Raw genomic sequence first — 144,179 nt, forward strand, 5'->3', positions numbered from 1 at the left:
CACCCTACATAGTTATTACAATGTTATTGACTATATTCCTTACCCTGTTCTTCATGTCCCTGGAACTATTTTGTGACCACCAGTTTGTAGTTATTAACCTCTTCACCTTTTTTTTTTTACCCGGGCCCCTAACCTCTCTTCCTCTGGGCTACCATTAATCTGATCTGTGTGTTTCTATGTTGTTTGTTTATTTTGCTTTTTAGATTCCACATACAAGTGAAGTCACTTATCTTTCTCTAACTTATTTCACATAGCAATATACCCTCCACATCCATCCATGCTGTTGCAAATGGCAAGATTTCATTCTTTTTTTATGTCAAGTAATATTTCATTGTATATAGGTGCCATGGGTTTCTTTTTATCCACTTGTTTATTGAAGCAACCACACTTACGTTGCTTCAGTATTTTGGATGGTGTAAATCATGCTGCAATGAATATAAAGGTGCATATATTATTTTGAATTACCATTTTTGGTTTCTTCTGATATAGTCACATTTGTTTATTTATTTCTTTTATTTTCCTTGACTGAAGTGATATATCAGAAAAAATATTGCCTAGAGAAATATCTGAGATTTTTACTGCCTATATTTTCTTCTAGAGTTTTATGGTTGTCTTACATTTAAATCTTTAATCAATTTTTAGTTTATTTTTGTATGTGATATAAGAAGGTGGTCTATTTTCATTTTTTTTACATGTATCTATCCAGTTTTCCCAATACCATTTATTGAATAGATTGTCTTTATCTAGTGTATGTTCTTGCTTCTTTTGTCATATATTAATCGATCATATAGACATAGCTTTATTTCTGGATTCTATGTTCTGTTCCATTGATCTATGTGTTCCTTTTTATACCAGTACCACGCTGTTTTGATTACTATGGCCTTGTACTATAGTTTGATATCAGGGCAGTGTGGTATCTCCAACTTTATTTTTTTTTCTCAAGATTGCTGTAGCAACAGGATCTTTTGTGGTTTCATATAAATTTTTGAATTATTTGTTCTAATTCAGTGAAAAATTATGTTTTGAAGTGTTTTGATAGTAATTGCATTGAATCTATTGATTGGTTTATATAGTATGGACATTTTAATTATGTTAATTCTTTCTATCCATGAACATGGAATATGCTTCAATTTATTCGTATTTTCTTCACTTCTTCAGTGTTTTATAATTTTCCAGGTAAAGGTCTTTTTTTTTTTTTTTTGGTTAATTCCTTGCTTTTTTNTTTTTTTTGGTTACTTCCTTGCTTTTTTATTTTTTCTTTTTTAATGTAATTGTAAATGTGATTGTTTTCCTACATTTCCTTTCTGGTAGTTAATTAGTGGCGTATAAAGATGCAACCACTTTCTTAATATTTATTTTATATTCTGCTACTTTACTGAATTTATTTATTAGTTCTAGTCATATTTTTGAGTAATATTTAGGGTTCTCTATATACAGTATTGTGTCATCTGCAAATGACAGTTTACCTCCTTCCTTTCCAATTTAGATGTGTTTTATTTCTTCTTGTCTAATTGTTGTGGCTAGAACTTCCAGTACTACTTTGAATAAGAGTGCTGGACATGGACATCCCTGTCTTGTTCCTGATTTTAAGGGAAACACTTTAATTATTCCCCGTTGAATACGATGTTAGCCATGGGTTTGTCATATATGGCTTTTCTGTGTTGAGATATGTTCTCCTATACCCACTTTGCTGAGTGTTTTTATCATAAATGGGGGCTGTATTTTATGAAATGCTTTTCCTGCATTTATTGATATGGTCATATGATTTTTATCCTTTATTTTGTTTATATGGTATATCACATTAATTGATTTCTCGATATTGACCAACCCATGCATCCTAGAAATAAATTTTACTTGATCATGGTGATTTTTTTAATGTCTTGGTAGATTAGGTTTTCTAATATTTTACTGAGTATTTTTGCCTTTATGCTTATCAGGGATATTGGTCTATAATTTTCTTTCTTTGTAATGCCTTTACATGGCCATATCTGATTTTCAAATTAGGATAATGCTGGCCTTATAAAATGAGCTTTGGAGTCTTTCCACCTCTTAAATTTTTTGAAATAGTTTGAGAAGTGTAGGTATTAGTTCTTCTTTGAATATTTGGTAAAAATTCACCTGAAAGCCATCGGTCCATGACTTCTGTTTGTTGTGAGTTTTTTTATTACTACCTCAAGTTTGTTGGTTGTAAACACTCTATTCAGTTCTGATTCTTCCTGATTCAGTTTTGGAAGGTTTTACATTTCTAGGAATTCATTTTTTCCAGATTGTATAATTTGTTGCATATAGTTATTTGTAATATTTTCTTATAATCCTTTGTATTTCTGTACTGTCAGTTGTTACTTCTCTTTCAATTCTGATTATTTATTTGTATCCTCCCTTTTTATTGATGAGTCTGGATAAATGTTTATCAACCTCCTTTATCTTTTCAGAGAAACAGCTCTTGATTTTATTGATCTTTTGGATTGTTTTTTAGACTCAATTTTGTTTATTTTTACTCTAATCTTTATTATTTCCTTTCTTCTAATAACTTTGGGCTTTGTTTGTTATTCATTTTTAGGTTTCTTTAGGTTTAAGGCAAGATTGTTTGTTTGAAATTTTTCTTGTTTCTAAAGGTTGGCCTACATTCCTATGAACGTCCCTCTCAGGACTGCTTTCCAAGTGTGCCACATATTTTGGTTTGTTGTGTATTCATTTTCATTTAGATATCAAGAATCTTCCAACTTTGGTCCATGACTAGGAGTTTTTACATTATTCTTCTCTTTGTAGATCACTTACAATACAAAACCATGTAGAACAGTGGCCCTGGACCTTTTGGGCATCAGGGACCAGTTTTGTGGAAGATGGTGGGGTTGGGGGACAGGAGGAGGAGCCCAGGTGAGCTTCACTCACTGCCAGATTCCTAATAGGCTGTGGACCAGTGCCAGTCAATGGCCCAGGTGTTGGAGAATCCTCGTTGGGGAGTGCCTTTTGTTCTTATCTGTACATATCTCCTCTGTGTGTAGACACTTTATAAATTTTGTTTGTGGCTATTTGGAGTCTGTTTTATAGTGGTTTGTTTTTTTTTAGAAATAACAGTCAAACACTTCGATGTGATGCCAAGTCTTGCTTATGCAGGAGGCCTGTCAATTAGCAGTAGCATGTTGTTAACAATGGATCCACCTCAATTGCCCTACCTGCACTGCAGTGATGGGTTGTTCCTGACAGAGCACTACCCCAGGACAACCAGAATAATCCAGTCTATCATATAGATGTTTGACCTACAGGACAGCAGACTCCGGGATAGTTGGTAACATCTGTTTTTTTGTAAAGTCCTCTCCTCCCATTCCATTGTCTACATTTCATAAATCCACATTTAGAACACACTTTGGAATTTGAGAGGCCCAATGGAAGTGTGGGAGATGATGGACTTTAGGGTCCAGTCCCCCACCCCCACCCCACTATAGATGGAGGAGAGGAATGCCGATACTGTTGAACTTAGCAGTTTGCTCCCAAGAAATAGTGATTCATTTATAAAACTGTGATTTCTCCTGCAGAAAAAAAAAAACCCACAACTAAACTCAACTGCTATTTTTAGAGACTTTTTTTTTTCCCAAATGAAAGGGCTCTGAAAGTAAACCTACCCAGCCAGGAAGACTATCCTTGAGCTTTCCAAATCTATCCACTAAAGTAGGAATTTGAAAGCCCTACCACAAATTGCTTTTCACTTCAACCAGGATGCTTATTATGATCCCCTGGCTCCACTCTGCTCTCCTATTACTTACACATGAATTTAGTTACCCTGTATTTTAATTACATGTGTAGAACAAGTTTTATGTTCTCTTCTCTGAGTACTCATAAACTTCACAGAGATCACCAAAAACCATATTGTTCTTAAAATAGTCTTTGTCTCCTTTCCTTGCAGTGATACCAAATGACACTCTGTTGACCCAACCTTGGCTTGTATAAGTGCATTAGCATCCTGGCAGGCATGGTCTTCCAGACTGCAGTGTAGTCTGAGTTAAGCTTATACCTGGTTGTGGAACTCAATGCCTAACACACACCATCAGAGACATGTGATCAGCAACAGGCCCAGGCTGAACTTCAGTGGAATCCTTTGAACCCACAGGTTATCAGTGTTTGAGTCAGAAACCTGGGCATGGGGGTGGTGTTTATTTTGCCTGTTAGCTATGATGAGAAAAACACAAGGATTTCACATGCTTACATCCCACAGATATCTTATTCCCTCTGTTCTATGCCATCATTTTGTAGTTTGAAATTTATAAGACGTGCCCTTTGTAGTTATGTGAGAATTGTGATTTTGGCTGACTTGAAAGTCCATTCACAATATTAAACATTGCAGAGCATTTCACGATGATAAGCTGGGTAAGAGAACACTATGTTTTACAACGAGGTTGTACTGTTGCAATTACCCTTTCCCCCCTTTTTGCTCAAGCTTATTTGACTGTGATGGGAAGCAATATAATAAAAGTATAAATCAGTCTCTGGTCCATAAATAACTGCTTAAGTCTTCCTCCTGCTTTTCCAAAAATACACTAGAAGAGTATCATCCCTCCAAGAGATTGTTGATAAGTCAGACATCAACGATAATGCTTCAGGTGACATGGCCATCAAGTACAAGTCCTGAATGTTTTCTTTCCTGACATTTCACTAATTGTAACAGAATTCATAAACAGAATGTTTTAAAAATATTATCAAGAACAGACTAGCTCAAAAGGCTATTTTAATAAAGGGGTAATATTGCATTCCTGTATTATTTTAGAAAGCAAGCATTATTGACCCATCTGAGTGTCATTGGTGGGTAAGGGGCTGGGTTCTGGAGTCCAGGGTTTAAAGTATTTTCTTAATTTACTGTCAACCTCTGGCGTGTAAACATAATGATGTATGTCTCAGACAACCCAGGAGTCATAATGAAATAATTTTAAACCCGCAGTGAATCTTGGAATTTATCCTCATGACACTATGCAATTGGACAGAAAGAGATGAATCCAAAGGGTTCCTTTTGCATTGGCTTTCCTAAGGCCAGATCACCAGCAAGCCTGGTCTGCAGCTTCCTTCCTCTCCTTCACCCCCAAAGCCATGACTTTGACAGCTTGTTTGGTGTTTATGTATGTGTTTGTGACTATTTCCAAAATCCTGGGTCTGCAATGGTAATTCTTACTGCTTTGGGAACAGGAATTCAGAATGAAAACAGATGTTTTAAAATTCATGGGTTTGACAATAATTTTTCTCTAGAATAACTATAAAGTCCATAGCTCAATGTCAGAGAAGCCCATAGCAGTGGTTCTGATGGAAAACACTTGGGTATTTCTCTTCTGGTGTATCATGGCAGCAGAACTGTTGATGATACCCTAAGATGAGTTGAGTTATGGCCCTTAGTTAAGTAAATGGTTACCTAGTTTTCTTTTCCCCTGAGATTTGCTGAAAGGTCTCAGTTAAATGAGCATGAAGGTTTCCAGGTATGTATGTGAGGTATGTGGAGATTGCCCACTGTTCGGGGAGGTGCAGACTGGAGACAATATGCGCAGTGCCCTTGGCTGGAAATTGGGCCAGGGCCTTTTCCTTTTGTGGTTGCTTGGTTTTCTAATTTTGGTTTCTAATTGTACCAGGCAAATTACCACAAGACCACAGCTGGAAGGTGGCATTTGGACAAAAAAAGGTAAGTCTGTTGTAATCTCTCCTTCCTGTTAGATTAAACACTACGTTACATATTCACCATAGATTCTGAACTTGTAAAAGAGCTTGTATGTCATGTATTTTATTTCTCCTGCTTCCCCTCCATAGTACTCATCCACCAAAACACCCAAATTTGTGGAGGAGGAAGATATTCAAAGAATCAAAATTATCTGCTCAAATTAAAAAAGTCATTTTTGCTTTTAATTAAAAAATTTTTAAAAAAGGTTAAGCTAGAAAGTACAGTTCATGCAATTTCTCAATTTCATGCATTGGTTTTCTCACATGCAGTTAGAACCTAGAACATCTTTGGGGGCTCTTCTAGCAGTAAGTTACTGTGTTTTTTTAGGTTGGGGCCTAAGAAAACCAAATGAAATTTGGGAAGAGGAGGAAAAAAATGCAAGCAAGAGGGATAACTGTATTGAAGTAAGACATTTTAGTGGAGGAAAAGGAAGAGAGACCTGAAAATAAAGCCCTGAATTGAGCCTTTAAGAAAGAAAAGAAATTCAGGAGAAGTAGGTTTGGCTGTTTACCCTAGCAAATCTTGGGGGAAGTTATCAAGATATTTAAGAAAAGAACTGCGTACCTAGAATGGGGGGTATGTGAGGGGACTAAAAGGTAATGTAAAAAAATAACTTTTTGTTAAAAATATAAAACTGAATTATAAACTTCACTGATGGAGACTAAGAAAATATTTTTTAGATCCTAAGTTGATATGTAGATAGAACATTGCTAGGGTGAAATTGTATTTTGTTCAATTCCTTCTCAGGATTTCTATTTAAAAATGCTGAAAGTGCAAGATTGAAGTATGGCCTAATTCAGATGTAATGGGTGAACAGAAGGGTATTTTTTGGGGGTTATCATTTGAATAATTATGAAATGTTTGATACTGGAGAATAAATTACAAAGTTGTTTATAAAACTTATCAAAAGAGTTGTGTATGCATTATTTTTTTTTATCCTGGCCAGCCCAAGGCCAGGGTACATTAGAAAATAGATGCCTCACATCCCTCCTCTCCCCAGTCTAGTCATGCTTAGTTGATTCTGTGTACACAACGGAACCAGTGAAGTCAGAGAATAAAGTAAAACAAGGAGGGATATCATTAACACAATGACTAATAGGAAGCTCCAAACCCTCTAGTTAAATTGTGATGAAATCCAAATATATGGCTGTCTTTACTTATGAGACAGATTTTCCTAAATTAATTTATCATTCCATTCCCCCACTCTTTGACTGTCTGACCTAATATTTTAATATAAGCGTGGATTGGGAGGTCTTGCATAACATTGATAACCTCAGTCCGTGCACATCTCATCTTGATAGTTTTGTGTGAATGAAGAGATTGGTCCTCTATCATCTGTAGTCTCTATACTCCAAGCTTTCCTTATGTTAATTTCTTTATTGTTCACAATAATTTGTTACGTAAGTATTCTTTTCAATTTGTTGAAGAAACTGAGGCTCAGAGAGTTAATGTAACTCGTTCAAGGTTACTTAGTCACTAGGGTTTGACTTCAAACATGCATGACTTTATAATATTTAGACTTTTCAAGTCACTCATTGAAGCCCAGGAAATTTAGCAAAAACTGTGAATCTGTTATCAACCATTTTCAAGGTGTTGAAGACATTTCCAAGCAAAACATGAACTTATCTCTGAACCCACTTTTTAGGAAGCTGTTCATAGTTGGGCACTCAAGAAACATTTTTCTTCTACTAAAATTATTTCTTCAGAGGCCTCATGTCAAGAAAACCATATAAATGAATATGACCTTATTCTGCTAGACTAGTCCTCTGGAAATTTTTGAATCCATCAGTTGTTACATATGTAGCTGTAAAATGTTTAGAAGAACAAACAAAGGGCATAACGGTTATTATCTTAACCTTTGGTAATAATCAGCAACATCACAACACAACCTCTGCAAACTATAGTTGGTATAATTAAAGGTAGAGTTTTCCACCTTTGTGTGTATTCTTTTTGTTTTAAGTTAGGAACAAGGCATTAAAAGTACAATGCCTGTAAATTGTATTTAACTGCTGAGGTTTTGTACCCAAAAGCTGACAAGGAGGGGTCTGAGAAAATAATAGATTGAGAGGTGCTGAAATGTGAGTTATCTTCAAAGGCATTCTGTTGTATGTTAGCAGGCTGTGCATTTGCTGCGATAGCTCCTCCAGTTGCCGATAAATGCAGGAAAGAGGAAGAAACATACGTACTTTCTGTCTGGCTTCACAGCCTGACTTAGGACCATAGCTGGAATTCTCCCAGCCAACTCCCTCATTTGAGAGATAATGCTTGGAGAGGGAAAGCCACTTTCCCAAAGCAATACAGTCAGTCAACGGAAGAGCTGAGACTAGAAGCCAGAACTAATGGAGGCTCCTCTCAGTGTTCACTTGGATTAGGGCGGTGGTGGGGTTCCAAGGTTGGGAAAGCTTGGAGAAGGAATGTGAATAGCCTGTGATTTGAGGGCCAATGTGAAACAGATGCAACTTAACTAACAAGTCTATAACAAGTTTCAATGTCGCTAAATTAGAGGGGGCTAAATCATTAACCTTGCAAATAGAAATCTATAAGCATTGACTAAACTTGACCTTAAGCCAATCATGTCTTTCCATTTGCCAGCGTCCCAAGAACACAACTGCATATGTATGCACACATGCATACGAAGCGTCACTTCAGACTTCTCTCTGTGAAACACACTGCAGGAAGTGTTGATGGTTTACTCATAAACTGTACATTTTTAAAGTAAAAAATAATTTGGTGTAATTGCTCATTTTGCAGAAAAATAATCTTAAATGATGCATAAATAAGAGGGTTTTCCCTACAAATTAAGACAGTCTACAGGTTAATTGTCTCCCGTAGCTTGGAAATAAACTCTCTATTTACTCAGAAGACAGTGTGGAAGACATTAGTACTGCTTCTGGTGCTCCCATTACTTCTTCCCCTTTCCTGGGTCTATTTGAGGATTGCCTCTCTACTCTCTGAAGTTAGCCTTGGCCATCATAAGACTCATCTTGGACAATGAAGTGAAAGATGAAATGGTGTCACTTCTGGGCTGCTTAAGAGCCAGTATGTGAGTGAGTTTCTATGCTTCCCCCTCCATGATGCATGGACCAAAGGCTACCTCATTAGCCCAGAACCCATTGAATTGACATGACATAGAGCAGAGTGTCAGTCAACCTGGAAGAGACATAGAGTGTGAGGGAGAAATAATGCTTTGTGGTTTTAAACCACGCAAGTTTGGGGATGGCTTGTTACTGTAGCACAATGTAAGCAATCCTGACTAGTGGTGCATTGTTGACAGGCTCATACCGTTCCATAAGATGACATGTTTTTAGTAAATGTCTAATGACTAATGGAAGTTTCTACATATCCGCTGAAAAATTGGAGAGGTCAAGAGTTGGTTCTCTCCCTGTCCCCAAGAAAAATTACATAATCAGAATATCGTCTTCCATTTGGATGGTGCTTTAATTTTTTTTTTTTTTGGTTTCTGTTTTTTTCCCCCGCTTTTTTTATTTAATTATTTTTCAAGTACAGTTTTCTGTCTATTACTCCCATCCCATCCCACCCCCCATCCTCCCCCCTCCCTCCCATTTCCACCCTTCTCAGTTGTTGTCCATGTATCCTTTATATAGGTTCCTCTAAATCCCTCCCTTATTTCCCCTAAAATTCCGTCCCCTCTCCCCTCTGGTCACTGTCAGCCTGTTCTCTATTTCAGTCTCTTTGGTTATATTTTGCTTGCTTGTTTGTTTTGTTGTTTAGCTTCCTGTTAGAGGTGAGATCATATGGTATTTGTCCTTCAACACCTGGCTTATTTCACTCAGCATAATGCTTTCCAGTTCCATCCATGTTGTTGCAAAAGGTAGGAGCTCCTTCTTTCTTTCTGCAGCATAAAATTCCATTGTGTATATGTACCATAGTTTTTTGATCCATTCATTTACTGACGGGCACCTAGGTTGCTTCCAACTCTTGGCTATTGTAAATTGTGCTGCTATGAACATTGGGGTGCATAGGTTCTTTGGGATTGGTGTTTTAGGGTTCTTAGGATACAATCCCAGCAGTGGAATTGCTGGGTCAAAAGGCAAGTCCAATTTTAGTTTTCTGAGAAAATTCCATACTGTTTTCCATAATGGTTGTACCAGTCTGCAATCCCACCAACAGTGGACCAGAGTCCCCTTTTCCCCACACCCTCTCCAACATTTGTTGTTTATTGCTTTGTTTATGATAGCCATTCTCACCGGTGTAAAGTGGTATCTCATTGTAGTTTTAATTTGCATCTCTCTGATAGCTAGTGATATTGAGCATCTTTTCATGTGTCTCTGGATCCTCTGTATGTCCTCCTTGCAGAAGTGTCTGTTCAAGTCCTTTCCCCATTTTTTAATTGGGTTAGTTGTCTTCTTAGAGTGAAGTCGTGTGAGTTCTTTGTATATTTTGGAGATTAAACCTTTGTCTGAGGTATCATTGGCAAATATGTTTTCCCATACAGTTGGTTGTCTTTTTATTTTAATGCTGTTTTCTTTAGCTGCGCAGAAGCTTTTTATTTTGATGAGATCCCATTTGTTTATTCTTTCCTTTATAGTCCTTGCTCTAGGGGACATATCAGTAAAAATGTTGCTGCGTGAAATATCTGAGATTTTCCTGCCAATGTTCTCCTCTAGGACTTTAATGGTGTCATGGCTTATATTTAAGTCTTTTATCCACCTTGAATTTATTTTGGTGTATGATGTAAGTTGGTGCTCGAGTTTCATTTTTTTGCATGTAGCTGTCCAGTTCTCCCAACACCATTTGTTGAAGAGGCTATCTTTACCCCATTTTATGATACTGCCCCCTTTGTCGAATATTAATTGACTGTAGAGATTTGGGTTTATTTCTGGGCTCTCTATTCTGTTCCATTGGTCTATGTGCCTGTTTTTATGCCAGTACCAGGCTGTTTTGATTACAGTGGCCTTGTAATACAGTTTGATATCAGGTATTGTGATCCCTCCTACTTTGTTCTTCTTTCTTAACATTGCAGCTGCTATTCGGGGTCTTTTATGGTTCCAGATAAATTTTTGAAGTGTTTGTTCTATGTCTGTGAAATATGCCATTGGTACTTTAATAGGTATTGCATTGAATCTGTAAATTGCTTTGGGTAGTATGGACATTTTGATGATGTTAATTCTTCCAATCCATGAACACGGTATACGTCTCCATTTGTTTGTGTCTTCCTTGATTTCTGTCTTCAGTGTTGTGTAATTTTCTGCATACAGGTCTTTAACCTCCTTGGTTAGATTTATTCCCAGATATTTTATTTTTCTTTTTGCTATATCGAATGGGATTTTTTTCTTGATTTCTGCTTCTGCTGATTCATTGTTAGTATACAGAAATGCCTTTGATTTCTGGATATTGACTTTGTATCCCGCTGTTTTGCCAAATTCATTTATTAGTTCCAGCAGTTTTTTGGTAGAGTCTATAGGATTTTCCATGTACACTATCATGTCATCTGCAAACAGTGACAGTTTTGTTTCCTCCTTTCCGATTTGGATGCCTTTTATTTCCTTTTCTTGTCTGATTGCTGTGGCTAGAACTTCCAATACTATATTAAATAGAAGTGGTGAAAGTGGACAACCTTGTCTTGTTCCTGATCTTAGTGGAAAAGCTTTCAGTTTTTGCCCATTCAGTATGATGTTGGCTGTAGGTCTTTCATATATGGCCTTTATTATATTGAGGAATGCTCCCTCTATTCCCACTTTGCTGAGTACCTTTATCATAAATGGGTGTTGTACCTTATCAAAAGCTTTTTCCGCGTCTATTGATATGACCATGTGGTTTTTGTCCTTGCTTTTGTTTATGTGGTGTATTACATTTACTGATTTGCGGATATTGAACCATCCTTGCATCCCTGGGATGAATCCCACTTGGTCATGGTGTATGATCTTTTTGATGTATTGTTGGATGCGATTTGCCAATATTTTGTTGAGGATTTTAGCATCTATGTTCATCAGTGATATTGGCCTGTAATTTTCTTTCTTTGTTGTGTCTCTCTCTGGTTTTGGAATTAGGATAATGCTCGCTTCATAAAAAGAGTTTGGGAGTTTCCCATCATTTTGGATTTTTTGGAATAGTCTGTGAAGAATAGGGGTTAGCTCTTCCTTAAACGCTTTGTAGAATTCTCCTGTGAAACCATCTGGTCCGGGGCTTTTGTGTGATGGGAGTTTTTTGATTACTGCTTCAATTTCATTTGCTGTTATTGGTCTGTTCAGGCTTTCTACTTCTTCTTCATTGAGTTTTGGAAGATTATATTTTTCTAGAAATTTGTCCATTTCACCTAGGTTTTCAAATTTCTTGGCATACAGTTCTTCATAGTAATTCCTTACAATCCCTTCTATTTCTGTGGTATCAGTTGTAATCTCTCCTCTTTCATTTCTGATTGTGTTTATTTGTGTCCTCTCTCTTCTTTTCTTAATGAGCCTACTTAAAGGCTTGTCTATTTTGTTTATCTTTTCAAAAAACCAACTCTTGGATTCATTGATCCTTATAATTGTGCTTTTGGTCTCTATGTCATTTAATTCTGCTCTGATCTTGGTTATTTCCTTCCTTGTACTTGCTCTGGGCTGTCTTTGTTGTTGTTCTTCGAGTTCTTGCAGGCGTCGGGTTAGGTTGTTTGTTTGAAATGTTTCTATTTTCTTTAGGTAAGCCTGTATTGCTATGAACTTCCCTCTCAGGACTGCCTTGGCCGTGTCCCATAAGTTTTGGGTTGTTGTGAGTTCATTTTCATTTGTTTCCAGAAACTTTTTGATTTCTTCCCTAATTTCAATCTTGACCCATTCGTTGTTTAATAGCATACCATTCAGTCTCCATGATTTTGGGTGTTTTGGGTTTTTTCCTTTGGGGTTGGTTTCTAATTTCAGTCCCTTGTGGTCAGAGAAAATGCTTGGTATGATTTCAATTTTCTTGAATTTGTTGAGGCTCATTTTGTGTCCTATCATGTGGTCTATCTTTGAAAATGTTCCATGTGCATTTGAAAAGAATGTGTATTTAGCTTCTTTGGGATGAAGCGCTCTATATATATCAGTCAAGTCCATTTCTTCTAGAGTGTCGTTTAATGCTGCTATATCTTTGTTGATATTTTGTTTGGAAGATCTGTCCATTTTTGACAGTGGGGTGTTAAAATCCCCTACTATAATTGTGTTGCTGTCAATATCTTTCTTGAAGTCTTCTAGGATTTTTCTTATATATTTGGGTGCTCCTATGTTGGGTGCATATATATTTATGATGTTAATGTCTTCGTGCTGGATTCTTCCCTTGAGCAATATGAAGTGACCTTCTGGGTCTCTCTTTATGGCCCTTTTTTTGAAGTCTATTTTGTCTGATATTAGAATTGCTACCCCGGCTTTTTTTTCTTGTCCATTTGCTTGGAAAATTTGTTTCCAGCCTTTCACTTTTAGTCTGTGATGGTCTTTTGTCCTGAGGTGGGTCTCCTGTAGGCAGCATATGTGTGGGTCATGCTTTCTTATCCATTCAGCTATTCTATGTCTTTTGATTGGAGCATTTAATCCATTTACATTCAAGGTTATTATTGATAGGGACTTATTCATTGCCATTTTTGTACCACAGTTCCTCTCTGTCTCTCTCTTTTCCTTCCTTTCCTTAAAGCAGCCCTTTTAGTATTTCTTGTAGAGCTGGTTTGGTGGAGGCATATTCTTTTAGACTTCTTTTGTCTTGGAAGCTCTTTATTTGGCCTTCTATCTTGATTGAGAGCCTTGCTGGGTAAAGTAGCCTTGGTTGTAGGCCTCTGGTTCTCATTACTTGAAATATTTCTTGCCATTCTCTTCTTGCTTGGAGTGTTTCCATTGAGAAGTCAGTAGCTAACCTTATTGGGGCTCCCTTGTATGTTACTTCCTTTTTCTCCCTTGCTGCCTTTAGGATTCTCTCTTTGTCTTGAAATTTTGCCATTTTAATGATGATGTGTCTTGAAGTGGGCCTCTTTGGGTTCCTCTTGAATGGGACTCTCTGTGATTCCTGGATTCGTGTAACTTTTTCTCTCATCAAATTAGGAAAATTTTCCATCATTACTCTTTCAAATAGGTTTTCTATCCCTTGTTCTTCTTCTTCTCCTTCTGGTATTCCTATTATTCGGATATTATTACGTTTCATATTATCTTGCATTTCTCTTAGTCCATCTTCATTCTTTTTGAGCCTCTTTTCCCTTTCTTGCTCTTTCTGGGAGATTCTTTCTACTGTGTCCTCCAACTCACTGATCCGATCTTCTGCCTCATCGATCCTGCTTTTCATTCCTTCTACTGTGTTCTTCAGTTCCGAAATTGTATTCTTCATTTCCTCTTGTCCTTTGGTGATAGTTTCTATTTCCTTTTTCATGTTGATATAGTTTGCGGAGAGCTCATGGTAGCTCCCCTCTAGTTTCTGGTAGCTCATTGTGAGCTCTTTGAATTTCCTGATAACTAGTGCTTTGAATTCAATATCTGATAGCTGACTTGCCTCTCTTTCATCTAACATTATTTCTGAGACTTCCACCTTTTCTTTCATTTGGGCATTGTTTCTTTGTCTTCCCATTGCTTATGAGACTCTTCTTGTTAGCTTCAGCTTCTTAAATTGATCTGTTCTGACTCCCTAGGTTTATGGTGTGAACTTCTGTGGTAGAATTCCTGTGAAATTCAGTGGTACAGTCTCCTGCAGGTATCTTGATGTTCTCTGCTTCCACCTACTCCTTTCTTTGTGTGTGTGTGATCAGCTGGAGGGGGAGGCAAAATGGTTTATGACAGCAGGAGAGTACTTTATGATATTTACAGTCACAGCTGGCAGAGAAGAGATAGAAGATCTTTAGGCTCTATATAGTGTTAACTGTAATCTTCAACCCAATTTGCCACCTCTAGGAAAGGATAGACCAAAGATAAGCCTCTTGTTGGGGAGGGAAGGCTTGTGAGTTGTATCTAGAAAGCAGTGAGGTTGCGGGTGGTCAGATTTTGAGGTAAGGTGAGAGTAAAGAATAGTAAATAGACGTAGCGTGTGAGCAAGTAGAGTTAATCACTACAGTAATAGAATTCAGGAACCTGTAAAGTGGGCTAAGACTGGAGAGATGTGTTGTGAAGTATTTACAGTGCTATAGAAAGCAACAAACAAACAAACAAACACACAAAAAAAGGGCAAGAGAAGTGAGGAAAAAGCAATAAGTTTGGGGTGAAATGAAGAGGGACTAAAACAGGAAAAAAGAAAGGAGAGGAACAGAGTACTGAAAGATACAGCAACAATAAAATTAAAAAATATATACGATTACTGAAAAAAGTTTAAAAATAAAAGTAAAAAACAAAAACAAAAAAACAAAAAAAACCCAACAACAAAAACTCCTTCCTTGTTGGTTTCAAACTGTCCAATCCGGTTTTTCTGGTTTCGGTGGGACCCCTCTGTGGACTGGGTTGTAGGCCCAGGCGCACACCCGCCCACCAGCCAGGCTACCAGACTGGGGTGCAGGCGCCCGCCCACCTGACAGGCTGCCTTGGTCCCACGGGATCTGGTACTGTCCTGTGGCTGGGTGAGAAGCAAGTCAAGCTGCCTTCACAGAACACCTCAGTCCACTTTCCAGTAAAAACTTCTCCAGAAAGCGTGCCTCTCAGCCCAGCCCAATCCCCAACCTGACTGGTTAGGACAATGCTCCTCTCAAATTTCCTGGGCTGGCAGGCTGGTGGGCTGGCGACCACAGAGATCGCAACTGAACACGGCCCCCTGTCCTTGCCACCCTCCCTGCACACCTAGGCAGACAGGTCTCTGCCACCCAGCCCCTCCTAGATGGTGAGGGAGGGAGCCAGCTCTTCCAGGGACCCCGCAGCCGGCCCAATCCTCCACTGGGTGCTGGGCTCCCTATGAGTCCTCCGTGGCACTGGCCACAGACGGAAGCCTCTACACCCCTAACACAGCGGCAGCGGCGGCTCTGAGGCGTTTTGGGCTGGCCCAGGGCAGCCGGTCCTGCCACTGCCGCTTTTGTCTTTACTCACAGTTGCTGGGCTCCCGCTGAGTCCTCTGTGGCAGACGCCCCGACGCTGGCCGTAGACAGAAGCCTCTGGGCCCTGGAAGCTGCGGCAGCAGCAGCTCCGAGGTCTTTACGCGCCGGCCAATGGCTGCTGGTCCCGCTGCTGCTGCTTTTGACTTTACTCTGGGGTGCCTGGCTCCCGAGGGCAGCCGGCCCTGCCGCTGCCGCTTTTGTCTTTACTCACAGGTGCTGGGGTCCCGATGAGTCCTCTGTGTCAGACGCCCCTGTCGCTGGGTGCAGGGGGAAGCCTCTGGGCCCCGACTGCTGCAGCAGCCCTGGCTCCAAGGTCTTTATGCGCTGGCCAGTGGCTGCCGTCCTGCTGCCGCCGCCACCGCTGTCGCTGCCCTTGACTTTTCTCAGGGTTGCTGGGCTCCCGATGAGTTCTCCGTGGCAGACGCCCTTGTCGCTGGGCACAGACGGAAGGAAGCCTCTGGGCTCCAACCGCTGCGGCAGCTGCGGCTCCGGCTCCGAGGTCTTTACGCGCCGGCTAATGGCTGCCGCCGGTCTGGCTGCCTCCGTCCTTACTCGCATCCCTGAGACCCCAACGACCTCCAGGGGTCTGGTTCGTCACTATCTCTGGTCTCTTATTTTCATAAATGCTGGGGAATTGTTGGTTGGGGAATTGATTGCGCTGTTCTTCTGTAAATCTGCCAGGATTTTCCCCCAAGTGTAGGAGAACTGCAGTCGCTCTGTCCTACTCCGCCGCCATTTTTCCCAAAAACTGGATGGTGCTTTAATTTTTAAAGCCCTTTCTCAGAAATAACTCTTTGTCCTATACCTGTGAGATAGATAGGTTGGGTGATATGCCATTTTGCCCCTGAGATGACTAAACTCAGATTTAGAGGATATTAGTGGCACACTTATGACTGGGAAGGTGCAAGAGATCTATATTCCATTCACTAGAATATTCTGCCTCTGTTCTTCAAATAGGCTGAGACAGCTTTTCAGTTAATTATTTTGTGGAGAAGAATTCTGGGGTGTGGAGGTTTGGGGGAAGTATCCAAAAGCAAATATACTGTACCTAGGGGGAGGTGACTGAATTTTATATAACCCCGTCTGCCCAGTGCTCACTCTAGTGGTTAGTATATGGCAGGACACAATAATTATTGCTGTGGTTGCCCTTTTAAACAGGATATGGCAGCCATATCCCTTCCCTTCTCATTCCCCCAGTATTTCCTCTCCCTCCACCTAACTTTTACCCCAAATCAAATATGCATGAAATTCCTCGTACAGTGAACAGAGACTGCTATCCCACAACTAAAACAAATGCCTCTATGCTATTATCTGAATGTTTGTGTCCCATGCCTAACTCACAGATTGAAAACTTAATGCCTATTGTAATGGGAGGTCAGGCTTTTCCAGAGGAGATTGATAAATGAGGTTAATTCCTTTAGAAGGATGCCCAAGAGAGCTGCCCATACCTTCTGCCCTGTGTGGACACAATGAGAAGTCTGCAAACCCAAGAAAGTCCTCACTCAAACATGCTAGCACCCTGATCTTAGACTTTTAGTTTCTAGAACCATGAGAAATAAATCTCTGTTGTTTATAAGCTTCCTAGTCTGTAGTATTTGGTATAGTGGCTGAGACAGATTAAGACACCCTGATTAACATTAACATCTAAAGTTCATGTTACTGAGTAAATGACAGCAATGATAGGCCATCCTCAAGACGGCCCCCCCATTGTTCCTGCCTTTTGATATTTATGGCCTGGTGTAATCCCCTCTCTTTGAATGTGAGGTGGATTTGTTGACTTGATTCTAATACATAAATGTAGCAGACATAGTGGACTGTCATTGTAAAGAATAGTTATCCAACAACTGTGCTTCTGTTTTAGGCAGTCTCTGGTGCTCTCCTCATGGACCGCCAACAGCTATGTCACGAGGACACTTAGGGAGCCTATGGAGAGGTCCATATAGCAAGAAACTGAGGCCTGGCAAAGCCAGGTGAGTGAGGTTGGGAGTGGCCTCTTTAGATTCAGTTGAAGCCAACATGACCATGGCTTTTGCAACAGCTAGATTGCAACCTCCTGAGGGATGCTGAGCCAGGCACTCAGCTGTTCTGCCCAGATTCTTGACCCAGTAACTGGGTCAAGATTCATTTCACAGTAACTGTGATACTCTACGTGCACATTTGGGGGTAATTTGTTATGCAGCAATTGATAACCATTATAAAATCAAAACCTGTTTTGAGGACAGGTTTTAATGCCCATTGACCTCAGTCAGGGCAGGGCAAGCTCCAGAAGGAAGTTGCCTATAAAAAGAGAGAAGTGTTCACAGGAAAATGTTAGCCTATATCTACTTTTTTCAAAATAATATTTCATTGATTATGCTATTACAGTGATTCTAATTTATCCCTTTTGCCCACCTCCACCCAGTACTCCCCAACCCCCCCACCATTGTTCATGTCCATGGGTAGTACACATAAGTTCTTTGGCTACTCCATTTCCTATATTGTACTTTACAACCCCATGGCTATTCTGTACCTACCTATTTGTACTTCTTAATGCTCTCTTCACCCATTCCTCCATACTCCACTACTATCTGGCTACCATCAAAACGCTCTCTTTATCCATGGTTCTGTCTCTGTTCTTCTTGTTTGCTTAGTTGGTTTTTTAAACTCAGTTGTTGATAGATTTGTATTTTTGCCATTTTATTGTTCATAGTTTTGATTTTCTTCTTTTTCTTAAATAAGTCCCTTTAACATTTCTTATAACAGGGGCTTGGTGATGATGAACTGTTTTAGTTTACTCTTGTCTGGGAAGCTCTTTATCTGCCCTTTGATTCTAAACGATAGCTTTGCTGAGTAGAGCAGTCTTGGATGTAGGTCCCTGTTTTTCATGACTGAATATTTCTTGCCAACCCTTTCTAACCTGCAAAGTTTCTTTTGGGAAATTAGCTAACAGTCTTATGGGAGCTCCTTTATAAGTAACTAACTTCTTTTCTCTTGCTGATTTTAAGATTCTGTATCTGTAACCTTTAGCATTTTAGTTATGATGTGTCTTGGAATGGGCCTCTTTGCATTCATCATAATTGGGATTCTGCACTTTCTGGACTTGCTTGTCTATTTCTTTCACTAAAGTAGGAAAGATTCCTTTTGTTATTTTTTCAAACACACTTTCAATTTCTTGCTTTTTCTCTTCCTTTCTGGCACCCCTATGATGAGAATGTTGGACCTCTTGAAGTTGTCCCGGAGACTGCTTATACTATCCCCATTTTGGGGGGGGGGAGGGTTCTTTCTCCTTTCTGTTGTTCTGATTGGTGTTTTTCTGCTTCCTTATGTTCCATATCACTGATTTGATTCTCAGCTTCCTCCACCATGCTGTTGTTTCCTTGTAAATTGTTCTTTATTTCAATTAGTGTGTCCTTTGTGTCTGACTGGATCTTTTTTATGCTGTTGAGGTCCCACTAAGTTCCTTGAGTGAGCATCCTTATCAACACTGTTTTGAACTCTGCATCTAATAGATTGCTTATCTTCATTTTGTTTAGCCCTTTTTCTGGAGTTTTTATCTGTTCTTTCATGTGGGCCAAGTGTTTTTGTCTCCACATTTTGGCAGCCTCCCTGTGTTTATTGCTATGTATTAAGGAGAGCTGCTTTGACTCTGTGTTTTGGTAGTGTGACCTAATGTAGTAGGTTTACTGTAGGGTCCAGTGGTACAGCCTCCCCTCTCATCCAAGCTGGCTACTTCAAGTGCACCATTTGTGTGGGTTGAGTATACCCTCCTCTTATAGTTGAGCCTTGGTTGCTGTTGGCAGATCAATAGAAGGGATTTATCCAGGCCAGCCAGCTGCAAGGATTGTCCATGACTACTGACCCCAACCTCCGTGGAAGATCAGCTATGCTGGGGCAGGGTGGTGGTGCTCTGATGTGATATGTAGCTGTCCAGGTGGCCCTAGGTTTTCCCAAATGGTATAGGTCAAGGTCAGCCCCCACCTGTGTATAGTCCAGGGCCACCCTCCATAAGCTATACAGTGATCTGAGATATCTGCTACCTGTGCTTGATTTAAAGATTCCCAGGTAAAGCCAAGCTGTGAATCTAGGCTGGCTGCTGCTAGTGTGTAACCTGGGGCTCAATGAGGCAGGCTGTTTCTTGTTCAATAGGATTTAGGAAGTTGTGAAGCAGGAGCCAAGGCCAGCCATTCATATGGAAAAGTGTTTTGGGTGGGCCAGTAAGTTGGGTGGGGTGGATCTCTGGGGATCTCCAAGACAAGGTCAAACAGTGTTAACCAGGTTGATGGAGTCTCAGATATGGCACCGGCTTGCTGGCTTTGTGAGGGACTGGTTTAGAAAGGGGACAATGGCCACTGCTCACCTTGATGCCAGACAGTTCAGTTTCTCCCTGTATACCACTGGTGCCTATTAAGCTGCTACCCTGGTGCTGGAGCTCAGAGGGAGTGAGTCTCAGCAGGCAAGTCTGTGTGTGGGTTCTTTAAGAGAAATGGTTTGAGGCTCCAGAAGTTTTTTCCACTGACTCTATCCCTGCTGGTTTTACAGCCAGGATTTTTCAGGACTTATTATCCTCCTGGCACGAGAACCCTGGGCTGGGGGGCCTGGTGTGGGTCTGGAACTCCTCCCTTCCAGATATCCCTCCCAAGTTTTTATCCACGACACCTTGGTGACAGACAAGCCCATTCAGCCACTGTGCCCCTCCTAACAGTCTAAATGGAAGTGGTTTCTTTAATTGCATAGCTGTCAGACTTCCATTCAACTCAATTTCTGGTGGTTCTGAGTGATGGTTGTTCTATATTTTAGTTGTAGTTTTGATGTGGTTGAGTAAAGAGGTGAGCCATGTCTGCCTACACTGCCATCTTGACCAGAAGTCAGCCTATATCTCACTTCCATTAAACATATTTCATCCTAATTTTTCAGGTTATACAAATATAAAAGTTAATTTGAATGTACAGATGTGAGAGCTGCACGAGTTCTTGCGCTTTGCAAAAGAGAAAACCGAGACCTAGAGAGGATGTCTTAATGTGTTCCATGTCACCAAATACCCAGTTACAAACTAGACTGAATCCCAGGCTTGTCAGCATATCATCCAGCACTCTTTCCGCTGTGCCATGCTGCTTCTCTCTTCAAAGGTAAGGAACGAAAGGAAACAAGTCTAGGATTAGCCATTGCAATTCCATAAAGTATTCTTAAAAGGTGACAATGTTTCTCGTTTAAAAAATATCCTCACTGACTTTTAAACACCTGGAGAGTATTATGCTAAGTGAAATAAGTCAGTCAGACAAACAGAAGTACCACATGATTTCACTTATATGTGGAATCTAATGAACAAAATAAAGTAACACACAAAATAGAAACAGACTCATAGATACAGACAGCAGGCAAGAGAATAGACTGATAGCTGTCAGAGGGGAGAGGGTGTTGAGGGGCTGGGTGAAAAAGGTTAAGGGATTAGACGAAGGGGGAAAAACCCCATAGACACAGATGACAGTATGGTGATTACCAGAAGGAAAGGGGGTGAGGCCAAGTAGAAGAGGGTAAAGTGGGGCACTAAATGGTAATGGAAGGAGCCTTGACTTGGGGTGGTGAACACAACATACAATATACAGATGATGTGTTATAGAATTGTAAACCTAAAACCTAGATAATTTTATTAACTAATGTCACCCCAATAAATGCAATAAAAATTTGTACAAAATTGGTAGTTACAAAGTGGTCAGAGGGATGTGAAATACAGCATATGAAAAAACAGTCAGTAATATTATAGTACTATTTATGGTGCCAGGTGGGTACTGGAGGTATTGGGGTATCACTTTGTAAAGTATGTGTTGTCTGATTACTATGCTACACACCTGAAACTAATGCAAAATAATATTGAATGCAAGCTGTAATGGAAAAATAAAATTTTAAGTGTACAGAGTTTTTAAAAAAGGCTTTTTGAACTGTTTGTATAGAGTACATTCATTCATTTAACAACTTTTTTTTCAGCACCTAGTAGGTGCTAGGCCCTGTGCTAGGTACGGTGCTGGGTATAATGATGAGTGTTTTGTTGGAGATGATGAAGAAAGCAACACATGAATATTGTCTCTTTTATCAGTGATACTTTTTTCTGTCATCCTCGATAAGTACATTAGTTCCCATAGACATAAATCAATTTAAAGTTCAATTATATAATCTCAATACTGATCCAAAGGTTTTAATGCTCCTGGAAAGAGCTGATTGCAGTTCCAGACTCAGTGTGCATGAAGGAGGCTTTTGAAAGTGTTTCCTACAAGGCAGTATCCGAGGAATGTCGAGGTGCTCCTCCTCCTGGAAGTGGGGGGATGTGTTGGGCTTCTGAGCTCCACTTGATTGAGTATAAATGGTCCCCTCACGTAACTGCTATAACTTCACTTGCATTATTAGGCACCAACTAAATTCTTAAGAATAAGGAAAGTGAGACATTCTGTGATACATTTTGTGAGTCACAATGTTCTCGAAATGAAACAGCACACATTTCTGGAGTCCAAAATTCTGAAAACAGTGTTGGTTTGATGCTCTTTAGTTAAGTGACATAGAACAACACAGTTAATGTTGAATCTCCTGTTATTTATGTGCAGAATAATGAGGATAATAATTATATCACTTGCCTTTGGGAAGTACTTTGTAAGCTAATAAACAATCTTCAGAGTTCCAGCCAAGATGGAGGCACAGGTAGAAACAGCTTTGCTTCCCTGCACAACCAAAAGGAGGATAACAACCAATCTAAAGTCAATAAACAATGAAAAACACCAGAATACCAAACTGCATGGAACTTCAACAATCATGGAATTAAGAAAAAATCAACCAGAATAACCAGACCAGTAAAGTGGACCACATTGGCCGACTCAGAAAAACCTCGAGAGGTGGCTGAGGGGTGGGACTGACTGCTGAGCTTGGCAGAGCTGCGTGGGAGGGAGGGGCTGACTTAAGGGGAAACTGAGACTCAGAGCTGACTGTGGGCTAAGGTTGGGGTTGCTGCTGTGAGAGATACTTCCAGTCTGACACTAGAGTCTGTTGGAACGTGCTCTAGAGACCAGCAGTCAAGCTGCATTGTTCCCTTTCTGCCCGCCCCCCCACAGGCAGTGCAGCAAGGAGGGTAGCCCTACCAGAGTGAATACCTAAGACCCCATCCCCTTACAACTTATCATCTGCACCAAGACAAAGAAATATGGCCCAAATGAAAGAACACAGCAAAACCTTAGAACTAAGCAATGAGGAGATTCCCAACCTATCTGATGGAGAATTTAAAGCCCTGGTAATCAAAATGCTCACAGAACTGATTGAGCTTGGTTGAAAAATGAAAGAACAAATGAAAGATATCCCAAATGAAATAAAGCAAGATATTCAGGGAACCAACAGTGACAAGAAGAAAACCAGGATTTAAAGCAATGATTTAGAACAAAAGGAAGAATTAAACATCCAACTGTACCAGAATAAAGAAATAAGAATCCAAAAAAATTGAAGAAAGGCTGAGGATTCTCTGAGACAACCTGAAACATTGCAATATTACAATTATAAGGGTTCCAGAAGGACAAGAATAAGAGCAAGATATTGAAAACTTATTTGAACAACAATGAAGGAAAACTTTCCCAATCTGTCAAAGGAAATAGACTTCCGGAAGTCCAGGAAGCCCAGAGAGTCCCAAAGAAGTTGGACCCGAAGAGAAACACACCAAGGTACATCGTCATTAAGTTACCCAAGATTAAAGACAAAGAGAAAATCCTAAAAGCAGCAAGAGGTAAAGAGACAGTTACCTATGAAGGAGTTCCCATAAGGCTATCAGGTGATTTCTCAAAAGAAACATTACAGGCAAGAAGAAGCTGGAAAGAAGTATTTGAAGTCATGAAAGGCAAGGATCTACATCCAAGATTACTCTATCCAGCAATGCTTTCATTTAGAATGGAAGGGCAGATAAAGTGCTTCTCAGATAAGGTCAAGTTAAAGGAGTTCAACATCACCAAGCCCTTACTATATGAAACATTAAAGGGACTTAAGTAAAAAGAAGAAGATAAAAAATATGAACAATACAATGATGAGAAACTCACAACTATTAACAAGCGAACCTAAAAGAAAAGAAAAACAGTGAAAACAAAAAGCAAGCAAACAACCAGAACAGGAACAAAATCAGAGAAATGGACATCACACAGAAGGAGTTCAATGAGGAGGGGGAAGTGAGAAATAGGGGGGAAAAGGTACAGGGAAGAAGAAGTAAAATTAGTGGGCATGAAATAGATGGAGAAAGATAAATAATAGTATAGGAAAAAGAGGACTCAAAGAACTTACATGTACAACACATGGACATGAACTAAGGGGAGGGAATGCTAGAGGGTTGTGGGGGGTAGGGTCGATGGGGGATAAAGGGGAAAAATTGGGAAAACTCTAATAGTATAATCAATAAAAATATTTAAAAAATCTTCAACACTTCTCTTATTTTCTGATTATAAAGTCCTTGAAAGCAAACAAGAGATGGTAGTCCATTTTTAAATCTTTTGTAGACTGTACTGTGCCTAATATTTAGTAGGTACCAATTATTTGTTGAAAAGCTACCATTTAATAGGGATAATCTGACTACCTACCATGTGCCTGACAATGTCCTAAATGCTTTGCTTCTATTGACTTTAGATTCTTCACAGTGACTCTGTAAGTAATAACAGCATCGTCCTACTCTACAAGTGAGGAAACTGAGGCACAGAGCAATTGAATAATTTTCACTGTCTCATGGTGAGTGGCAGAGCTGGAGTTTAAATGCACACAGACTGGCTAACTGCCAAGATTTACTGCCTCTCTTTAAGAACAGGGCATTGAATTGCCGTTTCTCATTGGAAGAAATACAGGAAGAAAGAAAAGAATTAGTTCCCTTATGTCAAATTAATGGGTACTTCTTTTAAATAAGTTTTTATCCAACATCCAGCCCCCTAAAATCCAAAGCAACTCACCTAGAAAAATCCTCGAATCATGTTAATCCAGGGAAAATCATATTGAATCCTCTTCAGTTCAGTCTTCTTTCCAGTTGGATGAAGCCTTGACAATGGACCACTTAGGGTGCTGAGATGAAGCTGGGGGCTTTTCATCCGGGAGAATATCTGAAAGTCAAGAAGAAGCAGGCTGTGCATTGTTAGCTGTGCTTGAAAATTACTTATGCAAACCAACGGGTCTTGATGGAATCTTGAACTGTGGCCTGCTTATTTTCTGTCACAGTGAGCATGTAATGGCAGTAAATGAATAAATTAATGGACTAGAAAGACCTACAAACTAGACAAATGGCAGGGCATTTCTAAATGAATCCAAAAGAGTAGGAAAAGGGAGGTAAAGGAGAAACTAGGAAATGGCCAGTGCTCAGTATCAAATACACTCTACTGGGGAATGTCCAAAAGATGCCCAAGGGAATACAAGAGAAGAGTTCAAAGTCATTTACGTGCCATTCATTCATAAAATCACAAGACAGTAGATTTTTCCTCATCTCCACATTGTTCTTTGGTTGCATGTTATATCTTTGCTCGTTTGTATGACCTTGTTTTCCCTTGATATGCTCAGATCGATTCTATTTTGAATATTGCCTGTGCTTGGGATTTTGTTAGAAGAAGTAAGCATGTATCAATTTCCTATTCCTTGAACCCCATAGAACTCATCCTTTCCATTCCTGAGCCAAAATCATTTTCATGAGTTTCTTTTCTGGGTTGAGGGCAAGGGTGTGAGCACTGAGGAGGAATAGTGTACATAGACACGCAACTTTTTCCTCCTTCCATTCCAGAGTCTACACATACATTCATGAGTTCAAAGGTCTCAGACCATGTAGAAACACAGAATGGATGTGCAATGGCAAGGTTTGGGCACTTCACATACCTAGTTTCACAGTAGCTCAGCATGTGTGTCAGTAGAAAGGGAATCGATACTTATTGTGCTAGGGCCCGTGGTAGGTACTTTTAAACACATTGTCTCATCCCCCAAAGAACTCTGGGATGTTATACTGGGAAAACAGAAGAGAGGAAAGCTGAAGACTGGCCTTTGTTGAACAGAACACAACTAGTCCTTGTTGTCAAGCATCTTTCTAAATGCTTTTATGTAGTTTTACACCTCTCTGAGGCGTTTATATGATTTTAATTTTACAGCGAGAAGCAGAGAAGGCCAGATTTTGTACCCCATTGCTGGCTTGCGCACTTCTTCTGTGTATTTTGCAGGTTTATTTCAATTTTATTTTTTGACGAATTAATGCTGTTTATTTCTCATTAAATGATGTCCTTATATTTATCAGTATACATTTTTTATAATTCATTTGCTGGTCTATTCAGCCGATAAGTGTTTTTGTGCTTTGCTGTGTATTTGAAACCAATTTACTGAAGTCTCAACTTTGTATAAACCTAAAATTGATTTATTTTTGTCCAAATTCTCCAACAGAGTTGTGTTGAAAATCTCCTTTCCCCATGGGTGGCATCTCTCATAATGCCGTCTTGGATAGATCCTAACAATTTTAGCCACTTTTGTCATTAGAGAAATCTTATTCCAACAATTGCAGCTCAGCTCAGTTTGCTTATAAACTTCAATCTCAAATTTGCTTTGAAGCTCTTCCCTTTTCTTCTTCCAGGATAAGTAAAGCCTATTTGTAGTCAAGTGGATGTCATTGCAGTGATAATGATAGGACATGAAGGGAGATCAGAGTTGCTCTTTTTATACCTCCCCCTACCACTACCACCACTCACAAGGTGATTGTACATCTCAATTTCCCAGGGATAGTTCCAGTTTCTATCCATTGTTCTCGTGTAGTTATTAGTAACAATTCCTTTCACTCTCAAATTTGTCCTGGCTTATCTAAAAAATATAAAATCACTCTAATACCCCTCTTCTCTCTTTCCCATTTGTTGTCAGAGTAGAGGTGAGGAAGGAGGAGGCAGACATCTCCTTGGTGATGCTGGTTAATCATGGTTCCCATTGATGGTGTCCTTGTGTTGCAGATATCCAAATGTTCCTGCTCTCGGCGGTTGAGTATGTAACTCCCCAGAGGACCCTATGGAAACTTCCCACTCCATGGTTTCCTCACTGGGGAGCTCTGAGTCCAGCTTATCCTTCTCCACACCATATCAGCTTTTGCCCCCTGGAATGAGTTACAAAAGAGCTGCCTGCAAGGGGTTCCTCCCCAAGCAGGAAAAAAAAAAGCACAGTAGGACCCTTTGCAATGAATAAGGGAGGAATGATGCTGATGCTGTATTCTCATGGAAGTCCAGCTCCGTTTATCTTCAGGCTTTCATAGGAACTGGAGTGGAAGGAGAGAGAGGTAGTTGTCCAGAGGTCTCACTCTTCTCTGGTGCTTTCCAGTAAGTCCTATGGAAGTGGCTGGCCCATAATAATTCCTTGAAACTGGAATATGGGCAATTATACTATCAGGTCATTAGAGTGGGCTTTGGCTGAAATGCCAAGGTGACAGATAATGGTCTACTTGATATCATGTTCCATAACAAACAGCAGCTTGTACACATATAGCAGTATCAGCATATTGTCACAGTGAAGATCAATAGGAACATGGGATTTCAAGATGGCTGCAGAGTAGATAGAAGCTACACTCACCTGCTTCTGGAGCCAAACTGGGTTTACAGTTATATTATAGAACAATCAACCTGAATAATTAACTGAAGGCTAGCTGAACTGAAATATTATAACCAAGTACTTACAGAACGAGCCACATGAAGACTGATAAGAAGGGCAGAGACACAGAAACAGCTGGCCCCTGCACCCATGTACAGTATCTGAGAAGATGGAGGGACATGTAGGCTATAAAACTCCCTCCCTGCAGGAGCTTGAGGCCACAACCCCACCCAGGGATTCCCAACCTAGAACAACAGATAAGGGAAGAGGAGCCCACATAACCCATATGTTGGTGAAAATCAGTAGGGACTCAGTCCACCTGGGAGAGAAGGGAGTCTGCTAGAGACCCATCTCGCCAGAGTTGAACACTCCTATTATTACAGCACCAGCCTGGAGAGTGCATTGTTTGGTCCTCCTACTACCAGTGACACCATTTTGTCATGCTCAGGTTCTGCAGAGAGGTCTGCTGGTGCCACCCAGCTGGGACCTTGGAGGCATTCTTTTTTTGGAGAAGCTTTTGGTGGAGATGCAGAGAGTGATTAAACTGTGTAGCTTTTGGAAAGGGGATCATTTTTCCCTACCTCAAGTACTTATCCTGCATTCTCTCCCCATCCGTTGAATAGCTTGGCCTGCCCTTCCACACGCTGTGGCCCTGACCTGCTGAGTTCAGTTCTGCAGGGGTATCAGAGTGCCACGTAGAGCTGGGACTTTTGGAGCATGTGCTCCAGGGAGGTTTTTGTCCAAGAATCAGACAGGCAGGTAATGAGTTCTGTGGCTGCATTGTGGGGAGTACAGGGTGTGTGTGTGTGGGGGGGATCACTCCTATCTCTTCTGCAAGCTCAGCCTGTGCTGTTCTCCCAATGGGATGCTTATTTGACCTAGCTTTCCGGTAGCCAGGTACCCCTGTCTTACTGAGCTCAGTCCCACAGGGCAATCTGAGAGCCTATCAGAGATGGAAACTTTAGAACACATCTCCCTTGAAGGCTCTTGCCCAGGGAGGGGAAGAAGTACCTATATCCCTCTTACAAACTTGCTAGCACCAACTCCATGGGTGACTGTCTGGGTCTTCCCTCTCAAGTCCCAATGGCCCTGTCCTACTAAGCTCACCTCCATGGGGGTAAGGAAGTGCTGCGTGGAGCTGGAACATTTGGAGCATGTCTCCCTCTAGGGCTTTTGTCTGGGACCAGAATGAAGTAATTGACCCACTCCTGTAGACTTGGCTGTTACTACCCACAATGGGAGACACTTTTGATCTGTCTTTCCAAGTCTTGCTGGTTCCACCCTGCTGATCTTGCCTCTTGTAGAGGCAATGGCTGGCTGTGCCCTACCTGAACCTGGGGTGTTCTTCTGCTTGGGAAATTGGAGATTGGCAGAGATGGAATGATATGGCTTTGGAGTAGGGTCCACTTTCCCCTCATTGAGAGCCTGACTATGTAGACCCTAACTGGGGGATTCACTAGCCCTGTCCTATCAACCCCATTCATCCCAGCCTACAGAGCTTGCAACAGCAGAAGGGTCTGTGGGTCATAGCCAGCCTGAGCCCACTCTGCACTCCTTTTTCAGAAGGCTCTGCAGGAAGACCAGGCAATCTTTGGTGGAGGCGGAGTATCTGACAGGTGGAGTTAACCTCAGGGAGATTCAGACCTTTGCTATATCTTCTCCTCGCTCTAAACTGGAGGAAACCAACCCTTGTACACAGATTATCCCTTCCCATGCACAGCCAGGCCCAGTAGACTCAGCCACAACAGTGAATAGTATGGTAGCTCCAGGCAGGTAGCCCAAGGCTGGTTACATACAATGTCTGAAATTAACCTGTACCTGAACTTCACCCAAGTGGACCCAGAACCCACATAACTAGTGGTGGGCTTCAGACCACATTAGAGTTCAACTCAACTAGCCTCATAAGCAGCACATCAAAAGGGGGGTTCCAGCAGGCACCAGACTCTGCTGGAAACAACTCTACCTCAGGGGGGCAGCCCCTGCACAATGACACATACACAGTGACTGAGGTTTATCTTTATAGTCAGCCAGCTTAAAAGGTCAGCTCAAACCACGAAAGGTCCAAGAGCATTTAAGGCTTGACTACAACAGGAGGGTGCACATAACCTGCATGAAACATTCCTGATCACTGAGCTCAGGTCATCTGGAAGATTGTGCCATTGAGCCCAATAAAACACCTATATCATAAAGTTATTATAATAAGTTTGGGAGTCACTGTAGATCTACCAAATATACAAAGACAAATGAGGAGACAAAGAAATATACCTCAAATGAAAGAACAAGAGATATGCCAAGAAAAAGAAATAAAATGAAAGCAACCAAGATACCAGATACAGAGTTTGAAACAGTGGTTATAAGGTTGCTCAAAGACCTTAGAGGAAGAATGGATGATCTCAGTGAGAACTTAGATAAAAGAGACATTAAGCATTAGAAAGTACATAGGAACCGTAAAAAAAGAATCAATAATAAATGAATTCTACAGTGTCTGAAATGAAAAAGGAACTAACAGCAGTTTAGATGAAGCAGAGACTGAATCAGTGATTTAGAAGACAAGATAGCAGTAAGCACCCAAGCAGAGCATCAAAAAGAAAAGAGAATTTAAAAAATGATGGGAGTATAAGGAATCTCTGGGACTACATCAATTGTAACAATATCCAGATCATAGGGGTACCAGAAGAAGAAGAGAGTGAGCAAGGGATCAAAAATCTGTTTGAAAAAAATAATGACTGAAAAGTTCCCTAACCTGGTGAAGGAAACAGTCACATAAGTTTAGAAAGTAGAGAGTCCCCATCAAGATGAACCCCAAATGGCCCACACAAACACACATCATAATTAAAATGCCAAATGTTAAAGACAAAGAAAGAATCTTAGAAGCAGCAAGAGAAAAGCAATTAGTTGCCTATAAAGGAACTTCCATAAGGTTGTTAGCTGATTTCTCAACAGAAATACTTCAGGCCTGAAGGGATTGACATGAAATATTCAAAGTGATAAAAAGCAAGGACCTACAACCAAGATAACTCTATTCAGCAAAGCAATCATTTAAAATTGAAGGTGAAATAAAGAGCTTCCCAGAAACAAAACAAAACAAAACAAAGCAAAACAAAGCACCTAAAGGAGTTTGTTACCACTGAACCAGTGTTGCAAGAAATGTTAAAGGGTCTGCTTTAAGAAGTAGAAGAAAAAATATATATATAGAGAGAGGAACATAGGTATAAAGAATAAAATGGCAATAACTCCTAGCAATACTAATCTTAAGTGTCAATGGATTAAATTCTCCAATCAAAAGACATAGAGTAGCTGAGTGGATAAGAAAATATGACCCATATATATGCTGTTGTTAAGAGATTCACCTCAGAACAAGAGCTACACACAGATTGAAAGTGAAGGGACAGAAAAAATATTCCATGTAAATGGAAACAAAGAAACAAATAAAAAAAACTGGTGTAGGAATACTTATATCAGACAAAATATACTTCAAAACAAAGGCCATAACAAGAGACAAAGGTTGCTACGTAATACTAACAGTATTGATCCAACAAGAGGATATAACCCTTGTGAACACATATTCACTCAACACAGGAGCACCTAAATATATAAAGAAAATCTTGATGGACATTAAGGGAGAGATTGACAGTGATACAACCATAGTAGGGGATTTTAACAGCCCGCTGGCATTGGTAGATAGACATCCTGACAAAAAATCAACTAGGAAACAGTCCTTAAATGACACACTGGGTCACATGAATTTAATTGATATTCACAGAATATTTTATTCCAAAGCAGCAGAATATACACTCTTCTCAAGTGCATATGGAACATTCTTGAAGATAGACCATATGTTAGAATACAATATAAGTCCTCTTAAATTTAAGAAGATTGATATCATATCAAGCATCTTCTCTGACTAAAACTAGAAATCCAATACAATAAAAAATTGAAAACATTCAAACATATGAAGGCTAAATAACATGTTAATGAACAATGAATGGGTTAACAATGAGATGAAAAAAATCTAAAGTCACCTGGAGACAAATAAAAATGAGCACAAAACAAAAAAAATTGGGACACAGCAGAAGTAGTCCTGAGAGGGAAGTTCATGGTATTACAGGCTTACCTCAAGAAGCAAGAAAAATCTCAAGTACACAATCTATACTTAAAAGAACTAGGAAAAGAACTACAAACAAAGCACAGATAAGTAGAAGGAAGGGAATAATAGAAATTAAAGAAATAAATGATATAGAGATAAAAAAGCAAATGATCAATGAAACCAAGAACTAGTTTTTTAAAAAGATAAAAAGATTGAAAAACTTTTAACCAGACTCATCAAGAAAGAAGAGAAGGACCCAAATAAATAAAATCAGAACTGAAACAGGAGAAGTAGCAACTGACAGCACAGAAATACAAAGGATTGTAAGAAAATACTACGAACAAAGCTATATGCCAACAAATCGGACAACCTGGGTGAAATGGATAAATTCCTAGAAACATACAGTCTTCCAGGAAGACTTAGAAAATCAGGAAGTAATCTTCTGAATCAGGAAGAATTAGAAAATTTAAGTAGACCATTTACAACTAATAAATTTGAACCAGTAATCAAAAAACTCCCAGCAAACAAATATTCAGGCCCAGATGACTTTATATGGCCCAGATGGCTTTATAGGGGAAATTTACAAAACAGTCAAAGAATTCCCTGGCTGGTGTAGCTCAGTGGATTGAGCACAGGCCTGCGAACCAGAGGATCGTGATTCGATTCCCAGTCAGGGCACATGCCTGGGTTGCAGGACAGTTCCCAGCAGGGGATGCACGAGAGGCAACCATTCATTGACATTTCTCTCCCTCTCTTCTTCTCTTCCCCTCTAGAGATAAATAAATAAAATCTTAAAATATAAATAAATAAATAAATAAATAAAACAAAAACAGTCAAAGAATTGACACCTATCCTTCTCAAATTATTCCAAAAAATTCAAGAGGAGGGAAGCCTTCCAAGCTCATTTTATGAAGTCAGCATTATTCTAATTCTGAAACCAGATGATACTACAAGAAAAAATTATAGCCCTATAACTGGAATAAACACAGATGCTAAAATCCTCAACAAAATATCAGCAAATCAAATTTAGCAATACATTCAAAAGATTCTACACCATAATCAATTGAGATTTATTCTGGGGATGCAAGGTTGGTACAATGTTTGCAAATCAATAAATGTGACACTTTACATAAACAAAATAAAGCATAAAAAGTCACATAATCATATTAACAGATGCAGAAAAAGCATGTGATAGAATGCAGAACCAATTTAAAAAAATAACTCTCAGCAAAGTGGGAATAGAGGAATCATACATCCACATAATAAAAGCCATATATTATAAACCAACAGCCAATATCATGTTAAGTGGGCAAACAGGGATGCGCACTTTCACCACTCTTATTCAACACAGTACTGGAAGTTTTAGCCACATCAATCCGACAAGAAAATACAGGCATCTAAATTAGAAAGGAGGAAGTAGAACTGTCATTATTCGCAATTGACATGATATTGTATACGGAAAACCCTAAAGACTCCACCTAAAAACTACTAGATCTAGTAAGCAGATTCAATGAAGTAGCAGGATAGAACATTAATATCTAGAAATCTGTGGCATTTTTATACACCAATAATGAGCAATCAGAAAGAAATTAAGAAAACAATCCCATTTACTATTGTAACAACAGAAAAAAAGGTACCTAGAAATAAATTTAATGAACGTGGTAAAAGACCTGTACTCAGAAATTTACAAGATACTGAAGAAAGAATCTGAGGGAGATACAAATAAGTGGAAGCATATACTATGTTCGTGCACAGGAAAAATCAACATATTTAAAATGTATATACTACCCAAAGGAATCTACAGATTCAAAGCCAATTCTTATTACCAATGACCTATCTAGAACAAATATTTCAAAAATTTTTAATAAAATCACAAAAGACCTCAAATAGCCTTTTAAAAAAAAGAACAAAAAGTTGGAGGTATCACACTATCTGATATGAAACTATACTACAAGACCATAGTAATCAAAACAGCATAGTATTGACACAGAACAGGCATATAGATCAATGGAACAGAAGAGAGAGCACAGATATAAACCCATGCCTTTATGGTCAATTAATATTTGACATAGGAAGCAAGAATATACAATGGAGTAAAGAGAGTCTCTTTAACAAATGGTGTTTGGAAAATTGGACTGATACATACAGAAAAAAATATGAAACTAGACCACTAACTTATACCATACAAAAGATTAAACTCAAAATGGATTAAAGACTTAAATGTAAGAAATACTAGAAGAAAACATAGGCAGTAAAATTTCAGACATTTCTCATAGCAATATTTTTGCTGATTATCTCCTTGGGCAAGGGATACAAAGAAAAAAATGGTCAATGGGACTATATCAAATCAAAAGTTTTGCACAGCAAAAGAAACCATCAACAAAATGAAAAGGGTACCCACTGAATGGAAAAATGTATTTGTCATGATACATCTGATAAGGGAAAATTTCTAGAATATATAATGAACACATGCAACTTATCACCAAGAAGTCAAACAGCCTAATTAAAAAATGGGCAAAGGACCTGAATAGACAATTCTCCAAAGAGGACATACAGATGGCCAATAAACATATGAAAAGATGCTCAATAGCACAAATCATCAGGGAGATACCAGTTAAAATCCAATTAAAATGAGATATCAACTCATACCTATCAGAATGGCTATCATCAATAAATTAACAAATAGCAAGTGCTGGTGAGGATGTGGAGAGAGGGGAACCCCTGTGCACTGTTGGTGGGAATGGTGCAGCTGCTATGGAAATCAGTACAGAGATTTCTCAAGAATTTCAAAGTAGAGCTGCCCTTTGCCCAGTGATCCCACTTCTACAAATACATCCTAAGAATCCCAAAACACCAATTCGAAAAAATGTGTGCACCCCTAAGTTCATTATAGCACTAGCTATATTAGTTAAGATCTGGAAACAGCGCAAGTGGCCATTAGTACATGAGTGGATCAAAACACCATGGTACATTTACACAATGGAATACTACACGGTCATAAAAAAAGAAGGAAATCTTACCTTTTGTGACAGCATGTATAGACCTGGAGATTATTATGCTAAGTAAAGTAAGTCAGTCAGAGAAAGACAAAATCATATGATCTCACTTATATGTAGAATCTAATGAACAAAATGTATTGACGAAGAGAACAGAAACAGAGGCATGTTTAAATGGAACAGAAGGCTCTCGGAGGGGAAAGGGTTGGGGGCTAGATGAAAGAAGGTGAAGGGATTAAGCAAATATATATATTTGTCTATGGTTGACTATATCTATATCTATATGTATCACAAAGACACAGACAACAGTGTGGCAATAGCCAGCGGGAAGGGGGGTGGGGAGAGGTAGAGGTGGGCAGATGATGTTTTATTGAGATGTATGCTTGAAACCTGTATGGTTTTCCGAATCATTGCCATCCCAATACATTCAATTTAAAAAACAAGATGAAAAGGAACTAGTGTTCTTCAGGTTTAATGTTTGACTCACCTTAAATTTTGTTTTTCTCCATTTAATGATTTGAGACACAATTAGAAATAAGTAAGCTCTTTCCTTTTTCACTATCTTGTCAAAAAAAAAAAAACCCACACACATTCTGTTCTTGGCCAGCCATGTTAACTGATCAACAATATTTCTCAAGAAAATAGGGAACAGATAGGAAATTTAAGAACTTTTTATTTTAAAATACCATCAGTTAACAAGGCCAGCTTTCTTTTTCCTACAATTTCTCTAAAACTGGATTAAAAATTCCTCAGAGGTCTGGAGCCACTTCTTATCTGTCTGTGCATTTCTGGTCAATGCCTGACACCTTAGAGTTGTTCAAAAATAATCTTTTCCTCGGTTACATCTCTTTTTGCACTGTTCACAGTGCCTAGCACAATGTTGTGTATATAAATGCTGAACAGTTTTATTATTGTTGAAATACTGTATAGTCCCTTTGCCTCATTTTTCAGGTTGCTTAAAGAAAGAAAGGGTTCATTTAGAGAATGCGCCATTTAGTTTGAACCACATTTCTCAAAACTTTGCTTTCTTTGCACGAATGCCAGAACATTATCATGGGAAGAGTCCTGAACAGGGCTCAGAAAATGATCTTCACACCTCAGTCCCTTTTAAAGACCCCTTGGATGCCAGTGTTTCTGCCTAGGCAGCCATCGGAACATTTATTTTTATTAACTTTTCTGCGCATGCTCTTTTCTTTGTTTAGCGGGCTTCTCCAGCCCCCCTCCCTGGCTCCCTCCCCTCAGCCCTGCAGCACTCCCAGGTGGGGTTCTGCCTGGTCAGGAGTCAGGCTCAGGGCTTCGGCTCAACTCATAAATGTGGAAATAACAAAATGTGTTCCCTGAAGCTTTGCAGCATTGTCAGGAAATGGGCTGCTCGCATGCTGCACTTCCACGGATCTGGAAATTCTGCCGAGCTTGGGTTGACTCCAGAAGAAAAGTTTAAAAGTGTTCAGGGAAGAGAGGAATTAAAGCGGGCCATTAGCTGGAGACACCAGCGCTCCTGCTGAGTCTGTGTCTTGGCCGGCTCCTTGGCAGGGAGCAGTGCTGGAGCGGGTGTTGTGTACTGTGGCGGCAAAGTTTGCTTTTCTAAGGATCGGGGCTTTGCAGAAACTTTCCTTCCCACATTTTTCATATCTCAGAAATCTGCGTGGCATCCTTGGGAAGGAGTGGGGGTAGTAATTGTTTCCGGCTGGAAGAAAACAAGAGGCAGAGGTCTAGACTCAGAACTCCTCAAGGGTGATTATTGTATCTTTAACCATCTTGGCACCCACCCTGGCCTAGGCCCTCAATAAATATTGGGCAGAATAAGGGAACGGGTAAAAGTTGTTTCTCTAATGATTGAAGTCTCCAAGGCAGGACCCTGAGCTCATCCTGAGATCTCACTGGGTACTCAGAGCTATGCAAAGGATCACAGGGAACAAGAATAATGGAACTCTGCACCAGTTTTCTTTGGTTGTGTTGCTGACACAACACTTTCCTCATTATTCTATATACAGAAAGAAATATGCTGGTATTTGCCAAGTTCTAAATTGAGTTTTCAGGCCATACAATGGATCTATTGTATTAAGGAGGTAGAGTTTGGGTTGGAGGAACCTAAAGTTTAGTTGTTTTCCTTCTTTGTGGTGTTTTCTCTGTGCTCTCGGGCCATCAGAGCAGTGAGATTCAGAATCCAGGGCAGTGGTCAGGGGACCTGGTGGTCTCTAGTCCTTGCCCTAATTTAGGACATAAAATTATAAGATGAAAAGGAGTTATAGCTTCTCAGGAACCTCTCCAGTTGACTAGACAGGAATTTGATCACCAGTCAAGTAAAAAGAGAAGCGACTAGGGCATTGGGCTTATTTTAAATGTATTTCATTATTTTTTCCCTTATTGCAATTTGGGGAAGACTTGGGGGTATTCTTTTCCCACAGACCCAAGAGGCTTCCCCGGTGAGAGTCTTTTGACATACAGTGCTTGAGTTCAAATCCTGCCACTCACATGTAGGTTACCTCCGGTGAGTTACTTGACCTCTCTCTGAGTTCCAGCTTCCTCAAATGGAAAGTAGGGATGGTGATAGTGCTTAAATCATAGGTATGTTGTGAGGCTGTAAAGCTCTGAAAATAGTGCTTACATGCTAAGATTGTTGTCATTTTGCTTAATCCCCACCAATCAGATAATTTGGGGCCAGATAACACAGGGGCCAAAATATATCTTTTTCAAAATGGATAGAGTCCTGTCTGGAGGCTGAAGAACGAATGAGTTGAACTCTCAAGGTTTTCTAACAAATAATGAGCTCCTGTGAAATTTCTGGCGTTAATCTTTGCTACCTCCACAATTAGTTATTGAACCATTCTTGGTTCTAATCCCCCAGAGTCTTTTTAGAGCACAGTGTGCTAGTTCTTCATATGAATTTTAGAAGAATTTGAGTATGTTGGTCAATGCTTTTGAAACCTTCAAATGGAAGGCTCAGAATGTCTTTTAGGATGTACCTTTATGTACTTCTTCTGTTTTGAGCACCAGTTTGAAATTGAAGCTGAGGTTTAACTATAAAATCAGTGAATGGTTAGGAGTCTTCTGAGTAAATTCTTGCAATGTAAGTCCTTCGTCACTTGTCTCTATTGAAGGAAAAAAAGGTTGGGGGAGCTGGCTTAGATCACCTTCACAAAGCTATTTGCCATGAACACTGCTGTCCCAAAGCACAACAGGAAACTGAAAACCTAGCAGGTTGGAGAAACACAGTAGCCAGCTCAACAAAGGGTGTCAGGAGAAGATAGGGAGAGAATGAGAAAGGCACCAAATTACCCCCACAGTACTGAACATAGCTCTCTATACAGAAAACTTTTTGTAAAATCATGCCTAGAAATGTCTAGAACTCTCTAGGAGGAAGTCCATGTACATGCATACATGCCCACACGTTCACATGTATGTGCATACATGCACATGCACATCTGACACTAGAGTCGCAGATGACCTAACTCAACACTAACCTTGGCGTAGTGACAAAAGTAATATTTTTACCAGGACGAACTGTTGAACAATTTCTCCAATGTATCAGCCATGTTTTAGCTTTAGACATGCAGGTTTTCCTTCTTTTTAACAATTTTTGGGTTTGCTCTAGGAAAGAATATTATCATTTCTGAATGCCAGCATTATTCATGTTCTCATAACAGCAATCAAGTACCATCTATATCACGGAACTATATTTAGTAAAATAGGTGGACCTACATTTTATGAGTTCCACTGAATCACCAGAACTGGAAAATCACAAAATTACTTATAGAAATAGAAATAGAAAACAATGGTGAAGTCAGTATATTGCTTTGGACAGGTAATAATTTATTCTGACAAATCTATACTTTACTGAATATAATAACTAATCTTTTACTCTTACTTTATTAGAATTCCACTTGAAGCCCTGTAAATAATTTTGTATCTGCCCATAGAATTCAGCAAATAATGAATAATGATGACTTTTGGGGGCCTGTTATGCCAGGCATTATACTCAGTGGTTTAACTACAGTATTAAAACAGTAGCTCTCAAATGGGTGACCTAAAAGCATGAGCATCCCCGGGGAACTTTTAAGGAACTGAAATTCTCAGGTCTCATTCCAGATCCTAAATCAGAAACTCTGTGGACAGGATCTAGTAGTCTTAATCTGTATTTTAGTAAACCCTCCAGGTGAGTTTGACACATGCCAACATCTGAGAACTAGTGAGTGAGTTACAGTAACCAACTGCTGTGCAGTGTAAGTAACTACTCTATCCACTGGGTGGGTAAGGTCAGTTTGCTGTAACAGAGAGTTTAACAAGCTAGATCTTGCTAAAACTGATAAAGAAGGATTGTCACACCCATTTTGAAGCTGAAAATATTAAGACTTGAAGAGGTTAAATTTGCACAGTTGGGATTCCATTCCCAGCCAATGTGTCTTCAAAGCTTATGTTTTCTTTTTTCCACCAACCTACGGGAGGAATCGCTGCAGCCCTTCACTGCGGACACATTTATTTTAAACTGGCTTTCAAAGAGTTTAGATCTGAAGGTAATCGAGATCAAGAACTAAATCCACTATTTGATTTCAATCCAGATAATATTTTTCTGTCATTAATTTGCCTTAGGAACACAGCAAATGACTCAGAATATTATTTTTCTCATTCGAAACAGGATAATAATGGTGCATTTCATTGTATGTCTGGTGAAAACCAAAGAGATGGTTTCCAAGGGACTTGGAACACTTCAAATAGTACTAGGGTATTTAGTTGTACTTTACTAAACACACAACAACCTGAGAAGTTCTATGAAAATAAAATTTCCTTGATGCATACTTTGAATATAGCAGAGAAATCTCAGTATAAAATATTACAACCCCTTATTTGGAGTACAGATAACATTATTGTGACGCAAACCATATCCCCTACTACAGTATGTTTGCCAAGGAGCAATAGAAGTCTCTGGAAATCATGTATTACAAAACAATTGCTGTGGGGAAAGGTGGGATTGGGGGTTGTACATTTCATAGGCACAATAACAAAGTTATTATTGTTAGTTTTGGTCTAGGAATATCAATAGCAATGGTGTTTTATTACTGTAACTGTATAGCTGTAACACCTTAGCATTACTGAGTTTATACAACATTTGATTACACTGAGTTTTCATTAAAAAACAACAGCCTTCATTTTCCAACATAATCAGCACTATTAATAATACAGACTTCCTCTCATATGGGATGGGTCAGAAGTAGATTTACAAATGGAAAATTGTTATTTAGTTATTCAAATGGGAAAAATACAATAATTAATAGGTAATAGTGTAAGAATAAATTCTGTGTTAGCTCTAAACCTACTTTTGCCTTGCCCTGTGTATTTTATGTCACTTAAAAAAATCCTCACTCGAGTGTATGTTTATTGATTTTAGAGAGAGGAAGGGGGAGAAAGAGAGGGAGAGGAACATCAATCAGTTGCCTTCTGCCTGTACCCTGACCAGGGACCGAACCTGCAGCCTAGATATGTGCCTTGAGTGGGGATCAAACCCACCACCTTTTGGTGTATGGGACGATGCTCCAACCAGCTGAGCCACCCAGCCAGGGCACAGTTTTTTTCTTTTCTTTCTTTCTTTTTTTTTTCATCTTTTGTTACACACAAAAAGCACAAAGTTCTTCAAACAGAATGCTAAGATACATGCGCGATATTTTCCCTACCCTAATTTTAGTTCCCAAAAGAAAGTAATTTCAGACAATTTTGTTACCTTCTTAAACATTTGGATGAAAATCAATTAGGTAGATGAAAACTCATATTTCCTGAGATAAATTTATAAACATATTTATGGTTAGAATCTGTGTTGTTAAAATGCCACACACTTGTGTTTTAAGGCTTATCATGATACATAAAGATGGCTTTTGGCATTTTTAGAAGTATAGAAAGTGAAAATGTGAATTTAGATTTCCTGAAGTTCTCTGATCCATCGAAACAGCTTAGCTTTGAGCAATTTCAAAGAGAAGCTGCTTTCAGAAGGAGCAGAGGAGGGGGGCGTTGGAGGCAGGAGCCGCACACCCAAATGCCTACCAAGGCTAGGAAGACGATGTGTGACATGGCCTAGGCGAAGGGTGGTGGAGGGCAGTGGGCACTGCAGGAGAGCCAAGAGAACTTACCCCAGGAACAAGGGGACTCGAACCTTACCCCAGTTGATTGTTGTCATGCGGGCATGCCAGACGAACATTGCCAGATATTTACTTTTTCAAGAGGAGCTAGAAATATGAATTCCTATTTAAAATCTCTCAGTTTTCAAATGTTCATTCAAAAGTTGTTATGACAATGTGGTTTCTACCACACAAACCAAACAAAGTTCATCTGTGGGCTGGGTTTGAAGCATGGACTGCCATTTGTACTTGAGAAATAGAGGTGATGTGTGTGTGTGTTTGTGTAGGTAAGGTGGGGTAGTCATGGTGATGAGGTTATATTTATTGCATCGATCCAATGTGTGTGCAAAGCTTCAGGTAACTGGAAGCACATTTAACGTGGTCTTGAGTGCCACCATTATTTTAGGAAGAATGAGCATATCTAAGTTCCAACTCAACTCTCATGCTGTATTCTCATGGAGTCATGAAAGAGGTGAATTAGGCCATTCTTCATTATTTTGGCTAATTAGGGTCATTTCTGTTGCCAGCACATAACCACAAATGTATCCCTCAAGCTTAACTGAAGTTTAATATATTTAAATTGGTTTCAAGTCGTGTTGGTAACATGAGGAGCTGTAGGTGCAACCACAGCTGTATTTATAATTGAATTGTCCAGTAGACATCCTTGGGGCATGACTTCACCGTAAGAAGTGAGCGTAGGGACAAAGTTCCCTTTTAATTTTCCCTCTGCTGGGGAAACCTACATAATTCAGTCGTGGCAGTGTTGTGCTCTTTGTGGTTGGTGCGGTTCCTTTTGCTCATAAAAATAAAAACCATCTCACATCCTCTCTCCTCGATTGTCTCGTAAATGTAAATCAAAGAGGGGAAAAAGCTATAAAACAAACACAAATACCCACTAGATAGGCTAAGAATAATGGACTGGGATTATTTCTTAACATACTTAAGTACAGTGCTTTGCATAACAGATATACCTCTCTTTAGCCAGTAGATGGATTCCTAAAAGTTACTGGTAAATCAATTTTGCAAAACAAAATCATATTTTAAATGCATTAGATGAGTATGCTATTTAAAGGAAAGCTAATGTGAATCTTTTTGGAAAGCTAAAATATTCTTTTTTAGAAAATGAAATCTCAATTCGAATATATCTTTGGTCCAAGTTCATGGAGCTATTGGGTAAATTTGGTTCAACTGTGGTCCTGATCTTGTTTACTTCTCTATCATGTTATACCTCCAGACCTCCACAATCTTCACAGGTAATGTGTTTGAAGTGTTGCTTTTAGATTCAACATAGATTTGCATACCCACAAAGACTTGAATCAAATCTAGAAATGCATAAAATCTTTGCAAATCAAATAAATTTACAGGCAGAGGAGAGGCTATACCCAAGGCAAGGTTCTTGGAGTGACACAGATAGTGCAAGGTTCCAGGTTAAAAGTAGGATTTGTGGTACCTTGAGTTAATAAGATGGTCTTTAGTTCCTGTTTCACGCTATGTTGAAATTCATGGTTAGATTAAGAGATCATACTTATTGATATATCTGGGCTCCTGCTCCCTCACATGTTATTTTAATTCTGTTCCCTAATAAAGAGATATGAAACTCAACTCATTGTGTGATTTTGATAAAAATTCATATGCCCAACAAAGCATACAGAGATGCAGAAGATAGGAGGGTGGGATGTGGACAAAGGAGTGTTTGCATTGTAGTCAATAGAACTTTAAATTGAGCATTAGTTCTCACCATGTTTAGAATGACCTACCAGGTCCACCACCAGAGTCTTCAGTGCTCTGTGAAGTCTTTATTCCTCTTAGCAGCAGTTTTCATTCTTTCCTCTGCCTGCTTCTTCTCTTTATCCTCTCTTCAAAAACAAACAAACAAGCAAACAAACAAACAGAAACCCTGTTCACACAGAGGAATTAAGGACTCTCTTTGGCTGCCTTAACACCTGCCACTCCTCAGATCTCACCCCCTGACCCAAGCAGTTTAACAAAGTAATTTTTGTAATAAAGAAAATTTCCTCTTTGGAAACATTCAAATAATAAAACTCTCACCTCCATGTCCAAAGAAGCAGCAGTATCCCCTCTCAAATTAACCTAAATTGATTGGATTAGGCCTTAGAAATTGTTGTTAAATGAGAGGGAGAATCTCCCAGAACATAGCACAGGAAGCATGATTGGCGCCCCCCAGGACTGGAGTGAGAAGTGAAATGCAGTCAGGACCCAGGCAGCTGTCCTCTGGTCTTTTCTTGCTCTCCTCAAGGTCACTTACCTCTTGCGTCACGTTCTCTATTCTCTACTTGCACTCCCTCATTTCTTCAGCAGACAGATGATTTTTGCATCTTTATTCCCATGGCTGTCCCATAGCCCACGTTCACATAAGCCAGTTCCAGACACTATCTCTGGTGAGATTAGGGGATAAACTTGCCGTTGGCTGGGGGTGGTGGGGTGAGCAGTGGGAGTATGACAGAGAGAGATGGAGTGGGGGTTCTCATAGGAAAACAAAGGCTGATATGAGCTTACCTCTGAGGATGGAGAAGGGACAATTTTTTTTTAGGTAAGAGGGCAAGACAGGTTTATCCTCAAAATAGGAGTCTAGTGAAGATCAAAATCCCAAATAATGACAATGTATTTGGGCTGCAGATATGAATAAAGCATGATATTGCTTCAAGGTATGCGGTAAAGTCTAGAGCATGAATGCATGATAGAGGCTCCAGAGAATGAAAGGTTAGATGGAAGAAAAATAACCTTGACTCCTAGGCCATACAAAGGTGAAGAGTCATAAAAGAAAACAAATAGAAAATAAGCCCAGAAAGCAATATGCTTTAGGGCAAAAAGGAATTGGGATGCAAACATGAATTAATTAAATTTTAACTGTGAGAAACTGCAGGTATAACTTCTCCACGTACCAAAGACCTAGGAGATTACAGTGAAAAAGAAACAGGGTCAGAAGCCTGGAAACTCATGGGGGAAGAGCTGGGTGGAGGCAGAGAAAGCACCAAGATGATCTCTAGCTCTTTTCTCTCATCTCTGTGTATAGCTGGAAGAGGACATAAGCATTAGTTGGGGATAGAGAAACATTTTTGATAGTATCTAACAATTTAGCAAAATAGACAGAAGTTGTGTATATTTTATCTCTTTAAAATAAGAGAGATTGTTCTTTTTCTGGGTAAATGGTGCCAGAAGAGGCTAAGACTGCTTCATGAACTCTTTCTTACACAGGCTCCATCCCTCCACTCACTGTCCGTTAGTTGGTGTAAAATCCCTCTTTTCATAATTAGAGTCACACATCTTGAACCTCAGATTTTGGAGACAGAAATTCACAGATGTCTCCTGGCACACTCCTTTTATTAAATATATTTTTAGTAATATTTAAATTTTCTTAACAAAGCGCTTAAATTTTTACAGCCAGTAGACTGGGGAACACTAAGAAAATAATGCAGTGCTCATTTTGCTCCACCAGGGTTTCCGCCTGGCCTATTTGAGCTTGAGTGTTCTCTGGGCTCAGATCACATGAAGACATTATCATCACCTTATTGTTCAAAGCACCTGGCCATAGAACCCAGCGTGTGAACAATTGCTGAATGACAAATGCCCTAAATGCCGGCCTGCCTTGCCTAATTATACAGCTGTCGTGGTGCACGGGCAATTTTTCTTTCCAAGTCTCCTCCCCTCTGCCCAGCTTCAAACCACATAGTAAAGAGAAGAATCCACAGAGCTCTGCATTAGGGCTTTTAGAGCAACCACAATGCAATCAAAGTATCAGGCTGCAGGAGTAGCAGAAACCATTCCTAGAGTGTGGTTGACCCATATGTTGCACTTGGGCTGTCTGTCATATGGTCAGACGCGGGTGTTGCTCACTGGGGCCGCAGGCTCCTTTGCTTGCTTGTTCTGATGTCTCAGTTCCTAACTTTCTCTTTAAATGGGCAGGAGGGAGATTGTGAATCTGTAAAGTCGGAGCAGCAGCAGTGGTGTTCACCTCTATTGTTCAAATTCAAGCCCCGAGCTCTCTGAGGTGCTATTGGGTTTGCTGAAAAAGTAGATACTGTGAGAAGAGTATAAGCAAGTATAAATCAAGGGAAAGAGACTATTTAGGAATTAGTTTAACCTACATCGTGAAACTTTACCATTTGCTCTCTTTGGGAACCATTGTAAACATCTTAGGCTAAGGGCATAATTGTAATAAGAAAAATTCCTAATATTGTGTGCAGTATTAAAAGGTCCCTGCAAATCATTTATGCTTTGAGGTTAAAGTTTATCAGAAGCTAGGGACTCTGGCCAAAACTGACCAAAAGTTAGCACACAGATTTTACATTTCCTGTACTTTCTCCATTTCCACTGACCTATGTAATATATTGGTTCGTGGCTGGCTGTTGGCACTCAGTGATATGGTGGTAGATGATAAGACTAATTCATATTTGCCTCCTGACACTGGTTTTAAAGTACTCCACAGATGACCCAGTGTGATAGCATAAGGCATGTATTCTATATTTTTATATTTTGTTATTATCCATTACTATATTCTGCATACAATAGAAACTTCATGAATACTTGATAACTAGGGCATGGCAACATATTTGATTAAAGTCATGATATCAATAGACATTATATATAATGCAAATTATTTATGAATTACATACAATATTTATACATAAAATATATACATATACATGATTTCCATTTAGTGAAGTATTTATTTAATATAAATTTATTAAGCTTCTACTTGTGCCAGGATTTTTGCTCAGGCCTGGGAAGTATTAAGTTATAAGATATTATTTCAGTATTGAGAATTAGAATTGATAGAAATTGTGTAATATACTAATTTAAATATATATTGACCATATTAGGGGAGAGCTTATTCAGATATTAACACTCATTTAATGTTTACCATTTTGTTTTGACATGAGTGTACCCATCAATTATGGAAAAGCACTGAGAATGGATGATTAATTTTCTTGTGGCAATATTTTCTATCCTTTTTCTTTTCTGCTTCTCTTTATCATGGTGTTATTCCATGCTTTAATCTCATGAGAGATCAAAGACTGTAAATCTGAGAGGATCACATACATTTTTTTCTTTGCTTTTTAAAAAAGTTTTTTATAGACTACATTTAACTTCCTTAAAACTACTATTTCTCATTTCATCTCCAAGAAATTTTGATGATTCCAGTGTTCTTAGCATCCCTGGTAACTCAGTGAAGCCATATGGCTAAACTCAGGCCAATAACATGTAATCAAAATTGGGTGCTAAAGAACATCCTTTAAAGGGAATATTCACACATTGCTTGTTCCTTGCTCCTTCCCCCATTCTCCGGCCTGGAACACAGATTTGATGTGTGGAGTCTTGGCAGCCATTTTTGATTATGAGTACAAGTACAGCTTTCTAGGAATAGGAGAATAATGAGATGAAAGGAGCCAACATTTCAACTTGGGGTGCCTACCTCCTGACTTTTTCCTGTGAAGAAAGAATAAACTTTTATCTTGTTTAACTAGCCTTGTTTTGGGTTTTCTTAACTGAACACTGATAGATCCTTAGCATCTCCTGATTTTTGCTGACGTTAAAATTTAGATAACTTTCTGTGAGAAAGATCTAGAAAATTTAAAAATTCATGAAAAGCATGTTCTTCAGCCCTGAGAAATGGGATATAGAGCTATTCAAATGCCAAAATCTTTACTGATTTCGATGGGTGCCAAAACAAAGGATCCCTACAACCTCCCATCCAAGGTGGAATACCATCTGCAAGGGAGTTTTGTGACTTTGAGAGAAGGAAGAGGAAGAAATCTGGGACCTTATGGACAACTGTAGAGCTTGGAGTGGCCGGGCTGGAGACAGAGAAGGGTGTAGAATGATGGAGAAAGCAGCATTTGAAGTCCTTTTTCCATTAACTGTCAGCACAATTGAGGTGAGAGTTTTGGGTGGCTGGATGAACTGAGCAGAAGCACTGGTGACAGGCATTCTGGAAAAATCATTTCCTGAGGCTGAAATGATCTTAATTGATGCAGCAGGAAGCTGGATGGGGAAATCTGACCTGCATATTCATGGATGTGGGCAGTTATATCAAAATGCCAGCTCCTACAATGACTAGTAGTTACAGAGGACCAGCTCCCTTAGGGGTACGTTTCTTCCCCTGATGTGCTGGGGAGTTAGCTGTAAGTGGGGCCCGGGAATGTCAGGGCACCGGAAGCAGGGGCCTGACGAAGACCGCAGAGGCGCTCTTCTCGGAGGAGGATCGGAGACCTGGATCGTTCCTGACCCTGGCAGGAAGCTGCCCCACAGCTGGTCTAACCTTGAGGCAGCAGCTTTGCTAGGTCTGGAGAAGAAATCCTTTGGGTTGAACCATCCTACCCCTGCCCCCCCAGTATTTCCAAATCTAATATCTGTTTCTATGTTTTTCAAGCTCATTACCTGGAAATCTCAAAGGTATCCTTTAACTTAAAGCCAAGCAAAATCTCTCACCGTGTTTCTGAAGGAAATACTAGTCCTTAACAGACTTTTTACTGTTTCATGGTGAGAAACTAGGGAAAAGAAGGATCCTATAATTCTGAAGCATAAAGAAACGAACACATAGCTAAATAATCTAAAGAAAGAACGCATTCCAAGGGTATTCCTTTCAGCTTTTCTGGATTTTAAATGTACATCTTTACCAAAGTAATACATTTTGTAGTCAGTTATATTTCAAAAGTCGGCTGAGAGACTAACTGTGCCAGGACCTTTCCCTCATCGCCCAGGTTCATTCTTCTAAGGCAATCACTTACAACTGAGTAGCTACCCCCAAATATCGCACATGCTGCTGTTGGTTTTTTAGGTCTTGGTATTATTTATTTTCTGTTAGAGAAAACAGGTTCTTTCTCCCACATCACTCCTTAAAACTGTATCAACACATTGTTAACCAGTATTCACATTATTATGATTATGTAAATAACGTTCCCACTTGAGCCACTTCTGTGCCGTTTCCTCTCTTACACAACTTTTTGCTTTGGCTGGAGTTAATAATCGCCTCCTTTCTATTTGCTTGGTTTCTGGGTATCTATAAACGCTTTACTGCTAAAGTCTCCAGTTTAAAACTAAATCTCCTTAGTACGGTCAAAAGGCTTTGGCATGTAGCTCCTGGGCACTTCAGTCTCTTGACCCCATCCAGGCCTCCGGCACGTTGCCATCCTGAAATCACCCTTTACCATTTTTCTAGACTTCCCTTAGTCTTTCTCTATTTGGGGCCTCCAGTTGTCTAATTTCCATGTTTTTCTTCTTCATTGTTTACTTCTTTGTTTTGATGGAGCATCCACAAGTTTAAAAAAGGAGCATTAAAGGAATGTTTTTTGAGAATTTGCCTTACAATGTGGCTGGAGTGAGCATTGAAGTCCTTTATTTCCTGACTTGGAAATAAATTGCCAACAGAATTTGGAAGACATTGGCCCTTTATCATTTAGCTTCCTATGTTGTTAATTAAGTCAATGTGATTCTCATTCTCCATCTTCCTCAGGTGTCCTGTTATTTTTCTTTGGGGACCTTGGGGCTCTTCTCTTTATCCACAGTATTCTGAAGTTTCACAATGATATTCCTTGTACTTGGAATATTTATTATGTCGGGCACTCGGAGCTTTGTAAGCTGGAAACCCATTTTCTTTAGATATGACAAATTTTATTGTATTATTTCTTTGATAATTTCTTGTTTTTCAGTGTTTTAAAGTTTTCTTTCTTCTGTAATTTCCATTACTTGATGTTGGATCTCTGGGACCACTTCTCTGATTTTAATAATTTTTTCCCTCTGATTTCCATCTGTTCTCATTTGTTTATTTTACTTTCTGGAGATTTCCTCATTTGCCTTTCCTTTTTAATATAACACTTTAAAAATTGTTCTCTGGAAGTTTCTTTTAAAAGTACTCACCTGTTGTTATTTCACAATGCAAACCCTTCTTGATTTACTCGGAGACAATGAACACTTGGAGCAGTTTTTTTCTGCTTATTGCTTGCCTTTTTTTCCTCCAAGTACATTGTATTTGTTTATTTTGCCTTGTCCCCCTGTTAGAGACTTTCCTCAAGTGTGTGGTGAACATGGGCCCTATGTCTGTATTTAAAATGAAGAGGGCAATTACTATGCACAGGCGGAGAGCCTGTCGACTGCTGGCTCTGACTGCCATTATCGGAAGGTCGTTTGGGGGAACCACTTCTAAATAGAAAGTCTCTCATCTCTCACCTAGGTATTGGGAACGTCACAACTCAATATGTATTGTTTGCTTAGATCCCCATTCCCATTTTAAGAAGGATGCCTCACCTTCACCCACAGTTATGCCTGAGGACTTTAACTCTGGATTCACACTGATTTTGTCCCTCCAGAGAGAGAATCTCTCCTGAGAGGGGCCTCTAGGGCAGGGTAAGTTTCTTCGCTAAACAAGTAGAGTGTCAGAAGAAATTCTTACCAAAGAATTCCAAACATTTCTTCTGTTTTGAACCTTATATTTCAATGCTGTTTTTAGAAGTACCTGGAATAATCAGTTTGTGATACTTTCCAGGGTTGTATGTGGTACGAATAATTTTGCTGGTTCATTTTGTTTTTTTTCCATTAGTATTAGGTTTCAGCTTTTTGACTACGCACACATATATATACATAACCAGGATCATACTATTTATACAGAAAAGCATATTTAAAAAAACACTGAAGGACAAGATAAGATGCATTCAGGGTGGTATGGCCATAGTCAGAGAAAGACAAATACCATATGATTTCACTCATATGTGGAATCTAATGAACAAATGGAACTAACACGTGAAACAGAGACAGACTCATAGATAGAGAGCAGGAGGACAGCTAACAGGGGTGGGTCAGGGGTGGGTCAGGGGCGGAGGGACTGAGCAAAGAGGAAAAAGGACTCATGGACGCGGACAACAGTGTGGTGATTGGAGGGATGAAATGGATATAAGGGGACTAAAGGGCAATGGAAAAATACAATAAAAAAGGAAAAATATTGAAGGAAACATATTTTCTAAACTATTTAGTGGTCTTGAAAACATTAGAAAAACATAGGTTACATTAAATAAAGCCTGTAAGATGAGATGATAATACAATAAACAGATTTGAAACTGGCACTGGTTTGAGAGGCAAGCAGAGATTTAAAATGAGTTATGAGAAAAAGAGAATTATTTTAAAGTAACCATTTAAGAAGAGGGTTTAAAAATGCAACAGGAATTGAAATGACACCATAGTAAATAAAATCAAGAGTATAGAATATATACTTGATAAAAATCTCCCAGGATGCAGACATAGCTGACAAAAAAAAAAAAAAAGGACAAGCAAGGAGGAGGTGGAGGACGTGTTGCTAAAGGCCCGCCTTGGAGCGTGAGTGTCACCCAAAGGGATGCCAGACTCAGTGGAAGAAATGCAATCTTTTTTTTAATTTTGATCATTTCAATAGTTTATTTATTTATTTTAATTTAATTATTGTTCAAGTACAGTTTTCTGTCTTTTACTCCCATCCCATCCCAGCCCACTCCCTCATTGCTCCCCACCTCCCTCCCATTTCCACCCCTGTTAGTTTTTGTCCATGTGTCCTTTATACTTGTTCCTGTGAATCCTTCCCTTTTTCCCCTGAAATTCCCTCCCCTCTCCCCTCTGGTCCCTGTCTGACTGTTCTGTATTTCAGTGTCTTTGGTTATATTTTGCTTGCTTGTTTGTTTTCTTGTTTAGGTTCCTGTTAAAGGTGAGATCATATGGTATTTGTCTTCCACAGCCTGGCTTATTTCACTCAGCATAATGCTTTCCAGTTCCATCCACGATGTTGCAAAGAGTAGGAGCTCCTTCTTTCTTTCTGCTGCAAAGAATTCCATTGTGTAAATGTACCATAGTTTTTTATCCATTCATTTACTGATAGGCATCTAGGTTGCTTCCAACACTTGGCTATTGTAAATTGTGCTGCTATGGACATTGAGGTGCATAGGTTCTTTTGGATTGGTGTTTCAGAGTTCTTAGGATATACTCCTAGCAGTGGAATTGCTGGGTCAAAAGGCAGATCCATTTTTAGTTTTCTTAGAAAATTCACTGAAAAGCACTTGCTCAGCTAGTGAGTAAAGTGCTGGCTTTATAATCTGGATGAACTCAATAGATCTTAGAAAATATCAATGAAAATAACTCGACAAATAGATGTATTCTGATGAATGTCAAACTTCAAGAGGAAAAAATATCTGGCCTGCTTCGAGGCAGAAAAGACTGATCATCTACAAAAGAAAAAAAAAAAACAATAGACATCTAGTATGAGATTTTCCCTTTGCAATAAGAAATACCAGAAGAAAAAAAGAGAAAAGAAGCAAACATCAGAAGACTATGAAGTGTTTATTCCTAAGACTTTTAAATAGAAAAAAAAATATTGTAACTAAAAATTTCCATACTATAGCTAGGTTTCAGTCACATACGAAAGTAACAAAATACTTTATTGAATGTACAAGAACTCATGAAGCAAACATTATATGCTTTTAAAAATACACACAGTTTCCTTACAATTACAGGATGAATACACACACACACAGAGTCAAGAACAGGAAACTAATGAAGTGTAGAAAGATGAGAGGTACTATCATAAACATGTTAATGTTAATATGTTAAGTTAAGGAAACTAAAATGTTCATAATTCTAAAAATAGGTATGTTTTAAAATAAGAATGATTATTTGAAAGAAAGAAACTAGGCCTTACATCCTGGACTGTGTCACAAAAACTGGTAAAAAGTCAAAGTTGTCATTTTCTCACTTAAGAAATCTTTCTATCTAAAGTTCATAATTAAAGAAAAATAAATTTTTACACATAGTTGAAAAATATAACAAAAAGCGGGAGGTTAAGTTTTAATAAATAACTAGAGAGGAGAGAGGAAAAATATAACATGAATAAAATATATAGAAAGTATCAAGAAAGGACTGTAAAAACAGAAATCATCAAAGTGACAGAAGATTAAGCTACAGGGATACCTGTCCTTTAATGGAAAATCATGTTTTTTCTCTACACAGCACAAATTCTGGGTTATCAAATTCTAGTCTTTCACTTTCTTTAATTTATTCTATAACTATAAATTGTAGGTAACTGATAGCAAGGCAAATTAATTCTTGCCTATAAACTTGCAAATTCTGTACTGACCTTGTCAGTTGAACTATCTCCATAGTCCCCTCTAAAAAACTTTGCCTTTGTATGCACATTCATCTCAATATTCCTGGTCTATAAATATGTCAGTTCTTCAGATTCTCTTTGAATATCTCTCTGATTCCCTCATCAGTTTAATAATATCTTTACTATGTGTTCATGTCTATGTATAAAGATAATAGTTGAGGTTTTTTGGAAATTTTTCTTTTAGCAACACTGATCAGTTCTGATCAGTATTAATGGGTTAAATCCTGAGCAGGAGGAAACAAAACTATCAGAGAGAATTAAAGCAGCATAATAGTTTTTGTTGTATTAAAGAAACTCAGGTAAAAAAAGTAAAGGTTTAGGCAACGATATTTTAGGCAAGTTCTGACACATAAAAACACAATTAGCAATATTAATATGTGACTGAGTACTCAGGGTATGTGTCAAGTAATAATAAATAGGACAAAGAAAGTCACTATATTTGAAATTTCAATTTAGAATATATTTATAATAGGTTCTAAATATATCATTGAAACAGAAGATGCAGAAATTGTCTGAAAAGAAGGAGAAATGGTTAGATCTATTAGAAGTAAGAGTTGCTATTAGGCCTCTCCTCTCTACTTGACACATGGAGTAGGCAAAATGAACAAATATAAATAAGTGAAAGTTCAAGAAATATAATTGACAATATTAATTTCTTGGTCATATATTGAACTTTGCATTCTATAAGTTCATAGATGATATATGCGTGTAGGTTTCCCTCCTTCAGAGTAAGTTTGCAGTGTCAGAATGTTTGTTGTGGCCAGAAGAATAGATCTTTAGTTTCATTCAAAACAAAGAATAACATGCTCAACAGACATTCTTATCACATCCTTAAATCTTACTATGTCATTGACTTATATCTTTAACTCACTCAGCTTGATTCCCTTCGAAGCCTGCCTAAATGATTGGTAGATTGATAAATAAATCCAAGAGGTGTTACTTTAACAAAAGTTGAAAAAGAAAATAGACAGTCCCCTAGAAAACCTAGTAAAAGTAAAACAAAATAAAATGACCACGCATACATTTATTTTTGTTTAATTAAAAATAAAGAAAAATGATGTGTACAATCATTTATGTTACATTACAGCACAGATTAAAAGTTATAAAATTGAAATAATCTAAAATGCAAACCAGCCTATGTATTATATTATATTTTATCTTGAATTAGTCAGTTTCTTTTCTGCCATTAAGAAAAACACTGCAAAGAAATACTTTTTAACATGGACGATGTTCATGGAATGTTAATGGAAAAGGATGACTGCAGAGAAAATGTAGTATAATTTCATATTTGTGAGAAATGTAAATAGATGTCTAAAATGTTTGAAAAATACATATCACAGTATTATAAATCACTTTTTTCTGAGAGTAGAGATTAAAAAATTTTTTATGCTCAGCTATATGTTTAACTTTAGACTATAAAGACATGTGATTAAAAAGGTCAAAGTTTTGATACCTATATTAGGAAGGCCCTCTGTCTTCTCCGTGTTCCATTCTTCTTTCTCTAGATGTTTGCCCAGGTAACTGATGATTGAGTAAGTGGCCATCAGGGGTATCCCTGGGTAGACAACAGCTGATCAGGCCAGAGGTATACAGCTCGTTAAGTCCTCTCTCCTGGGAATTTCAAATTGGGATTTAGAATCACTAGTCACTTAACTGTGAGAGCAATTTGTAGGTACAAAATAGACAGGGGAAGGTTAAGAATAGTATAGGAAATGGAGAAGCCAAACAACTTGTATGTATGACCCATGGACATGAACTAAGGTGGGGGGATGCTGGAGGGAAAGGGGATACAGAGTAGAGGGGGGGATAAAGAGGAGAAAAAAAGGGACAACTGTAACTAACAGCATAACCAATAAAATATACTTGGAAAAAAATAATCATACAAGCAGACAAATTGGGGAGCTTGTGGCTGTCATATGAGGATAGCCACTCAGATAAGAAATCATTTGCCTTGGTCAAGCAGGAGAGTTGTTTTGCAGAAAATAATCAACAACAACAAGAATGTATACCATTTATTGTGTGCTCATTATGTGATAGGCCTTCTTCTGAGCACTCTATATGAATGAACTCACTCATTGGCACATCAAACCTTTAAGATGGATACTAGCTATTTTTCCACTTTCCCTCACATATGTGAAGAAAGCAAGGGAAAGAGGTGAGATGAATTGAAGAATAGTGCAGAGGACAGAGAGATGAATAACCACGTCATCTCAGAGAGACAGAGAAAAGGACAGTGGCTTCTTTGGGCCTCAGGGCTTTGAAGGTCCTAGCTCTAATTCCCTGTGGGACGCAGCTGTGTTTCCTGCCATCTGTTTCCAAGAGATTACTCTGACTTCTGAAACTCCTTGCCCTTCACAAGCTTGAGCAGACACCAATTCCTTGCTGTCTACCAACCCATGTCAAAGAGTGCTGTCAGTGACTGCATATACAATGTCCTCGATACTTTTAAAATTTTCTCATGTTATCTTGGAACCCAGTCCCACGGAGAGGATACAATATTGCTGGAATTTACCACATACAACTTCATGTAATAAGTGGCATCTGTCCTCCCAAATCGCAGGTAATTTTGGAGAGTATTAAATATATGACCTTTACAAGGGTGCTCATTGAAAAACAGTCCTTGAGCATTTAAGGAAATCTCTGATACTCTTCCTCTTTCACATAAAATGCATATTTATTTATTTATTTATTTATTATGTCTTATTTGATGATAGTTTGCATTCCATGTTATTTTGTATTAGTTTCAGGTGTACAGCATGGTGGTTAGACAATCCTATACTTCATAAAGTAGTCTTGTCAATATTATAAATACATAGTTATTGCAATATTCCCTATGCTGTACTTTATATCCTTGGGACTATTTTGTGACTAACCAATTTGTACTTCTAAACACCCTCAATGTTTTCACCAAGCCCCTCATATCTCTTCCCTTGTAGCAACCATCGGTCAGATCTCTGTATCCGTGAGTCTGTTTCTTTTTGTTTGTTCATTTATTTTGCTCTTTAGATTTCACAAACATATGAAAGCATATGGTATTTGTCTTTTGTGTCTGACATTGCATTTAGCATAATGTCCTTCAGGTCCACCCATGCTGTCACAAATGGTAATATTTGATTCTTTTTTATGGTTGAGTAATATTCCATTGCATATATGTACCACAGATTTTTTATCCATTGAAGGGCACTTGTGCTGTTTACATATCCTGGTGATTGTAAATAATGCTGCAGTTGGCATAGAGCTCCATAGAGCCTTTCAAATTAGTGTTTTGGGTTTCTACAAAATGCATATTTATGTAAATATTTGTAAACAATTTTAGGTAGAGTTCACATATGTTCATGTGCCTACCAACTTCTTGGTTAGAGGCTACTGTGTATAAAAATAATTGCATTTTCTTAGTTTATATGTTGCTAGAGTTTTTAGTTAACATTGTCTGACCAGAGTGTTGAATGTTTAATGTACCCACCTCCTAGACGAGCTGTCAGTCTCTGGATGCAAGACAATTAGAGGGGAATGAATAGAGCGACCCTGGGAACAGAACACAGAGACAGGGGCCTCAGACGTGACTGTTAGTGTGTGTGTTGGAGATACTTTTGTAGGCTGTGAGAACCGGATAAACAACTTCTCTCTCCGATCCAATACCTGAACTCTTTCATTCCTAGGTTTGAGGATATACTGCCTTGTGAAATTTTTTTCTCTTGAAAGATTTTTCTTCTGGAGCTAATTTGTGTGTTTTCGAATGGTAAAATAATTGGAAGATTATTGACAATTATTGAAAAGCTATAATGATTTGTGTTGGCCTATAGGATACGTTTCCTCCTTGCTTCAGAATAGCGATGGGTGTATAACTGATAGATGAGTATTTTTATCTGAAGGACTCAAGGAAAATTCAGTGGCCAAATATCCCGAAGAAAAAAAGCAGCATTCAGTTAATCATCTGGATGTTGTGTCTACATGAGGGAAAATCTGTGGTGTTTCCAAATATTTGAAAAAAATATTTGGGAACTTCCAGATGTTTAGCCTTCTGCAGCTCAAACATCCAGATGTTGGGCCGAGTTTCCCGCATCCAATTGGACGTTTCAGCATCACGTAGGCCCAACCACAGTTATAGCAATTCCAAATTGTTAACTACTGTCTCAGAATACTAGTTGAGGGAAAAACATGGCACACCAAAGTGTGAAAGTTATAGATGATCATCAACATTAAGAACTGGGGGAGAGAAGAAGGAGGGGATTACATCACTGACCAATCAGGTTGAGTCGTTACTAATGTAAGTTGTCAGCAGTAATGTTCTCTTGCAGAAGGTTGATAATTAGGATTAATAAACATAAGCTGGTGGTCCTTGCTTATTTTAAGGAAGCCAGTAGCACTTGCCGTGTTTACAAAACTTGAAAGATGTGGAAAGGGACATCTTCTGCTTTGAAATGAGTCAAAAATTCTAAACTCCATGGAAAGAGGTTAGGAGAGTTCATTTGCCTCCTCTTATTTTATTGGGCTCATCTAATGTGACCCTGAAGCGTCTCTGATTACAATGTTTTTAAACTTGTGGGAATCAGTCTAATAAAAATATTGTAAAAGAGTACAGCTCATCCCACAGCTGTGGGCCGGCTGTGTAGATTAGCATGGTGCAGGAGTGAGGGTCAGCCTCCAAAACGCAGATTCCATTTTCGACATGGCAGTAACAAGAACTTGAATGGGGGCGTTAAATAAGAAGACAATGTTTTGATTCTGATTAGGATTCTAAAATCTGATTTTTAGCCAACTTGTTGTTGGCGAAGTACAGCAGTGCCATAAATAAAATAGCTGCAGATGGATCTGGATATCTGTTATGAACAACCATCAAGAAAATGTTTTTATTTGAATTAATTGATAGTGAACAAAAGTAGTATTCAGCCAAAGTCGTTTTTCTGGTCCTGTTGTAATTATTTTTTTAACCAGTTCACCACTGCATTCCAGGGGAGTGTCGAGACCTCCTACAGAGGTGCCTGGTACAAAGTCTGCGCCCGATCTGTGTTTGGCTTTGCACACCATGCCTGAAATTGTTCAAGAAATTAATCTCTTTTTCACTTGCAGCAGTGCAGCTTATTGGAAAGCAACCTAGATTTGCTCTGGGTTTCTTTTTAAAGTTAACAATCTTCAGAGAACCTGGGGTTGGACTGAAGTCAGAAATAATATGGGCTGTCATTGTTTGTAGGATGGGAACAACTATTTCAAAGCCAAAGCTGACTTTCCAAGGAATTTATCCAGAGAACGGTAGAATGGGAAGTAGATCTTAAAATCTAAAGAAGCGTTTTGTATTTTTAATTGCTTTATGAAGAATTAAACCCTGGCTTCATGTGAGAAAGCATCTCAAAAACTCTTCACACTAGAGGCAAAGTTACCCAAGTGTGACTCAATTAAAAGATACACACACAGAGACACACTTATACATGCATATGAATACCAGTGATAACACTTAGCATTATTTGGTTTTGATAGAAACAAAACATTTGTTCTAAAAATGGTTTCATGGGAATGGAGGAAAGAATACATTGATAATTACACCACTGCACAACTTGTATGGAGCCCAGGGAGGAGCTGGCCACAATTTCTTCCTCTGGCGATAGTGCCTTTACATGGGTACTGGAACAAATTTCCTCCAGTAGTATGCTGAGAGGTGTTTCGGAAGAACTGGAAATGATCAGGTCCACTAGAAACCGTGGACATCATTGGGGATGTGTAGTAGAGTGCTGAAGAGCCAACTGGAGACAGTGGCATGGGTGAGAATCAGAGGTCTCTGTCTTCTTGGCTGACTCACCTCATGCAAGACACATAATCTATCTATGCCTTGATTTCCTCATCCACAAAATGGAGATGGTACCAGTAGTCCCAATGCCTAGGTATGTAGCCAGCATTAAATAAACAAACTTACGTAAAGCTCTTAGATGAATGCTGCCTGTGTGAGTAACCTTTGAAGTCAAAGGGCATGAACCAAAGAGCCCTGAATCCAAAGGTGTGTATGTGAAGATCTAAGATGGGAACGGGAACCAAAGCCATGCCGCAAGTTCCTGTGATCAGAAATAAAATGAGACATGTTTTTGCCACTTCATGACATTGTAAGAGATTGGGCAGCAACAAGATGTACATGTGTCTGCCGAAAATGTGGTGGGGAGGTAGGGGGTTGGGCGAAGGAGATCAATCTCACAGCTTTCAATTAGGACCCTGTGGGCGGGGAAGCAGGCTGGAGTTTGCGGGGAAGGGACTGACTGATATTATTATTATTTTTTGATGCAGCATTCCAGAAAACATAATCAATGGCACCCATCCAGTTCCCATTTAGTAACCAAAGAACTAGCTGCAGCTGTTTTTTATGCCTGGTGGTGCCAGTTTGATAGTGTATAATCATATTTGCATAAAGATAAAAAGGAAGGTGTTATAGAACACAGTTAAGCCTATGGTTTCACCATGAATTAAAGGTAATTTCAGACTAATTAGGCATAATTTGTTAAGGAATTCTTCCCCGCAATGATGACTCTGATTTTGTAATTACAGGACAATGCTTACTGTGGCTTTCAAGGCTGGAGAAAGCACACCCGAGGGGGTCATGTCCCACACTAGGCAGTTCTAATGGTGCCACAAAAGACAGGTGTTTTGTCAGATTTCAGCCACACACTTTCACACCTGCAACGCATTAACTACAGCAGCAATGTTAATGAAGACCAGGTGCCTGTTCTCCCACTTAAATGAGGAACTGGCATGAGGTTCGCCGTTTGCTACCTGACGTCTTCCTCAGTGTCTCTGAACGACGGCGTTCTGAATGACAGGGAAGCTGTGTCGGGTGAGTAGGCTTCAGCGTGGCTTCGCCTGGGTCCTTTTGAGTGGGAGAATGGAGGGACCGAAACACAGACCTTTGCATTGGGGCAGTTACAGCTCTACCCACCCCCTGAACTCAGACCTCACCCTGAAACAGTGGGGAAGGGCCTCCTGGCACAGAGCAACCCCAGGCTTTCTGTGTTGCCACTCCCTTTGTGCAGAGTTCGTTTCCCAGAGTCCTGAAAAGAGCGGAGCTGCACAGTCCACCAAACGGATTTCTGGAAAGTGCTGTGTTATCAGCCGGTACCAGGGGAAGTTTGATTGTAGCTACTTGAGTCTTTTCAGACTTGAAGTTTTGCCATTTTATCCGGAAATGAGTAATGGAGGCCTTGAGCAAGCTTTTTCATTTTAATAAAACACAAGGTTTTCATTGTGTGGTTCTACATTGTCGTAATGGTCTGTATTATGAAATACAAAATCTTTCCCTCCCTCCCTCCCTTAAAAAAGAAAAATCACCTCAGCAGTGGAGTTTTTCCCTTCTTTTCCCTTTGTCTTTGTTTTGCTACTCTGAGCTGCAGTTGCCTTCATCCTGCAATTTCCAGCAGTTAGGTGAAAAGCTAATATTGTCACAAAAAAGAGAGAAAGAAAACAAAAAGAAACAAAAGAAAAAAAAACACACAGAGAATTGAAAGTAGGGAAGAGAATGGGCAGGTCTTGGTTCTCAGCAGCGGGAGCGTGATTATCGGACGCATTACAGCGACTTCTGGCACAGGAGAGCCCCTAACAGAACAGTTAGCCTCTTTGCCCTGGGAGATGGAAGGACGGACCAACATCAAAATGTCTGACACTGTAGTCAAACTCCCAGCCCTCATTAAATTAGAAAAGAACAAAATCACGGACTTTTAAGCAGCAGATGTGAATCTTGGAGTGGGAAGAACCTCTGGAGTCCAGAGTTCTTTACCTCTTGCATCCCTCTAGTGAAGGCATTGGCCCCTCAACACGATCTTCAGAAACTGATTGTTGAAGTGACCTGCTGGTAGGACAGGCCCAAGTCATGCATTTCATGTGCTTTTGCTGTGTCTTTCAATGTGCATTCATAGTGAGCCCAAGGGAGTTTTTTAAAAGACACCCCAGAGGCCCAAGATGAGGACCCTGGCTTTCCTTCTCACATTCCCCTACCTACAATGAAAGCAATTTTATTTTTCATTTAACTTATATTTAAGTTTTAGCTTTTAGAGTAATTTTAGGTTCACATCAAAATAAGGGGTGGGTAGAGATTTTCTCTACCCTCGGTCCCCATACATGGCTAGACTTCCCCATTATTGACATCCCCCACCAGAGTGGGGCATTTGTTACAACTGATGAACCTACACTGACACTTCATTATCACCCAAAGTGTCCATGGTTTACATTATGGCTCACTCTTGGTGTTGTGCATTCTATAGGTTTGGGCAAATATATAATGACATGTATCCACAATGATAGTATCATGCAGAATAGTTCCTGTCCTAAAAATGTTCTGTGTTCTGCCTGTCCATCCACCCACCCCCAACCCCTGGAAAACACTGACTTTTTTATTATCTCCATAGTTTGGCTTTTTCAAGAATGTTATACAGTGTGAAACAGAGTGCGTAGTCTTTTTAGTTTGATTTCTTTCGCTTATCGTGAATTTAAAGTTTCTCATGTCTTTCCATGAGTTGATAGCTCATTTCTTTTTAGCACTGAGTATGCCACAGTTTATCCACTCACCTACTGAAAGACATCTTTGTTGCTTTCACGTTTTGGCAATTATGAGTAAAGCTGCTATAAACATCCATGTGCAGGTTTTTGTTTGGACATAAGTTTTCAACTCCTTTGAGTAAATACCAAGGAGAACAATTGCTGGATCGTATGGTAAGAGTATGCTTAGTTTTGTAAGAAATTTCCAGGCTGTCTTCCAAAGTTTTTTTTCTTACTCTTTTTCTCCTTTTCTTTGTTTCGCCACTTTTAGCTCCAGTTGCCTGCTCCCTGAAATTTCTAGAAGTTACATAAAAAGTTAGTATCATGTATTAAAAACTAAAAAATGCCTTACATTCAAGATACAGAGAACAAATTGGTGGTTCTCAGAGGTAGGGGTGTGTGTGTATGGGGGGGGTGGGAATGGAAAAAGGTGTTTTAAAAAAAGTGGCTACACCATGTCCCATTTCACCAGCAGTGAGAGTTCCTGTCATTTCATATCCTCACCATCTGGTGTTGTCAGCATATTCCGTTTTCTTGTCTTATTGCACTAGTTAGGCTTTACAGTACAATATTTAGAAGGAGTGGTAGTGGAAGACATCCTTACCTTGCTGTTTTCAATTTAAATTATTGATTTGATACTTATCAGAGATTCAATATGAAGAATAGTTGTAGCTGTCAAAGAATTATTTGAAAAACCTATCCTAAGGCAGAAAACCCTGGGGCTTCTACTGAGTAGTCAACTATTTGAGCAAATTCAAATACTTCTTGTGGGAAGTGTTGGCGGGGTGTGCAGATTTAAAGGCCACCTCTCTGCGAAGGCGCTGAGGCCTGCTCATAGAGCAAGAAATGAAGTACTTGATTTCAAATTAATTGCTTCCCAATCTTATTGAAAGTCCAGTTGAGACAAATGATGTTTAGTTGCCCCAGGCCTTGATACTCAACGTGCGGTCTATGGACCAGTAGCAGTGACATGATTTGGGAGCTTGTTAGAAATGCAAAATCTCAGGCCCCACTCATACTTCCTGAAATACAATTGCATCTTTAACAAATTCATCTGTGGTTGAGCCAGACTCATTCAAGCATTAAATTTTGACTGGTACTGGGCTGGGAAACCCTGTATTCTTCTGGATCAGAAAATACTCATTTGGGATCCTTTCGATGCACAGATCCACCTCATTTATAAACACCCTGCAATTAAAAACTAAATTGAATCTGTGTGAGGGTGTATGTGTTTGCAATTATAAGCTCCCTTTTTGATGGAAAAGGTTTATAATTTCTCAGCTTTTGAAAATATTACACCCTTTATAAATAATTACATTTTTAGATGACAAACACTATTATTCTGGGTCAGAAGTCCAGGCTTAGAAATGCTATCATAAAATTATATTTGAATTTAACTTTTTCAGCTTTTGTTGAGTATAGGTACAATGAAATCATTTTTGCATCTAATGCAAATGGCTATTCAATTTGTCAAAGTGTGGTTCAATATCATTTATTAGTGTTTGGGGCTAAACATTCCAAACAATCTGAGAAACATTCCTGATTAAATATACTTTTTTTTGTCAGTTAATGTGTGCTATATAATTCACTGTCTCAACCCTGCCCCTCCTTAAATTTTTTAAAAAATATTGAACATTGGGAGAAAACTCAGAACTAAATATGGCACTTATAAATTAAGCTTCAGAATTCCTGGGACAGATCTGTGGAGTTAATGAATACTGCACAGAGGAAGTAACAATTGACTTGTGCTTGAAGAATAGGAAGGATCATCAGGGAATCAGGGATGGAAAAGTAAAAGGAGGCATGTGATCCAGAGGACCAAGAGCCAAACTACAAACATATGAGGGCTGAGTTCTCTACACCTTTCTTTTTACTCTTTGACCAGCATGAAGTATAGTACTTGGTAAGTATCTTTTCCCAGCAGACAAATCTACGTACGAAATGCCAACTATGTGGTAGTGTGAAAATGTAATTGAGAAAAGAGTTGGAGTCTTAAGTTATTCTGTCTGCGTTCCAATTCCAGTTCTACCCTGGAAGCCACAGGGCCTTTGGTAAATTTTTTGTCCTTACTGCACCTAGATAGTTTTCAAATATAAAAATATGGATGAAATGACACGTAACCCATAGGACCATTATGAGGGTTACTTTAATTAATGCGTAAAGTTGTTAAAATAATGCCCAGCATATAGTAAGCACTCAATAAATAGTGACTATTACTGTGTGCCCAGTGCTTTTCTAAACACCAATCCAGCCCTAGTGTGCTTTCAACCATATCAGGAGAAAATGGACATTTAATAATTAATTTTACAGTTAAAGTTGGGGCATATGTTATGAACGGAGAAGTACAAGGTGCTTTTGGAGGACCTGAGCAGGGTCAAGAAGGCTTCTCTGTGGACGTGAATTTAGGTGAAGAGGGAAACGGGAAGAGTTTCAGGTCCAGTAGGTCCCCAATCCAGGTCCAGCCCCTGGATTTGTCCCAGCAAGCGTGGGGGACAAGGACCTCAGTTGTGCAGTGCCTCCTGGAGGGTTTTGGCCTTCAGTCTAAGAATCTTGAGGTATCTGGAAAGTGTTTTACCCAAGGATGTGAGATGAGCTGGCTTTAATTTTTGATGTATCTCTTCAGCAGGCATGTGGGGGTGGGAAGTGAAGTGAGACTCGAGAGAGCAGCTGGAAAACATTCTAGTAGGACGTGGAAGAATTAATTGTAACTTTGGGTAAGATGCAGCAAAGATAAAGAGAAGTGGATGAGTTGGGGAAATATTTAGGTAAAGTTAGGATGGCTCCTTGGTTGATAGATTTCTGACTGCATTGCGTTGAACTCTTCCCTTTCTGATTGCCTCAAGATAACAAGAGAAACTCAAAAGTGACTTTATTTCTAGATTTTCCGTTCAATCTATAGACACAGTATATAGACACAGGCTTTCTTTTGCTTTGTATATGACCCTATAGGTCCTGCCATGGCTCCATACTTGATTCATATTGTTACACATTCCCCTTGCAGACAATTACAGAAGAAAATTCACTTACGGTTATAAGACAAAGGTTCTATTCTTCTCTGTTGACAGTGTTAAAAAGCTTTTGGTTTGCTGAGGTGTTTGGGTGGGGCAGGGTAAGTTCTTCCTTTTGCTTTCCTTAGTCAGAAGGAATACAATTTGCCATATATTTTGATGGTTGTGATACACAAACTTCCTGGTACCCCGGCACCCCCCACCACCCCCAAACTCCTTAAACTTAATCACGTGCTGATGGAGAATAACTAACACAATGAGTATAAAATCTTTGCTCTTGTTTTTGTACAGGAATGCAAGCAATGAAGAGCCCAGGTACCCAGAATCCTCAGTTTCTTGCTTTGTACAAAGATTTTCGCATAGTTTATCTTAATTCAGGCCTTCCTCTTCTTTATCTCTCTCTGGAGGGGATGGCATGATAATAATTCCCCCCTTAAAGAAAAAGACTATAGTTTTAGTTACTAGAGGGACTCAAACTTATCAAGTATGTTATAACATTAATAGTAACAAAATGGTAATTATAAATGATTGTTAGAGCCCTAGCTAGGTAGTTCAGTCTGTTAGAGAGTCATCCTGATGAGCCAAGGTTGCAGGTTCCATCCCTGGTCAGGGCACATACAAGAATCAACCCATGAATGCGTAAATAAGTGGAACAACAAATGAATGTTTCTTCCCCCCTCTCTCCTTTTCTCTCTCTAAACTTATTAAAATTAAATAAACATTTAAAAATGATTTTTAGAGAGGCTACCATTTATTGACCACCTACTAGGTGTCTGAAACCACCTTCTGAGTATTCCCAGTTCCCTAAAAAATGGGGGCAGTGTATTTTTTGTGTGGGCTCTGGTTTTAAAGCAGCACCCACCCCTTGCCTTCCTTTACTGGGTTCTGCTGTTTCTGTTCCACTCTACCCACCAGATTCCAGCACCTCTTGTGTTTCTACTTGGCACTGTCTGTCCTTAAATACTGTCTGTCTTCTCCTTTTCTCCTCCAGACCACTTTCTTCTTCCCTTTATCCTATTTCCTCAGGGAATCAGATGAAGGAATTCAGTAATAGGTGTGCATACAACAAAGGAATACGGGATGTGCTCCAACAGGCAGACAGTCCAGCATCTTGGGAAGCACAGGAGGGCCACAGTGTTTTCCAGACCCTGTTAGATGAGGCTCTGTGGGTGGCACCCACTGGGCAGTATGCAGGGTTGCTTGTGGCCCGACATTGTTTTCATTTCCTATGTAAATAAGGTGTGAGGTTCAGTCTCCTGGCCCCGTCCCAGACCATGTTTGCACATCCCTGAAGTCTGAGCTGAGTTCTACTGTCTCTCCAGCAAGACTTAATTGTTTTCAATTATCTGTCCACTGAAGCTGAACCATCCTTCACCCAGGTCACAGCACAGAGCATGGCTCATCGGTTTTACGAGCAACCTTGTGAATCCCACACATGTGTGCAGCCACCTTTCCTGACCATGAGCAGTCAATCCATCAGCAGATAGCCCTGCCCCTGACAGGGTCTGGATGCTCCGAGCGCGAACAGATTGTTCTTGGTACCAGCGTGTTGGTACCATCATGCCAGGAAGCTGAGCAATGGGCTGGAGATTTGAATTTCAAAGATCAAAACTGCATGTGAATTGAACTTTGAAGTGGTCTCTCTCTCTTTCTTTTTTTTGATCTGTGAATGTCCTCAGACTTAACAAAACTAAAGGGATTTGGGATTTCCTTAGCTCAGTTCTTCCTCTACTACTGCGGTCCCCAACCTTTTGGGCACCAGGGACTAGTTTCCTAGAAGTCCATTTTTCCACTGGCGGGAGTGGGGATGGGGTGGGGTGGGCGGGGGATGGGGTTGGAATGACTCAAGCACACACTCTGCTGTGAGGCCTGGTTCCTAATAGGCCCAGACCAGTATCCGTCCCCCTGCTCTACTGGGGTCTCAGGCATTGGGCCTGAGTCCTCATTTGAACTCTGAATATTGTACTTGAGGACCAAATGAAAAGCCTTATATTTATGGGCAGGTTGCATAGCGAGAGTCCTTCCTTAAAAGTGGATTTGGCAGAGCCCTGGCTGGGTGGCTCAGTTGGTTGGAGTGTGTCCCATACACCAAAAGGCTGTGGGTTCAGTCCCTGGTCAGGGCATATATCTAGGTTGTGGGTTTGATTCCAGTTGGGGCGCACACAGGATTGATGTTTCTCTCTCCCATCCATGTCGTCCTCTCTCTCTCTTCCCTCCCCCTCCCCCATTTCACCCTTTTTCTCTCTCTCTAAACTGAATGAAAACATATCCTTGGGTGAGAAGTAAAAAAAAAAAAAGTGGATTTGGCAGTAACCTGTAAGATCCAAAATATATTCCCCAGTGGCCCTGCTCAGCATCTGGGACACATCAATTAATGAATTCAATGACTCCTCAGTCTTTAAGATTAAAGCTTGGGAAAGAGAGGTGGAAGGTCGCAGGCTCAAGTCTGTGAAGTTCAACTTTTCTACCCTGGATTAACCACGAGGGCATCCAGGGATATGTAGCTGTTTATCTAGGAAGGACGCTGGGTGAGGACACAGTGGGTGGGTGTATCTCACCACAGATAAACTGGTTATATTAGCTGTTTGGCTTGAGGAGGCACAGTAAGAATAGTGCCTCCCAAAGAGGGGTAAACTGTCAGAGATGTTAAGCAAGATGGCTTTTGGGGGCCTTTGAATGAATACTTTTTTTATTCTTCTAATCTACTGTTTACTTAAATATTCTCTTCTATTGTTTGCAAGGGGGACTGTTTTCCATTTAGTAGTGATGAAAAGTCTCCATTAAAAATGCATACATTTAGGTTTAAAAAAATGTCAGGAAAAGAAAAATGGTGTGAATAATGACATCAGTGGTAACTGGAAATGTGCAAAGTCTTGAAGGGTGGTACATAAATGATGAAATTTTAGGAAATAGTGGGATGGTGATGGGGTGCTTTGAACAAGACAGGAGCCCTGGAGAGCTGCAGGTGGTAGGTGCCCAGTGGAGGGTGTGGGTGGAACGAAGACTACCAGAACGGTATCCATACCTGTCAGCAAAGGGTATGTAAGGAGACTGATGTCTGCAAGCATGGCCCCCTCTTGTGGAGCAGCACTGGTTTCAGAGGAGAGGAGCCAGGTGTGATGAATGAAATAAATCCCCAGCCTGGTAAGAGACCCTGCTCCACAGAGAATATGCCTCCACCAGCCCTGATAGTGTAGGGCCCCGGGATTCTTCCAGCTGGCTGTTTTCCCAACCTACATCCCTCCCCCCACAACTCCCCTTCCATTTGCCTCCAGAGGTAGAGATTCCTCAAGGCCTGAATACTTCAGACAAGATGATTTCGACGTGAAAATGATTCTTTCCTCTACAGCTAATGTCCTGTGAGGCTTATTGTAACTTGCCCTTTTTGTCCTTCCAAATGTCACTGAAAGAGGGAGGGCAGTTGGCAGAAGCCTCTCAGAGCCATGGTTCCCTTGACTGTACAAGGAATGTTCTCTGTCTCTGAGTCCTCATGCATCTGTGGGAGTGAGGGTGCGAGGGTGTCGGCAGGGCTGTGGGTGTGGGTTTGTGTAAAGGGTGAGAAGGAGTCTTTGCTGGAAGAAAGAAAGGAATGCAACAAGGATCAGTTCGCCAGCCAACCAGGGGGAGTGGGGGAAGGGAAAGCTGCAGCCGGCAGAGGACTCCCTTCCAAATCAGTAAATGAAAACTGCAGCAGGAGGCTGACCTTTTACTGTAACTGATGTCAGCTGTAAGTTGTAACCTCATGCCATTAATTATAACCCAGCATACCTGGGGCGGGCTCTCCGGTTGGCCTTGGTCTTTCTCTTTCTCCCTCCCTACCACTCCCCTCCTCATTCCCCACCCCACTGAAAGGCTCAAGTTGCAGGCTGAACAAGGAGATGAAATGCTTTTTAAAATAATGGGCTTTATAAAGCCAGAGACTGTTCTATGTATTTGAATTTTTTGCAAAAGAGGTTTTCTTATGTTGGAGCCTGAGATGGTCTGAGAAGACCCTCTCTCAATTCCTTTCCCTTCCTTCCTTCCTTCCTTCCTTCCTTCCTTCCTTCCTTCCTTCCTTCCTTCCTCCCTCCCTCCCTCCCTCCCTCCCTCCCTTCCTTCCTTCCTTCCTTCCTTCCTTCCTTCCTTCCTTCCTTCCTTCCTCTCTCTCTCTCTCTCTCTCCAAAATCTTATACAAACAGGATCCAGAACAAAAAGAAAAACAAAACATTCATCAGCTGAGACTGGAATGTAATAAAACATCCCTCATTCTCTTTTTGGAAAAAGTTTGCAAGCATATTGGTGCGTGATTGGGAACCTAGAAAAATAATTTAAAAGTAGACTTGAAAAAGAAATGTTATCCACAGCATTCTGGGCATGATCAAGAAAGAAACTTGGATAATAGGTCTGAAAAGAATTTGAAAATTCTGGGCCCTTCTTTCTGTTCTATGTCTTGTGAGAGTATATTAGAAAATTAGTGTTCGCTTTGTGTGAGAATCTTTGGTTTTAACTGAATGGAAAAAACGAAGAACTACAGACATTTCATAGAGACAGTGCCAGCTTCATAGGCACAGGGCAGGCACAGCCCCGTAGGGCCCTGTGCTGAGAAGAGGCTTGCCCTTGGTTCGGTGCTCTGCTGTCAGTGTCTGAGGCCCCCTTTCAAACAAAGAGCTTCACATTTTCATTTTGCTCATTATACAGCCATTCTTATTTAAAAGTCAGGAATACAAAGGGTAGGTGGAGCCAATACAAAACTTTAAAGAGGTTGATGTCTCCTGGGCTAATAATTTTGGAAATAGTTGTGACTTTGAAAAAAATGAATGTATACTGAAGCTTGTTTTCTTCTGAAAACCTAAAGTCACACAATTATCTCAGCTGTTTTTGGTAATTTCAATAATTAACTTCGCCTATAGTACACCAGATTTTCCATAGTTTGCTTTTGTTTTGTTTTCTTGGTCTAAAGCCTTTTGATATTTTTTATTTAACTTTATCTGTTCATTCATTACACAAATATTTAACATAACCAGGATGTTATGCTATTTTAAAACTCCATGTAACTAGCGAAGACTAAAACATAGCTATACTTTCAGGAAGGTTTCTTTTTTTGGAGGATGAGACATTAAAAAAACAAAACAAAAACGTGTGTAAAAATGGCTTGAAATACTGATGCATTAATTGAGATACAACATATGTTTTAAGGGAGCAGAAGAAGGAAAAATTACTCTGACTGTGAGGATGAGGGAAAGTAATGAAGATCTGTCTAATGACAACTTACAGAGGAAATATCCAAAGGATATTCTCAGAGGATGAATGACACGGAGATGGGAGAAGAATTGGTATGTTCAAGCAACAATGTCCAGAGCACAGCGACTGGTGTTTGAGATACACATAGGAGGCAGATGGTGTTGGAGAGAAGGCTGAAACCCACTGTGGTGTGGGCAGTTTGTTTAGGGACGAGGGCTAATGTAGTGGAAGGGACACTCATAGGGGTAGGCTAGCTTTGTACAAGGAAAAATAAATGCCTCATAGAAACAGTAACTCCACCTTACTGGGTAATTGAAATGATGAACCAAGAGAGGTCAAGCAGAGAAAGTGGACTTTCTGAGACAGAGGTAGGCGCATTCTCTAATAGTAGCAATCATTCCTCAGTGTGGTCTTCCTAGGAGGAGGAGAATGAAGAACCCCATGGTTGCTTTTTAGTTTTAATATTGACATTCAATTTAGGACTTTCCTACATGTGAACAAATCTTGAGAAATGTTCTTAAACATCTCCACCCTTGGTTGGGTAGTTTCTGTGTTTTGGAAACAATGTTCTACCTTTCGTTTGAGCGAACACGGCAGGAACATGTAAAAGAGCACAACCTCATGACTGTAGTTGGAAAAACAGCAACGTGCACGCTGTGCGTCCAGTGCTGTGATTTGGCAGAGTAACTGGAAAGGTCTAAAGTCATGAGGGGTGGTGCACAAGTGATTGAATTTGGGGGAATAGTGGGATAGGTGATGCGGGGCTTTGAATAAAATGGGAGCCCTGGAGAGCTGTTGGTGATAGAATGCCCAGTGGAGGGTTTTAGGTGGGCATGAGACTATCAGAAAGGTAGCTATGCCTGACAACAAGAGGGTATGTCAGGAGGCTGGTGTCTGCAAATGTGTTCCCCTCTTGCGGAGAGCTGGATAGGTTTTATGCTGGTACAAAACATACCAAAAATTTTGACAATGACATTTCATTTGCAGGGTGAGATTATGTGTGATTTTTATATTTCTTTTAAAAGATTTTTGAGATTTGTAGGAAAAGAATGCATTACTGCTGTGGTAGGATCAAAATCTCATTTATTTCATGGATGTGTGTAGCATTACATCTGTCCTCAAAACAAAATTATTTCAGAAAGTATTTTACGATGATGCTTTGGCTCCATCCTGAGTCGTCAGTACCATGTAGTCCAGGGGGTGGGGATCCTGTTTGTTAGGATGACCAATAGACACAGTGCTGATTGAGTCATCTGACTAGTGTAGGAATGTGCCTCGCTTTTTTTTTGTGGGGACAATATTCTACTTTTAGTTTTATGAAAATAATTCACAGGGTACACTTGGACAGTGGGATTTCAAGTTATAAAAATCTCCTTTCAAGTTTTGGATACAGAATTTACTGTTGTTCCAGGATTACTTGGAAAAGAATTTGAGGAGTTCTGTTTTTCTTATGAGACATATTCAAGGAGGTGAATTACTTTTCCATGCCATGAACTCAAGCAGAAAGTGAGATGCAGTATCAGCAGGGACTGTTCTTTTGGGGATGTCCCCCTCAGCCGACTCAGATCATTTCCTGTGTTGGGTCATGGGCCAAAAAGCTATTGAAAGGATTTGCTTTCAAGAATGCAATATCTTCTGTGAGAATGTCAGCTATTGACAATATATTCAGCATGCTTATATATTGATTTGAATTCCATCCAGGTTCACCTACTCAGGTCTTGATGCTTTTAATTATATTACTTTGGTACATTGTTTCTAGTTCCAACTTGTGGTTTCTAATAGATTAATTATGTTGATAAAAATGTACGTAGGGCTGAGTCATATGATATTGTGGGTAGTTAAACTTTTAAAAACTTATTTGTAACTTATTCTGACATATAATCATGAATTGTTTATAGTTCCCATTTCTTTATCATTTTCTCTGTATATTTAGATATATTTATGTCTTTTCTGAATTATTTAAGAATAAATTGGGGACATTGTGCCTTTTTACCCCTAAATGCTATAGTTTGTATTTATTAGGGGCAAGGACATTCTCTTATATAACCAGAGTACCATTATAAAATCAGAAAATTTAATATTGATACAATACTATTATTTACCTCACAGTCCAATTCATATTATTGTCAATTGTCTCAATAATAACCTTTATAAAACAATTTTTTTCTTTGTTTTGGATCCAGCCCAGAGTCATGCTCCATTTATCTGTTGTATACCTCAAATGGTTATTAAGCCTTTTTTGTCCTCTTTGGTCTCTCTTGACATTGTCACACTTTAAGAGTTCCAAGCAATGCTCAGTTGGTTAGAGTGTCATCCCGATATGCTGAGGTTGCAGGTTCAATCCCCAGTCAGAGCACGTACAAGAATCAACGAACACATACATAAGTGGAACAACAAGTCGATACTTCTCTCTCTTTCCTTTCCTTTCTTTCTCTAAACATCAATAAATTAAAAAAAAGATAAAGTTCAATTATGTTGCAGAATGGTTCTCAATTTGGATGTGCCTGATGTTTCCTCATGATTAGAATCAGGCTACACTTTTCATAAGAAACAGCACAGTGATGTTCTATTCTCATTGTGTCCATCCGTAGGCAGATTAAGTCAGTTTGTCCTAGGGTTGGGGATGTGAGCTCTCAGCTCTGGTGAAGGTGGTGCTTCTCTACTTTAAAGTTTCTTCACTCTAGAGTTATCTTTTTACCCTTTATAATTTTTATGGAGTTTGTGGAGAGATGCTTTGAGATCATGTAAATATCTTGGTTCTTAAGATAAGATCTCAAACTTTTACCCATCCATTAATGATTCCTTAACCCAATCATTCTGCAGTACTTTATTGAATGGCATCATACTATAAGGAAGAAGTTTTCCTTCTCTTTCATGGATTAAGTAATTCATTGTCCATATATTCATAAGTATGGTACTTGGTAGTTTTGATATATAAAATGGCAATTTTATATGGTTCAAACTGATACTTCTGTACTATGCTTTTAGAATCAAAGACAATACCATGCATGTATCTTCTCATCCAATGATATTTGCAGTAATTTATATATATATTTATGTTTAAAATTATTGTACCTCTGTACTTTAACTATGACTATATCAGTCTCAGTCAAGACTTTTGCATATCAATATAGAATTCTGTATCCCTTCCCTTACTCACAGTGACGCATTTCACTTTGCTTATGTCGAAGCAGCTACAACATGGCCCTCAGTTTAATCTAGTATATATTGGAGACAGTGTGAGTTGTAGGTGTGTAAGTATGAATGTCTTTACTGATCATTCAAATATTTTGCTTTTATGAAGTCTTTGGTCTGTTTTTTCAAACTTTAAGGCAATAGCCAAGGTTTTAGGAAAGTTAAAATAATTTGAACTGATTTGGCAATAAATGCAGAAATATAAACTCCTTCAGTCAATTTACCTGCCCATTTAATAGTTTCCATTTTTCTTGTAGCAGTAGGAAAAAGTAGAACATTATACATATTTTTTTCAGAAGAACTATCACTAAATTAAATGAACTTGCTTTTAATTCTATGTGCCTTCTGTTCTTACTTTTACTAATTTATTTAAAATTTTAGAACTATACAAAATACTTTTGAAAATCCTACATGTGGTCTTTAAAGAGATTTCTTTAGTGATACATCTTGTCAATACATCTTGATTTATTTAAAGTAATAAATCAAAGTCAAGGCAGTTTAACATACATTGCCTCACAGGTAGGCCAGTTATCGTGATTTCTTAGCTAACGCATCTTTGAAAGGTGTGATGTGAATAATGGTATCAGTTTCTTATGAAAAAGTGTCTAAGATGGTCCGACCAAATCAGGTTAACAGATATAAAAGCCTCGAATGGAAGAATCAAGCAAAAAGGGGGTCAGAAAATCAGGAGATATGAGAGAAAGAGGAGTAGGGTGTTCTCATGACGGCAGGAGGTGGTACTAACTCTGTCTGTGGGAACCTTACCCTAAACTGAAAGGTTATGCAAGTTTCTACAATTTTCATCACTAGCTCCATTTAAGGAGACCAGCCAACATTAGACACTCTTCTGAGCCTCAGTTTCCACAGCTGTGAAATGGAGACAATATCTATTCACAGAATTGTTCAGGCTGTGCACCAGGTACCCGTCAGGCACTCAAAAACTTTCCTTTCAGCCACCCAGTGCGAGTCAATAACCTTGGTGGGTTTTCTGACTCACTGCATTTCCTGACATGGCTAACGTCTTAGCTCTACTAACAGACAGGTTTCAGTTTGTTTGTTGGTGCAGTTGTTTCTTGCCCTGGCTGAAGGCAGTTTGCATGGAAGCAGTGGCTTATATCCAGGGAAGAAATTGTAGGGGGACGGCAGGGGCGTTAGATGGGAACCCAGATGAGCAGCCTGCGAGATTCCGTGGTGGTTTGGCAGCCACCCATAGACTGGAAAAATTGCTTTGTTAGGAAGGTCCTCAGAAGATTAAAAGATTCTTTGTAAGCTTGTTGCAGCAGTCGGATGGGCAGAAAGCGAGGTAGAAAAGGAGATTGTTGTGCGGTGGGGAAAGTTTTAGAAGCACTGGAAGGAATTCCTGGGGCGCAAAACTAAAGAACACAATCAAGGGAGTGGAACAGAGATGGACTCCTCGCTGAGAAGAAAGTTTAATGCCAGACGTGAATGTATTCCAATTTGTTCCAGCCAGTTTTTGTTGAATTCTAGTTAACAACGGATATTTTTATAGTTAAGGAGCATTTTATTTAAATATCCACACTTTCTAAATATCCAACTTTACATGAGGTGCCAGGCTTTCAGTCTGAACAGGACAAATGAAGTCAGGTCACATCCGTCAGATTATAATTTTTCTTTACGTTAACCTTTACTGTGGCGTGGATTGTGTTTTATAAAACACATTTTTGGGGTATCTGATTTCTGTCCGCTTTTCTATGAAATCAAAGTTTAAAGGCTTTTCCGATAGTAAAAACATATTGTCCAATGCGTAAGATGTTTTGATCCATTTTTCTTCAATGAGAAAATGAGCTGTTTTGGGAAATGACTGAATCTGTTTGGGAGCCAGAAAGACTCAATCTTCTCTCCTTTGTACAAAAAGGCTGATGGCCACAGTGATGGAGACCTTTTCAGACGGGGTGGAGGAAGACCCCGTAACTGTGTTCCACCTGGTGAGGAACCGCAGATGATGTGACTATTACACCAATACAAACAGTGATACAGCCAGCGGGCTCTGTTCTGCGCTACCTCCTGCTCAATTTGGGCACTCTATTTTTTTAAACAATGGGGTAAGACAGTTATTCTCTAGGTAGTTTTATTTTCCTTTTGGAGTGTATTTGTAACTTTATAATAGACATTGTTGAATACCTGAAGAATACTTTGTGCAGAGTTTTGAGGTAACACACATGCCCCATCACACACTCATTTGCTCATTCATACCCTTTATACTCTGTTTCAATGCCCTAGGGCACAGGTGGCAGACACAAAGCCTGTAGGCCAAATCCGGCCCTCCACCTTGTTTTATCCGGCTGGGCACCTTGTTTCTACCCAGTGGTAGCACCTAGCTCTTGCTTAACTGTTAAGGAGTAGTTACATTTATACAGTCCTAAAAGTACATTAGGCCCTCTGAAGGCAACTGGGAGGCTGATGTGGCCCCCGGTGAAAATGAGTTTGACACCGCTGCCCTAGGGAAGTTGGGAAGTTTCCTTAGAGTAAGTTGGGAATGGGTGTCTACTAATTTGCAGCTGCTCTAAAGACAAGGTTTTAAAGCAGTTCTTTGTTTTCATTGTGTATTTACAATAACTATGTTATTAAATGTAAAAATCAGTATCTCAGACACTAGTGATTTCATTATATCTTCCATTCCAATTGATTTTTTTCTGAAAAGACACAAAATATCAACATTGAAAAACAATGAATCTTCAAAAAGTCTGTTTAGTGATACATGCTCAAGCATTATGTTTTCTTCTTTGAAGCATTATACTACTTTCTAGAACTATCTATCTTGCCTTCAATATACTTAGGGTTATAGTTTCCAAGTTATACCTAAATATATAAACCAACCATATTCTTGTTCTTTTTCATTTTTTTGATAAACAAGTTTATTTGTAAATTTAGTCAACATACATAATTGACCTAAAAACTTCAATACAAGGATAAATTAAAAAAAAACACTTGGAAGGCCACCTCTGTAAAGTGATTTTCCCAGGACCACACCAGAGGTCACCTAACTGGACACCCTCTTAAGCGGCAGAGGATCAGTGAGCTGGAGCCGCGCGCCCCACCCCCACAGCAAGTGGACAGTAAGGGTTATAACACGAACTCCGCAAAGAAAGAACTCGGGCGTTGTCTCCTCTTGGGAGGAGGAGAAAAACTCAGCCTAGTTGTGAAGCCAACCACAACACAAAAAAACCGAACTAGTTCCGAATATTAGTAACAGATGATGCTGGTGTGAATAACTTGTGTTACATTCTAGAGCCCTGATAAATAAAATCCCCACGATAGTTTGCATTATCAGCTAGAGGGTTAGTTAACATGGGGTAGAATAAGGACTTAAGCAAGGTATTAATTTGCAAAGCATTTTACTACTATGAAATAAGTGCGGTTTAGTTGGAGGAGAGGACCAACTGGATCCTAAATTATATACACTTAGTGACAAGACTCCCCACACGTAAATGTAAAGTATTTAATTTAAAAATGGTGACACTATGATATATAAGATAGCTATTATAAATACACATAGTGTATTCTATAGCTGCTGTGTTTACTTTTTTTCCTCCTTTTAAGGAAACTGTGAGTTACACGTGGTTACGACTAGTATCTTCACCCTTGGAAAAGCCCCCACTCTGTCACAGTGATGCATGGTCAGACTTAACAGCCCCGATTGTAAAACACTTGCATCAAGTCATGCCCAGTTTTATTGCAAAAGGGCCCTGTACACATTAGTCAGTTCTGGTACCTTAATCACTACCCAACAGGTCATTAACATACAGAAACATGCATCCTGAGAAGCAAGGAGTACTACCCATCCCGTCTGCGTGTTAGCGACTCCTCACCGCTGAGCAACAGCGCTCACATCGCTGAGGTCTGTGAGCAGTCACCTTCCGCATTCATCCTGAGTGCAAGATGGAACGACTAAAGTACAAATGTAACACATTATAAACAATTTCTTACAGAAAAAGTCACAAATTAAACCAAAGTATTTTACAGAATTTACTACAAAACACTGTAAAAACTTCACTTAAGCTCTCTGCTCCCTGTATCCCGCAAGCCAACTGGATATCTTTGGGCATGATGGTGACTCTCTTAGCGTGGATGGCACACAGCTTAGTATCTTCAAATAAACCCCTCAGGTACGCTTCCCTAGCCCACCCATGGCAGCACTCTGAACCCTCAGGTCTGTTTTGAAATCCTGGGCAATCTCGCTCACCAACCTCTGGAAAGGCAGCTTCAGGACCAGAAGCTCAGTGAATTTCTGGGGGTAACGGATTTCTTGAAGCGCAATGGTTCAGGGCCTGTAGCGGTGAGGATTTTTCACTCCACCGGCATGGAGAGTGCTTTTCCTAGCCAGCTGTTTGCAGGGCGCTTTCCCACGTGTGGATTTGCGGGCAGACTGCTTGGTTCTGGCCATTTTCTTTCCCCCAGCGCTGAAGTCTGAGGCCGGCCTTCATTTGCCACGCTGCTTCGGCTGCCCAAGGAAATGCCGCAGCCACCAAGAAAACCAAAACAGATGCCCCAATGAACACCCAACCGCTCTCTTCTTTTTCATTTTAGCATGGTGTTTATTTTCCCAATAAGCTTTCTCTCTACTATGTAGTTATTTAAATAAAAGCATGCAATGTAAAATGAACTAGCTAGGAGATTAAAAAACCTACATTCTGTTTGGACAGTGCTCTGTATCTTTAAGAAAATCATTTAAACTCTCAGTTGTCTTCTCTCCAGAATAATGTGATGGAATGAGATGATATGTATGGTTTCTTCTCTTCTGACATTGTAAGATTTTATCAGTCTTTGGCTATGAAGAAACTGAGCAAAGTTTCATATTCAGTAAGGCAATTTAATCAATATGAAAGACAATCTAGGTAATTTATCTCCACATTGCCCTTCTTCTTAATAGCATGGTAGAAATTCTTCTTCACTTAGGTGGATAATTGCTTGCATTCTATCCAGGGCCATTTCGCAGCAGAATTTCCAATTTCAGTTTCCATGCTATTTCATTGTCATTCAACTCTGTTGACTGCTAATCCTGGTCTGAGGGCTTCTTTCTTTTTGAGTCACACAGTGTTCTAAAACCACAGACTCATATGGAATTGGCAACACCCTTAAAACGGCATGTGCCCATTCCGTTGCGAGGGTTGGCTTGCCTCTGGTGCCTGTTTGTATTGCATGTTAAATGCGTGCGCTGAGTCAATCCACGGGACTTATGTGGGGGATTCTATGACTTCTTTTAAACCAGCTGTTTCTTTTCCTTCATCTCTTTTTAAAGCCACAGGGGAATTATTTGGAACATCAAATTCATTTCCCGGCAATTCCTGGCATGGGCAACATTGAAATAGAGAGTGTGTTCAACTTTCCCAAATGAAGGGAATAAAAATGAATAATAATAAGATTCTGATGCTGCTTTGAATAATTTTTTATTGTAGTAAACTCCACATCACATACAATTTACCATTTTAACCATTTTTAGATGTACAATTCTGTGTTCTTAAGTATATTTACAGTGTGTAACCATTACTGCCATCCATTCTCTGAACTTTTGCATCCTCCTAAACTAACCTTTGTACTCTTTAAACAATAACTTCCCATTTCTCCCTCCTCTCAGCCCCTGGAGGCTACCACTGTATTTTCTGTTTGTTAATTTGAACACCCTTGGTACTCATACGAGTGGAATCGTATAGTACTTCTCCTTTTGGGAGTGGCTCGTTTTACTTAGTATAATGTTTTCGAGGTTCATCAATGTTTTAACATGTGTTGGAATCTTATTTTTCAAAGTCTGAATTATATTCCATTATTTGGATGTGCCACATTTTTCTTATGCATTCATTTGTTCAGGGACATTTGGGTTGTTTCTACCTTTTGACTATTGTGAATAATGCTGCTATGAACATTGGCGTACAAATATCTGTTCGAGTCCCAGAGTTCAGTTTATTTTGGTACATACCCAAGCAATGAAATTGCTGAATCATATGGTAATTCTCTGAGCTACATTTTTGGTGAACAACCATGCTATTTTCTACAAGGTTTGTACCATTTTACGTTGTAGCCAGCAATACACAAGGATGTGATTATTTTAACTGTTCTTCCTTCCTTTTCCCTTCCCTTCTTCCTCCCCACTTCCTCCTCTTCCTCCACACTCTCCCCTCTCTCAGCCAGAGCTCACTCATTGCTTACCACCGATTTAGCAAACCGAGGTACTTTTGAGTCCCTCACAAATTATGTGTGAAGCTGATCAGGAAGGTAAGGTGAACCCTGGCTACTGAGAAAATAGTGGATCTATCTACTTTCATACTCCCAGGCACTAGCTAGATCTTAGGCAGCATCAGTAGTATGGACACAGGGAGAGAAAGAACAGTTCATAAGGTGCTTAATTAAGGCTATAAAATAATTTGTTTCACAGCTTGTGTCTTTAAGTGAGAATCATGTCCTAAAAGCCTTTTCAAAATCCAGTACCAATGAAGTTTTGGAATATCATTTGCTCTGCATGTACTACCTCTTTGTACTGTCAACAAAACGATGGGAGTTAATTGTATAAGGAAAGTAAGATGTCTGAAAGCAGCAGCTCATGGGAGAGGTTGATGACCACTGACTTTTTAAGAAAATCATTCCATCTCATCAGAAGTCTTTTTTTTAAAGATTTTATTTACTTATTTATCTTTTAGAAGGGAAGGAGAGAGGGAGAGAAACATCAATGTATGGTTGCTTTTCGTGCATCCCCTGCTGGGAGTTGGCCTGCAGGGAACCGGCCTGCAACCCAGGCATGTGCCCTGACTGGGAATCGAACCGCGATTCTCTGGTTCGCAGGCCCGTGGCTCAAACCACTGAGCTACACCAGCCAGGGCTCATCAGAAGTCTTAAATGACCTCAGGATGTTGGACTTAGAGGTGATCTCAGAGACATGTAGTTCTACCTACTAATTTTATGATATAAAAATTGAGAACCAGAATGGTTTACTGCTAAGAGCTCCAACTTAAGGCTATACACTAAGTCCAGTGGGTTTTTTTCTGCCAAAATATATAAGTTGAATTCTTAAGAATTCTGACACCAGTTATCCTTCCCTTAAAAACATCAATACCCAACCCCTGAAATGTATACTTCAATGGAAACTCTAGTATCCACTCTTTACAAAGGTGTAAATGAAAAAATCAAAGTGGAAAACTATAGTTAATGCCAACATATGGAAAAATACATGAAATTTCCTTAAAATGATATTAACATTCATCTGTATCAGATGTGAAGCTTGATCATAGAACCATTTCTCCTGGAATACCCCAACACAAATGTAATGATGACTCTAGACCTTTTTTTTTGCATTTTTTGGAATTGGAAAGGGTACCAGCATCCAGACAAAAACTGGGCCATTGGGGAAGATTTTTAGAAGATTTTGGGGAAGTTTTGGTGGTAGGAGTATAAGGACAGTTTTAGAATGAGCAATTGGGGTAATTAAGGTTAAATTGCTGCCTTAAGTGTGATCAATTATAAGGGTTAAAGAAGCCAGTGATAATGAGCTTTTGCCTATGGATTATATCTTTAATTCTTGCGTATATAGGGGAGGCATGATACCCTATTCAGTCATTACATGGAATTAGCAATAACTGGAGCAAGTGAAGAACGAAGTGCTTATCTAACTAAAAATTTTAAATGAGAGTGAAATACATTATTGAAAATACTGGCAGCTTAATTTAAACGTCTATAAATGATTATACTAAAGCTAGTAATTTTCCATTCAAATTCAGCCAGCTCAAGATGTAGACATCACTAACATTTGTTCAGTCATACTGAAAGGAATCATGAAGATCCAGTAAGAACGCCTGATATTCATAATATTACTAGTTTCAAATTATATCTAGATTTGTTCTTAGATGGAGAAGATTTTAAATAAAAAGATGTGCATGGCATTTTCCTAATACTACCAATAAAAAAGATAAATAAAACAAGTTATATAATCATTTTATAAAATATACTGTCCCAAGACTGAGACCACTTTTTTGTTATTTTTTTTAGAAAAAAAACAATAGGTTATTCTGACAGCAATATCCATATGGAAGCTCATTCAATTAGAAGAGAGGAATGACAATATTCAACAAATAGTTTTCTCATGAGAATAATGTATAAGTGAATAAACTTAAATTCTTTTGAATGCTGTAATAAAAGATGCTTAAAAACACAACAAAACAGATTGCCAAAATTTTAACTTACTTTGCTATACAGAAAGTGTCAGCCCTCTCAGTCACATTCTCTGCAGGGATTTTTCTTGGTTTGCTCTTACTTTTATTATTTTAGTTTTCTATTCTTATTTTCTGTATTGTAGTCTTTATGAGCTTTTACTACCTATCCAAGAGATCTAGTCTGGGTTAATTTTTGCTAGCAACAAAGAAGATATTAAAGAAACTGAGCATAGTCTCATTTGCCTACACATTGTGATGTTNATAAAAGATGCTTAAAAACACAACAAAACAGATTGCCAAAATTTTAACTTGCTTTGCTATACAGAAAGTGTCCGCCCTCTCAGTCACATTCTCTGCGGGGATTTTTCTTGGTTTGCTCCTACTTTTATTATTTTAGTTTTCTATTCTTATTTTCTGTATTGTAGTCTTTATGAGCTTTTACTACCTATCCAAGAGATCTAGTCTGGGTTAATTTTTGCTAGCAACAAAGAAGATATCAAAGAAACTGAGCATAGTCTCATTTGCCTACACATTGTGATGTTTATTTATTCTGATAGCCATTCTGCAAATTTCACTTGGTTCTTCTAAGGTTTAAACCACACTAAATATCTCTGATTATTTTTTTGTGTGTTACTCTGTTGCTAGTATTGATAATAGCAAGAGTGTGAACTTTAGTTATTTAATATAAAAGCATATTTAAGTTTTGCATTTTGGGTTTTTTTAGCTTTACTGAGTTGTGATTAACAAACAAAAATTTTATATATTTATATGATGTGATTTTTAAAGCTGTGCAATGTGATGATTTAATGTACATATACATTGTGAAATGATTACCACAATCTAGTTAACTAGCACATTCAGTGCTTCACATATATTTCCCTCTTTTGTATGTGTGGTGTGAACACTTAAAATCTACTCTCAGCAAGTTTCAGGTATACAGTTTAGTATTATTAACTATAATCACCATGTTGTAGATTAGGTCTCCAGAATTCATTCACCTCGTAATTTAAAGTTTCAGTTTTGTATTTTGTATAATTCACATAGTCAGGCTTGATTAGTATGACTATGTTAAAGTTTGTATTTAGTTTGGGGCTACCACTTGAAATGTATTTGATTAACATTGTGGGTATAACAATAAAGCAGTCAATCTCTATTAAATCAAGTTCATGTAGAAGTAGACAATTACATGCTTGGAAAACTAGGAACCATGAACTATTTGGTTAACTTTATTAAATATTAAAGGAGAAATTAAAACAATTCAGAATTGTCTTTACAACACTTTTTGTCCAAAATCTCCAGAAGAGGTTAGTCAGCATAGAAATGTGAATATGTCACTTACCCTACTTGGCTCATATTATCTCTCAAATACACAATTGATATCATTATGGTCTGATAAATACTTTAGCTCCAAGCCAAAATAATGTTTTTCTTTCTGTGTCTATAGTCATTTTTAAAGTTTCTTTCAAAATTTCTGCTATGAACCTTTCTAATGTGCTGCCCGCAGGTACTTGCGGCAGTGACTTTCCACAATTATGTACCGAAACCTGTGTAATTTTATTAACCAATAAATCACACAAAAATAAAAAAGGAAACAGAATAATTTCCCTCTAGTATGCTTTTTAAAGTTCTACAAAAGTTCAGTATGGGGAGGCAAAGTAAAATACCTAGGTTTTTAATTTTTGCTTTCATTGGATATTACTTTCCCTTGGCACGCTCTTATCTGCACTTGGCTAGCGTCCCTGAACTTTCTTACCTGCAGATTCTGAATCTCCAAACTGCTTATTCATTCTCCTGGATTCTTTCATTCTAATGTTGGTTTTAAATTTTACCATGAACCGATTTTAATCACTTTGAATGAAAAACAATTCATTTTCCTTATTGTATAATTTTCTTTGGGTTCACACCCCATAGTGTCTTTTGTGCCTCATTCTATAGCATTCTAGTCACTTATTTGTGTTTCCTATTATTGCATTTCATTGCTCAGTCTATTCAGAAGTTGCTGTCTAAAAAATGAGTTGTTTTGAAAGTAGGAGAGAACTTACTGTTTTTTTCTTATGAACCTCCTAAAAACTCTATTGACGTTTATATTGCTAAGAACTGTTTTAGATTCTTTGAGCACCTTCTTTAACCTCATATCATTTATTATGCTCTTCCCCAAGTGGGGAAACTTTATAGAAGCATTCATAGGAGCAGCTGAAATATTTCTTGTAGCAAGATAGGATAATATTCTTTATTTATGGATGGGGTGTCTTGGCAAGAAGTATTTCATTTTTTTGCATTGTTTTTCATAGTAGATATACTTACTACCAAATGTGGATCTTAGGCTGGAATATAATAAGTGCATATCATGTCTCTTATTTGGTACACAGCTCTCCATATCTTTAAAGGAGAAGAAAAGTTACAGGCAGTATTTACCATCAAGATAGGACATCTTTTCAGCACTGCTATGAAATTGAACTTTTATCCATCCTTCCATTCAACAAGCATACTCTGAGTTCCTATCACAGGCACAGTGATGTAGAGATACTTAAGATATCATTCTCGTTCTTAAGAATCTTCTTGAGAATGGAAGGTAGGCATGTATAAATACAATGGAGTGTGTCAAAAAATGGTGTATACCTGTTTTCATGGGAGCATGCTTCTGTCCACATATTTTTGTGACATGCTCAAGAGTGTTCTCAACTCATAGGTACATGCAGGAATTGCCCTGCCCTCCAGCCCAAAGATGATGATTTATGATTTTGTAAATCCTTTATTTCAAAGCTCAGATGTGGGGATTTGGGCATTAGGTCTGTGGCAGTGGGTACCTGGTAGATAGTGGGTACCCTTATTTCTGCTCATGCTGCTGGCCATCACAGTTACCAGGCTACTGCTGACATTGGCTAGAGCTCTGGGTCTGGGACCTTTTAGCAAACCCCTAATTGGTTAGCTTTATTTTCAGGGTTTGAGGATATCACAAAGGTGATGACCTGTCACTGCAGAGACCATTATGGTAGCTGGGAAGGCCTGCTTTTCAAGCTACCCCATGACCAAGCCTAGACTTTCTAGTTCTCTCATCACTGTTCAGGTGAGGTGATCACTACCCCTGCACTGTGTTCCCCTTGCACTGGCTGGTGTTGGCTTGCACTGAGCAAGAACTTCTCATGGAGGGTTTTCTAAGAAGTAGGTTGTGTTTCTATAGATGTTCAGGCACAAGGATAGGGCTATACTTCTGCATTTCAGAGAAAAGGAGCACCAAAGAAAAACTGAGCTTTTTCTGAGGTAATGTCCCTGGGACTTAAAAATATGAGCAATGTCATAGCATGTAGGCAGAACTATTGTTTCTGGCTCCTTCATCTAAGTGTCTGAATTTTGACTGGATACATTTATTTCACTTTGTTGAGTAGTAAGGGTTATCAAGTTTGAGCTCATCTTTAAATTGTGTGAACACCCATTACGAAGACCCATTAAGAAAATTCTAACCCCACCTCCAGTCCTACTGTTCATTTCCTAAACTCCCATCTAGTGTGTCCAGAGCAGTGCTCCAGATGTCACACAGAACAGTTCAGTGTGGCCATTAGCATGCTATGTCCTCCTGAAGGGTTGACATGACTGGGGACTCTCAAGTCACGTACCTTTTCAAGGTGTCTCCAGTGTGAGCTGAAGACATGCTTGCATGCCTATTTATTTATGTCCTGTCAAGAGCTCTTGATGTGTCTCTCTTCCCAACTTACCTCTCCCTCTCTCTTTCTCCTCCTTTCTCCTTTTCTCTCTGCCTTCCCTCTGTTCCCCTCATCTCTTTCTCTCTCTGTGTCTCACCAACACACACACACACACACACACACACACACACACACACACACTTTGAAGGCAAATACTAATTCAGTAAGTTTGAAGGACAACTTTCACAAAGATGCTAGTACCAACATTTTTTATGTAGAACTGTGCTAGTTCCCTTTATCCACCTTCTTACTTTCATAGGTATAACCTTCCCTTGGCTACACAATGACCCAGCCAAAACCTTGAAGTTGATGCATCTGAAAAGAGCATTTATTATTTTGGACATGGCCCATCTACCACTCCACTTTCTGTGGGGTGGCGAGGATGAAAACAGATCATGGCAATGCCCTCATTGTCGTATTACGAGTAACTACCATTCGACAAATAATTTGTTTGTTGCATGTTAGTGCATTTGACTTCCCTATTTATCTCATCTGTTCTTTTCTGTATTTTGAGCAAGTAGCCTGATGTTTTGACTTTTTGCCACTAGTGTGAACATTTGGTGCATGCAGATGGGCCATTTAGCTTTTGTAAAGACAAGTCCCTAAGTCCCAGCCTTGACTATATAGGAAAATAAGGAAATTTCAGATTATCTGCAAAACACTACTTGACAGGTTACTGGGCTTTCCCCTCCACATCACATCTTGTCCTGTAACAGAGGAAGCATGGTGGGGTAGAAGATGGCCAAAGTCATAAGTCCTGTCTTTGGGTTCTGATTCTTCTCATTGCTAGCTGAGGAAAGCTTGGGCAAGGCACTGAACCATCATCAGTCTCAGTTTCTTGACTGATTTTAAGAATTAAATGAGAGAATAACAACAGGTAAAATCTGGTGGGTGCCCCCTTTGTATATAATTTAACTCACTGAATCCTCTCCTCAGCCATATGGGGTAGGTATTCTTTATTGTCCCTAATCATTAGATAAGGAAACTGAGGCACAGAAGGTGAAGGAATTTGCCCAGAACTGCACAGCTAGATGTGAAGGAGCCAGGATTTAACTCTTGAATGTCTAGTTCTGGAGTCAAGAATTTCATCACTTTATTTTGAGTGAATACAGTTTTTACTACAAGGCCCAAAACCTATCAATTCAAGGTATGGACCCCAGCTTGGCTGCTAACACAAAGAAACTGGACAAAGTAAACTCATGTTCAGGCTTCCCTTGATGATCTCTTTCCTTAACAAACTACCTGACTTTCTTTAAGGATTTTCTCTTGTATCAATTGGAAAAATTGAGATGTTTTCAAAGGCTGGCCCAGGTGAGAGTGCAAACTGCTGTCTAACTTTCAAGTTCCTGTCATAGCTGCTATGACACAGATGAAGTCTCCTTTCAACACTGCCTCCCCCTGCCTTCGGTGCTCTTCTCAAATGTTCCCAGGGTCCCTAACTGGTGGTCCTGGAGTGTCTGGCAAGGCCCTATCCCACGCTCCTCCCTTTTGAACCACATGTTCTTGGAAATTTGTCTTCTGACTCATTCTGTCCAACTCTGGGAGCTTACTTGCTTGCTTACATCATTTCAAGGCTACACATTGTACTTTGGTCGGACAGACTAAAGATGTGGGGGTGGAACTTAGGTACTTCTCCTGGGCAACACAAATGAGCTTATGAGAAGTCTCTTAGAAACAGTAATGGAAAGACAACAAATTTTGGTTGTAAAGTTAACTTCAGCTTCTGTCTACCACTTCCTAGGTCTGTTCCCTGAAACAAATCACTCAACTTCTCTGACTCTCAGTTTCCTTTTCTGTAAACTGGGCATAATAATAATAGTGCCTCAAATATACTATTTGTCCAGAAGTCGAAACTGGGCCATACATACTGACTACCACTTTTTCATCATAACGTCCTATGCTGTAGGTTTAATAAACTGGGTAGGTCAGACCTGGGCCTTTGAAAGGATAAACAAATTAGCTAAGGTCTGATGGCCAGTAACTGTTGGAGCTGGAATTCAAACCCAAGTCTGTCCTACTAGAGTTCTCATATTCTTATCCCTTACTAAATACTCATTGCTCTCTTTATGTTATATGCACTGATAACTTCTTAAGATACTTGTAAAATTTAAATGAAATGAGGTATAAAGTGTAGCTTAGCATAGAGCCAAGTACATTTTCTTAAGACATATCGGTTGCTGTTCCTCTGCCCCCTTTCCCAAGGCCCTGCAGTGATGGGAAAGTCAGCTTTGGCAGGCACGATAGGGGTGCTATTTTTGGCAGGGTGAATAGGGCTGGAGAAGAGGAGAACCAGGAGCTTTTCTGCATCTCAAATCAAACCAGGCTGGCAGCTTTCAACTCTGTCTATACATAGGCCTGACGGGCCAGCTTTGTTGCTTGTGTCTTTATTTAGAAGCTCATGTCCCTTTTTGAACCTTGTAACCTGAGAAAGAGTGAACAACTGGAGGAAAAATGAAAAAGATTAATGGATTAAACGATACTTGCAAAAATTCCTGTAGGAATCGCCACTTAGCTGAGTGAGGAGAAGACTGGGGAATGAATTTCTTTGACTATGTAGAGGATCATGTTATTGATAATGACAGTGTGTATTTCTTTAAAGGTTAGAGGTTGGATGTGATGACATCCAAGTCCTTTCAAAACCTAAAATTTCACATGTCTATGAAAATGAAGAATGGAGAGTTAAGATTAGAACAGAAGTTGCAGAACCATGAAGTCTGAAGGACACTGAAAACCCGATCATAAAATTTCCTCTTCTTTGGATACTTTAGGTATTTGTCTGTCTTTCCTTCCTTCTGTGATCTCATCCAGTCAATTTAGGTGGGAAACAGTGACCTATATTGTGTGTACCAAAATATAGCTCTTTGAATCCTTCACTGATGTAAAAAATTCTAATTTTTCACATTAAGGCATAGAGTTTTCTTTTAAAAATGTGAATATATATTCATATATGTCACTTATACCTTAGTCGCTTATATCTTACTGTCAATTAGTTTAACAGCTCCCCTCAGCTGAATAAGCATAGGTTTTTTGAGGAACTGACATAAAAGCATTGTTCCCCGACTATTACTTAGGTAAGCCTGAAGGGATTAGTCTGATGCAGGGAACTTGGACAGCTAAAAGGCATCTCGAGGGCGATGATACCTCTCAGGAGAGAATACAGAAGGTCAGTGGAGGTTGTGAGAATGGAAAATGGCAGTGAGATGCTGTCTTTTAGTTGATCAATCATTTAATCAACCACAATTAGGTACCAAGCACTGAGACAGATGCTAGAAGCACAGAGGTTAATAAGGCATGGCTCTACACTTGGCAACTATATTAATTAGGGTAGCATTGGCTGCTGTAACAGAGATTAATTTATATATGTAATTGTTCAAATGCAAAAGTATACTTTCTGCTTTAGTAATGGTCTAGGTGGATGCTCCTGGTCAATGAGCAGCTCTTGTATATGTAGTCCCTGAGGGACCAAGTTGCTTTCAAACTTGTGTCTCTTCCATCTTCTGGGGTCCTATCTTCAATAACATTCAGCTGATGGAAAGAAGCAATGAGGGCCTCCCTTTTCTTAGTGACTCAATGCACTTGGGTTCACATTCCATCATGACAATAAGTTATAGGGCCACAGTAACAGCAAGTGTGGTTGGGAAATGTATCTTGCTTGCTTGACCATGAAGAAAATAACAGGGCTCTTGTGAACAGCTAGCATCCTCTGCTACATAAACAAACTCAGTTAATTAAAAAATGTTACCAATGATCACGTGAGGTTTCCCTGTCCTACTGTGTCAGTTCTGCATACAGAAAAATCCCCTAAGCCATGTGCAAGGGCATTATGCGATTTAACTTCCCAGCAGCTGTACATATTACACCTTCCCATTTCCCACTCTTTCTTTCTCCCTTCCTCTATCCATCTTGCTTGCATCCCTGGCTCAGGGCTACTCTCTGCCTTTTGTATCGTGCCAGCCAGGAGTCAGCAAGATGTTGGCCTGTAGGCCAGATGCAGCCTTCTGCCTCTTGTAGAGTGGCCAGTGAGCTAAGAATGTCTTTCACATTTTTGGGTGATGAAAAAATCCAAAGAAATAATATTTCATAATGTGTTTAAAATGATATGAAATTCAAACTTTGGTGTCTATAAATGAAGATTGATTAGAATGCAGCTGTGATCTTTTATTTACATATTGTCTATGGCTGATTCTGCCTAGAACCACAGAGTTAAGTAGTTGCAACCAAAATTGGCCCATAAAACCTAAAATATTTGCTGAACAAATTTATAGGCCACTATGCCACGTCACAAGACAGAGAGCCTCTGCTGTGAGACAAAGAGTGTGATCAACAAGCTGAAGCGTGGTATAGATATGGTAGAAAAGACAAAAAAAGTGAGTCTAGACCAGACTCTTGATCCCTAATATCAATACTAAGTAGAAAAGGATTAGGGGATGGTCAAAGTTAGGAGAAGAGACTTGTATTATGTCCAAGGCAGGAAAGGAAAAGAGGTCAAGAAATAGTGAAAATAAAGGAGACCACTAGGAGGAATTTAGAGATAGGACCTGGAATCTGGAGCCCACTCCTAATATTTTATTTGTGTTTCCTTTATCTGTTTTTGATTTATATTTGTGTACATGCTTAACCTCTGTAGATGGCATTGTTTTATCTTTTTACCAATGCAGTATTTAGAATAGGGTCTTGTACTCAATGGGTACTGAGAAAACCTTGAGAACAAGTAAATAAATGAGTGAATAAATTCAAGGAATCAGGGCTGCTGCTCATTTGCATGATGCTTTGTGAAAATTTGTAAAAATTGATGAATTTGGGCATGTGCAGCCCCAGGGGCACATGCCTGGGCAATAGTGATCTGTTGCCCACCTTGTGCCTTCAGTGTGTTGCCCTTGTAAAGGCAAGTGCTTGCACAGAAGGACACAGTGACCCCGAATGAAGTAACACATTTCTGTTGGGTAAGAGCTTGAGCACACATGTGATTCAACAAAATTCTTGTTTATGTTCACCTGTACACATGACAGCTGTCCAGCCTCCTAGACTGGTCCAAAGTAGAGCAACACAAAGTAATTGTCAGGCTGTTTGCCTTCAGCCATGCAAGTTGCTTGGTACAAGTATAACTCCTCAAATATTCAGATACTGATCAACTTTCAGCATAAAGGATGACCGAACACCCCTTTAGAGGGAAAGGTTACATGCCATAAAAATACTTCATGCCAGATATTGGAGTAGTGCAGAAACTGGAGCCTGCATAAATATCTTGATGCTGTTCCATTTGGATACATGCCACAAAAACAACCTAGAGAAGTCTTGAAGCAGTGTCAATAAATCATCTATTTAGCTTGACACTGCAGTGAACCAATTTATTTCTTCTGTAAACCTGAGTGCTCTTCAAAGCCAGACAACATTAAAGCCCTAATTTGAAATTTATCTTCATATCAGCCTAAAGGATAACCAAAAACTAGTGCAAAAGAGAGAGAGAGAGAGAGAGAGAGAGAGAGAGAGATTAGGGAAGGAGGCTTAAATTCTGCTGGACTGAAATAACAGATATTTCAGTGATTTCAATGCAGTATATCTGAACCCAATAGGAATTCGAATGAAAAGACTTAATGCAATTTCCTTCCACCTGTGCCCTAGCTATTTGAGAATGCTGTGTTTTCCCTTCTTCTTTTTCTTGTTTTCTCTCGTTCCCTATGAATTTTTCTCCTCCATTATTTGCACCCCTGTCATTATAACTAGCTAGTTGGTAGCCTCTGGGTATACTACCAAGCCATGTGATAGTGATTCCATGATNGAGAGAGAGAGAGAGAGACAGAGAGAGAGAGAGAGATTAGGGAAGGAGGCTTAAATTCTGCTGGACTGAAATAACAGATATTTCAATGATTTCAATGCAGTATATCTGAACCCAATAGGAATTCAAATGAAAAGACTTAATGCAATTTCCTTCCACCTGTGCCCTAGCTATTTGAGAATGCTGTGTTTTCCCTTCTTCTTTTTCTTGTTTTCTCTCGTTCCCTATGAATTTTTCTCCTCCATTATTTGCACCCCTGTCATTATAACTAGCTAGTTGGTAGCCTCTGGGTATACTACCAAGCCATGTGATAGTGATTCCATGATGTGGGAGAAGAAAGGGTTCTCTGAGCCCTGGCTGGTGTAGCTCAGTGGATTGAGCACGGGCCTGCGAACCAGATGATCACGGTTCGATTCCCAGTCAGGGCACATGCCTGGGTTGCAGGCCAGTTCCCGGCAGGGGCCAGTTCCCAGCAGGGGATGCACAAGAAGCAACCATACATTGATGTTTCTCTTCCCCTCTCCTTCCCTTCCTCTCTAAAGATAAATAAATAAAAAATATTTTTAAAAAAGAAAAGAGGGTTCTCTGGTGTGGAAGAAAGTGGAGCACATTGGCTTAAATAAAAAGATTTTTGCCCAAGGTCTTTAATATACTAATAGCACTGTGATACTTTAAGATGTGGGTACACATGTAGGGTTCAGTGTCCAATAAGCTTCAGAAACTTGTTTGACTGCAGAACCTCTTTCGGTGGAAAGAATGTCCTGGAGAACTCACTTCATGAGCCGGTGTCCAGAGTGACAGCCCCAGTTTTAGAGTTAGGGGAAAACAATGTGGCCAAGACAAAATTACATGTGGGGCAAAATTAACAAAGCCTATTCATTCAAAAGCTTGTGTCGAGGGAACTCATTTGAGGTCACCTTTATTTTAGAGGGTTACAAAGGTGTTAGAAAGGAGGGTACATTTTATAGACCAACAAGGAGAAATGCTGAGATGGTCTTCGGCAAGCATTCCATTAGGGTAGGATTTTGGAAGTGGGACAGACTTTCCTATTGGCCTTTCTTAGTTGGCTACAAGGGGCAAGTGAGCAGTGTGGGGCTATTCCAAAAGAGGAGAACCAAGTGGAGGTCTATGGGTGCTTTATTATCAAACTGTCATACTATTCCTTACAGGAGGCAGCTGTGTGGCAGGTGGTTTCTCAGATGTGACTGTGGATCGTAATATTTGACACTAGGTCAAAGTGAAAGGAGCCATTTCCATGGACCAGGCACTATGCTAAATCCCTTATGTTAATTTTACATATGCTTATTTTACTTAATTTAAGCCAAACTGTGAGGGAGTCATTATCATTTCCATTTTACACATGAACAGAAGTTAAATAACTCTAAGTTTTATGACAAGGAAGTCAGGGAATTCTGGTCTGAATTCTCTGAAATCAGGGGATGTCTAGTCTGAACGTTTTTGTAATAACCCAACTTTTTCTTTTACTGAATCCTGATAAATTCAGAATCTATAAGGATAAAATAATTGACATTATTTTATCTTCCACAAATCACAAAACAGTAAATTCTGAGGATAGGCTAAATTTTGGTTATACTGAAATATTGTTGAATTAAAAATTACTTGTAACAGGTGCAATATTAATTTGATTCTGCTACATTGAAGTCTCTTTTTGGGAAGGTTTGTGTACTTTTGTTCTAAAGATATTTGCTGTTATGATACTTAATTTAAATTATTCTTTAGGCCCTTGAAGGTTCTCCATAAATACTTCCATGGTGGAATAAAGTAGACCTGAGAATAAGAAAAAGGAAGTTGCTTGGCTTTCAAGGTTCTTAATGAATGAATTCATTGCAACTTTTCTGAACATGCTTTTCATCTTCCCTCTCTTCTGCACCTGATATCCACTTCTTTAAAAAGGAATCTAACTTTACCTTATAAACATCTATTCTTATTTTTATTCTGTTCCTAGCCCTTCCTGTCCCCCCTTTCTGTCTGTATACCCTCTCCTTCATTCAAAACCCAGCTCAAATTTTTATGAAGGCAATGTGGAAGAACAGAACTAAGAAAACTGGTCTTTTTATAGAGTGGTACTTTTTTCGATGATGGAAAGTCTCTTACATACATAAGAGTGCATAATAACATAATTAACTGTCACCAACAATGGTCACCCAGCTTTAGCAGTGATAAACACTTTGTAGATCATTCATTCACGTGCCTCTACCCTTGCCCTCTCCCCCATCCAACCAGTGCAGCACTGAAAAGAAGCACCGGCAGTGCCATTTTTGCCTTTTCTCAATCTTAGAAAGATAATGTTAAATATTTTATCACTACTTATATTAGCTGTAGGTTCTTGTCGATGCAATTTATCAGACTGAGATCTTTTCTGTTTCTAGTTTCTTGAGTTTTTAATCTTGAATGAGTGTTGAATTTTGTCAAATGCAATACAATATATTGAGTGATCTTACAGTTTTTTCCCTTTAGTTTGTTAATATTGCATATTTTATAAATTCTTTAGTGTAAAGTAATCTTGTATTCTTGAGACAAACCCTATCATGGCCATAATGTGTCACTCTTTTTATATATTTCTCGATTGACATCCAAATATTTTGTTAAGAACTGTTGTGTATATTCTCATTCCACTGGTCTTTAGTTTGGTCTCCCTACAATGTTTAATTAGGTTTGCTATTGGAGTAAAGTTAGGGTCATCAAATGAGTTCCCCCAAACTATTTTCTAAAAGAACTTGTGTAACACAAAAACCTGGACCAAATGGTTTCACAGGAGAATTCTACAAAGCTTTTAAGGAAGAGCTAACCCCTATTCTTCACAGACTATTCCAAAAAATCCAAAATGATGGGAAACTCCCAAACTCTTTTTATGAAGACAGCATCATCCTAATTACAAAACCAGATAGAGACACAACAAAGAAAGAAAATTTCAGGCCAATATCGCTGATGAACATAGACGCTAAAATCCTCAGCAAAATAATGGCAAATCCCATCCAACAACACATCAAAAAGATCATACAGCATGACCAAGTGGGATTCATCCCAGGGATGCAAGGATGGTTCAATATCCACAAATCAGTAAATGTAATACATCATATAAACAATAGCAAAGACAAAAACAACATGGTCATATCAATAGACACAGAAAAAGCTTTTGATAAGATACAACACCCATTTATGATAAAAACACTCAGCAAAGTGGGAATAGAGGGAGCATTCCTCAATATAATAAAGGCCATATATGAAAGACCTACAGCCAACATCATACTCAATGGGCAAAAACTAAAATCTTTTCCACTAAGATCAGGAACAAGACAAGGCTGTCCACTTCACCACTTCTATTTAATATAGTATTGGAAGTTTTAGCCTCAGCAATCAGGCAAGAAAAGGAAATAAAAGGCATCCACATTGGAAAGGAGGGAACAAAACTGTCATTGTTTGCAGATGACATGATAGTATACATGGAAAATCCGATAGACTCTACCAAAAAACTGCTCGAACTAATAAATGAATTTGGCAAAACAGCAGGTTACAAAGTCAATATCCAGAAATCAAAGGCATTTTTGTATACTAACAATGAATTAGCAGAAGCAGAAATCAAGAAAAAAATCCCATTTGATATAGCAAAAACAAAAATAAAATATCTGGGAATAAATTTAACCAAGGAGGTAAAAGACCTGTATGCAGAAAACTACAGAACACTGAAGAAAGAAATCAAGGAAGACACAAACAAATGGAGACGTATACCGTGTTCATGGATTGGAAGAATTAACATCATCAAAATGTCCATACTACCCAAAGCAATTTACAGATTCAATGCAATACCTATTAAAGTACCAATGGCATATTTCACAGACATAGAACAAACACTTCAAAAATTTATATGGAACCATAAAAGACCCCGAATAGCAGTTGCAATTCTGAGAAAGAAGAACAAAGTAGGAGGGATCACAATGCCTGACATCAAACTGTATTACAAGGCCACTGTAATCAAAACAGCCTGGTACTGACATAAAAACAGGCACATAGACCAATGGAACAGAACAGAGAAGCCAGAAACAAACCCAACTCTCTATAGTCAATTAATATTCGACAAAAGGGGATGTAACATAAAATGGGGAACTGGACAACAAATGGTGTTGGGAGAACTGGACAGCTACATGCAAAAAAATGAAACTCGAGCACCAACTTCCACCATACACCAAAATAAATTCAAGGTAGATAAAAGACTTAAATATAAGCCATGACACCATTAAAATCCTAGAGGAGAACACTGGCAGGAAAATCTCAGATATTCCACGCAGCAACATTTTTACTGATATGTCCCCTAGACCAGGGAATATGGAGGAAAGAACAAACAAATGGGATCTCATCAAAATAAAAAGCTTCTGCGCAGCTAAAGAAAACAGCATTAAAATAAAAAGACAACCAACTGTATGGGAAAACATATTTGCCAATGATACCTCAGACAAAGGTTTAATCTCCAAAATATACAAAGAACTCACACGACTTCACTCTAAGAAGACAACTAACCCAATTGAAAAATGGGGAAAGGACTTGAACAGACACTTCTCCAAGGAGGACATACAGAGGATCCAAAGACTCATGAAGAGATGCTCAATATCGCTTGCTATCAGAGATGCAAATTAAAACCACAATGAGATACCACTTTACACCGGTGAGAATGGCTATCATAAACAAAGAAATAAACAACAAATGTTGAAGAGGGTGTGGGGAAAAGGGGACTTTGATCCACTGTTGCTGGGATTGCAGACTGGTACAACCATTATGGAAAACAGTATGGAATTTTCTCAGAAAACTAAAATTGGACTTGTCTTTTGACCCAGCAATTACCCTGCTAGGATTGTATCCTAAGAACCCCAAAACACCAGTCCCAAAGAACCTATGCACCCCAATGTTCATAGCAGCACAATTTACAATAGCCAAGAGTTGGAAGTAACCTAGGTGCCCGTCAGTAAATGGATGGATCAAAAAACTATGGTACATCTACACAATGGAATTCTATGCTGCAGAAAGAAAGAAGGAGCTCCTACCTTTTGCAACAGCATGGATGGAACTGGAAAGCATGATGCTGAGTGAAATAAGCCAGGTGTTGAAGGACAAATACCATATGATCTCACCTTTAACAGGAAGCTAGACAACAAAACAAACAAGCAAGCAAAATATAACCAAAGACACTGAAATAGAGAACAGGCTGACAGTGACCGGAGGGGAGAGGGGAGGGAATTTCAGGGGAAATAGGGGAGGGATTTAGAGGAACCTATATAAAGGATACATGGACAACAACTGAGAAGGGTGGAAATGGGAGGGAGGGGGGAGCATGGGAGGAGGGTGGGATGGGATGGGAGTAATAGACAGAAAACTGTACTTGAAAAATAATTAAATAAATTTAAAAAATAAAAAATAAAAGAACTTGTGTAAGATTGATATTGTTTCTCCCTCAGATCTTTAATACACTATCAAAACTACTGTGACTTGGAATGTTCTTTGTGGAAGTGTGTTTAATAATTATTACAAATTCAATTTACTTGGTATATATGTCTATTCATAGACAGGCAGATATAAGGCTATTTATACATACATATTTTTCTATTCCTCTATTGTTGGTCGTGAAGTGTCATTTTCAATAAAATCATGTGTATTTAATCTAAGTTATCAAATTTATTGGCATATATGCCTTTCCTTGTGCTCACAAAATTACTATCATAAGAGCAAAGCAACTCAAATTTTCTGAACTCACAACTCGTATTTTATATGTTGTCATACCATATTAGACAAATGATGACTTAACTTGGCAAATATCTGTGGATCTCCTATCATGTACCAAAATTTTGCTATGCCATGGAAATGTAATCAAGATGATATTGTTAGCTCCATTTATCCAATTTCCTTTTTTAAAATTTAATTGTTGTTCAAGTACAGTTTTCTGTCTTTTACTCCCATCCCAGCCCACCCCACCCAGTGCTCCCCACCTCCCTTTCATTTCCACCTCTCCATAGTTATTGTCCATGAGTCCTTTATACTAGTTCCTATAAATCCTTCCCCTTTCCTTCCTGAAATTTTCTCCCCTGACCTCTCTGGTCACTGTCCACCTGTTCTATATTTCAGTGTCTTTGGTTATATTTTGCTTGCTTGTTTGTTTTGTTGTTTAGCTTCCTGTTAAAGGTGAGATCATATGGTATTTGTCTTTCACCGCCTGGCTTATTTCACTCAGCATCATGCTTTCCAGTTCCATCCATGCTGTTGCAAAAGGTTGGAGCTCATTGTTTCTTTCTGCTGCATAAAATTCCATTGTGTATCTGTACCATGGTGTTTGGATCCATTCATTTACTGATGGGGCCCTAGGTTACTTCCAACTCTTGGCTATTGTAAATTGTGCTGCTATGGACATTGGGGTGCAAATGTTCTTTGGGACTGGTGTTTTGGGGTTCTTAGGATATAATCCCAGCAATGGAATTGCTGGGTCAAAAGGCAGGTCCAATTTTAGTTTTCCAAGAAAATTCCATACTGTTTTTCATAGTGGTTGTTCCAGTCTGCAATCCAACCAACAATGGATTAGGGTCTCCTTTTCTCCACAACCTCTCCAACACTTGTTTTTTGTTGCTTTGATTTTGATGGCCATTCTGATTGGTGTAAAGTGGTATCTCATAGTGGTTTTAATTTGCATGAAGCTTTTAATTTTGATGGGATCCCATTTGTTTATTCTTTTCTTTATGTATTTTGCTCTAGGGGAAATATCAGTAAAAATGCTGCTGTGTGAAATATCTGAGATTTTCCTGCCAATGTTCTCCTCTAGGACTTTAATGGTGTCATGGCTTATATTTAAGTCTTTTATCTACCTTGAATTTATTTTGGTGTATGGTGTAAGTTGGTGCTCGAGTTTCATTTTTTTGCATGTAGCTGTCCAGTTCTCCCAACACCATTTGTTGAAGAGGCTATCTTTACCCCATTTTATGTTATTGCCCCCTTTGTTGAACATTAATTGACTGTAGAGAGTTGGGTTTATTTCTGGGCTCTCTGTTCTATTCCATTGGTCTATGTGCCTGTTTTTATGTCAGTACCAGGCTGTTTTGATTACAGTGGCCTTGTAATACAGTTTGATGTCAGGCATTGTGATCCCTCCTACTTTGTTCTTCTTTCTCAGAATTGCAACTGCTATTCGGGGTCTTTTATGGTTCTATATAAATCATTGAAGTGTTTGTTCTATGTCTGTGAAATATGCCATTGGTACTTTAATAGGTATTGCATTGAATCTGTAAATTGCTTTGGGTAGTATGGACATTTTGATGATGTTAATTCTTCCAATCCATGAACACGGTATATGTTTCCATTTGTTTGTGTCTTCCTTGATTTCTTTCTTCAGTGTTCTGTAGTTTTCTGCATACAGGTCTTTTACCTCCTTGGTTAAATTTATTCCCAGATATTTTATTTTTGTTTTTGCTACATCAAATGGAACTTTTTTCTTGATTTCTGCTTTTGCTGTTTCATTGTTAGTATACAAAAATGCCTTTGATTTCTGAGTACATTGACTTTGCCTTCTGAATACAATGCCTTTGATTCAGAATACATTGACTTTGTATTCTGCTCTTTTGCCAAATTCATTTATTACATTCAGAAGTTTTTGGGTAGAGTCTATAAAATTTTCCATGTACACTATCATGTCATCTGCAAACAATGCCAGTTTTGTTTCCTCCTTTCCAATGTGGATGCCTTTTATTTCCTTTTCTTGCCTGATTGCTGAGGCTAAAACTTCCAATACTATATTAAATAGAAGTGGTGAAAGTGGACAGCCTTGTCTTGTTCCTGATCTTAGTGGAAAAGATTTTAGTTTTTGCCCATTGAGTATGATGTTGGCTGTAGGTCTTTCATATATGGCCTTTATTATATTGAGGAATGCTCCCTCTATTCCCACTTTGCTGAGTGTTTTTATCATAAATGGGTGTTGTATCTTATCAAAAGCTTTTTCTGTGTCTATTGATATGACCATGTTGTTTTTGTCTTTGCTATTGTTTATGTGGTGTATTACATTTATTGATTTGCGGATATTGAACCATCCTTGCATCCCTGGGATGAATCCCACTTGGTCATGCTGTATGATCTTTTTGATGTATTGTTGGATGGGATTTGCCATTATTTTGCTGAGGATTTTAGCATCTATGTTCATCAGTGATATTGGCCTGAGGTTTTCTTTGTTGGTTGTATCTTTATCTGGTTTTCGAATTAGGATGATGCTGGTTTCATAAAAAGAGTTTGGGAGTTTCCCATCATTTTGGATTTTTTGGAATAGTCTGTGAAGAATAGGGCTTAGCTCTTCCTTAAATGCTTTGTAGAGTTCTCCTGTGAAACCATCAATCCAGGGCTTATGTGTGATGGGAGTTTTTTGATTAGTGATTCAATTTCATCTGCTGTTATTGGTCTCTTCAGGCTTTCTGCTTCTTCTTCACTGAATTTTAGAAGATTATATTTTTCTAGAAATTTGTCCATTTCACCTAAATTTTCAAATTTCTTGGCATACTGTTCTTCATAGTAATTTCTTACAATCCCTTCTATTTCTGTGGTGTCCGTTGTATTCTCTCCTCTTTCATTGTGTTTATTTGGGCCCTCTCTCTTCTTTTCTTGATGGGCCTGCCTAAAGGGTTGTTTATTTTTTTTATCTTTTAAAAAAACCAGCTCCTGGATTCACTGATTCTTAGAAATGTGCTTTTAGCTTCCATGTCATTTAATTCTGCTCTGATCTTGGTTATATCTCTCCTTCTACTTTCTCTGGGTTGTCTTTGTTGTTCTTTGAATTCTTGCAGATGTATGGTTAGGTTGTTTATTTGAAATGTTTCTGTCTTCTTTAGGTAAGCCTGTATTGCTATGAACTTCCCTCTCAGGACTACCTTGGCCGTGTCCCATAAGTTTTGCGTTGTTGTGAGTTCATTTTCCTCTTTCCAGCAACTTTTTGATTTCTTCCCTAATTTCAATCTTGACCCATTCATTGTTTAATAGCATGCTATTCAATCTTCATGATTTTGAGTGTTTTGAATTTTTTCCTTTGGGGTTGGTTTCCAGTTTCAGTCCCTTGTGGTCCGAGAAAGTGTTTGGTATAATTTGTTTTTTTGAAATTTTTGAGGCTTGTTTTGCATCTTATTATGTGGTCTATCTTTGAAAATGTTCCATGTGCCTTTGAAAAGAATGTGTATTTAGCTTCTTTGGGATGAAGGGCTCTATATGTATCAGTTAAGTCCATTTTATCTAGGATGTTGTTCAATTCCACAATACCTTTGTTGATATTTTGTTTTGAAGATCTGTCCATTTTTGGTAGTGGGTTAAAATCCACTACTATAATTGTGTTGCTGTCAATATCTTTCTTGAAGTCCTCCAAGATTTTCTTTATATATATGGGTGATCCTATGTTGGGTGCATATATATTTACGATGTTTATGTCTTCTTGGTGAATTCTTTCCTTGAGTATTGTGAAGTGACCTTCTGGGTCTCTCTTTATGGCCCTTTTTTTGAAGGCTATTTTGTCTGATATGAGTATCACTACCCCAGCTTTTTTTCCTGGCCATTTGGTTGGAAAATTTGTTTCCAGACCTTCAGTTTTAGTCTGTGTGGGTCTTTTATCCTGAGATGGGTCTCTTGCAGGCAGCACATGTGTGGGTCATTCTTTCTTATCCATTCAGCTATTGTATGTCTTTTGATTGGAGCATTTAATCCATTTACATTTAAGGTTAATATTTATAGGTACTTATTCATTGTCATTTTTATACCCGTGTTTCTCTTTGTCTCTCTTCCTTCCTTTCCTTAAAGCAGTGTTTTAGTATTTCTTGTAGAGCTGTTTGGTGGAGGTGTATTCTTTTAGACTTCTTTTGTCTTGGAAGCTCTTTATTTGGCCTTCTATCTTGATTGAGAGCCTTCTTGGGTACAGTAACCTTGGTTGAGGGCCTCTGTTTCTCATTACTTGGAATATTTCTTGCCATTCTCTTTGTTTGGAGAGTTTCCATTGAGAAGTGAGGAGCTAAACTTATTGGGCTCCCTTGTATGTTACTTCATTTTTCTCCCTTGCTGCCTTTAAGATTCTCTCTTTGTCTTCGAATTTTGCCATTTTAATGATGATGTGTCTTGAAGTGGGCCTCTTTGGGTTCCTCTTGATTGGGACTCTCTGTGTTCCCTGGATTTGTGTGACTTTTTGTCTCATCAAATTAGGGATGTTTTCCATCGTGACTTCTTCAAATAGATTTTTGTCCCTTGTTATTCTTCTCCTTCTGGTATCCCTATTATTTGGATATTATTACATTTCATATTGTCTTGCATTTCTCTTAATCCCTCTTCATTCTTTCTGAGCCTCTTTTCCTTTTCTTGCTCTTTCTGGGAGTTTTTTTCTACTTTGTCCTCCAACTCGCTGATCTGATCTTCTGCTTCATTGATCCTGCTTTTGATTCCTTTCACTATGTTCTTCAGTTCAGAGATTGTAATCTTCATTTCCTCTTGGCCCTTGCTGATAGTTTCTATTTCCTATTTCATGTTTATATAGTTTGAAGTGAGTTCATTATAATTTCCCTGTCGTTTCTGGTAGCTCATTGTGAGCTCTTTGAACTTCCTGACAACAAGTACTTTGAATACAATATATGATGGTTGACTTGCCTCTATTTCATCTAGCATTCTTCCTGAGGCTTCCTCATTTTCTTTCATTTGGGGATTGTTTCTTTGTCTTCCCATTGTTTTTGAGACTCTTCTTGTTAGCGTCAGCTTCTTAAATCAATTTGTTATGGCTTCCTGGGTTTATGGTGTGAACTTCTGTGGTATAATACCTGTGAGATGCAGTGTTGTAGTCTCCTTGATTTCCCCAGCTCACTGGTCTTGGTCTGTCCTTTATGTAGGCTCTGAGTTTGTCTTTGCGTTTTGGTTGTTTTGGGGTCTTTCTTTCGTGGGTCCTTTCCACGAGCTGGTGAACTGATGGTCCCTCTGTCCACTGCCCATTTTAATTTGTTGTGCTGGTGAGGGCGGGTTGTGTTGAAGCTAGTTCTTCTGCATGTACAGGATTTTGAGGATTCTCTTTTGTTCTTGTTCAGTTGTTTGCCCTGGGTAGTTTCTCCACTGTTTAGTTGTATTTCCAGATAGGTCTTGGATTGATCATATGTTTGTACATAGGTTTGTGTGGTTTCCACTCTCTTTTTCACCTTCTTCTATTATTATCTGTTGGTGGTTCCTTTGTTGTTGGGTTTCCTCTTCCAGTGGGTTATCCTGGTGTTCACCGCTTCCACCTACTCTTTTTTTTTTGTGATCATTTGGAGGGCCAGGCAAAATGTTTTATGACATCAGGAGAGTATTCTATGATATTTACAGTAGCAACCGGTAGAGAAGAGATGGGAGATCCTTTGGGTGGGTATAGTGATAACCGTATTCTTCAACCCAACTAGCCACTTTTTAGAAAGGATGGAAAGAAGATAAGGCTCTTGTTGGGGAGGGAAGGATTGTGAGTTGGATCTAGAAAGCAGTAAGGTTGAGGGAGGTCAGATTCTGAGGTAAGGTGAGAGTAAAGGATGGTAAATAGGTGTAGTGTGAGAGAGAATAGAGTTAACCAGTATAGTATTATATAGTTCAGGAAACAATGATGTGGGCTAAGATCTGGGAGGGGTGTTATGTATTTACAATAGTATGTAACAGCTATTATTTACAATAATATTAGAGTAACAATCATATGACAGAATCTATGAGATACCAAGATTAGGGAGCATTGGACCTTCAATAGTGTGCTAATGGAGCAAGGGGAAGTAAAGGACAGTAAATTAGCAGTACACTATGACTGAGGGGACAGGTGGAACCTGTCAAGTGATACAATATATCCAGCCAAGGCAAAGAAGACTGTACAGAAAGAGGAGGAATACAAAGATACTATTAAAATAAAAGATGTAAGAATAAAGAAATAATGAAAAATAATAATACAAATATGCAGTAACTTGTAGTTTCTCTGCTATAGCAAAGTGAAATTTTGTCTCTCTGTCTCTACTGTTGGGATGTCCTCTCTTTGGGTCCAACTGTGGTCTTTTTGCAGTTACAAATTTTTTGTCTCACTTGCGGTGGGGGCTGGGGGGGTGGGCGTGAAAACGCTAGAGGAAGGGAGGAAAAAGTGGCAAGTTTGGAAAGAAAGGAAGAAGGAATAAGACAAGAAAGAAGGAAAGAGAGGAAAAAGGAATTGAAATATAAAACAATAAGAAAGTTTAAAAAATGAAAAGATTTCTTAAGAAAAACGACGCCTTTTGTTGGTTTCCAGCTGGCCAAACCAGTTTTTCTGGTTTCACTGGCTGCAGCAGGCTGAGGGGTGATTGGTATGGCCTTTCTTTCTTCTCAGTGTACTCAGCCTGTCTCATGAGCACTCTCCCAAGATCCAGACCTTCGACTCTCCCCAGCGCCCTACTGAGGGAATCCAGGTCGTCTTTAGAACTCTCTTTCCCCGGGAGTCAACGCTGTGGGCTGGGGTGTGGGTGCATGCCAGGCCAGGCTTCCCTGGTCCTGCAAGCTTGAGTGGGAACCTTTCCCAGTGCTAGGGGGGAACACAAGGGCGACTCTCAATTCTCTCAAGCCTGTGACCATAGACTCCATGGGTGATCAAAGTCCTCTCGTTTGCTTCATCATGCCCATTCCTCTCTCTGACACTTTAGGCAAACAGATCTCTCCTGGTATTTTTCAAACTGCACCTGGCCGGGTAGGGAGGGAGCTGATGACCCTGCTCTCTCCCAAGGACCTTGCTGCCAGCCCTTGGCTCCCAAAGATTCCAAGACAGACCCCGCCGGGTGGAGGCGGCAGCCTCAGCCTGAGGCCTCTGTGCTGGTCCCGGGACCTTATTGACCTGCAGCTGTCTCCTCACTGTCTGGTCTTTCAGTGTCCGCTACAATTTCTGGACTCCTATTTTCCTGTATGCTGGGGCACTGTTGGCTATTTGCTGTGTTCCTCCACAGACCAGCCAGGTTTTTCTCCCATGTGTGGGGGGAAGCAGAATCCTCTTTGTCCTACTCCACCGCCATCTTCTCCTCTCAACCCATTTCCTTTTTTTGAAGTATATTTTATTGATCATGCTATTAAAGTTGTGCAAATGTTTCTCTCCCCTTTATTCCCCTCTGTCCTATACACCTACACCCTACAGCATTTCCTTTAGTTCATGTCCATCTTTTGTACAGATAAGTTCTTTGGCTTCTCCATTTTCTATACTGTTTTTAACTTCCTCCTGTCTATTTTATGCCCACTTTTTTTGCTTCTTATTCTCTGTACCTTTCTCCTCATCCCCACTGGTAATCCTCCATTTGATCTCCATTTCTGTGATTCTGTTCCTGTTCTAGTTGTTTGCTTAGTTTTTGTTTTTTAGGTTCAGTTGTTGACAGTTGTGAGTTTATTGTCATTTTACAGTTCAGTTTTTTAAAACTTTTTTTATTGTTGTTCAAGTACAGTTGATTTTTTTTTCCACCCACAACTACCCCAACCCTAGCCATCTCTACTGCCCACCCTTGATCCTACCCCCTCTTTGGTATTATCTGTGTGTCCTTTATAGATGTTCCTTCCCCCTTTTTCTTGTCATTATTCCCTTCCACATTCCCATAGTTTTTGTTCTTCTATTTCTTATGTAAGTCTCTTTAACTTTTCATATAATAAGGGTTTGGTGGTGATAGACTGCTTTAACTTGATCTTATCTGGGAAGCAATTTAACTGCCCTTCCATTCTTTTTTAAAGTGTTTTATTGATTGTGCTATTACAATTGTCTCATTTTTTCTCCCCTTCATTCTCGTCTGCTCCCCACCCCACGCACCTTATTTCCTGTCTATGGGTCATACATATAGGTTCTTTGGCTTCTCCATTTTCTATACTATTCTTAACCTTTCCCTGTCTATTTTGTACCTACCATTTATGCTTCTTATTTCCTGTGCCTTTTTCCTGATTCGCCCCCTTCTCCCCCCTTTGCCTTATCCATGTGCAAATGTGGGACTGCTGAATCTGCTAGCCACCATCTCACCCTTGTGGTCAGCTGCCTGTCTCTGCCCCTCTTACCGGTCTAGATGAATGTTTGTTTAACTGCCTGGTTATTGGAGTTCCATATAGTTCTATTTTCTGGCAGTTCTGGTTGTTTTTGGTTTTAAATTCATTGTTATCCCTTTGGTTGTGTGAGGAAGTGAAGCATTTCTGCCCATGCCTTCATCTTGGCCAGGACTCCTCCATTTACCCCATTTTCTGATGGAGGTAAACTTATCAGTAAATTGTTTTTTGGATACAGAGTGATAAGGGCTACCATAAATTGAACATCTCAGAAGAGGAAATGATTCATTGGAAGTGAAGAGATTATAAAAAGGTTTATAGAGAGGGTAACATTTACATATTTACACTGGGCCTTAAAGAGACTATGAAAATATCTCAGGTAAAAAATACTTGGATAGTCAAAAGTGAATGTTTAAAGGGACCAAGGTATAGAAAGGTATTCTGTGTCCAGGAAGGAATGACTAGTCTGGGCCAGTGGAGGTGTACTCAGAGTTTAAGTGGTAGGAGGAAGTTGGATCATGAAGAATCTAGCCTTATGTTCCTGCTAGATAATTTTTGGGAAGGCTGTGAGGTTTCTTTTTTTTTTAAGATTTTATTTATTTATCTTTAGAGGAAAAGGGAAGGAGAGAAGGAGAGAAATATCAATGTATGGTTGCTTCTTGTGAGTCCCCTGCTGGGAACTGGCCTGCAACCCAGGTATGTGCTCTAACTGGGAATTGAACCACGATCGTGTGGTTCGCAGGCCCGCACTCAATCCACTGAGCTACACCAGCCAGGGCCTGCGAGGTTTCTTAAGTAGAGAAATGACACAATTGAGAGGTAGAGGTTAGATAGACTGGTAATATTTCTCAAACATGACTTTGGAACAAGGTGCATCAGAATCACCTCAGATGTCATTTAAAAATTCAGATTTCTGAGTTCAATCCCAGTCCCACCAAGCAGAGTCCCTGGGAGTAGGCCAGGGCCTGTGTATTTGATGCCTCTCAGATGAGTCCTGATGCATGAAGATTAAGAAAAGAATTGGAGGAGAGCCTTGGTTTTCAAATTAGTCTCTGATCAGGTTCTTCTGAACTTCCTTTGAGCAAAGCATCTCTTCCTTTGTCTTCCATGTCAAACATTCTCATAAAAGTTTAAATTAATAAGGTTTCTACAGCTAAGAATAATTTGAAAAACATTGGAGCAGGGATTGGGGAGAATAGTGGTTTGCAAACCACTTGGATGCTGTGACAGTGATTTCTAAGTGCCTGTGATGAGTGCCAGGAAGAGTGGAGAAGACAGGGATGGATCCAAACATCGGGCTTCAGGTAAAATAATGGAACTTGTACAAGGGCAGCAGAGAATGAAGAAGCAAAGGGAATCTAGGTTTACCTCCAGTAGCATTGCTTACTTAAATCCCTAAGACCTGTGTTTGTGGATGTTTTCTACTTTTTGATTTGTCAACTCAACAATAATAGCAGGAAATCACTAAGTATAAATTGTAAGATCCGAATGCAGTTCCACGTTGCCAGTTTACTCACCGCAAGTCACTTGCTCAGTGGGCTAATTCTCCAACCGATTCCTTTCCAAGCAGTATTACCACCTGTCAGTGTAAGGAACCTAGACTTGCTTTAGAGATAAATGCCTCTTTAATCTAGAGAATGGGTAAACACGGACTGAAAAATTATGTTATTATAATGATTCAGTGTCACAAATTTGCTCTTTTCTGGGACAGGGAGCCAAATTTACTGTTCTGTTCTTGAGCAGAAAGAATTCCTAATCAAAATAAAATAACAAAAAAAAAACCTTAGAGTTCAAAATAACGAATTCTAAAAGCTTGGAAAGAAAACTGTTTTCATGATCTTTAAGTCTTTTCATTTTGTTTTGTTTGCCTTTTATTTTTAAGACAAGTTTAACAGTGGTCTAAGTTTGGCTAGCTGACCAAAATAAAGTAAGTTGGACCCTTCTTGTTTTGGTTCACTTATTGCTCGGAGGCTTTTAGCAGCACCGATTGAATAAAAGATCACTGGTAAGTCACCTATCCGCTGACCTGTTTGTAGGAGAAACACAAACACACTGAGCTTTACTAATACTAGCTTAAGAAATGGGCTTATTTCTTTGGCTTTAGTAAAATTAACTCCTAGGGCCAATGGCAAAAACATCCCATATCATTAAAATCATCATAGCAGAGGAGAAGAAATAAATGTTATTGCATCCTTCTACAAAGTACCCTAAACAATACTACTGATACAGTGTATTGTCAAAATATGAACTAGAGCAAACACCTGGAAGGTGACAATAGGATCACACTCACTTTACCTTTTGGATTAATTTTGGGTACCAATAATTTAAATCTGTGAATACAAGAGCAATCGGGAAGTTCAATGTTAATGCATTAGAAAAACAAGGTTTAAATAAATGGGCTTCCTCCAGATATGCATTCTGCAGGTGTTCAAGATACAACACTGCTTTTTTAGAGGTGTAATCTTGATAAATCTCTTTATTTAGCCTTAGTTTCCTAATCTGTAAAATAGAACTGAAACACTCTTTAGTGAATAACCATATTATGCATTATATAAAATATATAGTATGTACAGCATCCAACATACCCGTGTGTGTATTTGCTAATGTTTGTTAGTCTCTGAGTGGCCACATGGGCGACCTAGAAGTTGAACGTAAAAGATTTTGTTCTTTTCCAGTCTGAAGACACATTCAGCTATTCTCCTGAAGTCACATTTCTCCAGCTCTACGTTTTTTTGTAGTTTCTTGATACTTTCTTCCATATAATTTATGGTAGGCTAAATTAGAACAATAATGATTGCCAACAACTCTGAGAACTTTACAATCTATAAAGCACTTTTATAGATCTTGTCTTTTTGAATCTTCATGCAGTTCTTTAAGGGAATACTGTATTCCCCAGTTTATAATGTAGAAACTGAGGCTCAGAGAAGTAATAACTAGTGTGAGATCATATAACAAGAACTAAGTCCAAAATATGCGTATTTTCTACAGCAATATAAAATGTGCCTCTTCTATGCATATGATTAGGTATAAGCTTTAGGTGACCATGGAACTTATCCAAAGTGGGGCCTGTTTGGAAATTAAAGGATGTGACACGAACACTAACAAACACCAGAGATAAACCAGGATTGTGCTGAGCAAACAGGAACATGGCTCCTTCTTCATAAAATCTAAGTTCCATGAAACTGGATGGTCCCCCAATCAGACTCATTTTTACTTTACCCTTGACAGATAAAAAATAGTATTTTCAAACTGAACTTTAAAGAAAAGGTTTCCAGGAAAGAAATGCAAATAGAAGAATATTGACTTTTTTGTCATAGGGCAAAAGAGTCTGAAATCATGGCAATTTCAAACTGCCTTCTGTCTCTCGTATAGAATGTATGTTGTCATTTACTCTTCCTTCGTCAGATTTTCTGGGATATGATTTCAGCCAATACTGCAAATGTGCACAGAAGGAAAGATTCATTATATGATAAGGAGATTATTAAAAATGTGTCAAAAGACTTTACAAAATTTAGTAAACAGGATTCTCAAAGTGACCCAGAGTTGTTAAGCCAATATATAAGGTTTCAAAGAACATACAGTGATCTTTATAGACTAAAGACAAACTGTATCTGTTGTCTGCTGTTTTGTACCTGTCTTCGTTGATAATCATATATAGAGATATATATGTATATATAGAGAGAGATATATAGATATATATGTATATATATAAAGAGATATATATCTCTATAAATGATTATCTCTATAATCATTTATAGAGATATATATGTATATATATATCTCTATATATATTCTATATGTATATATGTATAGAATATATATATATATTCTATAAAATCACAACAGAATATATGAGGTCAAAGGATTTCTTTATAACTATTTTCAGTGAGGGAAGAAGTGATGAGCTGACAGGGATTTTAGGTGCTTCTGGGGGGCTCCCTTCCCCTTTTCCCTCCTCCTCCTTCCCTTCCTTCCCACTTTCATTTCTTCCTTCATTCATTCCCCTTTCCCTCCATTCTTTCTTTTATCCTTTCTTGATATTCTTTCCCTTTATATTCTAAAGTTTGGAGCTGTACATTGCTCCTTCTAGGATTCTAGTAATACTCACTGATTGGTTCATTTTCTTTTAAGTGACTAGTGGCCAACTTTCAAGAAGTGCCCTCTAACCCTCAAATCTGTACCATTTGTCCCAGCCAGATGGGCAGGACATTGTTTAGCACCTCTGGGCTTGCACTGATGTTATGAAGAGCCGCTTAGTGTTATCTGGCATTTACTTCACACCTCATTATGGGCGATCCTAAGCACGTATAACCTATTATTTCTTGGCTATTGGACAACCTCTAGTCTTCATAAAAACAAAATGGAAATCACTTCAGTAAAACTTATTTCAGATATTCTAGTTCATTGAGAGGGAAAGGGTGGAGATTCCTTCTACATTTAAAGGAGAAAGAAAGAGAAATAGGACATCAGTAACTGGGAAGGATTCATATCACACCTCATCCATCTCCTTCCTTCAGGGACTCAGTTTAACAGGGAAGGAAAGGATCAAAAGGATAATACTTCTACCACAACATCCAGTCTACCTTGGCTTTTTAATTCCAGCTTGACCACTTCCTTTTTGCGTGACTTTGGCAGATTAGTTAAAAGCATTTGCCAGGTGAAATGAGTCCTACATTCAAGGTGTTGCTACTGGTGTTAAATGAAGTAATACAAATAAAACTCTGGAAGAGTGACTGGGACATGATAAACATTAGCAAACATTATGATGGGGGAATACTCTGTAAAGTACATCATCGTCTAACCACTCTACTGTACAACTAAAACTAATATAGAAACAGAGTGAATGTAAACGGTAATTGAAAAATACAAACAATCTGACATTGTATCATTTATTATGAGATCATTTTTCCTTTGATGGTGTCACGCAGCTCCCAATAATCTTGTCTTACACCCAAGAAGGCTCTGTTGCTACCTGGGTGATGTTCTTTTTGAGATTCTCCCAAGGAACCCCAGCTCCAAATGCTTACTCCATGGTCTTTCAAGTGCCCAAAAGACCTTCAAGAGGGAACAAAACCTCTGACTCTTCAAATGCCCCAAAAGGCAGCCCTTCAGACTGTGTGCTGAGTCCAAAAAGGACTTTAAAAAGGAACAATATTTGACATTGGAAAAGCCAGAGATGTAGGTGTTTCCCGGGTATGAGAGCAAAGACAGAGGAGAGGGGGAGAAGGCAAAAAGGCCACGTCCCAAAACAAATCCAAACCCTCTTAAAGTTTTACTGTCATCCTTACATCTCAGTTAATTCATTCACCCAAATCCCAGAAAAGTGAATAAAGTACAAGAAAGTAATGACAGCTCATAGGACATTTTCAGGAAAAACAAGTTTTCCCCAGCTGCGCCAATTTCCCAAGTCCCACCTGGGGATAAGTCGATGCACATGAATGAATATTCCATTGTTGTTTTGAGTATTTCTTTGTAAGTAGCTTGCTTCAAGGATGGAGGGTGATTGTCAGTCAGGAAAAAAACCCCCAGCAAATCCTAGGACTTATTGCTCCAATTAAGCAGGAAGACAGGTTAGAGCATGAAAGATTGGGTAATAATTCATACCTGTTGTGTTTCAATTTTAACAGCGAGCCTAACTGTAGATCACCCTCACTTAAGCATGAATTCCTTTTACATAATAGCTCAAGGCCTTGAATATATAATTGTATTTTCCTTTTTAAGAAAATTACTTCTAAGGAAATGTTGGAAAATAATCTCCCTAGAAGAAAAAGTTTGTACCTCATGAAAAATAAACCTGGGTAAATTGAGTTATGAAAGATCTATTCCAGTAGGAGCAGAAGCTTTGAAGTCCTTTTCCTGTTCAAAAAGAAAACCCAACTTCCCAGATGATAAATTTACAGCACAATAGGCTTACCAGTATCATAGGAGCCTGCAGTCAATCTGAGCTTCCAGGTCATCCTGGGTTTAAGCATGGCTTACTGTCACTCTTCATTCAAATGTCCTGGCACTACTGTTGGAGTTTTTTAGAGGCTTTATAGAGCTTGTTTCTTCTTCTGTGGAAATATCTTGGCTTTTTCAGATCAGAGCAGCTGGCTAGTGTGTGTCTAAGCTGTGCCTGTGTTCTTTCTAAGAAGTGATTCTTAGAATAAGAACCTAGAAGGTCTCTCCCTGCTGACCAGGAGGTAGGATTCTCCAACATCTAGAAGCATGGAACTTGGAATCAGACAGCCTGGATTCAAACCCATTTTGGCCAATTCCCTAACAGGGTGAACTTGGGAAATTTACTTCATCCATTAAGATTCGGCATTCTCCATTGTAGAGAAGATACTATTACCTGATAGGGTTTCAGTGGGGACCATAATGAAAAAATGCAAATAAAATGCATAGTGTATTGCAGGGCATAAAATGAGCCCTCAAAGAAGAGGTAACCATTATGGTTAATTCTAAACATCTTGGACTGTGGTGTTTTTGTGGGGGCTTTTTTAACTGATAGTTTAACTGAACTATAATAAGAATAATGTGTGCATTTGTATATAAACAAACAAAATATTATGAGGGCCTTCTAACAGCAAGGAGCAAGGGAGTAAGGCACTATGAAGAATTTGTGAGCGATACTGCCCTCAAGTAGCTTGGCCTCGTTGAGCTTTGACATGCACCTAAATAGCAAGAACACCAAATAGAAAGTGGCAAGACTATAAGAGAATGCATATGAAGTGCTGCTGGAATTCAGAGGTGCAAGGGATTAAAGTATAGCTGAGGGGAGTTAGAGAAGGTGGATGAGGGCCTTGTGGTACATGTCTCTGTAATATTAATATTTTTACAGTGGGAATCATGTAATCATATTGACTTGAAAATAGCAGGTGGAAAAGACCCACCTTCTATAGTGCCAAAAATTTGGACATGTCTGAGAGTTCAAGTTCAATGTGTATTCTCTGATTACAGTAACCTAGGGCCATAAAATCAATATCCATTTAAAATGAGAATCAGGTTTGGATTTTCCCAGAGGACAGCTGGCTATTTGCCCAGTGGTCTGTGCAGTAACATACTTTTATAAACTTCCCTAGTTTGGACAGAAGGGAAGGGAAGTAAGAGAAGAAACCAAAGGGAAGCAGCATTGGCCTTTTGTCTGTAGAAACTGCTACTTGTGGGCTGGTTGCAAGAAAACTTGGTTCTTGGGTAACATTGTCCTGCTCTCGGTGGGAACAATGAGAACTTGTGTCTTATTCTCTTCTCTCCCGTTCTAACTCTCTTCATCTTTTTTTCATGCTATTTGTCATTCTCTTCATTCTTTTGTGCATTTATTTCTCACTCATTAAGTTTGTTGTCTTGGAACTTAGGTGCTGCTGGTGGTCCGAAGATGAATAAAGCAAGATTTCTTGTTCTAATCACCTCAGTAAGAAAGGCCAGGGGTGCTCAGGAATAGCTTTCACACAGAATATAGGGAGTGGAATCCATTTGTGAAATGCCTAAAAAAGGCTGATTTTCCCCATATTTCTTTTAGTTCTATCTTTCTATATGCTTCCACACGCTGTTGGGAGCCAGGTTTGCCTCGCCCCTTTGCTTTTTATATGCTGCTACTTCATGCTTCTCGCTCTTTTTCCTAAGCAAGCAGCTTTGCTTATGTCTAAAAGCAGTTTTAAATTTCAGTATTTATAAAAGGGTTCTTTTCTGAGTGGGTTGAGTTATAGGCATGAAAGAGAAATGAGGGCTGAGTTGGAGAAAAGTGGTTGTAAACAGCATCTGAAACTATAACACAGAAGTAAAATTCGGGTGGTTTGCAGGAAGGAAGAAAAAGTCCAGGGTTTTCCCCTGTTGTCTTACATCTAGGGGCTCTGAATCAAGGCTAATTTTATAAGTGGACCTCTATTTACATGGTTTATTTTCAGAGGATTTGAAGAATAAGAGAAAGGCCCCAGTTCAAAAATATTTCTGTATTTGATTCCTGAAATCCCAATGAAAGCAATTTTAGCCTCTCTTAATGTTTGCCTTGATTGACTTTAAAAAAAAAAAATGATCTGCCTCTGGAAGGATGACAAGAGAAATCCCCAATTCCTGAAGAAATGCTCTTAAAATCATGTTCCAGAGCTTACAAAGATGAGCAAATCATATTTCTGTTCTTCATAAACAAGATCTAAGTCCATTCATTTGACTATATGTAACTAAAAGTACAGACTGCTGAATTTATTTTGCTGCTTTTTATGAATGCTGGGTCATATCTGTGATTAAAAAATGAATAGAAAAAGGAACACTTAACCAAAGAGTGCAGAGTCAAAACCTGTTCGCTTGAAATATTAGAAAATTGCAATACCAGTTCATTTTATGGCCTTTGATTATCAAGGTTATTGCCTCATTGGTCCCCTTCAGCCTGCGTGTGGGGAGATTGGATTATGACAAGGACTGTTACAGTCTTCAAGCCGCTAACCGAGAGCTAGTTTTGCTAGTTGGATTGGCTGACACAAGACAGGAAGCTAGAATACATTTACATTCATTGGTTCGATGGAGTTTCTTGCTGGAGTATGTTGTACCACATTATCTCATCACTCCTTTGTAACTGACATATGCCCAATTGCCTTATAGAATTTAGAAGCAACTGTCGTTTTATCTTGAAGAACAATTAAGTCTTCTGAAGGCTAAATGTTTCCAAGGAAGAAAACAAAAAGCCAGACTACAGTTTAATTTATTGAAAGTTATTTATAATTTAGTACTCATTGTCCTGAAAATGCTTGTCCCCTTGGAAATATGATTCAGATGCCCTGAACTGAAGAAACATTTCCCTTTTTCCTGTGTAAAATATTAAACAAAAGACAACCCAAAACACTTCATTAAAACAGTTCCTTTGTCCTTTTGACAATGAAAATCGAAAGGAGACATACAGGTTTGGCTATGTGGGTGGTCTTCTTGCTATGCTAACCTTAATGTGACCTCACAAAAATCACTGAAAGTTATTTGATGGTTCTAGAGATTTACAAAAATGGTTGAAAGGCAATTGTAACATGCACTAAGAGACTTCAGAATTGTCATCTATTAAAAATGAGTTTCTGCCTTCTGCCCTGGCTGGTGTAGCTCAATGGATTGAGCGCAGGCCTGCGAACCAGAGGATCGCAGTTCAATTCCCAGTCAGGGCACATGGCTTGGTTGCAGGCCAGTTCCCAGCAGGGGACACACGAGAGGCAACCATACATTGATATTTCTCTCCCTCTCTCCTTCCCTTCCCCTCTAAAGATAAATAAATAAAATCTTTTAAAAAATGAGTTTCCAAGAGCTGAAGGACCTGCCCATGCCCTTCTGCTCTGCCCAGACCTCAGTGTCCTGAAGACCTTGCATGTTTTCACACCCGGGCACACCTCTGTCTAGTCAGCTCATGTTCCTTTGTTATCTGGTTCATTTTTTTCAAAGGTCCTCCACAGGCCAATTTTACCATCAATTGCATGTAAGTGGCTTAAGTCAATGTATGTATGATATGTGTCAAATGAACTTAAAGTATGTTCCCCATGGGATTTCCTCTGATAACTTTTTGGTTGTTCAGTAATTCTAGAATTGTCCTCATCTCATAATGTCCTGAACTTTTACAGAATGTAACAAAAAGGGGGAATTGATTATCTGATGAAAAATAAAAATTAGTGTCTTTCTTCCTTTTGTTTTTTTAAAAAATACCTTTTACTTTTTTTTAGAATTAATTTTCAATTTCCCAGGATTGTCTGGGAAAAGTCAGTCTAGTTACCAGAAAAGCTGCTTTCTGATTAATATGTTTTGCCAGTCATATAATTTAGTCTATTAGTTTTGAGAATGAAAAATGAACCATGTACTTTTGCCTTTGAAATTTGATATTTTTACCCCCTAACTCTATTAAAGCGATGCTGTCCTACACTATCATGTGGTAAAAGCCATTCTCTTTTTGTGCTGTTATAAAGTAGCATTGTCTAGTTAGGTCGTACAAAAACCAAAAAAACGCTAAGCAAAGGGGTTCTTATTTTAGTGATACAGCCCTGCTAAGTAGCTTATAGAAAGCCAGTGGGGATGGTCTCATGAAGGTTTAAGAAATATATCTTTCATCTTTAAAATGTTACAAGATTTAAACATGGGAAATGACCACTCGAAATGAAGTTACTGTAATATATACCTTTTAGCACATTGCACACCTTTTGTTATTCAACTCAACACAAATCATGCTTAGAGAATGTTTGGCAAACCTTCTAGCTTAAGTTCCCAAATGAGTAGTCAACTTAGATTAATTAAGACTGTTATTCTGTGGAATATAAATACAACTGCTTATTAAAACATTTATTGAAGATAAACAATTATGTAATAGAAACCAGCTACAGAATATAATATGTCTAAAGAAATAGGCAATTGATTACAAATGACATAATTACTGAGGGTTAAAAGCTATGCAATTGGTATGACTTGTTATTCTTTAAGTAGGCTTTAATAAGCATTTTGATCATTATTTAAAGTGCAGTAACTCATTTATTACAACCAAACAAAGAGTTACTTTTCAACTTGGTATGTGCTTTCACAGTGCTTACAGGAGTTGAGAAGCTTACCCTTAGGACTGAAGAAAGACATTGACAAAGAATGTTAATTGTTACTGAGTGTATTTTATTTTAGCAAATGGAAAGAAAAAGGAAACTGAGGTCTTGATTGGAACTGTTGCCAGCTCTCTGACAAATGGAAAGCCTTCCACTTGACAGACTCAGTTTGCACGCAGGGGACATGACTACCATTAGAATTTTTGTGACTTGCTCTTTCCTAAGGAATTCCCCAAGAAACCATCTCATTACCATTGTCACTCCTGAGGGGGTTTACCAAGGATTAGTAGCTTTATTTTAACTCTGGCATTAAAGTGAGTATTTCCCCCCAGCATCTCTGTAGTTCCTTAGTTTCCACAGTAATTTGATATGCACAGAGGTATTGTGAAGTGGGAGAGACTTAGAGAAAAATCAGTATATTATGACCTCAGTTTTGGGCTGTAGAAATAAAGAATATGTCATGAAGTTAGAATAGTGTGCATGGAATTAAGCCTTTTTCAAGGGTTTGCAGGGGCCCAAAGATGGGGGGTAGTTGGAGTGAGAAAGGACAAATGTGCTGGAGACTGTTTTCTAGTTGGTGTATCAGAACCTAGCATCAATATGTATTTTTCAAGTCACAGCAGTTTGCTTCCTTAAGTAAAACGTTTTCTTTATCCTCTGAAATCTACTTATGAACACCGTTCTCCAACATCCTGGGACTTCTCAATCACTTTCTAACAGAGGGCTCTTACCTGTTCTTAAACATTATTTATTGATCTTTAAAAATCGATGGCAAGGGGAAACTCTACACGGGTTATTGTGTGCACATATGTTTCCAGAGGATATTTAGAGAACACCTTCGTTTAGAATGTATGTCTCTAAGATGTAGATGGTCACCATATCTCTGCTGAACTTCGACTGTATGGATGGAGTGGCTTTAAGTTTACGATTGACCACATATTTTAGCAGAATCTCAAAACAGCGTTCCTCACAGATGTCGTGATGCCCTCATCTGTATCCTTTGAAGCGGGTATCGTTTGGCACGACTGTGAGATTGATCAAGTGTGTGTGTCTTCAGTATCGGTGTGCTCCTTCACATTGCTTCCTTTCTGTGGCTCAACTCCCCTCTAGCGTTCGTGCTGTTAGCGTTCAGATCACACGCGTGTGGCACGCACATTCACTCACGGAAAGGTAGCTCTTAATGAACTCTTAGTTATGAATTGAAATGGAGGAAGATTTTATTTCTCTATACTCAATCCATAATTTAAAAAATGTATCTGTTTGATGGCATATTCCCTTTGGGCTCTGCTGAGGGTAGAAAAATATAGCGGTGTGATTGAGGGTGGATTTGAATCTTTAATACCTGTATCTTTACTACTTTGGAAAACCAGTTTAAATTATCTAAGCCATGGTTTCTTTTTCTGAAAATTTGGAAAAATTAAAAAAAACTCGTGTCTACTACCTAAGGTAATAAATTAGCTGATTTATGTAAAACACTTATTTAGCACATTACCATCCAAATAGTGTCCCATAAATTGTAGAACAGTTGTTGCTGTTATTACTGAAGAAAAATAAGCTGCCCCTTTTGTGATTATCTAATGTAACCAGGTCCATATATAGATGTGGTAAGTTAGGTCAATTGCCTATATCTCATCAAAGCATCAAAGCTAACAGAAGCTCTTGACCTCCTTGACTTCCATGCCCAGTTCTGACTTCATAGGTCCAACTCAATCAATTTTTTGAGCTTGCTTCATGGCACCTTGCTAAGTGCAATGAGTTAAGGAAAATGAATACCTCATCTTTGACTTTATCTACAAGTGAAAAAATAATTAAGATTTCCCTGGTCTGGTTTCCTGACTGGAATTTGACAAATTTTCTTGTTTTGAAAGCTGTAGGAGAGGAAAGTAATTCCCAGCAAAATGGTGGAGGAGGAAAGGGGCTATCTCATCTACCTTGTAACCTTCACTATATTGCCTAAGCCTGGTGCATGGGTGTTTAATAAGCATGAGTTGATCTGTGATATAAATGAATGAGTAGACACACTTCTGAACATGCTAGGTAACCTTTCATGGGGACAGAAGCCATTACATTCTGGACAGGTTTGTAAAGCTTCCAGCCTAGACAGGTATATATATCCAGGTGCTCAATTTGGCTGTGATGATACTTGATGGTAGAGTCATTCTCATGTCTGTCTTCTCTGTAGCACCACATCATGTAGACTTCTCCTTTATATGTACTCATTTAAAAAAATTCTAACTCCCTGGATTGATGCTACAAAAAGAATAGGAGTTGTTTTGCTAAGCTTCTCTTTGAAAGCCAGAGATCTTGACCTAGAATTAGAAACAGTGGTTTTGTGACTCCCCTTATAAGCAGAATTGTGCTTGCATGTGGATTTTTCTGGGGAAGGAAACTATAGTTGTTTTTAACTGTTGTTCAATTACAGTTGTCTACATTTTCTCCCTACCACTCCCCCACAGCCCAGCCAAACCCACCTTCCTCCCTTTGCTTCCACCTTTTCCCTTGGTTTCGTCCATGTGTCCTTTATAGTAGTTCCTGAAAACCCTTCTCCCCACTATCCTTTCCCACCTCCCCTCTGGTTATTGTTAAATTGTTCTTAATTTCCATGTCTCTGGTTATATTTTGTTTGCTTTTTTCTTTTGTTGATTATGTTCCAGTTAAAGGTGAGATCATATGGTATTTGTCCCTCACCACTTGGCTTATTTCATTTGGCATAATGCTCTAGTTCCATCCATGCTGTGGCAAAGGGTAGGAGCTCCTTCTTTCTTTCTGCTGCATAGTATTCCATTGTGTAAATGTACCACAGTTTTTGGATCCATTCATTTGCTGATGGGCACTTAGATTGCTTCCAGCACTTGACTACTGAAAATTGTGCTGCTATGAACATTGGGGTGCATAGGTTCTTTTGGATTGGTGTTTCAGGGTTTGTAGGATATAATCCTAGCAATGGAATTGCTGGGTCAAAAGGCAGATCCATTTTTAGTTTTCTGAGGAGATTCCATATTTCTTTCCACAGTGGCTGCACCAGTCTGTAATCCCACAAAGAGTGCACAGGGTTCCCTTTTCTCCAACACTTGTTGTTTGTTGATTTGTTATGATGGCCATTCTGACTGGGGTGAAGTGGTATCTCACTGTGGTTTTAATTTGCCTTTCTGTGATGGCTAGTGATGCTGACCATCCTTTCATATGTCTCTGGACCTTCTGTATGTCCTCCTTGGAGAAGTGTCTGTTCAAGTTCTTCGCCCATGTTTTAATTGGAAAACTATAGTTTTAATCAGAGATTTGGTAGGCTTAACTACCTTTAAAGGCTTACCTTGGAAGTTAACAAACCATTCCCTTGAGGGCATGTGAAAATAGAAGCCCCCGATTCCAGTGCCATACAAAGGGCTTCTGTCAATGCCAGTCTGTGTTAGCTGCTCAGGCTTAAATTTCAGTATAATTATTCTATAAACATATACCTATATACAATATATTTTGGAATATGGTCTGTAGGTAAATATTAAATTCTAGAATCCATTGGGTAGGTTTGGCATAAATTAGATATGAGATGGGGTGGGGTTTTGACTCAGGTCTCTAGAAAAAAGAAACCAACTTTTGGAGAAAAGGAAATTGCAGAACAGGAACAAACCAAATGTGCCTTATGGATAAATGAGACACGCAGTCGGTATCGACTTGTAGGCATTCATGGGTCACTCACTCTGCAGGGTCCCTTCTGGAGGCATAGCCAAGAACTCTTTTAAAATGTGATACACTTATAAGACCTTCAGGATGTTCAAAGCTATTAGAGGTGGGGTGAGAGGACCTAATGGCAATGTCACATCAGCAAATGATGACAGGAAAAAGTTTTATATGTTTTCAGCTTTCACATTTGGACTTTGTGGTCATCACACTAACATTGACAGATGAGAGAATCTATATTTCACTCAGTTTTCATAGATATACAGCACAGGTCTATGTCATGCTTGTTTTACAAAAAATGTTACTACGTGTTTGCAGATGAGCTACATGAGCACCTATTTCTCTCTGAGTGAAAAAAATATAGCAACTGTGGTTCAGTGGAAAGTGTATGCTTTTTTCAAAGAGAAGGAACTAGGTTGCACTACAGTCTTCACTACCCAGCAGCTGGGTGGAGCTGGAAGAGAGGAATTCTCGCCAAACCTTAATTGCTGTATCTGTAAATCTGGAATATTAATAGTTAATTCTGAAATTGTTGTGAGGTTTGGTGGTTAAAGTCTAGCTGCATGAATGGCAACTATTTATTATTGTTAATATTAAAAAGGATATGCCATTAGGCAATAAAGAGGTCCATATAATTGAATTTCAAGGAACAGGGGCTTTCTTCCTGAAATCCTAAATTTCAGGAAGAAATTTCTACTTCCTAAAAATATATACTATAATGTTCCCTTCCCTAAGAATGCAGAAAGGACACTTTGTCTTTTTGACAACTGAGTGTAATTTAACCATCAGCAATGTATTGTCATACTCCTACCACAATAGAAATACTTGCTTCCAGATTGTTCAGTCTTCATGACACGAGATGAGCAAGAGAAACATCTTGTGGAAATGGGCGAGTGCCAATAAAACAATCCTTTTTTTTTTCTTGTGAAAGCAGGACCTCTGAGTTGTATAAACACAAGAGCCCTGGGTTAAAGTTCTGCTTGCAGCATTTACTGACTTCCCCTTGATTTCCTCCTCTGTTTTACATACCTCATGGGATCAGTTTAACCAAGTAGATGCAAATCCACTTGGTTAGCTGAAATAGTCTACACAAATGCAGCGGAGTATAACAAACAAATTTTCAGAAGATTCAGAAAAAGGACAAGAGGCAAGCACAGATCAAACAGTTCTCTTTACTATGTTCAGATATACCATTTACAAACTGCCTTAAAAATTAAGGCATAGGTGACATACAACATATATTAATTTCAGGTGTATACAACATAATAATCTGGTATCTGTGTATACTGTGAAATAATCACTGCTGTAAGTCCAGTTAACAATAGTTATCGTGCATAGTTACAATTTTTTCCTTGTGATGAGAACTTTGAAGATCTAGTGTCTTAGCAACTTCCTAATACACAATACAGTGTTGCTAACTGTAGCCACCGTGTTATATTACGTCCTCATGACTTCTTCATAGTGGACCAGCTGTTTTTTGAGGGAACTTCAACGTGGTTTTGAAATGATCATTCTTATTGGGGAAAAAAAAGAAAAAAAACACTTGCAGAATTTTAGCTCTAAAAAGCAAAGAATACATGGTAGAGAAATAGAAAGATTGAGTAACCCATATAGATTACTTCTATTGATAAGATTGTTTTAAGGTGATCTCCCTTGGGTAATTGAATTGGCTTTCTTCTCACTCCCAGTTTTCCACTGCACCCTTTATAATCCATTGCACAACGTAATCCCCTGTGAAGAGTTAGAGCACGCATGTTAGATTACATCTGAGCACAGTCTGATAAGTGGTACTCAAACTTCCTCAGCGTTTGAGGGTTCCGCACAAATAATTCAGAAGCATGTAGCTAGTATAAAAGATTCCCAGAAGGTGTCCAAGGAAGTATCCAATAAGGCAGAACTACCAGAGCCCTGTCTTTATTTCAACAAGAGTTACGCCACCACGATCTGTTTAAATACCAGGATTTTATGTGATTTCATTTGAAAAGAAGGGTTTCTTGGTTGCAAAATGTCAGAGAAGTTAAATAGAAAGTGCTTTACCCAGTGAGTTGTTGGTCTGAAGAAGCTGGAAAAATTACCACAATAAAATCTGAACCCAGTAACTACATCCACCACATATGTATCTTCCTCTATCCTTTCTACTTAATTAAATGAGCTCAAATACTAACTTCTGAAGAAACTTCTATAGTCATTTATAAATACAAAGGACTTTCTTTTTCTGATCACTGTTTACATGTTGTATTGGTCAGAACAGGCTGATGGTTGTAACAAACATCCCCAAGTTCCGGGGGCTTATCACAGTGTGAAGAGTATTTCTCCTTTAGGCAAGTCCAGCACCAGCAATCTTGCTCAGGTAGCTCAGCTGCTTCTGCTCCTCCAGGAGGAGCAGAATCTTCCCACTGTGGGAGCCCCTAGGCCATTCAGTGGCCTCAGTGGACTTTCTGCAGTCAGTAGAGCAAGAAGTGACAAAGTAAGGACTTGGGCATTTGAGTTACCAGGCTTGGAACTGGCATATATGATGTCCTCCCACATCATGTTACGCACAGCTAATCACACTGTCCCATGTAGCTACAAAGAGAGCTTGGAGAGGTAGAATTCCTTGGTGCCAGAATGAAAATGGAATTGTTTGTTGAACACACAGCATTATCTTTTCCATACCACTGGCTTACCCTTGTCCACATACTGCCTTGGGGTACAGATAGATACCTGAGTGTCTCTCTTAAATCCTTACCTAAATTGTAACCTCATAAAGATAGAAGTTCTGCTTTATATACTACTATCTGAATTGTCTGGGTATATGAGGATAAGCTACTATAAAAACAAACTCGGTGATCGTTTCATGCCCTTAATAATACAGGTTTTTTTTTCACTTGAAATAGTCCTTAGAAAGTATTATAGTTCAGCAGTAGCCCTCTTCACTAGGGTCTAATTCAGACACCTAGGCTAATTGTGCTTTTCCTTCTCAGGTTCGCTTTGTGCATAGAATGCCAACCAACAGAAAAACGAGACACTGGTGGAGCATTAGTACACATTTTATGGATCAAGTCAGGAAGCAGCACAGGGCATCTTCACTCACATTCCTGTAGCCAGAGCTCAATGATATAGCCACTGAGGGCCATTGGGAAACCTCATTTCTAGCTGGGAGGCTACAGTCCACCCCAGTCACAGTGTAAGAAAGGGAATAGTGGACACTGGTGACAACAATCAGTCTTCTCTACACAAGGAACGGGGAAATTTTATTCCATTCTGACAGTTTTTCAAATTAGGCATTGCTGTTCCCAATTTTGAAATTAGAAACTGATACTCAAAGGTGAAGTGATGTGCTTCAGCCTTAATCCTGGGATTTGTGCCTAGTTCTTGCTAGCTCTCAAAGTTACTTTACTTATTCCATACTATGTTGTGTCCTGCACATAGAGTAATCTCAATAAATATATCTGTGATACCTTAAGCCTGTGTCATTTATTCTTTCGCTTACTTCTTTTTTAACCTCCCTCTTTCTGTGTCCCCTGCCGTTATCACACGTAGTGATGTGCAAAGAGTGACATGTGTTCAACATTCAACCCGATGCTCTCAGATACTTCAAGCACATCCCATTCTGTTATGGTAACAATACAAGTTAGGATTTCAAACCAAACAGTTGCTTGTCTCAAGACATTCTATTTTTATATGGTTGCGGCTGATTTTTTTCTCATTATGGTTGGCTGAAATGCTGCGCAAGTGTCTACTGAAAGTCCATTTCTGTGGGCAGAACGTCTTCTTGTTGGAAAGGACAGAAAACTCTTACCTTCCAGCTTGGGGAGTGTAAAATGAACAGTGGGGCCACGGGGGATGCTTGGGAGGGGATGGCGAGGCAGCACAGTCTGTTCTTCATTTTGCTGTTCCCTCTGGTGACGGTTCCTTCTACCGTCTTAGAGTTTTTTGCAGCTTCTGGATTCCATTCTGCCACGAAGGTGCTATGGAAAATGCTATCACAAATTATAACACCATACCACTTAGGGGGTTGGGATTCATTAAGTAACGTGGAGAGTAATTTGCAAGCCCAGGGTTCCAATCCCTTAAAGAAAATGCTTTATAGAGCAGAGGGGCAAAAAAGCATCTCACTCAATCTCTTTGCTTATCCTCTTTGCCCAATCCCTGTTGCACGCATGCACCCCCACCCTGCGTGCACTCACAATTTCCATGTCAGTCTGCTTAAGGGTCTACTAAAGGCTGCCTTGATGCAGGTACACTTCTGTTGTTGACTCGAATGTTCCTGGCCAATTCACGCAGCCTTTTCAAGGCTCAGTGTCCTCATGTATAACATAAAGATACAATTTGTACTTATTTTGATCATGAAGTTTGGTGATATGAGTAAATTGCTTAATTAATACATTTAACTGTATTAATTCATTTTAATTCAAAAGGTCCAAAATCATCTCTAATCTACACCATTTTAGACTAATGAAGAGCAAAGTGATTGTGTTTTATTTTAGTGTCCGCATCAAGAGAAGGGAAAAATGTCAACACAACTATTGATTTTGCTTTTTTGTGCTTGTTTGTTTTTAAATTTTAACATTAGGGTTACCATATGCTTGATTCAAGCCACATTTATTTAGATTTCATCAGAATGTAACTATAACAATTATCCATCTATTATTCCTGCAGTTAGCCAATCAGACACTATTGCATACATAACTGTCTGGTAATGCAGTGGTTTTGCTAAATTCCAAAATGTTGGAATAATATTGCCAGTGTTTTGAATCTGGCTGGAAGGAACAGGGCTCAGAGGCTTCCCGTGGAGAGGGGGCTTTTGTTGGAACCTGGATATCAGCATTAATTAGGCAGAATGTAGGAGAAAAACACTAACACCCCAAAGTAACTTCATTTAGAAATGTCTCAGATGTAAGTCTCTAAGTCTGTTGTAAATAATAGAGATTTATTCATTTGAGATCAGGTTTCCCCTAATGCGATGTTGTGTGCCTTTGGAGAAGATTGGTAGGTAGGCTTTGCAATTTGTAACAGCGTTCTTCCTTGTAGAGGCCTGAAGGGTGTTGACAATAGAAAGTTTTTTAGAGTGACTAATGCTCTCTATGAATAAACTAGATCCTCAAGTTGTCCTCTGAAGGCCTGAAATCTTAACCATAACCTCTTTTAGGAATATTAATGTAAGTTTTTCTTAAGACCCACATGGAAACCTTAGAAATGGATCTGAGATCCAGGTTCAACTCAAATACATTAGCCACCTTCTATTTGCTGATTTAAAAAAAAAATATTTATCTTTAGATGGGAAGGGAAGGAGAGAGGGAAAGAAATATCAATGTATGGTTGCCTCCCATGAGTCCCCTGCTGGGAACTCGCCTGCCACCCAGGCCTGCGCCCTGACTGGGAATCAAACCTCAATCATCTGGTTTGAAGGCCCATGCTCAATCCACTGAGCTACACCAGCCAGGGCTATTTGCTGATTTTTTTGCTGGAACTTTCACCTCCCTCAGGTCAATGAGTCATCACTGATTACCCTTTTTAATCAGATAGTTCTATTGATGGGTCATTTACTTTGCAGACTGAGACCTACTACCCTTCTCCTTCAGTTGTTACTCCTATGAAAAAAATCACAAATTAGTTTTTGCTGACTCAGACCTTGTTGGGGAAAGATCAATTCATCCATGTTGGAAGACCATTTCAATCAGCAAAACTGTTTTATTGAAGTCAGGGCTTGTCATGTTGAGATCCCTTAGGTAAGACTTTCACAGGAGGGGATACTTCAAGACCAGAAGCATTTGTGAAACACAGTGCGAATGAACAATGAAGGAGCCTAGACACTAGGCTTATTTTTCCCTTTTCACATAATTTGAAGTCTCCCTTTAGCGGCGTGGAAGAGAGAAACATGAAGGAGAAGCCAGGATCTAACCTCTCGTCAATGCAGGGGTGAGGAGCACGCGGAGCGTTTACCACTCTACCGGTTTAGCAGAAATACTGGAAGCATGTCTGTCAGCTGGGGAATCCTTTCCTGCCTTGGCTTGTTTTGGAGCTAGGACGAGAGCTGATAGTCTTAACCCTGTTTAATTTATGTAGCTTAAGAAACAAAGGTTGTCAGGGCCCACATGATGAAGAAAGAGGGGGGGTGGGAAGCAAGCGAGACAAGAGACATGTCCAAACCTTCTCCAGCAGCATTGTCACCCTGCTCATCAGGTAGGAAGAAAAACAGATTAAAGCAAGTTCTTTGTTTCCAAATTCCAGGCTTGCAAAGGATGTATTATGATACTCGTTTCAAAATATGGTTACATCTTGAAAGCATTTTTGCTAGAAAGGCATATTATCTTTAACAATGGAGCAAGGAAAAAAGGTTGGTGCGCTACAGTAGACTCTTAAAATACCTTAGCAGATCTAACTTTATATATATCTTTTTACATTAGCATTCAAAAATCCTTGGCAGGAACAATAGGAGCGGTTCAAAGTTCAATTCATAATCATAAGCAGACTTCTCCCCCCCTCTTCTCTCCTCACCCCACTGCGTTCGTTCGTTTTGGTGAGTGTATTTGCAGGGGGGTGGGGAGAAGAGAAAGGGGTCAAGTTTAAACAACTCCCCCTACCTCTTCCTCAGGATGCGCCCTAATTTCGTAATAGGATAGTTTTATTCAGAGTTAACGACTTTGGTTTGGGTTCAGAATGATAATCGTAGAAAATGCAACATTTGAAAAGCTCAGACTGTGAAAGAAAGGAATCGTGCAGCTTAGTAAAAGCATATGTTGCTAGTGGGACCTCACAACCACATTCAAATCACGCTCTTGCCAAATCACGTTATGTTTCTAAAGCTCCTTATTTAAATTTCCCAAGCGGGGTTCATATGGCATGTTCTGTGTTTTTGCTATACAGTATTGAAGGAGGTCCTTAGAAATCATTCCCCTTAAGGACCACTTTTTTTTCTCCTCTAAATAAAAGTCCTAATTAAACCTAGTTTACAGTTATGGAATACAGGACTCCACGCCACCGACAACAACAGAAGGAAAAAAAAAAAGCCCAAACTGCTCTTGGCACTGTTTTGGGGTCTGATAATGGGCCGCGGGGCTCTGGAGCCTCAGCGCCTGCAGTGAGCGCCTGCCAACGTTTGCTGTGGTTCCTTGGAGTTAGCTCCGAGCGCGGTCAGCGTTCACAGGACCCTGAAACGCCAGCTAATGGAGTCCCGGACTCAGAGAAAGACTGCGTGAAAATCACTCCAGGCCAGTGTATTTTTTTACTTCAAACGATTAAAAATAAAATCCCTGCCTTGGAGATTCTGTTCCCCACTCTTGGAATGCGTTTCAATGCTTTAAAAAACCTGGATCAGGAATTCACCCGAAGTTGAATGTCACCAGCTATGCATAATGTTTGCTCTCACATGCGAAGACTGTTTCTCTGTAGCCTTCTGTTCTGTTCAGAAAGCCTGCTTCTTTTTAGGCCCTGTTTAATCATTGTTTATGATTTTGATAGTTCCCTCCTGGCACCTCTGAGTTTCTTACGATTTATTATCACATTTATCCATACAATGAATAAAATGATCATCGTCCCTGCCACCTCCCATTCTTTGGTCATTGGCTTGTATTCAACTTTAGCTACTATGACATAGATTTTTTTCTGAGTCACTTTCCAAAATAACCAGAGAGAGAGAGAGAGAGAGACCTTGTGAAGGCCACATTCCCTAATGGGTGCTGCTGAACACTTAAGCTCTCCAATTTTGACTGCCAGTTGCCATATGGTTCTGCCCAATCTAAATATCTATCTCCTGAAATAATGGCATTGGCAATCAGCATTTTATTCAGAAACCAAAAGGATGTGTTGAGAGTAACAGAATTGTGGATGACACAAAATGTGGCTTACCGAGACATAATCCTACGTGGTGTATTGTAAATTCTGTTCTGGGAGGTCCTGGCATTTATTGCTAATATCTGTCTCCCTCCCCCTTCCACCTATCGCCCCAGAACTAGGAATATTTTTTAAAACATAACCAGGGAAGAGGATAGCTTTATTCATCCTTTCTTTCTTCTCTTCTTCGTTTAGGATCTGTTGTCTTTTTTGTGCTTTATGTGGTTCATGTTCTCTGCTTGTACCCCTTGGGCTTTAATATTTTGTCCAAATTTCACTTAAAATAATACTTTTTCTCTGACAGGCAGGATAATGTGATTGTAAGTACAGACTGTTCAGATCTATACTTTGACTCTATGGTTTTGGTCAATTTAGTTAATATTTCTGCAAAATGGAGATAGAAATCATCCCCGACACCTAGTGTTATTAAGAGGATTCTATTAGTTAGTATATTTCAAGCACTTAGAGCTGTGTGTGGCCGTAGAATTCTATTTTGATATTGGCTATTACTCAACTGTATCACTTTGCAAAATGTCTGGCTTCTTTTTCTGTCTGTAAAGCCTAAAGTTATTTGTCTCTCTCTAATTCAAGTACTTTGTGTTCTTTTTTTGTTGTAGTTCTGGCCGAAGGAGAATGCTGCCTCATGTTATAGCAATGAAAGGAGATGTGTACTGGGTTTTTTGGGGAGGGACTGTAATGTGCAGATTTAAGTTCAAGACAGGCTTCTCTCTAATAAGAGAAGATGTTGAGGCTTAGTTTCTTTCTGTGAATTATTAGTAAATATTTTTTCCAGCGGTTGTAGATATACCCATTTCCTCTGAGGTGAGCTGTACATGAAAAATAATTTGTATATGTGCAAATATAGTTCTTTCAAAAATTTAGTTTCTCAGCCTTTGTCATATGATCATTTATTCTTCTATCTTGGTCATTTTAATATTCAAATATGATTTCTGTATCATTTTTAGCATTGCATGAAATGTGAGGAGAGTGTCCTATCATTTAAGTCACTATTGCAAAAAAATTGAAAACGTGTTGGGCTGAGAAACAGCCCTGCAGAACTTTGTGTGACAGTCAGCCTATCTCTTAGGGATGAGATACATTCCAAGCAGTGTGACATCAGCTACCACTAGTATATAAGCTGCGTAAATTTTCTTGACTTATTGGTAAAGTGTCGAGCATCTCAACACTGATGTACCATAGACAAGATAACCAATAATCTTCATTTTGCTATGCCTGCAAAACTTGTCTGAACGTAATTAGAAGCGAAAAAGATTCATCCAAAGAGAATAAATTAACCAGAAAGTATGGATGAATTTTCTTCCCCAAATAACATTTTATCTAATGTCCTATGCTCTTTTAGGTGCTTACAAATTCATTTTTCTGTGTTATATTTTAATAGGGAGGCACTACATGCTAATGGCTAAGAGAACAGGCTCTGGAATCAGACTGCCTGGGTATACATGCTGGCTCTTCTGTTTATCAGCCTTGAATGTTGGTGCAGATTACTTAACCTCTCTAATCCTCAGTTTGTCTTCTGTAAAATGGGAGTGTTAACAGTACCTAGTCCATAGGGTTGCTGTGTGGATGAAGTGAAATATTGTATGTCGTTGTGCTACAGTACTACATAGATGCATTGAAGAAGTAATAGCTATTATTAAATACAAACAACATTGCCCATCATCTCTGAACACATAATTTGTCCTTCAGTCTTCAAAGTACAGAAACATTGCTGTCTGACTTCTCTTCCTCAAGCCTACTTTTGTTATTACCAGATATGAGAAGGTAAACAAAATTCTGGTTTATTGCCTTTTCAGTGTCCTCAGTTGAGAAATTGTTTTTCAAAATCTACCTTTAAATATCTCTCTTCTTGCATGTGTGCTACAAAAATTCAGAAATCTTGAGAGCAACGTGTATGCTGATAGACAACATTCAGCTCCCTGTCTCTTCCTCCCATTGTGTAGCATTTCAGATAATATGAGACAAGAGAACTTGGCAAACTCATAGTTCAAGTACAGAACATGACATATTAGGATGGTCACCATACACTTATCACCCAAACAAGCACACTTTAGAGGGTGAAAACGGCACTATTTATAAAGAGTTTGTGATGACATGTATGTACTGGGACTGTTTGGGAAAATCAGCACAAATGCGCACTCTATACCTTTGTCTTTCTGTTACCTACTTTTGTGTTGCAAATCCCCCCAAAATATAGTGCCAAAAATCAATAACTATTCTATCATACTTACAGTTTTGTGGGCTGGTAATTTGGAGGTAGCATAGATGGTCAGCTCTCATCCCTCCATGATGACTGGGACCGCAGCTGGGGTGGCTGGAATGGCTGGACGTGGTAGGAAAACACGAGTGGGACCGGGGGCCTTGGTTATGATCATCACCTGGGTTCCCCAGTTAGTCTCCACATGGCACTTGCTATGGCTGGAATGGTGTAATTGTGAAGAATCAAACAAGGAGAGAACTAAAAAAATTGCAAAGATGCCAGTATCCTGGCAAAATGAAGACCAGGCCTATATACCATAGGAAATACTAACACCGCGCCTCCCAAAGTGTACAGCACATGTCCCCGGGGATTTTTAAGTGGACTTGACATTGAACAGTACCATCTTGTCAAATCACGTATTTGGAAAATGAAATTTTCACCTTCCATCCTTTTGATGATTCCCGAGAAAGGGAAGAGTCTCGTCTAGCCGTTGGTAGGTCCTCAGCAGCAGTGTGACTGTGAGATGACTTCGGTCTTTAGCTAACAACAGACCTCAAGACTGAACCTTCAATGGGCAGCACTATTTATCAAGAACTGAATATCATGGTTGTCTTTTAATCACAATATTTTTCTACTATTACCTTCTAATTATGACAAGTCACATGTTTTTAAAAATATGGTCGTGATATAAGGCTTTCTTTTAAAACAAATTTAGAGATGAATGCTGGTTGTAAAATGTATAGTGACTATAGTAAAACCCACTGAAATGTCTTTGAAAAAGGGCAGGGGGAAGCATCTGTGTGGTGTTTTGCTGGGGGCTAGCGCTGGGTGGGTGGGTTTGGATACAATTGACCTGAAGTTGCTTGGCCCCTCTACACAGAGATCAGAAGTAGCCAAAGAACAGAGTCAGTCAACTCTGAAAGGGCTGGAAAATGGGCAGTAGGGGATGTACCCGGAGCAGATCATGAATCCCAGGCTCACTCCTGGGCCAACAAGATGCGCGAAAAGTGTCACAGCCAACGCTGTCCTCCCTGTTTTGAGTCCCTGAAGGCACTAACGTGGGCTGCAGTGGATAGATCTGTGTTTCAATGGCATAGAAAAATAAGTTTGGAACTGGATAATAACTAGTAACTGAAAATGAAAATTTATAACTTTAATAATCAGAAGTGCCTTAGAGATTTTGAAATCTGCCCAAGATATGATTCAGTCATCCGTCCCTCTGTCCCAATTTTTGACACAGCACAATGGGCAGTGATTTGTGAAAAATAAAAAAGCAGTACATTCCTACTCCACTAAGATGAGACAATTCAATTAACTATTTAGCTATCACCTAAAAAATAAACTTAAGCAAATATAAACTTAAGCAAATATATATCAGTAAAAAAATAAGGGTTAATGTGAAAAAAATTAAATAGTACTAAGCCTGTACTACAAAATGGAAAAAAATTATACTGGTAGTGTAAGAATGATTAAAATTTGGGAACTATGATGCCTAAAATGGCTGCCACTAACTTTCTGTGGCCTGAAGCATTCATAGTTCTATCGAAAGCCGGATACATCATCTGAGAGTGAGGAATAGGAGGTGTTTACCTTTAAGTCCTTGCTAGTTATTATCACTAATAATTCAGCAGTTGGATTACTGGAGAATTGGTGGTCGTTGAGTTCTCTTGTGAACTTATGAGACCTCGGGAGCTCAAGGACCCACCGGGCAAGTAGTGAGTTACCGTGTGCCAGGGAGGGTACCCAACATTGACAAGTGAGATGGATTCCAGAAGAAAAAGTGCCCTGAGCAAAACAATCCCGTGGCTGTGGTCCCTGACTGTTCTTGTCCAGACTGTGTCACTTCTGTCCTCCCTTCCCCTTCTTTATTGCCCCTCCCAGCCCAGGAAGTCCTGTTTAATTTTTAAGCCCTGACTTACAGCAGGCTGCTGCGAAGGAGTGGCCTCCCCCACTGGCCACTGACAGTTTTATATGCACTCAGAGACTGGTTTGGGGAAGTTCGAGATCAACATTCATAATAAAAATTAAAAGTAGAATTTTAATTTTAGGAGCAAACTGTATGCATACGTATGCTGTGCAACCATGCCCGACCCCTAACCCAAAACATGATTCAGGAGAAAGAGGCTGGATTTTCCTCTAGACCAGAGATTTTCAACTGGTGTGCCACAAGAATTTTTAAAAACATGCAATACAGGGTCTTGGACTGTGTGTCTCAGCTGGCTGGATAATCACCCCATTGACCAAAAGGTTACGGGTTTGATTCCCAGTCGGAACACATACCCAGGTTGTGGGTTTGATCCCTCTTCAGGGAGTATACAAGAAGGCAGTGGATCAATTTGTCTCACTCACATAGATATCTTTTTCCCTCCCTTCCTCTCTCTCAAAAATCAGTAAAAAGGTGTCCTCGGGTGAGGATTTAAAACAAAACATGCAAAGCCGATTATATAGTCAGGGGCACTGACCTCTTTTCCCTTAGATGGTCAAATTAAAGAATACCAACAGCCAATGCAACAATAGCTATCGGTGTAAATGAATCAAAATTATATCTATTTTTAGTCAGAGGAGTAAATATTTTTTGGAGTGCCACAGAATTTTAGGAATCAGTTTTTGTGTATGTCATGAGATGAAAAAGTTGAAAATCACTGCTCTAGACAGAGCTGAGTTCAGTCCTATCTCCACAATGTACTAGGAGGTTGACCCTAAGTATTCTCATCTGTCACCAAAGGATACGGTTTTCATTACTTGGTTATTATACCGTTACCATGAGACAGCACATACAGGACAGACAGCCCAGTGCCTGCAACATGGTTCAAGCTCAAGGAACATCAGTGACCTTCCCTGTTCCTGTTCACCGGAGTAAAAACCACTATAATCAGAAAAGAAATACAGGAGAGATACATGTATATTTATAGTTGTATATAGTTTTATATATATAAAACATCACTACTGTAACTATAATAAATGTATATGATATATATATAATAAATGTGGGAGGTATGCATGTATTTCCCATGTTTATTTTTATTTTTTACATCGACCTCTGTTTTTTGACACGTGTCTATGTATTTATTTGTTTGGTTTTTAGGTTATAGTTCAGAGGCGTATTAAATTGTCTCAGTGTGGTGGGGTAAAAACATGCTACAGTTCAGTTTTTCACAAATCACTTCTCCTTGTGCTATGTCAAATCTCCCAAGCCTGTGGACATATCACTGAATCATATCTTGGTCAGATTTCAAAATCTCACCTGTGTGTGTGTGTCCCCAAATGTAAACATCAACTCTTCACTGTAAATTCTAAATACTGAGAGTAATGAGAAGGCAATTTTTAAAAATTCCTGTCAACTTAGAAATAAAAAAGTTAGTCTGCTCCAGAAATTCAGAAGCAGGACCAAGCCAAGTGATCAAGGGCAGAAGACTGCAACAACCGTAAAAATACAGGATATTTTCCAGAGGAGTCTGAATCATCCTTCCCTTGACATACATCTTTTGAAGACCTCTTTGCCTGTAATGGTATACATGCTTAGTAGTTTGAGAGGACTGCGTCTCCCCCAAATTGTGTCAAAAGCTCTTAGTCTTTTTCCTTTTCAAAATCTGTCCTGCAAATCTCCTCTTTTTCTTCCTCTGACTTCCTCCCAAACCCTCAGTGGCCCAGTGGCTGCAAGCCCTTCCTCCCTCTGCCTTGTTCCGGGGGGAACTGTGCTGCCACTGAGGACCTCCCCAGCTCCCAGCCACCGGCCCTGTCCAAGAACTTAGGTGGTGGACTTGAAGTAGCAGCAAGTAGTCAATAATTAGGAAAGCAGATTTTTCAGCCAAACTGAGTGACTGGAGGTTGGAATTTCCTATCAGTGATACTGGTTTCGCGAATTAATTAGCACAAAAATAATGGTCTGTGGGGGAACATAGCTTTATAAACTTTTGGCTGGGACTATTACAAATGAACACTATGCACAGGAAAATGTTAATAGTTGAGGAGAAAGGTATTTTAACAAAGTTTTATAGTATGTGGTTTAGGGTCCTCAGGGCAAACATATGCATTACACATCTAACCCCACACTGAGAAAATAATCCCTAATGTTGGTTCCTCTGCTAGTCCTATTAAAAATTCCCCAAATCGTAAAGGCTGCCAATTTCAAACTAAGAATAAATGGCTCGTGGTTCCTTCTGAAATGGCATCCAAGATTCATGTTCTCAGTGCTACCCATGAAATCGCTGGGGGAAGAATGTCTCTGGTTTCTGGGTGCCAGAAAAGGCCAGTGCATTCATCCAACCCCATTTATTACAGGCAGGGCACCCAAAGGCCACTTTCTGTGGGAGATGTTTAGAGTGGAAATTTCACACTAAAGGAGGTCAGCCCCTGTGTTTGCTTTTTGTGTAATGTAATCAGAGTGTGGGGTTGGAACCCATGATGGGGAACTTTCAAAAGCTCTGCATATTGTAGGATGTCACCTCTCACAGAATTTAACACTCACATATGGTAAGAGGGAAGGTCTCAGCCAGTCCACTTTTGCAGACGATTCTCATACAGTGTTAGTGGTGCTGGTATTCAAGTGAATGGATGGTCTTCTCTAACCTTAAATATTTAAATTGTTAAATAGTTAACTTACTGAGAGGCATTATCACATGAAGAGGTGTGAGGTAGAGGGGTCAGAGTAGGCATGAAATAAAAATATAATTGGTTCAAAGTAAGTTTTCTTGGTTGATAGAAAAACAAATCGTTTGAGTTTGAAGTCAGAAAACATCGGCTTTCCTGGGTCTCGATATTCTCATCTGAAAAATGGAACAATCCCTGCCCAGACTACATGGAAGTTGTGATCAAGTGGGATAGTTATAAAATGCGATGAAAACATAAGCTATTATTACTTGCAGGTTTGGATATGTTAATGCTTAGTAGTGGTTGAATCCCATTAGCTCTTGTTGGGGTCCTATACATTAGCTCCCACTCAAATTCCTATGTAACCTCTGGTTCTGGGTTTGTATCCATTATGCACATCATCTGGAATTCACAACTGCCCTATGCTGAACTAGGTTTTAAAAATCATACACGAGTGAACTAGCTTGTATTACTTACGTGTGTACTGGGCGTGGTGAAACCAAGAGGACAAGCTGAGTCTAGCGTTCGCTTCCCTAAGAATTCTTTACCCCTTCACAGAAGCTCGTGGCCCAAAGGCTGACGACTCATCTCTTGGCACTCTGATGTCTTCTAAATTAATTTTCTAAATTAATTAACCCTCCATTCATGGAGACCTTGGATTTTAAGGTATCTTTAGGCAGTCTCTGTTAGTCCTCTGGGCTCCTAGGGTAATTCTGTATGTGACTTCTATGTTGTATGTACACATCCTCCTAAGGCCTCTATTCTCGGGGCAAGAATGTTGATACATGTTCCTGAAGCCCCTTAGCCTTGGAATTTGACCTACAAAGAGAACTGCACATTTTCTTTCTGGTTGCCGCCAGGCCTGGGGCAGTGATATCTGAGGACGTGTATAAAGGATTGGCCTGCATTTCTGAGAATAAACAATTATTCACACATCGACATTCTAGGCACCTCCTTAACAAAGCTTATTGAGAGGCCAAGGCTTTACAAATACTGCCTGGTATTTTCAATGAATCTAAATTGGCCATTGAAAGTGTCATATCATGATGACACAATTCTAATTCGAACTCCCCACAATATGACAGTGTCCCTCTTTATTACTAAGCTCAGCCTATTTTCCACCTTTGCCCCCTTTTGTGTGTGGCAAAAGAACATGTAATTCAGTTTTGTGTCACATGATGACAACTTTAACTCCAGACCCTTGGAATTTCACCTGGTGAGTAAATGAGGGGCTAACACTAGGTTACATGCACACTCAACTCTTCCTGTAGTGAGAAGAAAGACAGAAGAACAGATCTGTTCCAAAAAAGCACTTCTTTTTCCCAACAAATTCCCGGGTAGAGTGTGGTTCTGTGTAACTAAGAATCTGATTCTCAACAACAAATTCTGCTGTCACATTTTATTTATAATGCAAGTTCAAGATCAGACTACTAAATATAATGTCTTAATTTTTCCAACCGTTGCAAGGCTGAGGGAATAAAATGGGTATTCTGCAATTGTATTAGTTAGTGTTAGTCTCCCTTAACAAATATGAATTTGGAGTATGTCTGCTACAAGGTTGTGACTCCAAGTGACTGTGATAAAAATAAAGGAGGCAGAGACATTCTTGGGGAGCGTCATACTAGAACTGTGTAAAAACAACCGGGAATCTTCGTGTGTACAGCGAAGGAATAAAACAAGCAGAAATGGGGGTACTCAAGATAAAACTGTATTTCATATTGGAGCTTCTTATCCTGATGTATTCCACATACCATTGTTTGGTTTTATTTGAAAGATAATAGGGGATAAGAGAGCAATGCCACCTACTGCTGCAACATGTGGAAAGGCTAGGAGATATGATAGCATCTGTTTCAGTGGGTGAAAGAAGGAAGATCGCTGTGCTGGAGTACAAATATATGTTTCATTTACTTTGGGAGGAGACTTACAGGAAAAAAAATAGAAGATAGTGGCATCAAAGGAGGCTAAGAAGAGTAAATAGAATGTAGTTGTATCACATGAAGCCCTTTACTCTTGGCTGTGACAAATGGGATATAAGGCAAAGGAGACGGGTGCAGTTTCGTGGGTACATCCAACAACAACATGATGCAACAGAGCTCTGGCATCGCTGCAATCCTTCCCTCTGCTCCAAATTGCAAATGCGCTGTTCTTGAGGGAATACTGTTGTGAGACGCAGATAAAAAGATTTAGTCACCATCACCTGAGTAGGGTTAAGGGCACAACAGTATGTTCTTGCAGTAGTTTGCCAACTTGGCCTCGTAGTCAGCTGGGACACTTCTAAAAAAGGCAGATTTGGGGTTTCTCACTAAGAGATTCCTGATTTCATGGATCCGGTGTGAGGCCCATGATTTTGTAAAGCTTTTTAGGTGAGTATGATAATGGATGATTATGGGGAAACCACTTTTCTAAGTAAGATAAGACATCTTAAATTTGGATTTAGGACACCTCGTGTCTGCATCAGATCTACCCCATTAGAATCAGTTGAATTTTCCCTGGTAATAAAGCTGTTCTTTTCTTCATAAGGCATTTCATAAAGCTCTTCGTAATCACTGATCTCAAAAAATAGTGATGTGAAAATGTAACTTCTTTTTTAACTCCTTATGCATCTATAGAATTAAAAGAAATTGTTTTCGAAATGTTGGGGTAAAGGTATTTCTAACTCCTCCTTCTCTTAAAAATCTCTCAGCACAACAAAAAGATAAAGAGAAAAAGAAAAATAGTCTATCTTTGAGAAAACTAGATAGTTGATATCTGCAATCTAGGACAGAGTGTTTTTTTAAAAAATCTAAAAAATGATATAAAGCTCTTGGGAATTAAAAAATACAGTAGCTTAAATGAAAAAAAAACTCAGTAAAATATTTAGATAATAATGTTATCCAGAAATAAGTAGGTGGACAAAAATAAAGAATAGTAAGGGAGAGGATAAACCTAATAAAATTTACTTAAAAATGGCAAAAAACATGAAAGAGAAATTACCAAAGAAGGAAGACAAAGCCAAAGGGCAAATATCTTCACACTGAAAAGGCCCACTGGGTACCCATCCCAGAACACAGCTGAAACATAAATGAGTATCTAAAACTTCCCAAGGAATAGAACATAAAAATAGATTCACACATAAAATTAATTGGGTATCAGAATGCTATGACTTCTTAACAGCTTTGTTGGAAAGTAGAAGACACTGCGCCTTCAAGCCTGGAAGCAATCTTCAATCCACAATTTTCTGCTCATAAAGACTAAATGTCAGGTATGACGGTAGAATAAAGGTGCTTTTAGAATTGCAAAGTCTCAAACATTTTCACTTCACTATGCTTTTTCTCAGTAAGTTACTGAAGGATGTTTTCCAATAAAACAAGAATAAATCAAGAAATAGATAGGGGAACTAAGATTCAATACAGGTAGCAGAAAAGGAAATGTGCAAAGGGAAGTTCTGAGATAACGAAGTTAAATGCCTAAAGGGCAATAGACATTGATTGGATCAGGTGGATGGATAATCCAAAGAAGATTATCTACATTAAAAAAGGAAACTCTTGAGCATGTGCAAAATTAAGGGACGTATTTTAAGGATTTTGAAAGTGAGAGGAGATTTAACGAGAGAGTTTAAAAACAGATTTAAAAAAAAGAAAACAAAGACATTGGGAAGCCCAAGAGAAACAAAGAACTGTGCCAGAAAAGGTGTGTAACCGTAGTCTACAATTGGAGCACTCAACAATATTCATATGTACTGTAATATAGCCACATGGAGGAGGGGAAGGGAGAACATAAAAGAGCTAAAACTGTCCTTTATTAAAATAGGACTAATAATAAAGTCTAAATTAAATGAATATATTAGGTTCTAGAAAAATGACAATTTTTTTAAAGAAATCATTTTCCAAATTTAAAAAGGGGTTGCCTCTGGGGAGGTGAAAATGAAAGAAGCAGAGGGGACTGAGTGTTTTTAACAAGCCTATTAACACAATTTGACTTTTAAAATTATGCCTATATATCCTTTTCATAAAATTACATTTAAATTAAAAATCAGTTGAAAAAGATTTTAAAAAGACATCAGGCAATTCAATGTCCAGCCTGACCATCAGCTGGGCCAGGTTAGATGTCGTCTCAGAGGTTCCTTTTTGCTCTGCTCTACCCTTTTGTAAGACCCTTCCAAGGTCTGACAGCCCCAGGCTTACTCCCTGAAGAAATCTGTTGGCTAAGCTGGTTTGCTCCACAACACAGGTCATAAATATTATGTTCTTTGGAGTCACCACTACCTTAAAATGCAGACTTCTGAGATTCACCTCAGAGATTCAGTTCAGAGATTCAGATTCAAGAAGTCAGGGATACAGCCCTGGCTGGTGTGGCTCAGTGGATTGAGTGCCAGCCTCTGAAGCAAAGGGTTGCCGGTTCAATTCCCCAGTCAGGGCACATGCCTGGGCTGTAGGCCAGGTCTCCAGTTGGGGGAACTGTGAGAGGCAACCACACATTGATATTTCTCTCCCTCTCTTTCTCTCTTTTTTTTCCTTCTCTCTAAAAATAAATAGATAAATAAATCTTTGAAAATAAAAGAGGTCAGGGATGTGCTGATGAATTGATCTTAACAAGTGTGTAAGGTGAATTTGATACAAGTAATTAAGGGACCCACTTGATGAAAAACTGCATAAATGTATTGGGATTGAAAATGTACATACTTATGAAAATATGCACTCATTCATTCATTCACCCCTCCCATATTTATCTGAGCTCATTTTAGTTATAGGCAATATTCTAGGAATTGTTGAGGAGGTGATAACATACTCTCGAGAAATTCATAATTTGGTCATTTGCCATAGAAATAACTAGGCAAGATCTGTCTCATATGATTGAATCATAACACAGAATCCCAGAGGTCACTGTGGAAGAAATATGGGAATGGAGAGAGCTTTCCACCTAATAAACCATTGAGGCTTAAGGTTAATTTTAAAATTAGTTCCAGGGTCTTTCACCATGAATTGGGAATCACACATACCTGGTGTGAGCCCTAAATCTTCTCCTTAACAAGTTACAAAACCGGAAGGGTATCTGCTACCTGGGTACAGTAACACCTAATCCTGAGAGCTTAAATTATTTGAAGTTTAAAAAATGTTGAATACAGGGCCAGGTACATAATAAGTTCTCAACAAAAGTCCATTCCCCTGTATTTTTCCACTGCATATTTCACTTGGTATAGATGATTCTGTTGGCGGCTGGACTGGAAGCACTCCAAAGTGGTCAAAGGCACAGGTCATGTATAAATCCCCAGTACCGACTTTTATTTGGGGTATATGTGTTGGTTAGATTGGCAGGTTATTTGACCTTGCTCAAGTGCAGATTTTTCATTTTTAATATGGGCATGATTATGTCACTTGAGATAATGTATTTTTTATTTATTTTTAACTGTTTATGCTTTTACAGTTGCGCCAGCTTTCCCCTTTTGTCCCACTCACCCCAGCCCCCACTTTCCACAATCGATCCCCACACTGCTGTCCATTTCCATGGGTGACACATAATGTTCTTTGTCTAATTCTTTCACCTTTGTTCAACCAGTCCCAACCTCCCCTCTGCTCTCTTACAGCTATCAGTCTTTTCCTTGTTTCCTTGCTTCTGATTCTACTTCTCTTGTTAGTTTATTTTATTCTTTAGATGCCGGTTATAAGTGAGATCATATGGTATTTCTCTTTCATTGACTTATTTCACTTAGCATAATAATCTCCAGTTCCATCCGTGCTGTTGCAAAAGGTAGGAAATACTGATTTTTTACAGCTGCATAGTATTACATCAGGTAAATGTTCCACAGGTTTTTTATCTACTCATCTACTGGTAGGCACTTTGGCTGTTTCCAAATTTTGGCACTTGCTTTTGTTATCCTTTGGATATATTTCCACAAGTGGAATCACTGGGTCAAAAGGCAGTTCCATTTTTAATTTTGTGAGGAAACTCCATACTGTTTTTCACAGTGTCTGCTCCAATCTGTATTTCCACCAACAGTGCACTAGGGTTCCCTTTTCTTTACATCGTCACCAGCACTCATTGCGTATTGATTGATGATGGCCATTTTGGCAGGTGTAAGGTTGTATCTCATTGTGGTTTTAATTTGCATCTCTCTTATTGCTGGTGATGTTGAGCATCCTTGCACATGTCTATGGGCCCTCTGTATGTCCTCTTGGGAAAAATGTCTATTCATGGTCTTTGCATATTTTTATTAGATTTTTTGTTCTCCTTGTGTTGAGTCATGTGAGTTCTTTATATATTTTGGAGACACATAGACATATTGATCAATAGAACAGAATAGGCAGCCTGGAAATAAACCCATGCCTTTATGATCAGTTAATGGTTGACAAAGGAGGCAAGGACATAAAATAGACAGTCTCTTCAATAAATGGTGTTGGGAGAACTGGACTGGTACATGCAAAAAATGAAACTAGACAATCAACTTATACCTTACGGTCACTTACCATCACTAGAATAAACTCAAAATGGATAACAGACTTAAATGTAGGTCGTGATACCATAAAAATTCTGGAGGAAAACAGAAGTAGTAAGATTTCAGATATCTTGCATAGCAATATTTTTGCCAAAATATCTCCTCAGGCAATGGAAACAAAGAAAAAGTAAACAAATGACAGCACATTAAATTAAAAAAACTTCTGCACAGCTGAAGAAGCCATCAGTGAAATGAAAAGGGAACCCACTGGATGGGAGAACATATTTGCCAATGGTATATCGGAGGTAATGTATTTAATGTGCCTAACACCGTACACTTAAGAAATGTTAGGACTAGTTATTAAATATATTCCTTCACTCAGTGACAGAAATTGTGTGTGTGTGTGTGTGTGTGTGTAAAAGCACAGACCCAGAAACACGAATGGCACATTAGTGCGTCTCTGAGACCCCTGCAGACTCTCAGACTCCCGCAGAGTGGGACTCAGGTCCTGGTGAAAAGCAGAATTCAGTGCTCAGAATTCAAGCTCAAGAGATGATATTAAAAAAAGGTTATTCCTTAGTTCTCTGCAGTGAGTGGCCTCTCCCTTTTTCCTTCATAGAGGCAGTCATTCATCCTGCATGTCCAGAACTGGACTCTGATGCCTTCAACTTTATTATTAGGCTAAATACTGTTAAGACTGTGACTGAAAGACAGAATTTTAGTCCAAAAAAGATTACAGCCCAATCCTTTCATATTTAAGTGGGAAGTTAAATGTTCTGACTGCATTCCAGGATTGGATAAAGGCTGTTGAAGTAGGAAATGACATGGAACTATGTAGTTAGCAGCCAAAAAAAGGAAAACCAGACTCTATAACTATATGGGAGAGGGGAAGTGGGTGTGGTGGTTGGCCCTACACTCTCTTCCTGCCCCAGTCTCCTCCAGGGTTAGGCTGAAGGTCCCAAGTATATTCTGTGAAGAGGGGAGAAGAGGATGCACAAGGAGCCTGCCTGGGCTGTGCAGAGTCCTGAGCTGGTGTGATGGGGAGATACAGAGCAAACCTCAGCTGGGGAGCAAAAGGACTGTCCCCTACACAGAGACACATGCTCCTAACACAGACTCTAGTTTTGGCTGAGGCCGCCTGCTGCTTGGGAAATGATTTTGGCTCTGGAAACCTCGAAGGGGGCCAGAGTGGGCCTCAGATGAGAGGGGGAAGGATCTGGCTGCTTCAAGCTGGCTCCAGCCTCAGCAAGGAGGCCAGCAAAGGAAACTTTGCAGTTTCCTTCCAGGTCAATTGAGTCCAAAGTTATGTACTGTATACCACAGGAGTTTGTTCAGTCTTACCACAAAAGGAAAGGGAGCAGAAACTCAAAGCCAAAACCATGTTCAGGAAAAAAGATTGAATACATATAGATTATACAAAGAGGAGACTTGAAAGCCTAGTGGAAAGAGTTTGGATTTTATAGTAAGATAACTCCTGGCTCAGCCATATATTGAGAGGCCTTGAAAAGACACCTGCCTTCCCCGAGCTTCACTGAGCTTCCTTCTCTGAAAAAAAAAAATAGGTAGCTAATGAGTCATTTCTCTCATGTTATTGTGAACAGAATACTCATTGCAAGTCCAGTACTGTTGAGCCTGGCATGTATGTGAGTGTTGGCTTGGATGAGACTTTGCATTAAAGTTGATAGTAAAATAGTAACTGGGTTCTTTTTCTATTGAGTTATGTTTCCCCATCATTGGTAACAATAGTAAGTTACTGCCATGATGTTAAAGTCAGAGGAGCTCTTGAAAGGAAAGGCAGGAAGATGCAAGAAGAGGACAAGAGGAATGAAACAGTTGGATATAAACTTCAGACTTCTCATAGATCCAGCACTTGGCTGAAGTTCTCTAAATCAGAACTGGGTTTTACTCACTTTCATCTCTCGTCCACCTGGCATAGAACTGCCCACCCTTAGTAGAGAATGGGTAAATGTTAATGGACGTACAGAACAAATGGAAATACAGGGCAAGTAAATTTAATCTGTATTTCCCATTACATATACCTCCTTGGGCATCATCAGATGTGGTGGCATCCTAGTGAAAGTGAAATCAATCATAGTGTAACGTTGGAGGATCTGAACAATGAAGACTTACATTGTGTGATGTCAAGAAAAAGAGCGCGAAGGCCTGGATGCCAGGCTCAGAATTCCCAGTGGGCTTGTCTCAGGGCAGTGCATTTGACCCTGTGTGCCTCAGTTTCCTAAGTTATATAACATGGGACCATTGTAGCCCAATAGTTTATTCAGAGAAGTGAATGAGTTACTCTCTTTCAAGTGTGTGGAACAGTGCCTGGCACATAGTACGTGCTAAATAAATGTTAGTTGTTGTTATTTTAAACTTGGAGCGTGGCATTCTGTATAGTATTCAACCATGCTATAACACTTATACATTTTTTTCCAGATATTACTCCTAAAATGTTAAGGCTATAAAGCAATAGGTCAGAGTAATAAATTTCCTAGTAAAAACTTAAATATAAATTAATGAGCAGACCTAAAGCTGCCACATTTCTAGGTTTGATATACATTCACGAAGCCAGCTTGCAAATGATCCCCATCCCTGGTTGTCAGAAGAAATTCAATTCCCAAATGAAATCAGTCTATTTCTTCCCTACCACAGAGTATAACAATAGATAGAAGTTATTTTTATGCATTTTTCATCCACTTTAATCGCAGTCTTCTGAAGTTTTATCTGACTTTCTCCTTGGGTGGATCCTAAGGGTGAGGCTTGCATCAGGACCCAGCCAAGTTCTCCAGTCTAGTGTTTAAACTAATGAGAATGGGGGTGTGATGCTTAAAAAGAAAATGAGTGTGCTTGCCTTTTATTCAACGGAGACAGAATTTAAGCACTCAATAAGAAAGAAACATTGGGTACAAAGGCTGAGGACTTGAAAACTTGACGCATATTTGGGACTTGGAGAGAAGTCTTCGTGTGACTGGAACACATGGAGAGAAGGCAAGTTCATCCTTCTCCAGATACTTGTTCTGACACCCCCAAGTCCATAACTGTGAGCCCATAAACCAGGAGCTCCACTGACTCCTGAGAGGAGGAGGGCTGCTCAATCAAGGGAAGCCCCAAGTACTCTGGTTGAAGGGGCTCAAAGATCCCTTGAGTGAATCCTCACCAACCCCCTTGAGGAGAAGGCTGGCACCAGTTTCCCCATCAGTGTTGGGACAGAGGCTCTTGAGGGGAAGGGTATGTTTTGCTCTGTGTGCAAATACTTGACCCACAGCTCTTTACCTTCTAGGTGCAGTTAATACATACCAAGAGGTTCAACCCCCAGACCTGGCTGGCTTTACTCCTAAAGCTATTACGATTCCCTGCTATTCTGGAAAATAGTCTGTGATCTGAACAGTAATAGCTGAAACTGCATGACTACAGGAGTGTTTGTGATTTCTGTGTTTACAGTGTTTTGATACAAACCTTAAAGATAATTCCAGGCCCCCCAACCATCATCTAACTAGCAAGAAGTTGTTGGTTTAATGGAACATGCAGTGGCTTTGGAATCAAACAGACCTGGGTTTCAAACCCAGTCATACCACTGACTGGTTCTTTTTCCAGTTCTTAACCTCTCTGGGAGGTTTGTGAAATGAGAATGTCATCTTCTAGAGGTACTTTTGCTGAAGATTAGATATTTTTTGTATCACAAGGAGCACCTAGCAGACTGCTGGGCTCATAGTAACCACTCAATAAGCATCATAATAAACTAGAGTCTTAAGATCAGGTGAAGTGTTTCATGGTATGCACATTTCATAAGCTCTTTAACATTGTCAAGAACATTATACACCAGGGATCCATAATTTTTCTGTGGAGCCACTGGAAAAAACATTCTCCCGTGTGTTTTTCAGACTGGCATAGAGCCCTTGGTCAGTAACCACTGCTTTGCCTTAACAACCTCCCTGGAAAGTCCTCAGTGACTAAAGCAAGGATCCTGAGGATAATGGTGTTCCGTTGACATCTTAAGTTGCATACTAGGAAAAAGAGAAAATAATTGCATAACTCTGGCTTCACCCATGACTGCCGTCGCCCACCCCACTCCCTTCCTTTCCCAGTGCTTTTATTGAGAAACCTTGTTCTTTGTCTTCTTGTTTCCCACCGTTTCTGTTTTTTACCACTTTGTTGTTAACACGAACATCTGAACAATTATTTGTGTGTTGATGATCCCCAGAACACTGGTAGGTAGTGATTAAGCATTGCTAACTGTAGGGTTGTATGACACCCTCTGTACCTGGAGAAAAGATTTGGGAACAATACTCCAGGCATCTCATACTTATCTCTGCCCCTCTAGATTTTGCTGACTTTGTCCTGGGTTGGAAATTTCAGGGTGCCCGAGAGCCCCTAGAGTTCTGTTAGTTGGTGTGCTTGAGGGAAAAGCTGGCCATGGTCTGGAATGTTTTTGTTAAAGGTGTTTGCTGTGGAGTTCAAGGACACCTTTATCTGTAGGGAGGTTCAGGTAGCTACATACCTGTCAGAAATCACTTTACCCACTAAACCAGTTCCAAATTGCTGTTCCATTTCCTGAAAAATTCTGCAAAGATAAGTTTATGACATCCCACCTTCATTGGATATTTTATGTCTATGCTTTACAAAATACATTCACGCAGTTGTCGAACTTGCATAGAGTTTGGACTAGACCTGAGTTTAATACTAGGTCTGCCCTAAGTAATTACATGAATTTGAACATGTTATCTAATATATCTTAGCCTTAATGGAGTTTTTTTGAGTTTCAAATTGGTATACTAATGCATGTTTGAACTGACTCTTAAATTAGTAAATGTAAGTAAGGCAGCTAAGACAAGACATTAAAAACAAACTCTGTCTTCTTTTCCTTAATTCTTCCCTTTATTAGTTCATCCCAGTTTTGCAACACACATACACAAGTCAACGTTAAACAAAATGTCTCAGAGAACCAAGAACTCTTCTGAAAGCTGTCTTCTTCCTGGCAAGGGGCAAATGGGGTTATAATGTATCTTCTATTGGAAAGACGGGTCATTTGTTTCCCATCATGTCTGGTTTCCATCACTTTGCAAGCCCAGTCTTAGCACAAACGAAGGCAATGGCGAATAGACCCAGAAAGGATTCCAGCAATAGAAATAACAATACAGTTTGAAAGCTGGAACTTGAGCCTAACAGACGCAGCCTAGAGGTCAGTGAGCCCCTCATGCCAAAGCTGCCTTCATTAGACTTGCAAACAATCATAGGTTGTTTCCTGCAGAATGTGAGTGTCACTAACTGATGACTGTGACTCTGGGCCGTCTGAGGGGTACAGTCCTCTTCTGCATCCAAGTCTGGTTGAAAATGGAATGGCAGTTTGTTATTTCAGTGTCCAAAAGGCTCATCTATCAGAATTCACAGGCACATGCAACTAATTTACTGACTGGTTGGAATAATTTCAGAGGAATATTATAATACAGGAGAAACAAAGATTATAGGTCTAGACAACTCAATTTTCTCTCCCATCTCAAATAAAAGACTCTTTAAGCCTAAGGTCTGAGTAAGGAGGTAGCTGTGGCCCTTGCTGGTAGTTTTGTACACCCCAAACAGGATCCACTGCCTTGAGATTCATATTCAGACTCCATGTGCTCCCTTTTCAAATCTCTCACTCTGGCAACTCTAATGTCCTGGGGAAATTACCACCTCTTCCATCACACAGTCTACACTTTTCTGAATACCCTGGGCTTTAGCTAAGAGGGTATTACTTCTTGCTGTTCCCCAAAGTGGGAGAGAGACAGAAAAAGAAGGA

This window comes from Sturnira hondurensis, unplaced genomic scaffold (genome assembly GCF_014824575.4).
Source record: "Sturnira hondurensis isolate 20B ecotype Veracruz unplaced genomic scaffold, ASM1482457v3 Scaffold0013559, whole genome shotgun sequence".
NCBI classification, from domain to species: Eukaryota; Metazoa; Chordata; class Mammalia; order Chiroptera; family Phyllostomidae; genus Sturnira; species Sturnira hondurensis.